The sequence below is a fragment of the Prunus avium genome, chromosome 6 (assembly GCF_965620075.1).
Source record: "Prunus avium chromosome 6, drPruAviu1.hap1.1, whole genome shotgun sequence".
Taxonomy (NCBI): domain Eukaryota; kingdom Viridiplantae; phylum Streptophyta; class Magnoliopsida; order Rosales; family Rosaceae; genus Prunus; species Prunus avium.
This window is the reverse complement of record NC_142289.1, coordinates 609715-730273: the sequence shown is the minus strand read 5'-3', so window position 1 is coordinate 730273 and position 120559 is coordinate 609715. Positions and strand designations below refer to the sequence as shown.

General features: G+C 37.7%; 17 protein-coding genes and 2 pseudogenes across 36 annotated transcripts; 12 read left to right on the top strand and 7 right to left on the bottom strand.

Moving 5' to 3' along the window:
• The first annotated feature begins 4657 nt into the window (after nt 1–4657).
• On the top strand, nt 4658–11546 carry PTAC3 (plastid transcriptionally active 3). The gene is made up of 13 exons (XM_021945098.2): nt 4658–5135; nt 5252–5423; nt 5513–5730; nt 6102–6165; nt 6563–6635; nt 6906–6983; nt 7246–7403; nt 8480–8648; nt 9226–9688; nt 9797–10237; nt 10343–10546; nt 10877–11010; nt 11250–11546. The coding sequence occupies exons 1-13, from the start codon at nt 4770–4772 to the stop codon at nt 11395–11397; spliced, it is 2688 nt and encodes an 895-aa protein (XP_021800790.1). The 5' UTR covers nt 4658–4769; the 3' UTR covers nt 11398–11546.
• A 377-nt stretch (nt 11547–11923) lies between these two features.
• On the top strand, nt 11924–23497 carry PIR121 (transcription activator). Its single transcript, XM_021945096.2, has 30 exons — nt 11924–12395; nt 12520–12592; nt 12932–12996; nt 13307–13384; nt 13497–13616; nt 13710–13780; nt 13953–14045; nt 14144–14213; nt 14378–14442; nt 14651–14846; nt 14951–15102; nt 15505–15598; nt 15730–15945; nt 16514–16725; nt 16892–17033; nt 17506–17674; nt 18170–18246; nt 18618–18788; nt 19146–19222; nt 19303–19405; nt 19496–19615; nt 19692–19835; nt 19925–20074; nt 20300–20443; nt 20647–20734; nt 20988–21115; nt 21588–21795; nt 22507–22679; nt 22766–22972; nt 23129–23497. The coding sequence occupies exons 1-30, from the start codon at nt 12342–12344 to the stop codon at nt 23321–23323; spliced, it is 3855 nt and encodes a 1284-aa protein (XP_021800788.2). The 5' UTR covers nt 11924–12341; the 3' UTR covers nt 23324–23497.
• Nucleotides 23498–25557: 2060 nt separating this feature from the next.
• On the top strand, nt 25558–29731 carry LOC110745035 (uncharacterized). 2 transcript variants are annotated; one of them, XM_088255367.1, is made up of 3 exons: nt 25572–25976; nt 26086–29077; nt 29186–29731. In XM_088255367.1, the coding sequence occupies exons 2-3, from the start codon at nt 26146–26148 to the stop codon at nt 29560–29562; spliced, it is 3309 nt and encodes a 1102-aa protein (XP_088111493.1). In that variant the 5' UTR covers nt 25572–25976; nt 26086–26145; the 3' UTR covers nt 29563–29731. The 2 variants fall into 2 exon arrangements, with proteins under 2 accessions (XP_088111494.1, XP_088111493.1); XM_088255368.1 differs by lacking the exon at nt 29186–29731 and having other exon boundaries at nt 25558–28375; nt 28483–28695.
• A 167-nt stretch (nt 29732–29898) lies between these two features.
• LOC148293440 (putative disease resistance protein At1g50180) lies at nt 29899–30835 on the bottom strand. Its single transcript, XM_088255661.1, has 2 exons — nt 30268–30835; nt 29899–30179 (listed from the first exon to the last, which is right to left on the bottom strand). Exons 1-2 carry the CDS (start codon nt 30833–30835, stop codon nt 29899–29901), a joined length of 849 nt encoding a protein of 282 aa, XP_088111787.1.
• A 15229-nt stretch (nt 30836–46064) lies between these two features.
• On the top strand, nt 46065–54516 carry SEC (Tetratricopeptide repeat (TPR)-like superfamily protein). The gene is made up of 28 exons (XM_021945099.2): nt 46065–46431; nt 46823–46968; nt 47083–47181; nt 47277–47327; nt 47596–47712; nt 47845–47901; nt 48445–48564; nt 48836–48898; nt 48994–49072; nt 49250–49359; nt 49455–49508; nt 49597–49664; nt 49746–49848; nt 50074–50276; nt 50736–50832; nt 51208–51279; nt 51381–51457; nt 51552–51668; nt 51762–51846; nt 51957–52124; nt 52409–52519; nt 52602–52688; nt 52802–52929; nt 53043–53125; nt 53273–53378; nt 53485–53631; nt 53729–53849; nt 53971–54516. The coding sequence occupies exons 1-28, from the start codon at nt 46275–46277 to the stop codon at nt 54082–54084; spliced, it is 2940 nt and encodes a 979-aa protein (XP_021800791.1). The 5' UTR covers nt 46065–46274; the 3' UTR covers nt 54085–54516.
• A 140-nt stretch (nt 54517–54656) lies between these two features.
• On the bottom strand, nt 54657–56645 carry LOC110745038 (Pentatricopeptide repeat (PPR) superfamily protein). Its single transcript, XM_021945100.2, has one exon. The coding sequence runs from the start codon at nt 56564–56566 to the stop codon at nt 55172–55174; it is 1395 nt and encodes a 464-aa protein (XP_021800792.1). The 5' UTR covers nt 56567–56645; the 3' UTR covers nt 54657–55171.
• Nucleotides 56646–56804: 159 nt separating this feature from the next.
• On the top strand, nt 56805–62014 carry LOC110745026 (U11/U12 small nuclear ribonucleoprotein). Of its 7 annotated transcripts, XR_015836598.1 has the most exons (8): nt 56805–56956; nt 57169–58552; nt 59244–59358; nt 60105–60212; nt 60357–60882; nt 61019–61095; nt 61199–61530; nt 61735–62014. XR_015836598.1 is itself a non-coding variant. In XM_088255061.1 (7 exons), exons 2-7 carry the CDS (start codon nt 57216–57218, stop codon nt 61768–61770), a joined length of 2199 nt encoding a protein of 732 aa, XP_088111187.1. In that variant the 5' UTR covers nt 56805–56956; nt 57169–57215; the 3' UTR covers nt 61771–62014. The 7 variants fall into 7 exon arrangements, 3 of the variants coding, with proteins under 3 accessions (XP_088111187.1, XP_088111186.1, XP_088111185.1); XR_015836596.1 differs by having other exon boundaries at nt 57193–58552; nt 60357–61095; XR_015836597.1 differs by having other exon boundaries at nt 60357–61095; nt 61199–61522.
• A 663-nt stretch (nt 62015–62677) lies between these two features.
• LOC110745027 (U-box domain-containing protein 9) lies at nt 62678–65646 on the top strand. 2 transcript variants are annotated; one of them, XM_021945085.2, is made up of 3 exons: nt 62678–63262; nt 64297–64361; nt 64431–65646. In XM_021945085.2, exons 1-3 carry the CDS (start codon nt 62948–62950, stop codon nt 65374–65376), a joined length of 1326 nt encoding a protein of 441 aa, XP_021800777.1. In that variant the 5' UTR covers nt 62678–62947; the 3' UTR covers nt 65377–65646. The 2 variants fall into 2 exon arrangements, with proteins under 2 accessions (XP_021800777.1, XP_021800776.1); XM_021945084.2 differs by having other exon boundaries at nt 62681–63262; nt 64297–65646.
• A 2770-nt stretch (nt 65647–68416) lies between these two features.
• LOC110745045 (ubiquitin hydrolase) lies at nt 68417–70940 on the bottom strand. Of its 3 annotated transcripts, none has more exons than XM_021945112.2 (4): nt 70174–70940; nt 69845–70054; nt 68985–69245; nt 68417–68696 (listed from the first exon to the last, which is right to left on the bottom strand). In XM_021945112.2, exons 1-4 carry the CDS (start codon nt 70177–70179, stop codon nt 68646–68648), a joined length of 528 nt encoding a protein of 175 aa, XP_021800804.1. In that variant the 5' UTR covers nt 70180–70940; the 3' UTR covers nt 68417–68645. The 3 variants fall into 3 exon arrangements, with proteins under 3 accessions (XP_021800804.1, XP_021800802.1, XP_021800803.1); XM_021945110.2 differs by having other exon boundaries at nt 68985–69248; nt 70174–70910; XM_021945111.2 differs by having other exon boundaries at nt 68985–69248; nt 69845–70051; nt 70174–70906.
• A 2664-nt stretch (nt 70941–73604) lies between these two features.
• Nucleotides 73605–75656, top strand: LOC110745032 (transcription factor WER-like). Its single transcript, XM_021945091.2, has 3 exons — nt 73605–74065; nt 74769–74898; nt 74992–75656. The coding sequence occupies exons 1-3, from the start codon at nt 73966–73968 to the stop codon at nt 75533–75535; spliced, it is 774 nt and encodes a 257-aa protein (XP_021800783.1). The 5' UTR covers nt 73605–73965; the 3' UTR covers nt 75536–75656.
• Nucleotides 75657–75668: 12 nt separating this feature from the next.
• LOC110745029 (uncharacterized) lies at nt 75669–79258 on the top strand. Of its 3 annotated transcripts, none has more exons than XM_021945089.2 (8): nt 75669–75816; nt 76290–76610; nt 76703–76877; nt 77270–77447; nt 77545–77628; nt 77906–78013; nt 78258–78527; nt 78956–79258. In XM_021945089.2, the coding sequence occupies exons 2-8, from the start codon at nt 76310–76312 to the stop codon at nt 79052–79054; spliced, it is 1215 nt and encodes a 404-aa protein (XP_021800781.1). In that variant the 5' UTR covers nt 75669–75816; nt 76290–76309; the 3' UTR covers nt 79055–79258. The 3 variants fall into 3 exon arrangements, with proteins under 3 accessions (XP_021800781.1, XP_021800780.2, XP_088111006.1); XM_021945088.2 differs by having other exon boundaries at nt 75747–76067; XM_088254880.1 differs by lacking the exons at nt 75669–75816; nt 78956–79258 and having other exon boundaries at nt 78258–78946.
• On the bottom strand, nt 79042–80902 carry LOC110745030 (bidirectional sugar transporter SWEET9-like). The gene is made up of 6 exons (XM_021945090.2): nt 80726–80902; nt 80478–80514; nt 80162–80372; nt 79859–80020; nt 79648–79767; nt 79042–79541 (listed from the first exon to the last, which is right to left on the bottom strand). The coding sequence occupies exons 1-6, from the start codon at nt 80772–80774 to the stop codon at nt 79299–79301; spliced, it is 822 nt and encodes a 273-aa protein (XP_021800782.1). The 5' UTR covers nt 80775–80902; the 3' UTR covers nt 79042–79298.
• A 2496-nt stretch (nt 80903–83398) lies between these two features.
• Nucleotides 83399–86646, bottom strand: LOC110745042 (putative leucine-rich repeat receptor-like serine/threonine-protein kinase At2g19230). Its single transcript, XM_088254299.1, has 8 exons — nt 86121–86646; nt 85434–86018; nt 85285–85308; nt 84755–85186; nt 84463–84578; nt 84101–84361; nt 83812–84012; nt 83399–83712 (listed from the first exon to the last, which is right to left on the bottom strand). The coding sequence occupies exons 1-8, from the start codon at nt 86245–86247 to the stop codon at nt 83641–83643; spliced, it is 1818 nt and encodes a 605-aa protein (XP_088110425.1). The 5' UTR covers nt 86248–86646; the 3' UTR covers nt 83399–83640.
• A 1316-nt stretch (nt 86647–87962) lies between these two features.
• Nucleotides 87963–91500, top strand: NPQ1 (non-photochemical quenching 1). 4 transcript variants are annotated; one of them, XM_088255616.1, is made up of 7 exons: nt 87963–88190; nt 88756–88915; nt 88993–89304; nt 89391–89563; nt 90070–90166; nt 90273–90664; nt 90823–91500. In XM_088255616.1, the coding sequence occupies exons 3-7, from the start codon at nt 89023–89025 to the stop codon at nt 91322–91324; spliced, it is 1446 nt and encodes a 481-aa protein (XP_088111742.1). In that variant the 5' UTR covers nt 87963–88190; nt 88756–88915; nt 88993–89022; the 3' UTR covers nt 91325–91500. The 4 variants fall into 4 exon arrangements, with proteins under 4 accessions (XP_088111742.1, XP_021800798.1, XP_021800796.1 ...); XM_021945106.2 differs by lacking the exon at nt 88756–88915 and having other exon boundaries at nt 87964–88190; nt 90489–90664; XM_021945104.2 differs by lacking the exon at nt 88756–88915 and having other exon boundaries at nt 87964–88190.
• Nucleotides 91501–91799: 299 nt separating this feature from the next.
• On the bottom strand, nt 91800–95009 carry LOC110745039 (putative serine/threonine-protein kinase PBL25). Of its 2 annotated transcripts, none has more exons than XM_021945101.2 (5): nt 94530–95009; nt 94059–94231; nt 93743–93932; nt 93199–93590; nt 91800–93045 (listed from the first exon to the last, which is right to left on the bottom strand). In XM_021945101.2, exons 1-5 carry the CDS (start codon nt 94615–94617, stop codon nt 92113–92115), a joined length of 1776 nt encoding a protein of 591 aa, XP_021800793.2. In that variant the 5' UTR covers nt 94618–95009; the 3' UTR covers nt 91800–92112. The 2 variants fall into 2 exon arrangements, with proteins under 2 accessions (XP_021800793.2, XP_021800795.2); XM_021945103.2 differs by having other exon boundaries at nt 94059–94228.
• Nucleotides 95010–97663: 2654 nt separating this feature from the next.
• LOC110745049 (putative F-box protein PP2-B12) lies at nt 97664–99725 on the top strand. The gene is made up of 3 exons (XM_021945116.2): nt 97664–98299; nt 98789–98907; nt 98998–99725. The coding sequence occupies exons 1-3, from the start codon at nt 97862–97864 to the stop codon at nt 99509–99511; spliced, it is 1071 nt and encodes a 356-aa protein (XP_021800808.2). The 5' UTR covers nt 97664–97861; the 3' UTR covers nt 99512–99725.
• A 557-nt stretch (nt 99726–100282) lies between these two features.
• LOC110745033 (uncharacterized) lies at nt 100283–103753 on the top strand. Of its 3 annotated transcripts, none has more exons than XM_021945092.2 (3): nt 100283–100458; nt 101414–101542; nt 101694–103753. In XM_021945092.2, exon 3 carries the CDS (start codon nt 101791–101793, stop codon nt 103579–103581), a length of 1791 nt encoding a protein of 596 aa, XP_021800784.2. In that variant the 5' UTR covers nt 100283–100458; nt 101414–101542; nt 101694–101790; the 3' UTR covers nt 103582–103753. The 3 variants fall into 3 exon arrangements, with proteins under 3 accessions (XP_021800784.2, XP_021800787.2, XP_088111741.1); XM_088255615.1 differs by lacking the exon at nt 100283–100458 and adding an exon at nt 100523–101276; XM_021945095.2 differs by lacking the exon at nt 101414–101542 and having other exon boundaries at nt 100285–100458.
• A 1635-nt stretch (nt 103754–105388) lies between these two features.
• LOC110745020 (tryptophan--tRNA ligase, cytoplasmic-like) lies at nt 105389–109199 on the bottom strand (annotated as a pseudogene). Its single transcript, XR_015836789.1, has 9 exons — nt 109083–109199; nt 108623–108643; nt 108424–108445; nt 107950–108035; nt 106751–106831; nt 106338–106409; nt 106024–106092; nt 105801–105911; nt 105389–105616 (listed from the first exon to the last, which is right to left on the bottom strand). The product of XR_015836789.1 is annotated as a tryptophan--tRNA ligase, cytoplasmic-like (transcript).
• Nucleotides 109200–109926: 727 nt separating this feature from the next.
• Nucleotides 109927–110884, top strand: LOC148293439 (uncharacterized; annotated as a pseudogene).
• The last annotated feature ends 9675 nt before the right edge of the window (nt 110885–120559 follow it).

Below are 120559 nucleotides of genomic sequence, written 5' to 3'. Positions count from 1 at the left end.
AGTCAATGAGTGCCTTATCTAAGGTCCTTAGATGAGACCCCATCTCTTAACCATTTGATCAAATTAATTAATTAAATCCAACGGTTCATAGATATGTCCTCACCTAAAGACCTTATATAAGATCCTCACTATAGAATGATTCACATTTTGTACACCCAATAAAGAAGAAAAAAAGTCCAAAGCCCATAAAAGAGGCTGCATACATGAATTTGGCTCGCAGTGCTAGCTCATCATTTTAATTAATTAATTATTTATTTATTTATTGGTACTGAAATGCAAGCTTAGCTTAGCTTCATGCCATGAGTATTGGGAACTTGGCGCTGAAATGCAAGGTAAGCTTCATAAAATCAAAGTGGGGAATTCGGTACTGAATTGCAAGCTTAGCATGAAAGTTAGGTGAAAACAACTCAATGATTTTTATGTGAGCACAACTTTTAAATTGATCAAATTATGTAGAGCAAAACTACAAACAACAAGTCTTCAATTCAATCGTCTCTACTCTGTCTTTGTGTAGTGCACTCACCATGGTCGTTCAAAAGTCTTTGCAAAGGTTAAGACTTTACATGGTTGCCGTCGATGAGAGAAACAAAACGGAAGAAAACAAAATTGCCAATGAAATAGGAGAATGTTACCCCATAATGAGCATCTCTAAAGTCAAGGAGATGTCGGCAGTCATTAGGATTCGAAAATCCCAAAAATGGAGAGGTTCTGTCAGCATAATTGCTGAGGTTATTCCAGATGAACGGGAAAAGATAAGAAAGCTTGCAAAAGCAAGCAACATCGGAATTATTAATGATAATGAAGCAAGTGGATCAGGAAAAGGGGAAGGTGGAAGCAAGTCCGGATCCGGGCAAGGTGATGGAGGAAGTGGAAATGGATTGGAAGCCCAACAAGGAGGAAAAGGAGGTACTAAAACCCGATGCTATGGGCTATTTACTTGTTTTGGTTTCTAGTCAGTCGTTTAAATATTTCCCCATAGTTTCCATGTTATTATATGGTTTAGATTATGTGGTTTCTACCCTAGTATGTTTGCATTCTATTGCAATATGTCGTCTCTTATGTATTATCCACTAAATTGAGCTTCTACTCCAATTTAGTATCAATAAAGTAATCGTTTGATGTTATGAAAGTTTCTGAGCCACAATATTGGTCTCGAAAGTATATTGGATTATATATTATTTTGGAATGAAAATTGAACTTTTGTAACTGATTAAAAAAATAAAAAATAAAAAATGAACTTCTACATTCTAACATTCTTGTTATTTAAAAAAAAAAACACATATTCTCATTCTGCCGCAATTTGAACCTAACCAAAAAAACATAGGATACGTAACTAAAGATAAATAGGATTGGGAGTTTTGCCTCTTACCTACCACCTACAAACAAAGTTACAACTACAAGGTTGAGTTTGATATTTCTACAAACAAAACAAACAAAGCAAACCCCTACTTCCATCAGAATTCAGATTATTATTAATCAGGAAAAATCCCTTCCCTCCGTCCATGATCTAAATTTGAATGAAGGAGGAGGAACCAGTTCCTTCAACTTCTCTCAGTTTGTGCTAGACAAGATAAAACTTCTCCTCAGTTGTTTTTGCACTAGAAAATTCAAATATAAATTCAAAATTTGCATCAATCTCATTGCTCTGTGTGTGTAGTAAGTAATACTTAGGTTAGGATGGGTTGCTACATTACAACTTGGCAAAGAGAAGGAAAACTAAGGGAGGAGAGGGGCACAACTTTGTCTTGGCGGACCGAATCAGTGAGTTGCCGGATGAAATTCTTTCCGCAACTACTAGTATCCTTTCTAAGCGATGGCAGCACCTGTGGGCGTCTACTATGACTCTCAACTTTGATGCTAAACCGGATCTTGGTAGCAGCAATTTACGCCACTTTAGAGGCCTCTAACCAGAAATAAGATACCAAGAAAGCCATAGATACATAAACTGCGTGAATCGTGTATTGGAACAACATAAGGGCCCTAGCATTGAACGATTCAGGGCTTGCTTTGATATTGATCATCGTTTCACAAGTTCCATTGATAAATGGATTCAATTTGCAATGACAAAGAGAGTTCCAATACTTGAATCGGAGTTTATTGTGGCATTCAGTGTTATTTACGAGGGTCACTATGCTTTTCCTTACCCTGATTTGAAACACTTGTGTCCGAGTCCTCTACACTCTCTTGGACACAAACAATATTGGTGGTTTTAAGTCGCTCAAAGTACTTTCTTTCAGATATGTTGATGCGATTGGAGAAATTCTTGAGTACTTCTTGTTCCACTGTCCAGTTCTTGAACACTTAACAATGCATGCTTCCACAAATTTGGTAAATTTAAGAGTTGTCAGTTCATTGATTGCATTGAAGCACCTAGCGATAGTACATAGCTTTGGCATCAAAAGCATTCAGATTCGTGATGCAAACCTTGTTTCATTTGTTTACGATGGAGGGTTTGTAAATTTGGACATCAGTAATGTTCCATTGCTCATCCATTTTTGAGACTGACGATGATTTTGAGCTGGATACCGATATCATAAAGATTGTCTTGGGCCAATTTTCATGTGTTGTTTCTCAACTAGAGATTCTTAGGTTGGATACTCTTCTTCTTTGTTTGGTTTCCAGTGCAACCACATGTTCAAGTCACAGATCTACGATAAGAAGTATGAATTTCCTGTATTTGCAAATCTCAAGCATTTGGAATTAATAGTTGAAGTAGATTATCGTTGGCTTCTTTATCAATTAAATTCTTTCATCAAGGCATCTCCTTACTTGCAGAGACTTGCATTGAAGGTATAGACAGAGATATTTATTAGCAGCACTTAGCAGATTACATAAATACATAAAAGTATAAACATACTGAATGAAGAAAAGTATAAGCATACAGAAAGCAAAAAGGTTAAACTTTGTCTCTGTGGTTCTTATTAAATTTCTCCCTTGGTGCAGCTGCAATTTCAAACATGGAAGTGCAATGAAAAATTAAAGAAAGCGGCCATTTGCCCCCATCATTACCTCAAGTCTGAAAGAGTAGGGTACCGTGGTCGAAGACTTGCCGTTACACAAGTCATGCACTTAATAAAGAGTGCTGTTGCACTAGAGCCACGTGCCCTTTTGCTCTGTTTTGCTCTGTTTTGCTCTCCTTTCCTCTGTTTGCTCTGCTTTGCCTTCTGCTTGTTAGACAAAATGGTGACTGCAACTGTTGATCCAAATACTACACATGTATAGACAACTAAGCTACTTCCATGAATACCAGCAAAGAGTGCAAGCTCTAACCGGAAGTGAGGATACCAAAAGACTCATTAGCCAAGCATTTGTCCTTATCAGTCTTCGCGGCAATGATTTTGTTAACAACTACCACTCGACGCCCTCCCCTGCTCAATCTTGCCACCTCCCCCTTCCATATTTTATCAAGCTTCTCATCTCTGAGTACCTAATCTAGTTAATCACATTAATGGAATAATCATACAATAATTAACTCGTGTAGAAGTTTTATAGATTGGGAGCACGCAGAGTTCTGGTGACTGGTACTAGACGAATGGGACGTGCTCTTGCAGATTTAGCTGCAAGAAGCACAAATAGTGGATGCTCAGCTGAACTTGAACATGCGGCTGACTTGTATAGCTCAATCAAATGTTGACAAAACTCAATAGCAAACTCGGCAAAGATGTCTTCATCTCTGTAAAGACGAAAAAAATGCCGATGAATTTTATCAGCAACCCCCAAGCATTTGGTATATACTGCCTTAATTATTATTATTATTATTATTATTTTGGATTTAATTTTTCTAGCTAAACTATGTTGTTTAATGAAAAATAAAACTTTTCTCATTTTACCTAAACACTTTCGCATGTTTACTTTCATGTTAACTTGTTGTATAATGTACCAAACATAATTCTATCAAAGGATTTAGAACATAGGAAAGTGTTGTATAGTTAGGGGTGGAGCTAGGATTTTATATTTGAGGGGGCCAAAATGTTAAACACAAAAAGTTTAGTTGTATATCATTTTGGCCTATTGAGGAAACTATTGCCTACAAAAGCACTAAATTGAAATGAGTGGTTTTCTTTCATAAATGTAGTATGATTTTACTATTATATTCATATTAAAATACAATTTTGATAAGTATTGATTTGTGGTGAGGAGGCCATAGGCTTAAATATAGCAATTTTTCTTTGCATTTGTTATATACATTGAAAGGGGTTAAATAAATTTTGGGGGAGGGGGGCGAAGGCCACCCCTGACCTATTTAAGAAAAGAAAAATGATAGGCTTATCACATTTTTCATACCACATTTATACCACCTCTCTAATAGAGTTGGACCCCATTATATTGGTGGGCTCCACCTCTATTAGAGAGGTGGTATGAATGTGGTATGAAAAATGTGGTAAGTCTAGCATTACCCTTTCTTTTTAATGTTGGAAGATGTTTCACGTTCGATATCCCTTTTAATTAAATAATTTCAAAATCATAATGTAAATTATTTGACATTTACATGGCACAATTGCCAACCTTTCTTTATTTAACTGGATTGAGATTAACAAACTAAAAAAGAAAAGAAAAAAGAAGTTGAAAAAATAAGATTAAGTAAAAAAAACTCAAAAACAGTAAAACCCATTGAAAACAATTAAAAAACAGTTAAACCCCTTTGAAAAATAAGATAAGAAAACAGTTAAACCCTCTCCCGCTCAGCCGCTCTTCAATCCCTTGCCCTGTACAGAAAAGCACCCGCCTTAATACCCACCTTATCCACAGTCGCATGCACTCCAATCCAAATGTCCACTCTCCTCCTCCCCTCCATCAATTCATTCCCCACCTTCCCCTGCAAATTCAAATGCCCAAATGACACGGTTTCCGTCGTCGTACGCGCGTCAGCGGTCTCAGCCCCTGAGAAGCGAACCCGAAGGAAGCGGAGGCAGACCAAGGGCGACGATGATTCCTCGACTCCTTCTTCCTCCGCCGCCGAGAAGAGCCTCCGCTTCACCTTCATGGAGGAGCTCATGGGTCGAGCTCGAAATCGCGACGCCAATGGAGTCTCTGATGTGATTTACGACATGGTTGCTGCTGGCCTCACCCCCGGCCCTCGCTCCTTTCACGGCTTGATCGTCGCTCACGCTCTCAACGGCGACACCGAGGCTGCGGTCTGTACATTATTTGTTTTTTTTCTTCTTCTGCATTGGATTTTCATTTTTATTTTCCTTAATTTCTTAAGATATTGTTATTTAATTAATTTTTTTTTTTTCTATATGAACATTAGATGCAATCATTGAGAAGGGAGTTGAGTTCGGGGCTTCGTCCTCTCCACGAAACATTCATTGCTCTGATTCGGCTGTTCGGTTCCAAGGGTCGTGCTACAAGGGGCCTAGAAATTCTCGCGGCCATGGAGAAATTACACTATGACATTCGCCGAGCTTGGCTTCTTCTTGTTGGTACAAACAAATCATGATAATAAGTTGCACATTATTTATTATCTGTTCCTTAAAATGTGAGGATTTCTTATCTGAGTTTGTGTGAGCAGAGGAGCTCGTTCGGACCCGCCATTTGGAAGATGCCAACAAAGTGTTCTTGAAGGGAGCCAAAGGTGGGCTCAGAGCTACTGATGAGGTCTATGATCTTCTTATAGTTGAAGATTGTAAAGTTGGGGATCATTCTAATGCCTTAGATATTGCCTATGAAATGGAGGCCGCTGGCCGGATGGCAACAACTTTTCATTTCAATTGTCTTCTTAGCGTGCAGGTGGCCTTTCCTGAATTTTTTTTTTGTGAACTTGTTTTGTTGCTTACTTTATCTGAACATAATATCGATTTAGGGGTTGTTATTGGATTGATATCATCTTTAAAACTTTTCAAATAAAAAAGGAAGGAAAAAGGGCAGGGTAACATGAATGATTCGAAAGTAGACAAATCTCTGATGTTTTAGTTCTACATTCGAAAGTTCTACGCAGAATTTGAAATTAGAATAGGGTTGAAATGTGCATGTTGTAGCCGTTGGCTAAAATTTCCACATTTTGCTAGTGAGTTACTGCAAGCATCTTTAGATCTAGTTGTTTACTAATACCGGCTCTTGTGCCAGTCTGATGAAATCTTTTTCCCCTTTGAATGCTATAGGCTACTTGCGGAATTCCTGAAATAGCGTTTTCTACGTTTGAGAACATGGAGTACGGAGGAGAAGGTTCGTATATTTTTTTTTTGAAATTTGTTGTTGGTGCTTGTATAAGTCTTACTTATGATTAAGCTTTCATAAGAACTTGTGCTAAAATTATTCAAATTTGACTTTATGCCTGCTTAATGGTATTCCTAGCCATATCGAAGTTCCTTTCCTGGCTGGCTTGTGACAATTTTTGTTTGTATTGAAGTACTAATTTAACTTTTGAACCATGGTAACATATATGTATTTTGGTTATTCTGGTTTCAGCATGACATGTGGTTTATTATACTTTTGTATTATGAAATTGAGTTGTATATTGCTGGCTGCAGAGTTATTTATGTATATTCAAGTTTAATACTTCTCAGAAGCCTTTGTTTTCTGTTCTTCAGGGTTTATACTTATAGTTTTCTTGACAAAACAGAATACATGAAACCTGATACTGAGACATATAATTGGGTGATCCAAGCATATACCAGAGCTGAATCATATGACAGGTAGTTTATGTAGCCATAAGTAATTCCTGCTATGTTTCTTTATGAGGTATGAATCCTTATAACCTTTAGCAACCTGTAGGAGGCAATCTTAGTTCTCAAGTTTCGTGTTTTCAATTTTCGGGGTCGTCAGCTTTGCATGATAATTATATTTATGGAATTTTGACAACTTCTTAAGTTGTTTTGAGTTCAAGATTATGACATTGCCGTGAGGCACTTTACGGACCCTTTTAATCTTATAAACCCTCCTTGGGGTTTCAATTTGACATGTAGAGTGCAAGATGTTGCTGAGTTACTTGGCATGATGGTTGAAGACCACAAGCGTTTGCAGCCTAATATGAAAACCCATGCGTAAGCATCTTTTTGTTTGCTTATTTAATTATGTAAAAGTTAGTAGTCCATGCTGACCATCTACTTTATCAAATGTTGAGCTTCGGCTGCCAGCATTGTAGCTTTTTTATATTTCTTTTTCCCCTCGATTGTCTCTTTTTCAATGTGGCTTGGGGCAGAGACAATCTTGAGTTCAACCAACATCTTGTGTTACATTGTATCATACTTCTTTCATTTTTGCTTTTCTTTTCTTTTGAAAATGTTGTTGTGCCTTGATGTTCAGATTGTTAGTTGAGTGCTTTACCAAGTATTGTGTAGTTCGAGAGGCAATACGGCATTTTCGTGCCCTCAAAACTTTTGAAGGGGGAACAAAAGCTTTACATAATGAAGGAAACTTTGGGGACCCTCTGTCTTTGTATCTTCGAGCTTTATGTCGAGAAGGTATACAGTATCCACATGTTTCATTTATTCTTCTTAACAAGAGTAATCTCATTTCTTCACACTCTGAATAATGGTTCGAGATTTCAGCAGCAGTTTTATTGCTATATGTTGTCTGCACTTAGTAATATGCAACCAAGGTTTTCGTAAAATTGTACCTTGAAAGTTTTGAATTTCAGGGAGTAGAAGTTGATAGGCAATCTACATGCTTAAGCTGAGGTATCACAGGAGCTAAACTATCTTATATAATAACTCCTTCGTAGATGTATGCTTTATGCCTTTCTTGGACTAGGAAGTCATCACCTAAACTCTATTCAAGCTGCTAAGGCAGAGCCTTATTAATTCGTATACATGATTTCCTACGTTGTTGTCAATTATTTAATCTCACAGTAGGCGGCTGCGGTTTAAAATTGTTGATGTGTCCAAAGCAATGCTGCTCCGGCATATCTGTTGTTTTGATGTAGCCTATAAACTGTTCGAGAGTAAACAAGCTAACAGACCATATTGGCGCCCCCAGTTGGCTTCTATGATCAATATCAGATCTAATTTCTCTATTTTGTGGCATTGACAAGATGTTGGGCTTAGTTTATTTATATTACAATATTGTAGGTTTTAGGAGTTGGATATAGTCTGTTGTTGTTTCTCATCAATCTTATTTTATCTTCTCATGATAGTGGGTCCATTTTAATCCTTTCAGAGGTTCTAGCTTGTTTATAGTAGTTCCCTGTTTGGAATTTGATGTCCTACTTGGATTAGTAGTAGAGTTTCTTTGCAACTCTTTCGTTTGTATGCAAAACAATTTTAGGAGAATATAACATGAGCTATTGAGCTTTCTTTATGGATCATGTGATGCATGAGGAATTCAGAAGTATAAGAATAATGAAAAATCTGTGCTCCCGATGTTGGATCCTAGCTTTTCTGATTCACACTGTTCACTTGCAGTCACAGTAATCTATCATATATTGTTGCATGTTAGGTTTATTAAAAATTTGTTAGCTTTTTTGACCTACATTATGGATCTTTCATTCTTAGTCTTGAATAGAACTTATTGACTTGATTAATGTTGTGTTTGTCTTTAGGAAGAATACTTGAGTTGTTAGAAGCTTTAGAAGCTATGGCCGAAGACAACCAAAAAATTCCACCACGAGCCATGATTTTGAGCAGAAAGTACCGGACACTGGTGAGCTCATGGATTGAACCTTTGCAAGAGGAAGCTGAGCTTGGACATGAGATTGATTACATGGCCAGGTGGGTGTCTCTGTGTGTGTTAATAGATACAACACCTGCTGCAAGCCTTTTCCTTCATATTGTTCTACACCTTAAAAGAAAATAGTGAGTTAAGGAGCGGATTGTAGATCTCACTGCTCCTTTCCCTCACCCCCCTCTTTTCTTTTAAAAAATTTATTTTAAAATTTTTAAAATATTTAGTCTTTTATAATAAATCTACTATAGTTTCAATTGGTAAAAGTGCTTTTATTAATTATTATTTTTAATTTCTCTTTCAATTTCATGCTACGCGTAATTAGGACAGAACACATACTCTGCGGGTATTTTTCGTTTACCCCTGAGTTTAAGCATATGTGAGGCAACCCTACCTCTACTTTAGAAATTAACAAATAAATAAAGAATAGAGATGAGAGATTTCAAATGCGAGACTCTTTTCATAAGAGAATCAGGACCTTCAAGAACAAAGCTTTGATATATTAGACTACTAACGGACACCCAAAAGATTAAATGCAGTGGGTCAACCATGCATATGAAGATAACAAAGACATCTCAGTATTAACTTCTTGTTGTGTTGTTAACTGATTTGTACATGAATCAGGTACATTGCAGAGGGTGGGCTTACTGGTGAGCGTAAGCGATGGGTGCCTCGACGAGGGAAAACTCCACTAGATCCTGATGTTGAGGGGTTTATATACTCAAATCCTATGGAAACCTCGTTCAAGCAAAGATGTCTTGATGATTGGAAGATACACCATAGAAAGCTTTTGAGAACATTACGGAATGAAGGAGTTGCAGCTTTAGGGGATGCATCTGAATCGGATTATATTAGAGTGGAGATGAGGTTAAGGAAAATTATAAAGGGCCCTGACCAGAATGTTTTAAAGCCCAAAGCTGCTAGTAAGATGGTAGTATCTGAGTTGAAGGAAGAACTAGAAGCGCAAGGTCTGCCAACTGATGGTACCAGAAATGTTCTTTACCAGCGTGTCCAAAAAGCAAGGAGGATAAATCGTTCTCGTGGCCGACCACTCTGGGTTCCTCCTGTGGAGGAGGAGGAAGAAGAGGTTATTTATTTATCTAATTTATTTTTTCCTGCTTGGGTTTCTTCTGTCGGGCACTTAAATTTTCACTTTATACTGATAAAATCAAATCTGAATGCGTTTCTGTTACAGGTTGATGAAGAGATCGATGAACTAATCTCACGTATCAAGCTCGAAGAAGGAAATACGGAGTTTTGGAAGCGGCGTTTCCTTGGAGAAGGCTTCAGTAGTGATCAAGAAAAGGCTGTAGATGTTTCGGATAGTGCCACTGTTGTAGATGTTGCAAAAGAGGTTGAAAACGGTGAGGCTGAAGCTGATGATGATGACGACGGTGATAATGATGATAATGATGATGATGACGACAATGACGATGATGATGAGGAGGAGGAGGAGGTAGAGGTGGAGGTAGAGGTAGAACAAGCTGAGAGACAAGATGTAGAAAGGGTTAAGGAAAAGGAAATTGAAGCTAAGAAGCCTCTTCAAATGATTGGAGTACAACTGTTGAAAGATTCTGACCAAACAAGTACGACATCTAAAAAGTCAAGGAGAAGAAGGTCTCGAGTATCAGCTGAGGTATGACATTATAGTTACTTTTGTTTTACATTATTTTTCCAGGAGGTATGAAGGATATGGCCAAATCCATCAACTTAAAGTTTCAACGTTTGTTTATGGATGCAGGATGACAATGATGATGACTGGTTTCCTTTAGATATATTTGAGGCATTTAAGGAGCTGAGGAATAGGAAAGTTTTTGATGTATCTGACATGTATACACTAGCTGATGCTTGGGGTTGGACATGGGAGAGAGAATTGAAGAACAGACCTCCTCGAAGATGGTCACAGGACTGGGAAGTTGAGTTGGCAATTAAAGTTATGTTGAAGGCAAGTTCTTATCTTTATAGTCCATTCTTCACTTGCAATGCTAGTTTTCTCCACAAATGCTGATCCTTAAAACATAAACTTTAACAATAAACTTTAGATTCCTAGACGTTAATGAAATATATGTTTTTAGGGACTGCTTTTCATGTGAAGACCATTTGGAGAACTAAGGGGCTGTCATAACCCGTTAATGACTAAAGCAATGGCCAAAGGAATGATGACCATTTCATTTTTATTTTGGTCGAATGATGACCATTTCGTTATGCTTGGGCAAAAGCATATACATCTATATTTACTTTTCTTATTTGAAAGAGACACTGGACTTCATTTCAGGTAATAGAATTGGGTGGAACACCCACGATTGGGGATTGTGCCGTGATATTGCGTGCAGCCATAAGGGCTCCTCTGCCGTCAGCTTTCTTGAAGATCTTACAGACTACACATACTCTTGGTTATGTATTTGGCAGGTAAGACCATGTTTCGTAATTTGATTAAGGTAAAAGCGAAAACATGCCTGCTTAAATATGACTCATTAAATAGGCCAACCAACAAGAGAAGCATGCATGGTTTGATCCATAAATCCATGTAATGTACCAGCTGCCCCATCCTTATAAATACATCCATGATCCGTCCACACAAATAATGCTTGCCAGAGCTGATGGGGGTCTTGTTTGTTCACATCTCATTTTGTTGTGATCTATTGCAGTCCCCTTTACGATGAAATCATCTCGTTGTGTCTTGATCTCGGGGAGGTAGATGCAGCCGTTGCAATTGTTGCAGACATGGAGACTACTGGAATCACAGTCCCAGACGAGACCTTGGACAGGGTGATTTCTGCTAGGCGGACCACCTGATACCGCTCTTAATGCTAGTGCCTTGCATGGGTTCAAATTCACAGTTTTGCCCTGCTGTGTAATTAGTAATCACAACTAAATTTTGCCCACTTAGTGGTAGTGTCCTCATTTACTATTAGCTTCAAAGATAGTCAGATTTAATTTTCTTAGTGCAAGCAAAGGACATATATGATTAACGCTTGACCCTAAAGCAAACTAAAGAAAATGGACTCGAGAGGAAAAAAGGCAAATCGTCTCATCATGGGACGATGTATCACCATCCGAAGCAATCAATAAATTGATGTATCACCAGCTGCGTTATCATTTCGTTAGCTTTTCGAATGGACGGTGATCCATTCATTTATTATTCGAATTTAGAAGCTCTCCCAATATTAGAAAGAAGAAAATTAAGCAGTTAATATGTTTCTTTTTCTCCAAAACAAAAATGGAAATGTGGGTTTACTTAATTGCACCAATGTGACATGATTATGTGTTCAAAAAATTCAGGGAATAAATTACAAAAAACAACAGAAATTACATATGGTTGTTTTAGCCGTTGAAAACAAAAAGAGAAAAACAGAGAACGGAAGAAGAAAGAGAATTATACAATTAAGCCAGAGACGCATCGTTTTAGCGTGTGTTCGTAACTTGTGTTAATGTAGTTGTGCATACCCACTCCACTGACGAGTATTAGACAGCAGCAGCACCACTAACCGCCTTCAGACACGTACCGCAAACTGCTCGCTCGCGGTCCTTCCTTCCTTCCTTCCCACCAAATAATTCAGGAGGCAAACCGCAAACTCATTCTCTCCTTCCGAAGCTTTCTACTTTGGGTCTCGGCTAAAATTAAAGCAGAATGTGACGATTCTGTTCCCTATGATCTAAAGCTTCTTCTATTGCGCTGCTTCAATTTCGGCCAGATCTTATCGTAGACGCATTATCTACTGCATTTTAAGGCTTCACCCATGGCTGTTCCTGTGGAAGAGGCCATTGCCGCCCTATCTACATTCTCACTCGAGGTACTCTCTCAAATGGTTTTTTTTTTTTTTTTTTTTTCATATTTGGAAAAATGAGTTTATTTCATTTGTAAGTACATGAAATAAATTGTGCTCTTTCTGTATATTTTTTTGGGGATTTATGTAGGATGAGCAAGCAGAGATACAAGGACCGGGAATTTGGGTTTCAACTGATACCGGCGCAACTGATAGCCCAGTTGGTGTGTATTTCTTTTTCTTTCTTTTACGCATTTGGATCGCCAACTGCGATATTGGAACAACCAGTTTTGGTGTTTATTTGGAAGTATTATTAAGTGAAGTGGTTGATGGAATGAACTGCGCTTAACTTTTTTTTTTTTTTTTTTTCTTTTCCAAATAAATCAAATATCCTCAAGTTTACATTTGGCATTTGAATCCCAACTTGGTAAGACCAATTAGGTCTGTTTCTTTCCATCTCTGTATGGATTTATTACTTGTGGAGCCTTGGAGGTCTGATTTGCTAAAATGCACTGATATGACGATGCTTACTACATGACTTTCTGGATATTTCCGTTTTGTAGAGTATAGCGATGTTTCTGCATATCGCCTATCTCTGTCAGAAGACACAAAAGCTCTCAATCAGCTGGTATGCAGCTCTTTGTGCTTATTTTGCTTTATTTTTTATGTTAAGATAAGCTGGTTATTTAAAATATTAATTCTGATGGATACACCATTGGAAACACTTTTCCTTTCCTTTGCCGTTGTTGCTATTTTTGTCTTTGATTCTTTTTTTGCTTTAGTTTTTCTTTTTCAATTTTAAACTTTTGTTTTTTCTGTTTGGATAATTTGGTTATTGACCGTGTAAATGCATTATGGCCACATTTTCTTATTCATTTTTGAATGTATCTTAATGTTGTCTTTGATTGTGTTTTTGATAAACACTGCAACATATGCAGAATGCTCTTATACAAGAGGGGAAGGAGATGGGATCTGTGCTTTATACATATCGCAGTTGTGTCAAGGCACTTCCTCAGGTTAACTCTTTCTTCAAGTCATCATCCTTACCAACTAGCATTGTATGGGAAAACATTATAAATGGTTGTGCTGACTTGTCTCTAACATGTGTATATATGCACTTTGTGGCAGCTTCCTGATTCTATGAAACAGAGTCAAGCTGACTTGTATCTAGAAACATATCAAGTTCTGGACTTGGAAATGAGTCGTCTACGTGAAATACAGCGATGGCAAGCGTCAGCTGCCGCAAAGGTATGCTTTTGTCCAAACCTGAATACTACACTCTTTCTTTGTTATCCTTTAGTTGAATTTTCACTGTATCATGGATGTTTTTCTCTGGTATAGCTAGCTGCAGATATGCAACGCTTTTCTAGGCCCGAGCGACGCATTAATGGCCCTACAGTAACTCATCTCTGGTCTGTCATAACATTATTCTGAAACATTTTCTTTTTGTTTACTTTTGTTCTTGTCCTGTGTCACAAATTTACTCACTCATCTCTTCCATATTAATGGCTATATCATTGTAAAAGTCATTTGATCTTATGATGAGGGGCAATATGGGTCCCACATATTTTGTTCCTATTCCAGGTCCATGCTGAAGCTACTTGACACTCTGGTGCAACTTGATCATCTCAAAAATGCAAAAGCAAGCATACCTAATGATTTCTCTTGGTATAAAAGGTAAGACGATTATTACCAGTCTAAATCGTATTGTTATACCTATGTGACATGTTATGTGATCCTTGACTAGTTCTCTTGACCTATTCTGGGTTTTTTAGGACATTCACACAAGTAAGTGTACAGTGGCATGATACTGATTCGATGAGAGAGGAGTTAGATGACTTACAGGTGTGACTGTCGTCTCCTTCACTATCTTCCTGATATTCAGGTTTAGGTGGATACATACTACGACTGTTTATCGGTCTTGGAAACTTTTCTTTTCTGGAAGTCCGGTATGATATCGTGACATAGTAGTCCAATTAATGAAATTACTTTTTAATTATCTTCTGCAGATTTTCCTTAGCACAAGGTGGGCTATCTTATTGAATTTGCATGTTGAGATGTTCCGTGTGAACAAGTATCCTGTGTACCAGTCATAATAAATGACATCTTTTCTAATGCTACACTTCTGTATGACATGAGGAGAATAAATTAAGACTTCTTATGATACCTCTATGTCAACTTGTTTCGCTTATAATGCCTTTTGTTGTTATTGTTAATTTGTTACATTTGCAATTGGTGATACATTCTGCTAGTCCTGTTTGAGTTCCTTGACCCGAATATAGCGTAGAAGACATCCTTCAAGTTCTTATAGTCTTTGCTGTTGAGTCATTAGAGCTGGATTTTGCACTTCTGTTCCCTGAGCGGCACATTCTTCTTCGTGTTTTGCCAATTCTTGTTGTCTTAGCAACATCATCTGAAAAAGATAGCGAGTCTTTGTACAAGAGAGTGAAAATCAACAGGCTGATCAATATATTTAAGGTAATAAATAGTTATAGAGATTTTCAAAATTCAAAAGGATTGAGAAGTTACAATGATTTATCTTCTAAGACTTCTATTTGTCTGTTTTTTTTTTTCTTCACCAGAATGATCCAGTAATTCCTGCATTTCCAGATCTCCATCTTTCTCCTGCTGCAATCATGAAAGAATTGTCAATATACTTCCAGAAGTTTTCCACCCAAACTCGTCTTCTCAGTCTTCCATCACCTCATGAGCTTCCATCTCGGGAGGCACAAGAATATCCTTTGTTATATTTATTTATTTTTATAAGTAAATTTGTGATTATTTTTTTAACCTTTAGCATCACTTAGATGCATAAGACAAACATTCTGTTTATTAGTGCAATTGAAATCCATGTTTCTAAAACTTGTGTTATTTGCCACAGTTGGTTGGAACAACATAAGACCTGTGGCTCAATTCTTGCATTGTTATAGAAGCCTAATAGCACCCTGATTATTAGTAGCACTTTCTTTTATCTTCGCCAGAACATTTTTTTCTTATTAGAAACATGGGTTTCTTTTTTACATAGTTACAGAATCTGACTGTAACTTTAAAATTTTATCTTGTTAAGTGTCTTTCAGCTTTTGGACAAAAGCTCTTTGTTGTTGCATATATCCAGTAAGGCCTTGACATGACATACTTATCAGAGACATTATCTAATTATCAATCACATTGGATCCATCCGTGCGGAGCATGATGACTTTGCAATTCGTTTTTCTTCCTCCATGAATCAGGTCTCTTCCTCCTCCTCAGTCCTCGCTCTCCACAACATAAAATGTAAAACTATATTATGGATATGATTTCTTGCCGGCCCTCTTATGTAAGTTTCTGAAGCCTATTACTTTGTTCCTTCTGCTTTTCGCAGTTATTATTGCTGAAGTCAACAGACAGTGCTGATATTGACTGGTGCAAAGAAGTGAAGGGAAATATATATGATATGGTTGTTGAAGGTTTTCAGCTTCTAAGTAGATGGACTGCACGCATTTGGGAACAATGTGCATGGAAGTTTTCTCGCCCGTGCAAAGATATAGTTCCTTCTGAATCACAAGAGGCTTCCGCATCATTTTCAGACTATGAAAAGGTATTGTATCCCAGATCTGAGATGTTGTAATTGCTTCTGTTGATCACAGACAATGTACTCAATATGTAGTGAAATTGTTGTATGGTTTCTGTGTAAGATTTGTTATTATGAACAAGAAATTTTAAAAAAAATCATGAAAAATGAAGCTGAGTACAAAACTAATGAGAGGATTGCTAGTCCATCCTATGGCAACAGTACAATATTAAAGAACTTGGTCAATATTTAAAACTTTTTGCTTGGTCACAAATTAGCTGAGCAACATTGACCAAGTTATTCCGCTGTTTGAGCTTGGCTTATTCTGAGCTTGAGGCAGATTGTGTTTAAGCCTGGATCTCCATCTACATAATAACTTACAAATTATTGCTCGGCTCTGTTTTCTCAATTTTGAAGATTGCCTTTTAAGTTTTACATGGAAGAAACCTTAATGACCTAAAAGACTAAAACCAACTTGAATATTTGACTTATATATCTATGTACTTAAGTATATTAGTTCAATTCCTGTCTGCCTATATGTTGATCATATCCATCCTATTACCTGATGGTGACATGAGTGTGAAATATCTCTTAGGTGGTACGATATAATTATAGTGTAGAGGAAAGGAAAGCACTGGTTGAACTTGTTAGCTACATAAAGAGCATTGGATCAATGATGCAGTGCAGTGACACATTGGTAGCGGATGCTCTATGGGAGACAATTCATGCTGAGGTCCAGGATTTTGTACAGAATACATTGGCCACTATGTTGCGAACTACCTTCCGAAAGAAAAAGGACCTTTCTAGGTGGGACTTTTGAGTTTGTTCAGTATGATTGGAACTTTCTAGTTGCAATTCCTATATATTTTATAGTCTGAGTTACAGTTGTACATCTATTCATTCAAATAATTGAATCCTATCTTTTTAATGAAGATTATCATTTCAAATTGCTTATAAGTTCTATTCAATTCAGGATCCTTTCTGATATGCGGACTCTTTCGGCAGACTGGATGGCAAATACAAGCAAGTCTGAGTCTGGATCCCTACAACAAGGGGGTGAAGAAAGCAAAGTGAACTTTTTCTACCCAAGGCCGGTTGCACCAACAGCTGCTCAGGTTCCCTGCATCGTCAAATTCTTTCATGCAATTTAAGATGTCTTTTTACTTTTGGTTAACCGGGTATTTTTGCCTCACCTAGTATTGTTGGTTCTATTTTGTTTTTCCTTCCATTTGTTCTTTTAGAAAGGAAATTAATCAGAAAACTAACATGTTTGATTACATTGTACTTCCATAATAGTCTTGCATCCATGAGGAAGCACACACGTTAGTAAATTATTAGTACCTTTAAATTTTAAGTGTTATTTTACTCGAGATACTTTTTCTCTACAAAGTGGATCACATTTGTTTCATGGATCTCAAATTTCTTGAAAATCCCTCTTTTCACCCAAATACATGGTTGCTCAATTGTATGCTATTAAAGAGAGAGCTTAAATTGAATTTGTTGTTGTGTACTATATTTTTGTCAATTATCACATAATCCTGTCGCCCTGAGATTGAACTAACTGATCAATTCAATTTCTATTTTCAGGTCCACTGCTTGCAGTTCCTTATATATGAACTGGTGTCTGGCGGTAATCTTAGGAAGCCTGGAGGGCTCTTCGGAAATAGTGGATCTGAGATTCCTGTTAATGATCTAAAACAGTTGGAAACATTTTTTTACAAGCTTAGCTTCTTCCTGCATATATTGGACTACTCAGGTATTCCTTCAAACTCTCCTTAGGTCTTAATTCATGTTGCAGGCGTAAACTTTTGCACTTTACATAGTCCCAGAAGGACCAAATTCTGAAAAGTAACTTTTGAGTCGAAGCTCTTTTCAAAATGGTTCCTCCTTCAGAATGGATGCATTGTGATTCATAAATTCAAATCCTGGCTCGTTAAAACATTGGGTCCTTTGAGAATGTGCATGATCAGCCTAACCATGCTTAGCTTGTACTTAGTGCAGCCTTTTAGGAGCATTCATGTAGTAATCTTGAATCTCCTATCAGAAAAAAAAAAATTTGTTGGTATTATGTTCTTATTTTATCGCAATGGCCAATAGTGCCACTCAATATTGGGCTGGTTATCTTGGAACATGAATATACATGCCCCTTGTCATCATGAGACTGATAACAGGTTGATTTGCTCCTTTCTTAAAACTAGAATTCTTTACCACTTCTATAAAATTCAATTTTTGTCCTTTGATTCTGTTGCAGTGACAGTGGCAATGTTGACAGATCTTGGTTTCTTATGGTTTAGAGAATTTTATTTGGAGTCTTCTCGTGTTATTCAGGTAAAACATTATTCCACATGATAACTGGATCTCATTTGAATTATACTAGCATGTTGAACTCATCTAAAAAAAACCTAAAATGTATTTTCCATTCACTGGATCCTTCTTATCATCCTGCCCATTGGTATTTTTAGAGCGGCCAAGATTATCAGAAACATTCTTAAATAGTTTAGTTATGCCCATACTCCAGTTTCATATATGTTTATAAAGGTGAAAGTGTTCCAGTTCAAAAAGATTTTCTAAAGTTGCACTTGTAAGTTGTACCCGTAAATGGTTTAGTCCATAGTTTCTTCACTTTTTTTTTGGTCAACATAGTTCATCACTTTGTTCGTTCTTAAATTTGATGAAACTTGTTTGTTCTTATTGAGCAGTTTCCCATTGAATGCTCTCTACCCTGGATGTTGGTGGATTATGTGCTTGAGTCACACAATGCAGGTATTCTAGAGAGTGTTTTGATGCCATTTGACATCTATAATGATTCAGCTCAGCAAGCACTGGTTTCACTCAAGCAACGATTCCTCTATGATGAAATTGAGGCTGAGGTACCTGAATTTCAGAACACATAGCTGTGCCTGCTGTCTCTCTTTAATAAATTTTGTTTACTTATAGCCACCACAATTGTATTCATGATTACCTTAGTTGCTTGCTGCGTTGAACTAATACTTAAATCTCACTGGTGTTCTTGCGGAGGCTGAATTTGTATGTTTCTTTGAAAAAGATATTGTAACTGTATTCTATTGAAAGGATATACATCAATTCTGAGGCCATGTTGAAATGGTACAATAGCTTTTAAAGAAAGCTAAGGAACCGTATACAATTATTTATTCATACAAATGTATGTTTGAGAATAGATTGTTTCTTGTACCTTAGTTATTTTATTATTTTCTTTTCCTTTATAGGTGGACCATTGTTTTGATATATTTGTTTCAAAGCTTTGTGATAGTATTTTCACATATTACAAGAGCTGGGCAGCAAGGTATGCCGATTTCCTTTGGCTAATAAACTATGCCACCAATAGAGTAACCTCTTACATGTGTTAGTTGTCATATCTTGCAGTGAGCTACTTGATACGTCATTCCTCTTTGCATTGGACAATGGAGAAAAATATTCTGTTGAGCCTATGAGGTTCACCGCACTACTAAAGATGACCAGAGTGAAGGTGATTTCTAATTTGAGATGTGATTTTCATTACTTTTCCTATTCGATACTTACATTTGGTTATTTATGTATATATTGTTATTGCATACAGTTGCTTGGGAGGATGATTGATTTGAGAAGTTTAATTGCTGAGCGGATGAACAAAGTTTTCAGAGATAATATCGAGTTTCTATTTGATCGTTTTGAGTCTCAGGATCTATGTGCTATTGTGGTTAGTAGTTTCACTTTTGTCTCATAGTTTATGAAAGCAATGACATTGTTAACAAATATACCTTTGTGGTTGGTAGGAATTAGAAAATCTGCTGGATATCTTGAAACATGCCCATGGATTGCTATCCAGAGATCTCTCAATAGACTCATTCAGTCTCATGTTGAATGAGATGCAAGAAAACATATCTCTTGTGTCATATTGTAGTCGACTTGCTTCCCAGGTTTGGCTAATTTTTCTTTGTCATTGTTATTAAGCTAATTTTGAGTCATCTATTTACTGTTTCACTTACTCATTTTGTTTTTCTGTTAGATTTGGTCAGAGATGCAAAACGATTTCTTGCCAAATTTCATCCTTTGCAATACTACCCAGCGTTTCATCCGATCATCAAAGGTTCCTCTTGTTCCTATTCAAAAGCCATCAGTTCCCTATGCCAAGCCTAATTTCTATTGTGGTACTCAAGTAAGAAATCTTCCTTAATCACCATATCTGTTTGGATTTTTCGATGATAAATGTTCTCATTTGTTATTGTAAATGCAATTTTTTTGATTTAGTATTGAATATCATCCTTTTTCTTCACTTTTTATAAGATTCAGCTTACACCTTTATTACCTTTTTTATTCCCGTATTTTTTTTTTGTTATGATGTTTTTTTAACTCTATTGAATATCGACTATTGTCATGATAGGACTTAAATGCAGCTCATCAGAGTTTTGCACGGTTGCACAGTGGATTTTTTGGGATGCCCCACATTTTTTCAATTGTTAGGCTTCTAGGGTCTAGATCGTTGCCCTGGCTAATTCGAGCACTTCTAGATCATATATCAAACAAGGTACGTCTGCTATGCAGAAATCGTTGTTCAGAGACAAATTGCAAACGTAAATTAATAAATGGCCATTCGAAGTTGCACATGTTTCGTCTGTTTAATTATCTTCATCGTTTTGGAAAGTTTTCTTTGTTTAATACATGTCAAATGTTGATAACACTAAAGTTCTATTAAGGATCACCCTTATGCTTCATGTGTGCTTGTTTCAGATAGCTACACTGGAACCAATGATAACAGGACTGCAGGAAGCATTGCCAAAGTCTATTGGATTGCTTCCCTTTGATGGAGGTGTGACAGGTACATGGAGCTTTTTTTACATTTACATGTGTGCATTGGCGTAGTGCTTTAGACTGTCTTTGAAACTTATTTAATAAGTTTTGTATTGTTTCTTATGGAACAGAGTCTTGTTTCTCTTTTGTGTAGTTTTGAAATGTAAAATTCATTAGGCTGAGTAGTACGTCTGCAAGCATGGAAAACCCCATCAACACAATTAACTTGCGGGGGTGTTTGTGGTATACCCTGATTTGTGTTTATATTTCTCTATGCACAGGTTGTATGAGGCTTGTTAAAGAACAACTTAATTGGGGAACTAAATCACAGCTCAAAGCAGAAGTTCTTCGGGGGATAAAGGAGATTGGAAGTGTATTGTATTGGCTGGGGCTTCTTGATATCGTGCTGGTTAGTGTTCTAATTTCATCATTTTTAATATATTTAGGGAAGCTTCTGGGGTGATTATAGACCTAGGTACTTATAACAATTTATTATTTTGGGGAAAGAAAAAACTACATTGTTGACAAGGGGAAAATAAGGAAACAAAAGAGGAAAGAATTTTGAGGTGTCTATCCTGAAAAGGAATTCAATTAAATGTTCTCCAATCTTATATGTTTGAATGTGAACCTATGTTATGAAATAAAAACTTTTTTATTTTCTATACTGGAACTTCCTTTTCCAGATCTTCACATATTTTAATGCAGCAAGGCATAGTGTTATGAGGCATGTATTGTATTGATAACATTAGTTTTGCCACTGCTATGTGATATTGGGCAGGCGAGTCCTGATTTTTTCCCCATCATATTGATTACTATTTTAATTGAAAATTATTCTTTATGGCTGCTTGATCCTTACTATCGCTATCTCCCATGCTTGACAGAGAGAAACAGATACCACACACTTCATGCAAACAGCCCCTTGGTTGGGCTTGCTTCCTGGTGCCGATGGACAAATATTGCATTCTCAAGATGGTGGAGAAAGCCCAATCGTCAACCTCTTTAAATCAGCTACTTCTGTAATTGTGTCAAACCCTGGGTGCCCAAACCCAACTTCCTTCCACACCTTATCAAAACAGGCAGAAGCTGCAGGTGTGCAGTTGCATGTTATTCCTTCCTAAACGTTTCCTGCTTACACTATATAATTATGCAGTTTGTGTTCCCTGGAAAAATTTAGATTCACATGCTTTGATTGAAATTGAAAAGAAAAAAACTGAGGTACTATTGTGCATAATCCTTTCCATGCTTTTGTCAGGAAGCTGTCCTTAGTACCTCAGTTTCTAGGGTCATGGAAAATTTCGTATCAGAAGCTCAGTTTCTAGGGTCATGGAAAATTGAAAAAAAAAATACTACTGTAAGATGGGAAAATGAAGATGCTGAAACTTGGTAGTAAATATGTTGAATGAACTACACTTCACACACACAAGAACGAAAAGAAAATTGTGCGTGGAATTGCTGTAGTCTGATGACACAACAGTATATATAGCATGTTCTAAGTGATTATAGTTCTGTAACTTCTTAGGTAAACAGATAGAAATTGTACCCAATTTGTAAGTTGACTTTCAAGGCACAAAAAAGCTCATTGAAGTAGGAATGAGTAAAAGCATCTCTAGTGTCCATGGAAAATCACAGCAACCACACACCGGAAAGGACAAGTCTGATGTTATAGTGTCATCCTGAATATAGACCTTTTCACCTTTAATTTGAAGTGACGAGATTCTTTGCTTCTTTTAATCCTATTAAAAATTCCTGTTTTATTGCTGTTCTGGATTGAAGGTTTCAGATGTCTATCTTTCACTGCAGATCTATTGTACAAGGCTAACATGAATACTGGAAGTGTGCTGGAATATGCCTTAGCTTTTACTAGTGCGGCTCTGGACAAATATTGTAGTAAATGGAGCGCTGTTCCCAAAACAGGGTTCATTGACATCACAACTTCAAAGGATTTCTATCGTATATACAGTGGTCTTCAAATTGTAAGGAATAACCTTGCACAGTTTGTTTCTCTACGATCAGCTTGCTCATCTTGTGTTACTGCTAACATGTAATTCTTAAATTGTAGTGGTATCTAGAGGATTCTGTTCGAGTACCACCAAGCAGTCATGAAGTGCTGGGTGATTCTGTAGCTTGGGGTGGCTGCACCATAATATACTTGCTCGGGCAACAGCTGCATTTTGAGCTCCTGGATTTTTCATACCAGGTCCTCAATGTTGCCGAAGTGGAGATTGCATCAATTACTCAAACCCATAAGAGCCCTCATTTTTTCCAGGTACAGAAGAAGTTGATCGTGTCGTAAATTTGTAGGAAACTAATTGCAGAACCAATTTCCAACGCTCCTAAGTAGAACAAGTCCTGATGTCTGTTGGCATGCAAAAATGGTTTTGTAATTTGTTGATTAAGTGGATTGTTTGTATATGTGGTGAAGGGATGGGACGGCCTGTTAGAAGTAATGAAGAAAGCAAGGAGGCTAAACAATCACGTGTTCTCCATGTTAAAGGCACGATGCCCGCTTGAAGACAAGACAGCTTGTGCCATCAAGCAAAGTGGTGCCCCTCTGCATCGGATCAAGTTCGAGAACACCGTCTCTGCATTTGAAACACTTCCACAGAAAGAGGCCTGAGTGAATTTTGAGGTCAAATTACCTCTTAATATGTTGCTTTCATCCTTTGGGTTTCTGTTCTTAATCATGATTCGAATCAAAATTCTGTGCATAATGAGAGAGAGAGAGAGAGATCATTTTGCTTTAAGAAATTATTAATTAGTTGCAAATTCTAAGGTTTTAGTTGGATTAAAAGTTAGTAAGCAAAACAACAAAAAATTGAAAACTATGACAAAAGTTCTTTGGTGACATTATGACCGCCACTAGATAGGGGGACCCTACCACGCCAACCACTAATAAGCTGTGGCTATATTGACACGGGGAAATAGGGGTGCCAAACTATAAATAATCAAATAAAGAAGTTGGGCCAAAATAATATAAAACTAAAAAAGAATTGAGTTCTGCTATTTCCACCCATCTGTTCTATTTTCTCACTCACTTTGTCTTTAAAAATTTAAAGACAAATTTACTTCTTTCTAAAATGACTTTTAAGGACTTGGGAAAAAATCTCAACACACCTATAACCTCCGCAACCATCAACGTCTTATGACCCTTATCAATGTTCGCATGTGCTTTCCGGAAAAAATGTGTACCATACAATATTCAAACAAACCCAAAATTGTGAAAGAAATTCAAAATCCCAACATTTCCTAAGAGATACGCTGTTTGGTCACTAAGAAATTAAAAGAAAAAAAAAATCAAAAAGCTCTAAAACCCATATTTGGTTCTATTAAGAAAAGTAAAGGCGAAGTCAAACTCAAAAGTAATCCATAACTATTGATTCCATAATCTTGTTGAATAAGATTTTATGGCGACCCAAACAGAAAGTTAGGAGAAGACCCACATGGTTAGGACGCATGAAGGTTTCAAGTGCGGAGAGGCAGTGGTCAAAGGAGCTGAGAATGGAGACGGCGCTGTTAGTAATGGTTTGGCTCTTTCACAGTGACTCGCTCATCATGGCTGCTCGGACGCTTAGTGAATCGCTGCCCATTGTTGCTGGCAAAACACCATCTTCTTCTTCCTCCTCCTTCCCTCTTCTTCTAGTCGTTGTTTGAGAGTTGGAGAGAGAGGGATTGAATTTAATTGCATTATTAATTAATTAAAGAGTATTTTAGGAATAATGATGGGTGGAAAGATAAGATTAAGTTTTTTAAAATTTATATAGTGGGTGGGAAAATATGACAGATGAGTGAAAATAGCAGCACTCAAAGAATTTCTATCATGATGTGTGAGAGGTTATCGTAAACAATTACATATAAATGGTTAAACGTACCCAGAAATTTGATTAGCACACACAATCGGCACCATTTTATTTTATTTTTTTGGCTACGAAATTTTCAAACTTGTTTGTTCCTGAGCATTTATTTCGTGGCAAAATCGGGCCAACCCAAAATGGAAGCCACTCACATCGTGTTGGATTTTTTTTCTTCTACCTCCACGCTCATTTCATTTGTTTATTTTGAATTATTACGAAATCTTAGTCAACCCTAAAGTCCAGTCCATCCATGTTATTATATAGAAAATAATTTGCTTATTCAGCATTCGATCGATACCAAGAAAGAATGCCTAACCTAATTTTAATTACGACAAAAAAAAACCTAATTTTAACATCCCTTTTATATAACCTTTACATATCCATCCACAGTCATGGCTCCACGTAGCAAAAGAAAACAAACAAACTGTTAAATTATGTACAAGACTAGGACCCTTTTGAAATTTAGAACCAATAATTAAATCAGTTAATTTCAATATCCACCGTTTCAATGAAGTTATTTCACTTCGATAAAAAAATAAAATCCACCAAAAAGTAAGGCAATCCAAAACAACTATGGAAAACTACGTGTTAGCCAGAGAAAAACAAAAACCAAAACTATGGTGGGAATCCGTACGAAGGGCGAAGTGGGATAGTGCTGTGGTGACTCAATGATAAATATTTAATTAAACATAGAGAGAGAGAGAGAGAGAGAGAGAGAGAGAGAGAGAGAGCGAGCAAAGCAAACTTATCTTAAGCAAATGCGAGAATGGAGATGAGGTCAAGTTTGACTTGCTCAAAGGTTTGACTGGGTTGGGTTGGGTTCAGTTGGTTCCCATCTCTCCACTCCAAGCCAGCAGGCCTTGTAGTTTTGAAATGGCTTGTTTTGTTTTTTACGTGAGAGTTAAAAAGCAGAGCAATGCAAAACTGAAACAAAGAAAGAGATGGAGAAGACATTTGAGTTGGGTTTGTGAAGCACTAAAATATTATGGAAGAGGAGTAAGAGAGGAGAAAGCGCGTGCATGCTTTGTCGGCCATTCCTGCATCACTCTCTCTCTCTCTCTCATTCCTATTTCACATCCTTTTCATTCACACAAAGTGGGATCTTCCAAATCATTCTGTGGGGGGACAAAATGAATGAACACTTGGCTTTTTTCATGTTCTTTAAGATTATCATTACAAAGGTGGCAAGTCATTGCACCTAATTAGTTATTATTCAAGAAATTAAGAGGAAGTCAAGCTCAACCTATCAATAATGCACCACTCTTTTCGAACCTAATCTAAACGTCCAATTATTTTTCCCAGTAATCTTTCTTTTTCTGGGAAAGTAAAGTATATTTCTTGCTGGTTCCTAGAGAATTGGTTGGTTCTCTTTGATGGGTCATCTTCTCTTTATTTTCCATTATCGGTCATCAACTCAAGGTATGTAAAATAATAGCTCCCTATGTAGTTTTGTACAAGTTATGGAATGGTTGTATCTTTCTGAATCTTTGTTTTGGTCCCTCTGTCGTGCGTGAAATCTTTGCTCCAGCTAGTGATGTTGTGAGTGCTGCAAGCCTACAACCAGGCTTATTGTTTTCAATTCCATTTCATGGTTATGGAGAAAACATCATATGATTTGTTAATTACCATAAATATTGTTCTTGTTACTGCACTTATGGCTAATGGATCTGAGGGGCTTAATGATGAGGGTCAATACCTTCTAGAGATAAAGAGTAGATTAGTCGACAGATTTGATCATCTTAGTAGTTGGAATTCCAATGATTTCACGCCTTGCGGATGGAGGGGAGTGAATTGCAGCAACGGATACAATCCGGTGGTTTTGTCTCTTGACTTGAGTTCAATGAATCTTTCTGGTTCTTTGTCTCCGAGCATTGGTGGATTGGTTCACCTGAATCATCTTGACCTTTCTTTCAATGAATTGTCTCGGAATATACCTAAAGACATTGGAAACTGTTCAAGTTTGGAGGTTCTACTTTTAAACAACAATAAGTTTGAAGCTCAAATTCCCAAAGCATTTGGTAGACTTTCTTCTTTACAAGTATTGAATGTCTGTAACAATAGAATATCAGGGCCCTTCCCTGAAGAGATTGGAAATCTTTCTTCCATGTCCCAGTTGGTGGCATACACTAATAATATTAGTGGACCACTGCCGCGTTCTATTGGCAATCTCAAAAGCTTGAGGACTTTCCGGGCAGGGGAGAACTTGATATCAGGAAGCTTACCTACAGAGATAGGTGAATGTGAGGGCTTGGAGTATCTTGGTCTAGCTCAAAATCAGTTAAGCGGAGAAATACCTAAAGAGATTGGAATGCTTGAGAATTTGAGGGCTTTGATTCTTTGGAATAATCAGCTTTCTGGGGTTATTCCAAAGGAGCTTGGCAACTGTACAAATTTGGAAACTCTGGCTCTGTATGAGAACAAACTTGTGGGAGAGATACAAAAGGAGCTTGGAAGCATTGTGTTTCTAGAGAAGTTATATCTTTACAGAAATATGTTGAATGGGACCATTCCAAGAGAGATTGGTAATCTCTCTCTAGCAAAAGAGATTGATTTTTCTGAGAACTTCTTGTCAGGAGACATACCATTTGAGCTCAGTAAGATAGCAGGGTTGCGGCTGCTTTATCTTTTTGAGAACCAACTCACAGGTGTTATTCCAGATGGGCTCACAACCTTGACAAACCTGACTAGGCTCGACCTCTCTATCAATTTTCTCACTGGTTCAATTCCTACTGGATTCCAATACATGACTGAATTGATGATGCTACAATTGTTCCACAATTCGCTGAGTGGCATAATTCCTCAAGGACTTGGAGTGTATAGTCCACTCTGGGTGGTTGACTTATCCGAAAACCTCCTAACAGGAAGAATTCCTCGTCATATCTGCAGAAATTCTATTATGATTCTGTTAAATTTGGGGTCTAACAGGCTCACTGGGAACATACCAACTGATATCACAGGCTGCAAGTCATTGGTACAGCTTCGTCTAGTTGGAAACAACCTTACAGGGACTTTTCCATCTGAAATGTGCAAACTGGCTAACCTTTCTACAGTTGAGTTGGGTCAGAACAAGTTCAGCGGTGCCATTCCTCCAGAAATTGGTAACTGCAGAACTTTGCAAAGGCTACACCTTTCAGGCAACTACTTTGCATTTGAGTTGCCAAGAGAGATTGGTAACCTCTCACAGTTGGTGACCTTTAATGTCTCATCAAATTTACTCTCTGGAAGGATACCACCTGAAATTTTCAATTGCAGAATGCTTCAGCGACTTGATCTTAGTAATAACAACTTTTTGGATGCCTTACCAAGTGAGATAGGAACACTTTCTCAGTTGGAGCTTCTCAAGCTTTCTGAAAACAATCTTTCTGGGAATATACCAGGTGTGGTGGGAAACCTCTTGCGTTTGACAGAGCTGCAAATGGGTGGCAACTCATTTTCTGGCGGTATCCCAGCTGAGTTGGGTGCCCTTTCAAGCTTGCAGATTGCATTAAATCTCAGTTATAATAACCTTTCTGGGGAGATACCTCCTCAACTTGGAAACCTCATTTTACTGGAATTCCTTCTGCTTAATAACAACAATTTGACTGGTGATATTCCAGGTTCTTTTGAGAGTCTCAAAAGTCTACTTGGCTGCAACTTCTCATTCAATGGCTTGACGGGGCCAATTCCTCGTTTACCACTCTTTCAGAACATGCCTGCCAACAGCTTTTTTGGGAACAAAGGTCTTTGTGGTGGACCTCTAGGTGACTGCGGAACACCACCATCTTCACTCTCTTTTCCTCAAGATATGGTGAAGAAAAGTAGCCGCTTAGGTAAAATTGTTGCTATTATTTCAGCAGCTATTGGTGGCGTTTCTCTCATTTTAATTGTAGTCCTTATGTATGTCATGAAACGTCCCGTAGACGTTGCTTCTGTGCAAGAAAAACCATGCTCTTCTCCAGTTCTGGACACCTACTTTTCACCAAAGGCAGGGTTCACTTTCCAAGACTTGGTTATGGTGACTGAAAATTTTGACGAAAGCTTTGAAATTGGAAGAGGAGCTTGTGGAACCGTGTACAAAGCAGTCTTGCCAACTGGTCATACAGTTGCTGTTAAGAAGGTAGTATCCAACAGGGAGGGGAACAATGTGGATAATAGTTTCCATGCTGAAATTCTTACTTTAGGAAAAATCAGGCATCGGAATATTGTAAAGCTGTATGGTTTCTGCTACCACCAGGGTTCCAATCTTCTGCTCTATGAGTACATGGAAAGGGGCAGCTTGGGAGAATTGCTTCATGGAACATCTTGTAGTCTTGATTGGATAACCAGGTTCATGATTGCTCTCGGGGCTGCTCAGGGTCTCGCTTATTTGCATCATGATTGCAAACCTATGATCATTCACCGTGACATAAAGTCCAACAACATTCTTCTTGATGATAAGTTTGAAGCTCATGTTGGAGATTTTGGCCTGGCAAAGGTGATTGACATGCCACAATCTAAGTCTATGTCTGCAGTTGCAGGTTCTTATGGATATATAGCCCCTGGTAATTAATTAAGCTATCTTTTGTTTTGAGCCCTTTTATTCAATAATAATTTTCATCAAATTTACCATCTGCATTGATTCACCAAGTTCTAAATGTTCTTAATTCCAGAGTATGCATACACTTTGAAAGTCACAGAAAAATGTGACATCTACAGCTATGGAGTGGTCCTTCTGGAGTTGCTGACTGGCAGAACACCTGTACAATCAATAGATCAAGGTGGTGACCTGGTAACATGGGTAAGAAATTATTTTCTGCACCATTCATTTTCGTCAGGAGTGTTCGATGCTCGATTAAATTTAGAAGATGAAGCCACTGTCGCTCACATGATCACTGTCTTGAAAATTGCTTTGCTGTGCACAAGTATGTCCCCCTTGGACCGCCCAACCATGAGAGAAGTTGTTTCCATGCTCGTTGGCTCCAATGAGAGGGAAGCACACTTTGATAATGATACCAATTCCAGTGATATTGAATCTCATTTTGATTAATCAGGATTCCTCTTTAATTAGTTTGCCAATTATATATTTATGTACATATTCATCCTTGTATTATTTAAACAAGTATATAATTAATAAACTCCCCTGTACATAGCGTGTGATTTTTCCTTTTTTTATGTGGAAAGTAGTCAGTATGCTCTGCAAAGCATATCCATTTTTATTTTGAGTGCATATATGCTGCTGCAATGTTCAGTTAATAAAGAAACAGAACATGAATATACAAAGCAGGAGTTAGAGGAGCTCAAGAGGAAGAAGAAGATAAACAGAATTAAAGGGCCAATTGGCAATTATTTTTCAGATACCACCACAAACACTCCCGGGGTCAATCTAGCTGTTATTATAGCCATTGAATAATAAAGGCAAATCACAATAGATGGCATCCAGAAAGGGGGGGTTATGGTAGCATCTGGTTTCCATGATGTAGGAGAGAACATCTCTGTTTGCAGTTTCCCACTCCAGGAATTGGGGTTCGCATTTAGGTCGTCGTATTCTCATGTTAAGCGACAACATTGTCCCAAGCACATAGATGGCCAGTGGTAACCCGACACAACTTTCAACCAGTTCCCTGCCCAGCTCCTCCTCGTACGTGTTTGCCTTGATGCTGGAACCTGCATTAATTAATTCATGTCAAATTTTAAGAAGAAAATCAATGAGTTAGCTACAGAAACACAAAAGAAAAATTAGTTAGGTTAATACCTGGATTGTCTCCTTCAAATACCGTTTTTAGAAATAACTGCCAACCCTCTTCTTCAGTTAAAAGCTTTGGCTCATGAATAAGAGCTTTTGGGTCTGCATGAGAAGCTACTTTTCGATTACGAGTTGTGAGCAATATTCTGCTGCCGCTGCTGCACCCCTTGACATTATTTCCACCAGGAGATGGAGATGGAGATGGGAAGGCGTGACATAGATGATCCCAGTGCTCAGTGGACCAAATGTCATCAACAACTATCAAACACCTCTTCTCTTGCTGAATTTGATAAACCCTTCCGGCAAGCTCAGCATATGCCAGAGCTCTAATATTAGCAACCCTTTCCTCATCAGATGATCCATAGGTACTACTATAACTATTACTTGTAGTTAGGTCAATCAAAATAGATTCCCAAACAGCCCTTGGTTGGCAATTTTCAGAGACATAAGCCCACGCTAAGCAATCAAAATGCCGCCTAATTTGATCATGATTGTAAACTTTTCTGGCAAGAGTGGTCTTGCCAAGACCAGCCATCCCACAGATTGCCACAACTCTAGAGGGTGGTGATCGGTTCATAATTGTATATCATTTTGTACCCTTCTAGCTTATGATTTGGTTATGTTTTTGAGTTAAACTTGTGCTTTTAATCCTTTTTGTGTTTATCTTTCAGTTCATTGAGCTTTAGGTAATAATGAGGGCTTTGGATAGTAAATGATGCAATCCATGCATGTTAGGGCCTAATTTGGATGAATGGATGAAGAGCTTAAAGACAAACTCAATTTTGGCTACAGTCCCCTGCCAGCCCAGTTTCGTAGGTCATATTGCAAGCTTTGTTTCAGCAACCTACATAGCTCGGATGAGGCCACATTCTTCATGAAAGTTGTTCCAATGGGTGTATACTATAACATATCCGAAATTCAGCCTCATTGGATAATTGTGGAGTCTGTTACCTAGCAAACACAGAGCCATGCTCAGGATGGATTTTATCAGCGCGCAAAATGAGTTAGCAATTTGTTTTGGCCTTAACTTCCTCCTCCGACCTTGGATTGACCCAAATGATATATGGCTGGAAAGAAGACATTCTGAACTTCAAGTTTGAGTGCTTAAAGTCTTAATTTGCTTAAGGGAAGCCCAATTCGTAAGCCCTTGAAGTTGCTGGTCATGCTGACCTCAGGATGAGCTATTATTTCTGGTTGGAAGCTTGGTCATGGTGACATGAAGATGAGCTAGGGCTGCTGGTGGGATTTATTAGTGAAGTGCATCAACCATTTCAGATTTTATAAAACAAAGTGTTGTATGCATTAGCCATACTTAATTCAGATTTTCAGCTTCCTTAGGCCTATATATAGTGAGGTTTCCCAAGCTTGTAAACACACCCCAAGGGGGGGAGCTCTCAAACACTTCTCTAGAGCTCCCTTCCCTTCTCTCCCTCAAATTCTCTTAGTTTCCTTTGTAGTTCTCAATTGTTGTAATAAGATCATTCTACTAAATTTTCTTCTCCAAATCTCTCAAACACTTCTCCCATCTCTAAAGTTCTCAAACACATTTCCCTTCTCTTCCAAAAGTCTCCATGTCTCAAACACTTCACAAACACCTTTCTCTCCACTACCTAAGTTCCCAAAGTCTCCAAGTTCACAAACATTCTCCATGTTCTCCAAACACTTTCTCAAACAACTCTCTACTTCTACTTTCTTCTCCAAAAAGCCTCCATGTCCTCAAACACTTTTCCCAAACACTTCTCCTTTCTTCCTCAAAGTTCTCTTAGTCTCTCTTTAATGTTTTCTTAGTTGTAATTTATTTTTCTTGTAATATACATTCTTTCTTAAGTATTCAAGTTTGATAAGTTTCCAAGTTTCAATTATGGTTTTTGTTCTTATTCATTATGCTTATAAGTTAATATGCTAGTTTGAATGATTGATCACCATTTAGGCTTGCATGTTAGCTATCTTGGTTTGAATTAAGAGTAGACACCATGCTTTAATTCGAATTGAACTATGAATAGGAAGAGTATGTATGGACATTCGACAACAGGGATTAGATACATGCTTGGTTGTTTAAATTGTTCTTCTATGCTTAATGGGTTCCTAATGCTTAATTTTAGGTTAGACAACAAATGATCAAATTAGGGAATTAGGAACACAAGGTTATGACCACACACCATGGCTTAATCATACTTTAGCTAGAATCAATCCATTAATCTAATTGAACTTGGGAACTTATCTACTTGAGTTAGTTATTTTCTTTCTTCCTTGTTTTATTTATTTCCTTTTTTTTTCATTTCTGTTTTGTGTAGGGAAAATGAATTGGATCATTCAATCACCAATCCTCGTGGGATCGACCTCGCACTTACATATGCTATACTACCAAACGGCTCGTGCACTTGCGAGTATCACAAGTTGAGGATGCAACTGAATCCATTTTGGTGCAGCTGAAATCCACACAACAAGTTTTTGGCGCCGTTGCCGGGGATTGGCAACATAGTTTGGTTCTATTTCTTTTCCCTACTTGTTTTATTTTTATTTTTCATTTTCATGTTTTTCTAGACAATTTCAAGTTTTAAAGTTAATGACGTTAATGGACAAGTTGTGTTTGTAGTCCAACAGAAAAGGACAATTGCCCAACAAGCAAGAGAACTGGGTTTAAGTCCCAGCTTACACAACCCATTGGTGCTTGTTGCTTTGAAGCATGGAATTGGATGTGTGTTGATTTTCCTTTTCATTTTAGTTTTTATTTCTTAATCCTTTTAATTCCATTTCAAGTTTGTGTGTTTGTTTTAGCAATTTATGATAGCTTAATAAAAATGGAGAGAGATGGCAACCTCAATCATAAGAATGGGAAGTGTGGAGCAATGGGAGAAGTCGCGACCTCCAAGTGCATCACATTCGACCTAATCGCTTCAAGGGGGAGCATTTAAATCCTTTCTCTTCTTTGAATTATGTTTCTTTCCGTCATTGTTTTTACCTTTTGGTCCGCGTTGAGTTCTTTGTTTTTCTGTGCTGAATCCAACCATATAAAGAACGTAAAATTTGGACTTACGGTTGGAAAGTTATAGCCTAAAAACTGAACAGAGGTCGAAGCTGAAAAACATAGAAACGAATCTGTCCAAATGGTGATAAACGGGTGATAGAAAGTGCTGTTTGTGTTTTTCTTTGGTTTATTGGTTTGTTTCTTTTAGTACAACAATTTATGTTGTTTGTTTGAATTTGTTTAGAGTACTTAGTTCATTTTCGTTTATGGTTTGTTGTTCCATTTTATCTTAATTTGTTTTTGTTTCTTATCTTAAAAATTTTAAAAAGATTTTTCATATGAGCTGACTTATGGTAACTCCAGTGAGCACTTCCGTCAATACAGTGTCTAGGAGTTCTATAGGCGACACCTTCGGTGTCTAAGAAGTTTGGGTTTTAAGCGGGACCATTGTGACCCCTCTAACCTTCCCGGATCCCCTGGCTGTGTTTTCTGAGGCCCTTAACTGGTCATCCATGAGTTGCTTGTATATTCGTGTGTTTTTAAATTAAGTTTTTTTTTTTTTTTTTATTTATTTATTTATTTATTTATTTATTTATATTATTTTTTTTATTTTTTATTTTCTTTGTTTTCTTTTCTGTTAAGTCTTTGTTTTTGTTTTGTTAAGTTAGTTTATGTATTTATTTACGTGGTATGGTTAGTTAGTTAGTTTTTTTTCTCTGAGTGTTAAAAACAAACTTTATTTCAATACAAACATTGCATAAAAACAAAAAAAAACAAAAAAAACAAAAAAAACAAAAACAAAAAAAACAAAATAACAAAATAACAACATCATCATCATCTTCATCATCATCTTCTTCATCTTCTTCATCTCCATCATCATCATGGCTTGCCTCTATTTTCTCGCACTTGTAGAATCTGCAGCAACTCCACATGGTCCTCATTTTTTCTCTGCAGTGCTTCCACGTGCTGATTGGCACAGTAGAGCCGCTTCTGCAAGTCCGCCACCATAGCCTTCAAGGAAACTATTTCCTCGCTCATCGCGGCACACTCCCTTGTCCTCGCCAGTAATCGCATGCCCAAATTGGTAGCGGAGACCGCGTGGAGCACAGTTAAATTGTGGGACTCCTCTACCGCTGCCTTATCAGACCTCTGTGCCACATGCAGATGATCTGTCGGAGTGAGCTTGCTGCTAATCATGCCTCCTAGCAGCACTGCTTTGTTCGACAGTGCCTCAGAAAAGTTCGGTATTGCCTCAGCAAAGTTTGAGGCCGTGCCGTGATGATATGAAGAGTTTGGAAAGACAGTGTTTGGAGGAGCCCTTGTTTGGGCATTCGGTGGTGCAAGTGAGAGCTCAAGGTTGAGATCATCAAGGTGAGTGCATGAGGATGCCATTTGTTTTGCTTCTGAATTTTTTGATGTTTTTCCTTGAGTTTGCAGGAAGAAATGCTGGGTATCATCCGCTTGCAGAGGTGTGGTTTAAATAGACATATGCTGATGAGAGAGAGCCAACACCATTTCGGATTTCCCGGGCATGCTCGACCTAATCGCTTCAAGGGGGAGCACCTTTACTTTACTTTTCTTTTTTTTTCCTCCGTGTTTTCTGGTGTTTAATGTTTTTGCCCGTTACTTTCATTTTCTAGAGCTTTGTGTTTTTGCTTTTCCCTTTCGGCTATCATCTTTAGTTTATTTTAGTTAGGGAAATGTGTTTTCTTTTCCGTTTGTCGTCTTTGTTTTATTTTAGTTGGGAAGTGTGTTTTCTTTTTCTTTTTCTTTCTGCAACCTTACTCTTTTATTTCCGAAACAAAATAACGAAAATACAAAAACAACAAAATAAAATAAAAACAACAATAATGCAGTAGGAAATCATTTCTTCTCGGTGCTTGGTGTCTCGACCATTGGAGCTTTGAGTTTGGCCCTCTGGCTGTCCTCTTCCGGGGCTTCACGCACAGCTTCTTGGGGCTCATCACTTGAGCTCCCAAAGATCGCAATCTTAGCTTGAGCGTAACTACTCTCGCGATCTGCTTGTTTGCGTTTACCCGGTCGGTCTAGGTCCTCCAGCTGTTTTCGCATGTCGCGAGAGTACAACTCTACCATTTTTGATAGGTTTTTATTCTCGTCCCGCAATACTTCTAGCTGGTGTCGATTCACCTCCACTATCCTTGACCTCTCCCTTTTCAAGCTTTTTATAGCAGTCTGACACTCCTCAACCATACTTCGCTCCGCCGCCAACTGACCTTTCAGCACCTCTACCTCATGGGACTTCGCAAGTAGGCGATGACCCAAACTTGCGACTGTTGCCGTACTCTGCACGCTCAGTGCCAGGGCATCGCTCACGACCCGGTTGTCATCCCTTGTCCCCAGAACACGTATATCTTTAGGAGTCACTAAATTTCTAGCCACTCCAATGGCAACATCGTTGTCCAGGAGTATTGAGTCAGTTACTGTCACAGGCCCCCGTGCGGAAGCAAAGTAGGGCATCCATACTGGTGCCGCTGCTTGGCCTCGTGTCTGAGTCGGTGGAGCTAGGTTGAGATCCAACGAAAATGGGTAGTTAGAGGCCATTTGATTTCTCACTCTCTTTTCTTCTTTCTTTCTTTTCTCTTTTGTGTGTTTCTGAGTTTGTGTTTTTTTTACCCTTTCTTTTTACCTTTTATAGACTTAGTCTGCTAAACCCTAGCCGCTGCGGTTCTGAGTTCTGTGCGGCCCTTACCGCTTATCTCTATATGTCGCCGCACCCGTTTCCCAACCCCCTTAATTGCATTTTCACCTTTCACCACCTTCTAGTGAAAAAGTCGTCCCGCTTCACCCAAGAAGCCAATAATTCTGGCTTGGGGGATGTGACTGCTGCCTCTGCACGCCGACACGTCCCTCACCCCTTTCACAAGTGACTCCCCAGGAACCAAGGCATCAGGGACCACGCTCTTCCCTTTCAGAAATCACACTCTTTGCACTCCCAATGCACATTTTTTTTTTTAATTAAAAAAAATAAAAATAAAAAATAAAAAATAAACGTCTGGGCTTCGGATTTTATTGTGGGTCGGGTTTTCACCGTTGTTTAGGTTTCAAGGTGGGTTAACTTTCTTTTGGGTTGGGCTTTTAATTGTTTGGGTTTTGGTTTGCGTAAGACTGTCTGTTTAGGGCTTTTTGTTTCGACTGTTTTACTGTTTCATTTCTTTTTATTTGTTTGTTTGTTTTGTAATTTTTTATTTTGTAATTATTTTATTTTATTTTATTTTTGTTTTTTGTTTTATTTATTTATTTGCTTTAATACCTTCAATTGTTATGTTTGACATTGCTTGTGCCTAAATTTTAAACATTGAGGACAATGTTCATTTCTAGGTTTGGGGGTATTGGAGTTTAGCATGTAAATTTGGTTTTTCCTTAATTTATTTTTTTATTTTTTTATTTGCTTGTTTTTATTTTTATTTTATTTTGTTAAGTCTTGCTTTTATTTTGATTTTGATTTTGATTTTGATTTTATTCACTTTCCGAACACATTTGATGAGATTGTGATAAATGTTTGCATGACTTAAATGAAAATTGAATTTTATTTATTATTTATTTTGTTTTCCTTGTAAATGTTTATTGTAAAAAAAAAATTAATTAATTAATTAATTTGGCATCGTTCTAGCATGACATGTTCGAAACCTTCTTTGCACTTGCCATTTGTTTCATAATTTTCCAATTAAAGGATTTGCATGACCCAAATAATTGTATCAAGCATAAATTAGACTTATATAACCATATAATGTGAGCTTTTGAGCCTTGTGCTTCATTTCATGAGTGTTATACACATACTCTTATTTTCTTGTCATCAAAGTTGTTGTTTGATCTCATTATTCATTGATTTGGTTGATCACTTAAAAGTCATTCATTCTTATGCAATTTGACTTCATGACATTTTAAGAAGTGATATTAAGGCATTCTTTGGATCGTTTGTGCCTTTCAAGCTAACCTTATGCATGCTTAAGCATGATTTTCCATTGTTTACCATTTTGAGCCTACATGTAAACCTTTTCTTTCATTTTACCAATTATATTTCCTCACCTTAGCCCGAAAAACAAATATTTACCTTTCTAAGGAATTCATGAGCTCTAATTCGGATGTGTTTTTCAGGCTAAGTTTGGGAAGGGATATTACATCAAAAAAAAAAAAAAAAAAAAAAATCACACAATTGGTGAAAGAAAAGAGAAAGTTGTGATTAAGTGGCGGTTGTTTGAAAATTCATTTTTGGGCCTTCAAAATAATTTGGTGTTTGGAAAGGAGTTTGAATCAATGTAAATGAAGGTATAAGGAGTTTTGATCATGTAAAAGAAAAAAAAATCTAATCGTGATGATTCGAAGTCTTGTAAACAATTGTTTTATGCTCTTACATTGCGAGTTCCTTGGACTTTGTATTATCCATACCTTTCATTTCTTACTCACCTTACACCCTTGGCCCCATTACAACCTATACTAAAGACCTAAATTGATCTTAAATGTCATGTGGTTGAATTGCATCCATTTTTCTACTTTTAAGTGTTTGGCATCCTTCTTGAGATCATATTAATGCAAGTTCTTCATTTTCCTATTTTGAGTTAAGTCCCTTATGATTTAACTCTAATCTCATGTTTATAATTGAGTGTTGCATTGTAGCCCTCTTCTGAGTGATTCATTTGTGAGAGGACAACTTCGGTGAGATTTGAAGTAGCATTTGTGCTTGGTATGATTTTTGAAATTGTGTGAAAACTAAGATTGGGGAATTTGTTGCATTTGGCTATCACACTAATACACTTTGAACATGTTATGTTTTGAACTTTGCCGCCTTGTAAATAATGTCTAAAATTGAGCTTTTAAACTTTTGAGTCATGTGCATGAGTCATTTATCTTCATAAAATGTTCGGAAAGATTGTTTTGAGTTTTTATTTATTTATTTTTATTTTTATTTTTGTTTTGTTTTTGTAATTATTTTTGTTTTTGTTTTTTATTTTGCTTACGGACTAACAATCTTTTAAGTTTTCTAATTACCTTGTTTTACAGAGTCAGTAAAACGTTTGTGGGTATCGTATCTGTTAAACCCTCAGGAGACACAACTCCTCCTACTAGGGATGCCTAGAGGTTTAAAGGCTTGTTGCATATGCTCAATGCAATCGAGTTACCTACGAAAGTGGTCTAGTTAACTTCTTGTTTGTTTTTATCTTTGTTTTCCTTTTGTTTTGCTCGAGGACTAGCAAAATCTAGGTTTGGGGGTATTTGATCGGTTCATAATTGTATATCATTTTGTACCCTTCTAGCTTATGATTTGGTTATGTTTTTGAGTTAAACTTGTGCTTTTAATCCTTTTTGTGTTTATCTTTCAGTTCATTGAGCTTTAGGTAATAATGAGGGCTTTGGATAGTAAATGATGCAATCCATGCATGTTAGGGCCTAATTTGGATGAATGGATGAAGAGCTTAAAGACAAACTCAATTTTGGCTACAGTCCCCTGCCAGCCCAGTTTCGTAGGTCATATTGCAAGCTTTGTTTCAGCAACCTACATAGCTCGGATGAGGCCACATTCTTCATGAAAGTTGTTCCAATGGGTGTATACTATAACATATCCGAAATTCAGCCTCATTGGATAATTGTGGAGTCTGTTACCTAGCAAACACAGAGCCATGCTCAGGATGGATTTTATCAGCGCGCAAAATGAGTTAGCAATTTGTTTTGGCCTTAACTTCCTCCTCCGACCTTGGATTGACCCAAATGATATATGGCTGGAAAGAAGACATTCTGAACTTCAAGTTTGAGTGCTTAAAGTCTTAATTTGCTTAAGGGAAGCCCAATTCGTAAGCCCTTGAAGTTGCTGGTCATGCTGACCTCAGGATGAGCTATTATTTCTGGTTGGAAGCTTGGTCATGGTGACATGAAGATGAGCTAGGGCTGCTGGTGGGATTTATTAGTGAAGTGCATCAACCATTTCAGATTTTATAAAACAAAGTGTTGTATGCATTAGCCATACTTAATTCAGATTTTCAGCTTCCTTAGGCCTATATATAGTGAGGTTTCCCAAGCTTGTAAACACACCCCAAGGGGGGGAGCTCTCAAACACTTCTCTAGAGCTCCCTTCCCTTCTCTCCCTCAAATTCTCTTAGTTTCCTTTGTAGTTCTCAATTGTTGTAATAAGATCATTCTACTAAATTTTCTTCTCCAAATCTCTCAAACACTTCTCCCATCTCTAAAGTTCTCAAACACATTTCCCTTCTCTTCCAAAAGTCTCCATGTCTCAAACACTTCACAAACACCTTTCTCTCCACTACCTAAGTTCCCAAAGTCTCCAAGTTCACAAACATTCTCCATGTTCTCCAAACACTTTCTCAAACAACTCTCTACTTCTACTTTCTTCTCCAAAAAGCCTCCATGTCCTCAAACACTTTTCCCAAACACTTCTCCTTTCTTCCTCAAAGTTCTCTTAGTCTCTCTTTAATGTTTTCTTAGTTGTAATTTATTTTTCTTGTAATATACATTCTTTCTTAAGTATTCAAGTTTGATAAGTTTCCAAGTTTCAATTATGGTTTTTGTTCTTATTCATTATGCTTATAAGTTAATATGCTAGTTTGAATGATTGATCACCATTTAGGCTTGCATGTTAGCTATCTTGGTTTGAATTAAGAGTAGACACCATGCTTTAATTCGAATTGAACTATGAATAGGAAGAGTATGTATGGACATTCGACAACAGGGATTAGATACATGCTTGGTTGTTTAAATTGTTCTTCTATGCTTAATGGGTTCCTAATGCTTAATTTTAGGTTAGACAACAAATGATCAAATTAGGGAATTAGGAACACAAGGTTATGACCACACACCATGGCTTAATCATACTTTAGCTAGAATCAATCCATTAATCTAATTGAACTTGGGAACTTATCTACTTGAGTTAGTTATTTTCTTTCTTCCTTGTTTTATTTATTTCCTTTTTTTTTCATTTCTGTTTTGTGTAGGGAAAATGAATTGGATCATTCAATCACCAATCCTCGTGGGATCGACCTCGCACTTACATATGCTATACTACCAAACGGCTCGTGCACTTGCGAGTATCACAAGTTGAGGATGCAACTGAATCCATTTTGGTGCAGCTGAAATCCACACAACAGGTGGTCTAGATGATCTAATTGTAGTAGCGGCTGGAGCAAGCTCTGTCACTAATGCCTTGATATCTTGTTCCAGCCTAACAGTGTCCTCCCAAAACCTATGGCAATAGTCCCACCTGGGGACATTGAGTGCCTTTTCGTTCAAACCGGCATTGTAGCTTTGCCTAATATGCTCATGGCCGCTAAGGTGATCAGACGGCGGAGTTTGATCATGATGAGCATGGTTTGCTTCATCAATGACATTGGATGTCAAACAAGCATATCTTCTGAGCCTATTTACAAGGCCTTTGATCTTTGCCTTGCCTTTCATCTGCATCCGCCTAATTAATTCGGTTTGCCTGATGTATAATTTGTCTGAAACAAAAACAATCTTTGTGTTATATAGAGGTGTGGGATCAGTACTCTAATAAAATACAAGGGTTCGTAGTTGCAATAAGAGGAGAGTAGAAACCCCAATACCACCAAGTAATTAACTAATTAGGAAATCACCCACCAAACCCTAAGTGTACTCTCAATTACTTGGGCATCAAGTTTCCTATATTAGTTTTCCAAAAAAAAAGGGTTTCCTATATTAGTAGTGAAGAATAAGGAGAACAACTATGTCGTGTTTAATCCATCTGGCTTCTTTAATTGTCTCGCATGTCCAAATCCAATAAGGATTTCGTCCAAAAAAAAGAATCCAATAAGGATTCCGATTATTATTATTATTTTTTTGGATTCGTTGAGATTTTCTACCGTAATTTGATTGTGTGACTTTTCTACTAAACTTTTTGACATAGAATTTTCTGGCTTTCCATCTGAAAAAAGAAAAACAGAAAAACAGATTTTGTCTTTTTGGCAAGCCCGTGTATTGTAGATTAGCTAAAAGGGTAAATTCGCTAGGAAATTAGGTTCTGTAATTCAGTGAAAGCATACTGTTAAAAAGTAAATGCGATAAATCCAGGCGAAAGAAGGATTACAAATCCCGGTGAGTAATTCAAATTTGTCCTTGTGGGTTTGGGATGAAGCTTTTCGTTGATCAATAAGGAAAGGGTTGCGGTTATAAATTAATTCTTTCCAAGTAGCATTGTTGTTCCAACTGCATCTCCATCTTTGTTTCAGAAATTGAAGATGGCGATGATGATGAGATTGGAAGATCATTTGAGAAAGAAGAAGTTGGTTGACGAGTCCTTTAACCAAATTGTGGCAGAGGTTAAAGCAGTGGCAACAGACCCAGCAGACCCAGAAGAAGTATCTAAACTGCTGACAGAAAGAGTTGTGTTTGATCTCATTCATGAACTTCAAAGAAAATCCAAGGAAGCACAACAATCGAATGTTTCGATTTCGAACAAGAGAGAACGCACGGTACCTGGCAAGGACCAAGCCCAAGTAGTGATCAAGAAGAGGAAGGTGGTTAGCACAGAGACTAATTATAATCACATAGATGAAAAAGCTGCTGCTGCTAGAAATTACCTTGAGAAAATTAAGAAGCGAGGTTTCGAAAGCAGGAAGAGGAAACATGAGGATGATTGTGATGAAGATGAAGCCAGGAAGTTGATGATGAAGAAGGAAAATAAGCAGAATAAGGAGAAGGCCAAGAAAGCAGTGAGCAAGGGATCAGCTCTTCCATCAAAACCCTGTACACCTCCTGACGCGCCTCCTATAGAATTGAAGAACATGATTGAATCCATGCAGGGCCACCACTTACAATTTCTGATGTATAAGATACTTCATGATACTGATTTGAACCCACACCATGACCGTCTCTCGATGCCAAAGAATCAACTGTCTAACAAAAAGTTTCTGGGTAAAGAACTCAAGGAAAAATTGAAAGGTGGTGGATTATTAGAAGTGAGAGTAATAGATCCATGTTTAACAGAGTATGAATTAAGGATGAAGAGGTGGGTCTTTAAAACCAGCTATTCCTATGTGTTAAACAGTGGCTGGTCCAAGATTTTTACAGATAAGACTAATAACTTTAAGGCAAAGGATATGCTTCAGGTGTGGACGTTTCGAGTTTCCGATCCCAATCTTGTCGACCAAGAACGTATCTGCTTCGCACTTGTTAAGCATAAAGATGTTAAAGATCCCCAGGAAGCTATTGGATCATCGTCGTCCATGAGCAAGATAGAAGAGGGGAAAGAAGATGTTAATGGTGGTACTGACAGCATGGAAGCTGTTGGATCGTCGATGAGCAAGAAAGAAGATGAAGCTAATGAATCATCCATGACCGAGAAACAGTCTGTGGTTGGAGCCAAAAAACATATCACAATCAAGTTTAGAAACATAACATTTGCAAAAATTGAGGCTGCTGTTCCTGTTGTATAAGACTTGTTAAATTTGAAGGAGGGAGGTTTCTGTTCATGTTTTTTCTTTTTTGTAGAAAATTGTTTTCTGTAATTAAGGTGCAATCTGTTAGATGAACTAAATTACACATTGTAAATGATGAGATAATACAATTGAAACTTTTTCTCTCAAATATGATAACATTGTGTATCACGAAAAATAATGATTCCTTAATCAGCAAATAAATTGGTTGTTGTGTATCATATCTCATCTCATTGGTCTGTCTGTAGACTTGGTTTTGATCAGAAGAGTTGTCTCACTCAAGTACTCTTGCTAGAATACCCTTATCTGTTTGGCATTATGCTTCATATATCTTCGCAGTATAATATCTTAGAACTCAAATGCTTGTGTTTTTTTTTTTTATCTGAACCATGAGGTAGTCCTGGATGGGCCCCAACTATGGGTGGCACCTTTAAGCCTTAACCACAACCCAGACTAATCCCCACTCACACCGGCTCGGCCCGTAAAGGGTAAAGTGTTGGCCAAATTGGTGATTCCGTACGAGAGCAGGGATCGAACCCCTGACCTCTCTTAAGGAATGAGAGTGCCGAACCACTCACACAAACCACCTTGGTTAAATGCTTGTGTTTAGATAGAGAGAAAGTCATCATATTTTTTCCCCTGAGCTTTTTAAGATTAGACTTTTTTCAAAGTTTCTAGAATTATATTGGTATGAAGGCTTGCCTGAAATGAAATGGAGATGAGATGAGGCCCGACTCCTTTTTTATACCTGTTATTTTCTTTAAATTTTCTATTCAAATACATTAGGGATAAGTGAACTCTCCCTCTTTGCACCCAAATAATTTAAATTATCTTTTGTATTTTAAAAAAAAACGTACATTTTGGAAACAAATAAAAAGAAAAAAAATGGATAAAAGCTCTACAAAGTTAAATACTAATACAAACTAAAAGAGCACGTGTGGGTGAACGGCTGAACCCACCCCTTTGTACCTAAGTTAAAAGAAAAAAGAAGAAAAGAGAAAAGATGGAGAAAAGAGAACAACTATTATTTGTATACAAAACTTAAAGGGTAATGCTATGCTTACCACATAAATCTACCACATTTTAATACCATCTTACATGGCAGCTGATGTGGACAACCACCTCATTAAAATTATATTAGTTTTTTTTTTAAGGAGATAATATTTTCTATATTTTTCTTTAGTTAAAAATTTATAAAAATAAAAAAAACTAAACTAAACCCTACGACCACTTTTCACACGTCTCTTTGCCTCCCCCAATTCTCTCTCTCCCTCCTTCCTCTCCTCCCCATCGCAGTGCTTCGCCGTACTCCTGTCACCACTCCTCCCCATCGCAGGTGCTTCGCCGAACTTCTGTCACCGCTCTGCCAGACTTCTGACTCCATTCCACCGCTCTACTCCTTCCTCCACGGTTAAGATTCTTTTTCTGTTTAGCTTACCCTTTTTTTTTTTTTTTGGATGAATGCTTTCTTCTCATAAGCGATTGTTGAATCCTTTATTTATTTGTTTCCAATCAGTATTCAAATTAAGTTTTCTTAAGATTCTTTTTCAAATTAAGTCCTCTTGGTGTTTGGTTTAGTACACCTATATCGCACAAAGCAATTTATCTAAAGAAAATCAGGACTGGAATTCATAAGGTGTGGATGAATGAGTTTTACTTTTTTAATTTTCTGGGTGGGTATGAATTTGTTTAATTTTCTGATGGGTTTCTTTACTGTGTTTGCATCTACATCTGATTGAGTTTTTTTTGGGTGTTTTTTAATTAAGGATTCGCTGGGCATATGAGAATAGCTTTTTCATGAACCTTACAGGTACTTGCTATAATAAAAATAAAAAAAAGCCACATGAGTTCCTTGCAGTGATGACTCTCAACTCTCCATCATCTCCTTTTGTTGATGACCTCTTTATCACTGGGAAGCCAGATTGTTTCCCATATTCTCTATAATATTGAATTAACTCATAAATATTGTCAAACACCATTCCAACCATCGGCTCTTGTATTTTTTCTTTCACATCTGTTCTATTGTCCATGGCAATCTCATCATCTCCATTATTTTCAATTCTAATCCCATCAGATTCCAGTTCAACAACTTCATCTTCATCAATAATTTCTAAACTTGCAGAAATATTTGAATATTCTTCCATTCCTACATCATATAGGACATGAGCTTATGATACATAAGCATATAATACCAAAATTTCAATACTACGGTCAATCAGTTCATCTAATGACTAAAAAGAGAAGAAGAGAGAATTATAAACAAATTAACGTATCAAAAACATTAAACTAAAAAAAGAAACAACATAAGCCAAAAAAGAAACGGAAAGTTATATCTCAATGGTATACTACAGTCAAGTTATTACAGGTTCTTAAGAAAAGCATGTTTAACTGGTAAAAAAAAAAACTTAATTTGAATACTGATTGAAACAAATAAATTAACGATTCAGCAACCGTGTATGAGAAGAAAGCATTCATCCAAAAAAAAAAAAAAAACAAGGTAAGCAAAACAAAAAAAAAAAGTTATAACGAAGGTTTACTAACCTAAAACCGTGGAGGAAGGAGTAGAGCGGAGGAACAGGGTCAGAATCTGGCGGAGTGGTGGCAAAAGTCCGTGGTAAGCACCTGCGATGGGGAGGACTGGTGGAGGAAGGTTAAGCTAAACAGAAAAAGAATCTTAACCGTGAAGGAAGGAGTAGAGCGGTGGAATGGAGTCAAAAGTCTGGCGGAGCGGTGACAGAAGTCCGGCGAAGCACCTGCGATGGGGAGGAGTGGTGGCAGGAGTCCGGCGAAGCACTGCGATGGGGAGGAGAGGAAGGAGGGAGAGAGAGAATTAGGGGAGGCAAAGAGACGTGTGAAAAGTGGTCGTAGGGTTTAGTTTAGTTTTTTTTATTTTTATAAATTTTTAACTAAAGAAAAATATAGAAAATATTATCTCCTTAAAAAAAAAATTAATATAATTTTAATGAGGTGGTTGTCCACATCAGCTGCCATGTAAGATGGTATTAAAATGTGGTAGATTTATGTGGTAAGCATAGCATTACCCAAACTTAAAAGAAAAAAGAAGAAAAGAGAACAACTATAGGCCTAGCCCAACTAGTTGATTACGATCGGCCTGCATAGGGCAGGTGGGCTCTGCTCCAGTTATTGGCCCAATGGGTAGAGTTGGAGTGTAAAAGATTTTTATGAGAAAAGAATTAAATATACGCGCTTTTGTATAGATGACGCGTCCAAATAAGTCAAGTTCTTTTTACTTTTTAGGTGAAACTCCAAATAAATTAATCGAATCTCATCCAATTACAACTCAACCCATACGACATCATTCTCGAATCTCAATCACCGCTCCGCATCCCACGGCCCAGATCACTCCTCGCCCTCAACCCCACTTCTTCTCTCTCCTTTTATTTAAACCCCTCTTTCTGTCGCGTTGTCTCCTCTTCGCACCAGGACGACACAGCAACACATATCAAACCAAAACCCGTTTCCAATTGTACAACGCACGCAAACTCCACAACCCAAGAACAAAAAAAAAAGCACAAAGGCCAAGGGGCAGACCCAGACAACTCGAGAAAGAGTGGGCCGTCCGATCGTAGTTGGATGGTAGTGATCGGGGGTGAGAAGGAGGTATCACGATGATCACGGTGCAGGGCGAGGCTCGCCAGCCCCAGGTGGTGGTTGGGGCGTCTAGGGCTCACTTCGGTGTCTGTCGCGATGACTCTTATGCGCCCAAGCCTGAGCCCTCGCCGCTCAGCTTGGTCCCCTTCAAGTCTCATCACGATGCTCATGAAGGTTCCTGTTGTTGATCCCTTATTTTTTTGCTTGGAATATGAACCGTTGATTTTTCTTAATCAAACTTTCAAACTTCAATTGCCGTCTTTTTTGGGTGTTGCAATGAATGGTGATTCTAGCGGTCGTAAATTTTTAGCTATGGATTTTTAGGGAAAGCTAAATATCCAGATTTTAGGGTTAGGGTTTTCACCTATTTTTCCCTATCTGGGTTGTTTGAGTTTTATGCCATCAGAGGCCAAACGTTGTGGTCTTTACGGTTTCGTGTTTGTTATACTTATACGTGAACGAAACTTATGGATGAAGGGATTTTCTGAAGCCATATGACGTGTATTGTAGAATTATTTGAATTTCTTATGTTTGAGGCTAAATGAAGATATTTTTTATCATGTAGTTGATGAAGACGCACATTTGTCTCTGGCTCATCAAATGTACAAGGCTGGCAACTATAAAGAGGCACTAGAGCATAGCAAAATTGTATATGAGAGAAACCCGATTCGCACTGATAATCTCCTTCTACTGGGTGCAATTTATTATCAGGTTCAATTTTAATTCATTAAGTGTAATTTTTTAGTCCACTAGTTGGTTGCCATTCAATTGGTATTGGGACCCTGAAATCAATTAATATCTTGTTTGTGCTCCATTCCATTACAGTTGCATGAATTTGATATGTGTATTGCCAAAAATGAAGAAGCCCTTCGAATTGAGCCACACTTTGCTGAGTGTTACGGTAACATGGCTAATGCTTGGAAGGTAAGGTCATGAACACACAATTGCCTACTTTGACCTTCTATCTTTGTGGTTGAATAACTTTCCAGAATTTTTGAGTTGGTTTGGTCTTAATACAGGAAAAAGGCAACAATGACCTTGCAATTCGGTACTATTTGGTTGCCATTGAGGTTCGTATATGCTTGTATACCTGTTTTCTGATAAGTTATTCATGCTTTCCCTCAATTATTAGAAAGGGATTAAATTGGATGCCAAATTTTCTTTTAATTTATAATTTGTAGAGTTCAAGTTATTCTGTTTGGTTCTTGAATGTATTCTATCTAGATGCCTTTTGTTTTTAAGTTCAAGTTATTCTGGTTCAGTTATTGAATAGTTTAGATGTCCTTGTCTTCTGATACTCTTCTGTCGTTTCTTGATCTCTGTTCTACTTGGCTGCAGCTTCGACCGAATTTCTGTGATGCTTGGTCAAACTTAGCTAGTGCATACATGCGGAAAGGAAGGCTTGATGAGGCAGCACAGTGCTGTCGTCAGGCACTTGCTTTGAATCCCCGTTTGGTAGGCTTTTATCTGGTTTGGCTTGACTATAGAAATGATGTTCTTGCTGTTCTTTCCTCTGGTCCAAGGTTCCATGCTATTCTGCATTCAATGATATCTGCAATCTGACTTGAATTGTAAATTGGCATACAGGTGGATGCCCATAGTAATCTGGGGAATCTAATGAAGGCAAGAGGATTGGTGCAAGAAGTAAGTCTTAGAAACAAATGCTTTTATTTTTTGGATTAATTTTTAGTCTCTTTATGCGCAATAGAAGCTAAGATCTAGATTATGATTTATAGGACATAGGTACCCTGTTGTGCTAGCACTGTGCATTCTTTCCTTAGCTGCCATGCTGATTGGCTAGAACTGTGATAGCAGTGTGTCATTTTCTGTTATGATGACAGTGGGAATGATTCATTACAGAATTTTGTACTTAAGCCTGAGCTAGTACTCTAGTTAAATTCACCAGGCCCAAACTCTTCCCCTGCCCAGCCTGTGTGGGCTTAATAATATTGGTTTCCTCAACATTCTACCGGAAGGACTAATTCCATTCCACATTTAAATTTTAGTAATGTTTCTCCAGTAAAGTTACTAATGGAAATAATTCATGTGTGGAACTGTGTGTGAATTCACAGTTCAAACAGATATCAAGTTGTTATCCTCAAGCCAGGGCCCAGGGCTCAGATGATGGTCTTGTTGTAACTACCATCTCCAAGACTGCAAATAGTCAGAATCTAACCTTTTGTGCAGGCATACAGTTGCTACCTCGAGGCTCTACGTTTACAACCAAACTTTGCTATTGCATGGTCAAATCTCGCTGGTCTTTTCATGGAGTCTGGTGATCTTAATAGAGCCCTTCAGTACTATAAGGTATCATCATGTTGTGTTCACTCACTATTCATTTTTCATACTGTTCGGATGCTGTTTTTTTTTATAATCTTGTTTATATACATGCTATATTATACCTGCTCTGTTTCTGTTGCCTTAGAAGTCCATAGCTTATTGATGTTTTTCCGTCATTATACTGGAGCTATATGGAATTTGGGTGTTAATGGGATGTGACTTATTTATTCTATTATGCTATTTACCCAGAAAGGTTCTTAAATTGTATTTTTTTTCCTTGGATAATTTCCAATCTCAGGAGGCTGTGAAACTCAAACCTGCTTTTCCGGATGCGTATCTCAACCTGGGTAATGTTTATAAGGTAAGCTGTCATGCGTAATGCCAGTAAGGTTGGATAGGTGCAAGTGGCTGGACTTGTATTGGAGAAAAACAAGAAATTTCTTTTGCCTTTTCCAGGCTTTGGGAATGCCCCAGGAGGCTATCGTGTGTTATCAGCGTGCTCTCCAGACAAGACCTAACTATGCAATGGCTTTTGGTGAGTAATATCTTGTCATGTCCTAGCCTTTTCATTTATTTATTATTCTTGACTTATCAGACTACTTTGTTATTGGCCCTTTTGTCATGTATCAACTGGCTAATTTAATAGCTTACCAGAGTCAACTTCTTTATCAAAAGAAATAAGATGAATTTTCTTTGACTGCAAATGGCGCAGGTAATTTGGCTAGTACGTATTATGAGCAAGGTCAACTGGAGTTGGCAATCCTACATTATAAGCAAGCCATTTCTTGTGATACAAGATTTTTGGAGGCTTACAATAATTTGGTCAGTTCTCATATCCAGAATGTTGTGATTTTTGGATTCGCAACTGCAACTTCCACTGACTTTGAATATTTTTTTCTTTTCCCCATCATTTGAAGGGCAATGCTCTGAAAGACATTGGCAGAGTGGATGAAGCAATTCAATGCTACAATGTAGGTTCAACTTGCTGTGTTAGGGTTTTTTTGAATTGCTTGCATATAATCTTCCGTTTTGCTTAACATTTTATGTTCCTGCATGCAGCAATGCCTTACTTTACAACCTAACCATCCACAAGCACTTACTAACCTGGGGAATATTTATATGGAGTGGTATGTGAACTTGAAGTACTTTAGAATCTTTTTTTTTGTTTAGACAATTAGTTTTGGATGGTGATGGTTTTTTATATGCAGGAACATGGTGGCAGCTGCTGCTTCATATTATAAGGCCACGCTGACTGTAACAACTGGATTGTCTGCTCCTTTTAATAATCTTGCCATCATCTATAAACAACAGGTATTGGTTGCTTAATTATGGTTTTCCACTTTTATATGGATGCAAGAAGTGAGAACCCCCCCCCCCCCCCCCCCCCAAAAAAAAACAATTTAGCGCGAAGGCCTGATTTCTAGGATTAAGACATAAAATCCAAAAAGAGAAGAATAAGAATTCTATGAGCACAGTAGTCCAGTTTTTCCTAGTTGAATTGCTAAGTTGTTTCTTTATCACCTTTTTCCATCACAGGGGAATTATGCAGATGCAATATCTTGCTACAATGAGGTTCTTCGCATTGATCCATTGGCAGCTGATGGGCTTGTCAATAGGGGGAACACATACAAAGAGATTGGAAGAGTCAGTGAAGCTATTCAGGACTACATACATGCTATATCTATCCGGCCAACTATGGCTGAAGCTCATGCAAACTTGGCTTCAGCTTACAAGGATAGGTATGGCTACTCCAGTTTTTACTGTCAGTAATCTTATTTGTTTATGCTGTTTAGTATCCCATATGAAGAATAAATCCTGTACTGAAGCTCTTTAGGATTGTGGTCTTGGGTGGACGGAAAGAGTAGGATCTTCCAGGTTTCTGGGGGCAGCCAGTTTAGCCCATTACAAAGTGGAATTTCCTTGGGGATTCTCGTTCTTATTTTGACCCTCTTAATTCAATCCATTTGATTCTGTTATTGATGGTATTGAAAATATGCAATCCATAGTAAGCACTGCCCTTTGGGAAGAAACATTTACTTTCATTCTAGATGAAGGACATTTCATCTTTGGATACTTAACAAACTCCAACTTGGTAAATTTTAGTTCAGTAGAGGAAGCTATATGCCTTTGAAGGATGTGGAAAACCATCACAGCCATATGTGTGGAACTAAAATTTCGTGAATTCATATATCTTGCAGTGGACATGTGGATGCTGCTATTAAGAGCTATAAACAGGCATTGCTCCTTCGACCCGACTTTCCAGAGGCAACTTGTAATCTTTTACATACATTACAGGTACTATCTGAACTCAATGTCGGTGGTGAAGAGATTTGACAAAAGTTCTTAGTGTTTTTAGTTTGGACGTAAAATTTGAACGAATATAAATTGTACTTATTAAAATATCTATGTGGTGCATTAGCAGCTCTGTCCATGTTGATATGTGCTCAAAACTCAACACAGATAAACATGCCTATACTGTTTGAAATTCTTGGTGTTACGTATCCACGATTATAGATTTGCCTTTATGTTGGTTGATTTAGACTACATAGGGATGCTCATTTACTTGTGAATGCTGTATGCATGGAATATATGGACTACATAAATGTCTTGTGTTGGTTGCAATCTTTTTTCTTTACATATAAACTAATTGAATATGAATGTATATTCTAGTGTGTATGCAGTTGGGAGGACCGTGACAAAATGTTTTCTGAAGTTGAAGTCATTATCAAGAGGCAGATTAATGTTAGTTTTCATATGTCATAAGTATAGTCTTATTTCAATCTGTCTCATTATCACTATACTCTGCTTAGAGTTACTTGAATGCTACTTTCTTCTCATTTCAGATGTCTCTTCTGCCTAGCGTGCAACCTTTCCACGCAATAGCATATCCTATTGAGCCAATTTTGGCACTTGAAATCAGGTATAGTTCGTATGGTCAGTATTTTTGCAACAGTAGGTAACCAGCAGGACTGATTTATTAAATCTCATTCACCATTTTTTCTTCCATATTGCAGCCGTAAATATGCTGCACACTGCTCCATAATTGCATCCCGATTTGGACTTTCTTCCTTCAACCATCCTGCTCCGATTTCCATAAAGCGCAATGGTGGACCTGAGAGACTAAGGGTTGGGTATGTTTTGACTGGATGTGCTTGAGGTTAATCTCTTTATTTGTTGTGTCTCTACTTTTGGTTAACCGTATGAGCATCTTTTTTTATTTGCAGATATGTAAGTAGTGACTTTGGTAATCACCCTTTGTCACATCTTATGGGATCTATTTTTGGCATGCACAATAAGGACAATGTTGAGGTTTGTAATTTTGTACTCTTTTGTTTAGGTTCCATCTGTGTCATTACTACCTGTTTGAAATTTTTTTGGGTCAAATACTACCTGTTTGAACTAAGCGTACTCTTATATAGGTTTTCTGTTATGCCTTGAGTGCAAATGATGGAACAGAATGGAGACAACGTATCCAGTCTGAAGCGGAGCACTTCGTGGATGTGTCATCTTTGTCATCAGACATGATTGCCAAAATGATTAATGAAGATAAAATACAGATCTTAATTAACCTTAATGGTTATACAAAGGTATACCTCGTCGGTTGATATTTTGTTTCTCAACCTTAAATCTTCTTTGGGGAGGCGTATTGTAAGCATTACGTGGACCTAGAAAATTTGCCCGTTCATTTTTCTAGTTATTTGGTTATAATTATTGTTGGGGAGTTAATACTACTTCAATTAGTTTTTTCTTTTTCTTTTTCTATTTCTTTTTCTATTTCTTTTTCTATTTCAATCGGTTTCTAATGATCTACTTTGTTACCCATGTCTGTTGTTACTTGTTGGAATGACTTGATGGTACTTTAATCATGCAGGGGGCAAGAAATGAAATATTCGCTATGCAGCCAGCACCTATTCAGGTTTCATATATGGGGTTCCCTGGTACAACGGGGGCAAATTACATCGATTACTTGGTCACTGATGAGGTTTGAATTGGGCCACCTTATGTCTTGAATGGCTTCATGTTGTTGTCCGCACTTGTCTGACATGCTGTGTCTTTGCTTTCAGTTTGTTTCACCTCTACGCTTCTCGCATATTTACTCTGAGAAGCTTGTTCATCTCCCCCATTGCTACTTTGTGAATGATTATAAACAGGTCAGTATTCTTTTAAATAAGCATATTATAGAAAACCTCTCTAGTTTTTATTATTATATTTAATTTGAGGGAAGGTACATGACACCTGAATGACCTATTAATGTTGTGTTCAGAAAAATCAAGATGTATTGGATCCAAGCTGTGGGCACAAGCGATCAGATTATGGTCTGCCCGAGGATAAATTTATATTTGCATGCTTCAATCAGTTGTACAAAATGGATCCTGAAATCTTTAATACTTGGTAATATCAAGATGTTCCTCCCTTCATATCCATAGGTGCAATTCCTAAAGAAAGAATTCTACAAGTGCACATTGTACCTAATTTGGCACCTCACAAGTTTTTCTGTGTTCTAGGTGCAACATTCTTAAACGTGTGCCCAACAGTGCACTCTGGCTCCTCAGATTCCCGGCTGCAGGCGAAATGAGACTTCGTGCATGTAGGTGGAATGGTTTACTAATTGATAATGAATTGATCCCGTTCCTTTAAACCTCTACTAGTTTATAATGACATTTTACCTTTCAGTCTGAAGTAAAAACCATTATTTTTATTTGTGATATTTGTTTACTTATTGGACTTTGTTCAGATGCTGTTGCTCAAGGGGTGCAGCCAGACCAAATCATCTTCACAGATGTTGCCATGAAAGGCGAACATATCAGGCGCAGTGCGTTAGCAGATTTATTCCTTGACACGTAATATTCTTTTGACCTTGATTCATTTAAAAATCTTAAGGCTCTCTTTTATTCTTTCTATGCAATAACCTCAGAATTTTCGATTTTGGGATTTTTTTTGTTTTAGGCCTTTGTGCAATGCACATACTACAGGCACGGATATTCTATGGGCAGGTTTGCCCATGGTGACCCTTCCCCTTGAAAAGATGGCAACCAGGGTTGCTGGATCACTGTGTCTCGCCACTGGACTGGGAGAGGAGATGATTGTCAGCAAGTATTTGCTCTGCCCTTGTCACTTTATGAAATGCTTATTTCTGCAGGCTTTCTTTGTAATTGTAACAATTTTATTTTCATGTTTTGACTTCCTATAGTATGAAAGAGTATGAAGAGAAGGCAGTATCTCTGGCATTGAATCCCCCGAAGCTCCATGCTCTTGCCAACAAGCTCAAGGCAGCCCGGCTGACTTGTCCTCTGTTTGACACAGCACGCTGGGTGAGTAGTTTATATTGTACCTTCAAAATTGTTTGCATCTTCAAACTGTTGTCTCATACGACTTCCCATATGGAAAAGAAAAGAGCAGCTTAGTAACCTTTTGTAACAACACGTGTTGCAGGTGAGGAATCTGGAAAGGGCTTATTTCAAGATGTGGAATCTGCATTGCTCAGGCCAGAAGCCCCAGCATTTCAAAGTTGCTGAGAATGATTTAGAGTTCCCCTATGATAGATAGAAGAGAAATTAGACGGGATTGTAGATAATTTAGGAGAGAAGCAAGATAGGGAAGTTACTTCTATGGATTAGGAAATTCATAATACCCAGATGATGAATCCTTGACGTGTTTCTAGTTTATGGAGGAGATCTTGCTTGACGAAGCGTTGCTCTCTCTCTCTCTCTCGCTCGCCCCTTCTTTACGTTCCCCTCATATCAGCCCCCACATAATCATGCGATTTGTACTCCTGTTAAATAATGGAGATAATGGTCATAAATTTGTGCAGATTATCCGCTGGGGTCTTGCTCTGTTCATTGTGGTTTTTGTGCCATGCGTTTGCTAATAGAGATAAGGCTTCAGCTGTGTATGTTATACTTGTGTGTTGATTGTATCCCTGGCATCGTCCGTTGTATCATTAATGGTAACGTATTGGTTCCGTCTGCTTTTACCCCACTTTTCGGTTATAAATATGCTTTTATGCCTCTGATAACATTAAATTGGTTGAGGGTTTGTGAAGCAGTGGTACATCTTAGAGGGAGATGAATGGTATACATGAACAAATAATCAATTTATGAACAGAAAACATTAGGGGATAAATAGCAGGGGACTCGCCTCGATTATGCGAATAAGATCAAAAGGCTAGTTCAAGCCCTAAGCATATATCAGCAGCACATGCACTAAGCCCGTGTGCCATCAGAGGGGCATTTTCAACTAATTCACCAAAAGATAATAAAATGATCAATGGCGGACAGTTCTGATGGTTGGAACTTACTTGGTCCCGTTGAATTCACTATCCTTCTTGCTGTCATGTTCTCAAAGCAGTCACTGTTGTTGAGCATCCAGATTGACTGAAACGCGATGTTTGCTAATCCAGAGCCTGCTTGGCCTCATTGAGCATATAAAGCAGTTGTCGCAGTTTGCATATTGAACGGAGAAATGCAATCTTTCCAATATCATTTCTTCCTTGATCAAATACCTGCTCCATCGTTTCTCCCTCCCCACTTTTTTTATCATACTCGGGAAGCAGTGCATATCGCAACGCCATCATAGTCATATGCTTCAAACAACAATAAACTGTCATCACTTGACACTTGATTAAGTTGAAACATCATGTGCCCCGGAGAGAAACTTCCAATTGTTCAATCCTCTTAGCCATATCATGCTTCCCACAATTCTTCAACCCATCAGTAACCAAATCAAAGCACCGCGAAATCGGCATCAACCCCATCTCAGTCATTTCCACCAAGTAATTAGCAGCCTCAACAAACCTCCCTCCGCGCCCAGACATGGTGATCAGCATGGTATATACTGGCCTGTTTGGGGGATGCCCCTTAACTTTCATCTCACTAAAAAAGCAGAATGCATCATCAAACTGACCCCTCCTGCACATCCCCTTGATTATAGGCGCATACAAGCTTGGAAATGGCCTATGCCCGTCCTCGATTGAATTATGTAAAAGCCTAAATGCATCATCTATCCTACCCACCTTTGAAACCGCAGGTATCAACACCTTGTAAGTATTGATATCAGGACAAAGACCCAAACCATTTGCTTCCCAATACAGATCAATGCAAAACTCAACCTCCCCAAATTTACAGATAGCCTCCATCAACGAATTGAAAGTAGAAACATCAGGAACAAACCCTTCCTTAACCATTTTCCTTACCATTTCTTTAGCAGCCTCAATGTAACCGGCATTCAGCAACCCTTCAACGAGAAGATCACGCCCTCTAACCGGCGGATTAAATCCTTTGCTGCTCATCTCCTCCAAGAACAATTGGGCCTCCCTCATTTTCCCATTGGAGCACCAAGCATTCACCAAAATCGAATAAGTCCTCTTATCCGGGACAAGCCCTTTTCGTATCATCCTTCTCACCAACGCATAAGCAGCATGAAAGAGCTTAGCTTGGCAAAGCGAGAAGAGCAGAGCATTGTATACCTCCACGGTCTGCAAGCAATTAAAGGTTTTGGGGGCTCGGTTGAAAAGCTCAACGGCCTGGTCAACGAGGCCGTGGTTGCCATATTCTTCGATAACGAAGCAAAGGGTTTCTTGAGAGAGGGTTAAGCCGTGATGGGTTAGCATAGATTGGAGGAGTTTCCACATTGACTCGTACTTTTTGGTGCGAGCCAGCGTCTTCACCAGCTCTTCGAGCTCTAATGTCGTGGGGCGATAGGTGGGGTGGTGGGTCCGGGCCCAGTTGAAGAATCGGAGTGACTCGGTGCCTGCAGCTGAGCAGGCGCGGAGGACTCGGTAGACGAGTTCGGAATCGACGGTAATGCGAAGCTTGTTGAGTGTGCGCTCCATGAAGTGGTCGCGCCGTACGATGTTGGTGATGTGTTGGATGGCTGAGAAGTAGTCGTCCTTGGTGGGGAGGACGCCGTTTTGTGGAGCGGCATTGACGGTGGCGAGGTGGCGGAGGAGGACGCAGTGCGTATGGGGTTTGGAGCGGTGGAGAAAGAAGAGCAACGAGTTTTTGGTGGAAGCCAACATATGTTTTGTCATTCGATTTCGAGTTATTTGGGAAAATTGAGTGATTTAGAGCGTAATCTACTAGGGTAAAAACGGCATTTTATATTTAGCCTAATTCTCGAACTGAAGGGATCCTTTTGTCAAATTCGAAAGTATTACAGTAGTATTGGCAAATTGCGAAGGGATCCTTTTGCAGTTAAGGACATAATGTAGATGGTGCCACTGCCACGTTGTAAATGAATGAACAATAATATACGACGTCGTCGACTGGTGTTCTTCAACCTTCCAACGTCCAAATAAAAAAGAAAACGGAAGGCCCTGCAAATCTGCCTCATTGCATTACCGCGGTACTGCCCGCCTCTCAGCTCTCGCTTCTTTCAAGCTGGAACGAAGCAAACGACGTCGCAGTAGATTCAGCATCGGGTAACTCTCTCTCTGTCTCAGTTGAACTTGTAAAGCTAAAAGACACTGTCGTTAGCTTTCTAGGGTCGTAAAACAAGCTAAGATTTGTTTTGACAATGGTTGGTGAAATATTTACTGAGATTGTGGTTTAATAGCAACCTAACAAAAAAAAAGTAATGAAATTACTGAGATCTTGTTAGGAACTTCTGACCCCTGTTTTTGTATTGTATCAGACGGAAATTTTGTCAATTTTGAAGGTGGAGCTTTGTTAGAATCTGCCATGAACCGTCCTCCTGCTCAATTTGCCCACCCATCCTTCACTCTCATTCCCTCAAATCCTAATCCTAACCCCAACTTCTTCCACTCTCAGCCACAAAACACACAACCTGCAATCCCCACTCCTCCTTTGCCTCCTCCTGACCTTTCTACCACAATCTCATCTCTCGATACCCTCGTTCGCGACTCTTACCAGACCCTTGACTCACTTTCTGCTCTCCTCCCTCTCCAAAACCCAAATTATGACAACCCCCAGAGTTCCCTCATCCCCTGCCCTTTCAACCCCCACCACCGTGTGCACCCTCACTCCCTTTTCTCCCACTCCCTCCACTGCCCATCTCATCCTCACCCTCTCCCGCACCTCAATTACCCCAAAACTCTCAAATCCTCTGACCAATCTCAAACTGAAAAAAGTTTTCTCCAAACTCGTCATGGCTCAGAGGCTGACCTGTGCTTGTCTTTGGAGGATTATTATGCAGATTTTGGCTCAAATTTCTTCTACAGTGACTGCCCTGGTGTTGTTAACTTTTCTGGTCTGGATGGTGTCAACAGAATGTTTTCACTTCCATTGATTTTGTCTGTTGAGTGTGAAAATTTTATCGGTAGAGGAGAGAGAGAAATTATGGATTTTGAGAAAGAGTGGTGTAGAATTCTTCCATCTGAGTTGTGGGCTATTAAAACCGAAGTTGAGGGCTGGAATGAGTTTCCTTTTACGTACTCGTACCGAGTTCTTTGTGCCATTTTGGGGTTGGGTGTGGTTAAAGAGTATGATGTAGGTACATGGATAATTGCAAATTCACCACAATATGGCGTTGTGATTGATGTGGCCATGAAGGATCATATAGTTTTGCTTTCCAGGCTGTGCTTGAAGGCTATTTTAAGGGAAGCTTTAAGTAAGATAAAGGAAGGAGATCCAGAGAGTACACATTTTGAGTGTCCCACTTTGGTTCAAGCTTTGATGTGGCTAGGCTCTCAGCTTTCCATACTGTATGGTGCACAGAATGGGAAATTATTTGTCATAAACGTCCTTAAGAAATGCTTATTAGATGCTGGACTGGGCTCCTTAACTTTCCCATTGGAGCAACAGGTGACAGAGTATCCTGCTTTAGAAGAGGGTTCGTTGAATTTGGATGCCAATGGCAGTGGTGTTAGGGATGCTGAAGTTATGAAACCACTAAGTACAGATGGTGGAGGGAATAGCATGGTGAAGGAAAACATTATCAGTAGGGTGGTATTTGTGTCCCAGGTTGCAACAGCCGTTGCAGCATTGCATGAGAGGTTCTTGCTAGAAGAAAAACTTAAGGCACAACGGGTTTCACAAACCTTTACTAGATATCAACGGTATGCCACTGTGCTCAATTTCTTTCAGGTTTACTTTTAGCCTGTTGAAAATCTAGTTGAAGCATATAACTTTTATAAAAGAAAAGGAAAAGAAAAAAGGAAATGCGTTAATTGAAAATGCTCCCTTAATTAAACTTTGTCAAGGTTTTATGCTTGTCAATCTAAAAGTAAATATATCACTGCTCATGCACCCTAAATTCATATATGGGTTAACATGTTGACTGTTGGTATTGGTGGCCCTCATCTTATATCTTCTCCACTTATGATCGCAGATCTGTCTTGTCTTTAATTTTGTCTCCAAATCCTTCTGAATGGTGTCCTTAGGCACTCCAGCATTTGTTTCTGTTGCATGTAAACAAGATTTCTGGATGTCTCAAAGGGTATATTGCAATAATGGGAAGAACATACACTTAGCCAACACCCACCAAAAACTAAGGGAGGTCAATAGAAACAGATATTAAACAAAGGGCTTTATAAGAAGCATTAGTAATTGAAAAGGGCAGGGATCTGCCACTGTTATAAATCTCCATATAAAGCTTTTGTAAACCAGCCGATACTTTGTAGTTTGGAGCAAACTGTCTCTTTGTCAACATTTGTTCCAACTAAGTTGTCATGTCACTTACATTGTTTGACATATATACTGATTTTTGTGTTGCTTAATAAGTTTCTCATGTTCTCTCTTTACTTGCAGGATGGTTGATCATGAATATGTGTCACAGAGAGCTGATGAGGAGCGGAAAAACCGATGTCAGTATAGACCTATTATTGACCATGATGGGCTCCCTCGGCAGCAATCATGTAACCAGGTACCAGATAATAGCATTATTCCTAGACAAATTAACAGGGACATGATAATTGTATTCCTCTCTAGTGGGAACTTGTAGGCTAATTACATATTTTCGAGTTTGCAGAAATTGGTTTCTAACCGGAAACTACTACATTATAGTCAATTTCTTTTTGAACTTGATTTAATCTCTACTTCATAGTGGTTTCCTACCTTTACTCTCTCACTCTGTCTCTGTCTCAGTAAATATATAAGTTTTTCAGAAAGTGCCAAGAGATGCAATTCCTGTTTGTAAAGATAGCAAAACGTACAAATTTAAGACTAAGAACACTTTGAATGTAAAGGAAGGGAACATAAGTGTAGCCTTAAATCTCACAACTTGCCTATATACATGTGAAATGGATGCGGATACTTGACTAAGCCTGCTGGGGTTTTAGGACTCTTTCTTGCCATTTTAGATTAAGTAAATGGTTCGCAGAGAGATCTGAAATAATTGAAGCAGTAGAGGGAATTATCTCATCATGATTGAAGATCTTGTCTCTTGTAGTGGTAAGTGCATTTACAGTATGGCTGTAATTAGCTGAAGAATGAACCTAGTGATAGCCTGAAATTCCTGTAATTTGGTTCTTCATGCTTGATTATATGATGCTGTAATCAGATCGTTATCTTGTATCTAACTTCTTAGAAATAAGTTTGGTTATAAAGTGGACAGGTCGTTTTCATTCTTAAATCTCACAAATTCTTTCTTCTTTGTTGGTTGTACACAAGGAAACAAACAAGACTAAGACTAGAGAGGAGTTATTGGCAGAAGAAAGAGACTACAAAAGACGAAGAATGTCATATCGTGGAAAAAAGGTGAAGCGAACAACTTTGCAGGTAAGGCTTAGGTTTATAATTTTACTTTTGCAACTAAAGAAAAATCACACCAACATATTTTCCCTGTTGAAGCATGGATGCCAACAGTTTCCCCCCCTTTATTATTTTATCAACAGTTGATATTTACTTTTATATTTTCCAAAGGTTATGAGGGATATTATAGAGGAGTACATGGAGGAAATCAAGCAAGCTGGCGGGATTGGGTGCTTTGAGAAAGGAAATGAAGGGGAAGGGAGCTTTCCATTTGAACTACCATCAGCTCCTGAAATCACCACCGATGCTGAAAAGCCAACAAAAAGCAATTATGACACAGCGGGATGTAGCCCAAGTCGTAGCAGGAAACAGTCTCATTCTAGTTATTATGCTATTGATTCTGCAACATCCAGGGATGCTTCTGCTAAAGGTAGCGAAAAACCAAGACGGAGTCTTCAGGAACACCATCACTATCTAGAAGATCATAGAAGTGACGGTAGGGACAGACGTGATATGGTGAAACATTCCAGAAGTCCAGAGAGTCGCAGAAATCCTGGATGGTCACACGGACAGACTCGTCATCACAGGGAACGAGATGATCTGGAGGTGAGAAAGACCAAGCACCGTGAAATCAGTCGGTCATCTTCTAGCATATCCAAGTATCGTGATAATAGATCATCTTCTCAGTTGAATTCGGGTGAGAATTCAAAAGTTAGAAGGGATAGGTTATATGAGAATCATAGTTCAAACTCTGTGGTACAAAATACTTTTGAGGATAGATATGATCCTTTAATATCTCATGACATATATGAAGAGGATCTTTCTACTAACAGAAAATATGCTAGAGCGGGCAGATATTCTGAAAAGGAGAAAAGTCCTGACTACCATTAGAAATCTGAGTGCGAAATGGGTAAGTTATTCTTTGATTTCTTCTATGTACTTGTATTACGCTCATACCTGAATTCGAAAGTGACCTTTTCTTTGTGACATGGTTTATTGAAAAATTTTTGCAGCACGAAGTCATCAGGCTTCAACAATTTTAACTTCATCTGTATCCTCCTTTTGTATCCTTGACTTTTTTTATTATTATTTAAATTTCTTCCCTCATTCTCGTTCTGAATATAACAAAACATTGCTCGTACTGATTATTCCCATAGTCATCATGATTTTTTACCCGCATCAATTAGCATCATGGTATCAGTTGACACTGATATCCTGTTCTCTGTTTCTTTGCATTAAAGCCTAATGTGTCCAAAATAATATAAATCCTTACGGAAGGAGAGCAAGGTCATTGGCTTAGAGAGGCCACAGTACAAGATCTCAATATGCAAATAAGGGTAAACAGGTTTGTTGTTGGATTGCAGAGCATATCATCATTATATAGAATTTATAATCATTGTCATTTTCATTTGGGAAGCTTTCATCTCCGTCTCCCTCCCCTGGTTCCTCTTTTTGTAGTTGAATAACTTGCTTTCTACTCTGGTTTTATAGTATACAGCAATACCTGTCATGGTTGAATTTTCTTATAGGCTTGACCCTTTGCTTGTAGATACGAGAATTCCCACAGCTTCTGGTAGAATGCTAAAGAAGTTCATGAAGGATTGCGGATGAAGCATGGTACCGGCACTTTGACTGTTATTTCGATGTAACAGTTTTTGCTCATATAATGCAGTTCTGTTATGATTCCTATGAGTTTATACAAATCTGAGGAAGTGCATATGTAACTCCTAGCTTCTTTTTACCCCATTGCAATATGCTGATGGAAGAAGAATGTTTGTCATGTAAACATCCAGATAAACAACAATAAAGATGGTTGATACTTACTAACACCCACCCGGTTCTCCTAAAAAGTTGTTTTATGGTTGTTACCAAGGTTAGGTTTAGTTTAGATTTATTTATCAGTTTAACCACGAGTTTCACATTTCTTTTTTTTAATGGAAACCTTTAAATGAGGCACAAAGAACAGAGTGGTTTCACTTTGTATTTTCAAAAGAACTGAATAGTTGTAACCTGTTCGTCTTTTTCATTTTTTTCATTATTTTTTTGTGTGGGTATGACTAAAGTGTGTTTTCAATAGAGTATACAAAACAGACTTCTTCTTTTTTATTTATTAAATGGATACAGATACGTTGCAGAATATGGAGATGAATTTCCAAAACTTTGAAAGATTTACATCATGGGTAGGGTGATTTATTCAAACATTCATATATTTGGTGAGAGTAAAATTAGTTTCCATTAAATAAATAATTCATACATCTTAGTTCATCATCTAAACAAAAGTTACATGAAAAAATAAAATAAAATAATTAAAGATACAGAAGTTATGCAAAGTTACCAATTGAGCCCTAATAAAGTTGTATAATTTCCTTTTGGCAAACAGTTGATGGTAGATACCAACCACACCTGGTGAGTTAATCACTCACTGACAGAGTACATATTGTTAGGAGGACTACTTTTACAACATGTGCCGGTTTGAAACGGAATTTTGCGTGTCATATTTCTTCAGAGTCACACACACAGAAAACAAAAAATTCTCAAGGAAGAAAGAGAAAAAGAAACAGAGTATAGGTAGAGACACACTCTGCTGCTCTCTCTCAGTGCTCTGGCTCTGGGCCTCTCTCTCTCTCTCTCTCTCTCTCTGACAGATGATGAAGCAGCCCACAATTCTCGACGTTTGTTTCTCTTTGACAAACCCATTCATCTGAACCCAAAATAATCAGCAACCCTGATCTCCATTTTTCTTCTTGTTTTGTCTTTCGCAAATGGCCAGGGCAGGTGTCTTGGAGGAGACTGAGACTGAGACTGAGAGTGACTCGTTTATGGTGGCAGCAAAGGCCATGGAGATAAAGAAGCAGTTAGAGAGACTGGTCAAGGCCATTGTTGATGAAGATGACTATAGGGTTGAGACTGCTGATGAGGCTATCAGAGCCTTGTCTTCTTTGAAAGGCTTGAAGCTAAAAAAGTCTCTGTCGTTCAAACTTGATGGCCATGGCAATCTTCTTGATGTTCCTGAAGACTTCAGATGTCCCATCTCTGGAGAACTCATGAAGGACCCTGTTGTCTTGGCCACTGGACAGGTTACAATTTCTTTTCTTTTTTATCTCCCTGTGATTTCTTCGTGTGTATATTTCTTTCATTTTCGATTTATCTTGAATTTTCTTTGCCGCTATTTGGATTTTGATGAGTTCCTGGCCAATTTGAATATGCATGCAAGAATTTCATGGGTTGGAGATTTTGATTATTGTTAATCTTGGGCTTTGCGTCTTTTTTCCTCTTTCTTTGGTATCAATATCATCAATTCTGAATACTTTTGGAGTTGGGTTTTGAAGAATTTTTTGGTTCTTGTATTTCTGCTTAATCTTTCAAGACCAGACTTGAATTGTGTTTCCAAGCTTCAGAACCCCAATTCCACACTAACAAATGGACAGTCGGGTTAACTTTAATAATTTGTTCTGTGGTTTTTCTTTTTCATTGTGTTCTGTGATTCCTTTTTCCCTTCGTTTCATTGCAGAGGACCTTTTTGGAGATTATGTTTGATCTCAAGAGTTTTCTAAGTTTAAAAGAATCTTGTCAGTAATTCACATGTTGTCATCCTCCATAATAATTGGAGAAGAAGAAAGTTGTTTGATAACGACTACATCGGGAAAAAAAACCTGTAGTCATTCTTTGATTTGCTTTCATTGATTAAATAGGGATTTTTGCTTGAACTGAACTTCTAAGGTGAACTGTGATAATAAAATCTAGATGTATGTCTCAAACCCCGTATGACAGCTGGGTTTCCTAAGTCCTGCCAACCCTTAATGAGTTATTTGTTCATGAAAAAGTAAACTTCATAAAGAGCGAGAGGAATCGATGAGGTTTTTGCTATCTTTCACAGCACAGCCCAATTTTGGTAGGTGCTGACACTGCAAAGTCGATATAGAACAACTAACTACGCATCACATTTTGTTGCATTTATGAATTATTTAGGATCAGATCACCGCTGCCTTTGTGCTACAATTATGGTAGTATCATTTGAAATCTCACCTTGAGTTCATGCAGTTTCTTATAATTTCTACTTCTCTAAATGAACTGCAGACTCACTGTATTACATATTTTTATTGGATTACAGACTTATGACCGGCCATTCATCCAGAGGTGGTTGAATGAAGGCAACCGAACATGCCCTCAAACAAAGCAAGTCCTCTCTCATACTGTCCTTACCCCTAATCATCTGGTTCAAGAAATGATTTCACAATGGTGCAGGGAGCATGGAATGGAGCTTCCAAAACCTGTTCAGGATATTGATGAGGAAGTTGTCACCAATGCAGACCGAGGATATCTAAATTCATTGCTTCAGAAGATGTCATCATCCCTATCTGATCAGAAAGAAGCAGCAAAAGAGCTTCGACTGCTAACAAAGCGAAGTTCACCATTTCGGGCACTTTTTGGTGAGTCTATTGAGACCATTCCTCAATTGCTCAGTCCACTTTCACCGGGCCAGGCTGATACTGATCCTGATCTTCAAGAAGATTTGATCACAACACTACTAAACCTTTCAATTCATGATAATAACAAAAGATTGGTTGCAGAGCATCCCTTGGTCATCCCTCTGCTTATTGAATCCTTAATATCTGGAACCATTCAAACAAAAAGCAATGCTGCTGCAACTTTCTTCACATTAGCAGCCATTGATTCCAACAAGATTATTATAGGAACGTCTGGTGCTCTCAATCCTTTGATTGCCCTTTTAGATGAGGGGCATCCACTGGCCATGAAAGATGTTGCTTCAGCCATATTCAGCTTGTGTAGTGTTCTTGAAAATAAAGGAAGGGCCATCAATGCTGGAGCAGTCAGGGTAATTCTGCAGAAGATAATGGATCGCGTGTTAGTTGCGGAGTTGTTGGCTATACTTGCTATGCTTTCTAGCCATCAGAAGGCTGTTCAGGAAATGTGCGAGCTTGGCACTGTATCTTGCTTGTTTGGCATCATAAGGGAGAGCGATTGTGAGCACAACAAGGAGAATTGTATTGCAATCCTTTACACCATCTGCTTTGCTGATCGGACCAAATTGAAGGAAATTAAGGAAGAGGAAATGGCCAATGGTACAGTTTCCAGACTTGCACGGACCGGGACTTCGAGGGCCAAGAGAAAGGCCAGTGGAATTCTTGATAGGCTGAATAAGACTGGCTCAATAACGCACACTGCTTGATGGAAATGAAACTTTTCGTCTTGTTTTTCTCTCTTCCCCCAAAAGGTATCATCCCATCACCCATGTAAATGTCCTTTCTATATTTGGTCACTATACATACTCCATTACCTGTACAAACCAAAAAAAAAAAGCTTCACAGATTTGTACACATTACTTGAGTTGATCTCCTAGGCAAGTTTTAGTCCATTTCAGGCTTATAGACTTGTAAAGGTCATTGAAACTTCACCTCTCTTTGGTCACAAAAGAATTCATAACCGGTATATTTTTCTATTTTCTGACTTGTCCAGTTTGTGCCAGCTGTGTTTGAAATGCCAACATATGTAGTTTGATTTGGATTATTTGATTGAATTAATGATGATCATACTTGGCTTTCCTGAATTACAGGACCTGTGGCCTGCAGGGTCTCGAGTCCATTGTTTTGTTTAAAGAGTGTCGGCAAGGCTGACCACCAAATTGCTGAACTTGATTTAATACACCAGTTAAGCAGTGGATAAAGTACTAAACCAGAATTATAAAGCTTGATAATGACATATTTGGACGGCGCCATAAGATTTACAACTTTAATTATAAAAGAAGGAAAAAGGGCAAATTAAGCGCAGACTGATGCTGAAATCTAGTATTTCATGCCTGCCTCTGACTCGTCATTCCAATAACATACCTTTCTCAACATTTTTTAATAATATTTCCTTCAGCGAAAAAGAAGAATTCATAAAATCTGCAATGAACTTTTTACTTGACGGTAGGTGAACTACTTTTTAGAATAATTTAATTTAACACCTAGTGAAAGTGAAAGGAAGCTGCCATATATACGAAATAGACTATTTGAATTAATGAAATACAAAACACCTATCAGCATGATTTTTTATTAATTAAGAACTAGGATTACTTATTCATAAACATTGTTTATTAATTAACAAGTTGTTACTTGTTGCTTGATCATTAACAAATATCAACTTTTCCATAACTTGTTGTCCCTTCCTATCTTCAATGGCTAGGCTATATATATACATAGAGCTTCCATTAAGGGATTCCTCAAATAAGTGAGGGACACTTTTGTAGGGCCCATTTCACATTGTATTTCACTAATCCAAACTGTCTATGTTTTAAATAATCATTCAAAGATCATCTCTTAAAAAAAATCACTTGAATCCGATATCGTTTGACCACTCAATTGTGTTATTGAAATTTTAGTACTTTCTTGAAGCACCGTTTTTATTAATTTTGTAGAATACAATTGGATGTCGAAATATTTTCCAATTTGTCTAATTTTTTGCAGGGATGATCTATGAATGTAGACTTAAAAAAATAGATAGTTTGGATTGTTGGAAAAAAAAAAAGTAGAGTATCCTAAATGATGTCCCTCAAATAAAATTATTTAAGGAATCCTTCAATAGAAGGAGAATGTATATATATATAGGGTAATGCTAGGCTTACCACAATTTTCATACCACATTTGTACCACATCTCTAATAGAAATGGAGCCCACTAATATAACGGGGCCCATCTCTATTAGAGAGGTGGTACAAATGTGGTATGAAAATTATGGTAAGCCTAACATTTTCCATATATATATATATATATATATTTATTCACTCAATAGAATTACTTTTAGGAGCCATGAATTTGAAAGACAGTACAAAATGCACAATGTTCATGTCATGACATGACAGTGGTGAACATCAGAATCCAATTCTGATGGCAGATAGGCTTTCACTGGTCGATAAAGTTTAGGTTTCTTATTAGATTGTTGTACAAATAAAAAGAAAATATAAAATCTTACACATCGGACAATGCACACAAAAAACACTTCACTAGAAGACATTATAAAACACAAAGTCACTTTGGATATATAAACAGGACAACTCATCTTGTGTCATTTGCTGGTCCCATCCCATCCCAACTTTGCTGAAAAAAATTTATTAAAAAAACACAAGCATGTATGAAGAATCTGAATATTTTCGTACTAAAAAGAGAGGACGGAGGAATATAATTTCACCATGATATTTGGAAACCCGAATGGCTTCAATTTCATTTGAATAGATAGATATATTATTTGTTTTTTGGTCTGTCTCTTCTGAACCACTGAACCACTGAAGAACCATGTACAAAGTTTCAAAGTTTCTTCATTTCTAGTTTCTATTATTATTTGCTTTCGGTTGAGTGGTCCAAAGATATAAGGGGTGTTGTGGTGAGAGAGAGAGAGAGAGAGAGAGAGAGAGAAGAGAGAGAGAGAGAGAAGCACTTTTTGAGTTTGACAAGTAATGTAATGGCAAATTGGCAATGCCTTAAAGAAGAAGATCGTGAAAATGTTTAATACAACTTTATTCTCTGCTTAAAGAATGTTTATGATAATGAAAGTCCAAAATCAGCGGGCATCGAAATTTTAGATCCCTTGTTTTGCGCAGAGTCTTCTTCTTCTTCTCCTTTTCCTGACCCAAAATATGGACTTTTGGAAAAGAAACAAACTGGGGACTGGTGGTGCTGCTGTTGCATGCAAAAACCAGAGACACAACCGAAAGAGTGGCTCAACTCAACCGAAGAATATTCTTATTTTTGAGCTTTTTCAAGTGCTTTCTTGTCCGCAAGTTGAGCACCCATCTGAGGGAGGCATGATAGTGGTGGACCAACGCAGACATTGCTTCAGTAACTAACAATAATAATTGAAGATGGGCAGAAAGTCAAGATATTTGGAAGCAGAAGCAAACGCAAGATAAAGAAAAAGAAGCCCAACTCTTTTTTGGGGTCTGGAAATCTCCTGAAAGGCCCAAAACTTAAAATGGGTAGATAGATAAAAGTCCGAACAACACTAGAATAATTAAAGCAAAAACAAATGACTTGACTCGACTCTGCAGAGCAGACTAAGTACCAGTTGGATTGGAGGGGTGGGTGGGAAGGCAAGAGGGTCCATTCCGGGACTAATGATTAAATGTAACAGTCTGGCTTTCCTTCAATTATTTCCAACTTGTTTCTCTCAATTTCCATATCTTCTTCAATTTTTTTAATTTATGGCATTAGATAACAAAATTGTGAAGAAAAGGGAAACTGAGAATCTAATTTTGATATCATTTCATAGCTTGGTTCCATCTCATCTCATCTCATACAATACAAGTACAAGACACACATGTTGAGGAAAAACAACAAACACACAGACAGACAGACAGATAGCACTGATGAGAATGAGATCAGCTTTCGTTTGCAGTAGGATTTGTATGAGGTAGAGCAGTGATGAGAGAGAGAGAGAGAGAGAGAGAGAGATGGATATCCCAGATTCATGAAGCACATGCTGGCACCAAGCAACAAAGCAATCCCAGCATTTTCTTCTACAAAAACAAAACATATAAAGTCAAGAGTGTTGAAAAACATCAAAAGACAGAGTTAGTATGATGTCACATCATAGATAAGAGTCCATAATGGGTTTGAAATTAAGAGCGCTCTCGAGGCCATCATGATATCAAACTCAGTGCACGCATCAAACTCACATCTTCTTTTTTTTTCTTCTTTTTTGGTGAGAAAGAGAATGCATGCATCACACTTTTTTGACTTACTAAATTTGAGGAAAAATAAAAAAATAATATATAAGAAGAGAAGAAGAAAGACACAACACACACCCGCTTGGTCTTATGGAGAAGCTCAGGGGGGATTTTGTAGAGATCTTCGTCCACAGGCTTTGGAGGCCTAGTGGGGAAACGAGGGGGTACTCTCGGAACGGCGTCGTTCGAGCGAGTGCGATTTGATTGTTGAACTTGATATTCGTAGTGTTTAGTTGGCGGTTGCGTCACGTCACAGACCTTAGCTTGCTGCTTCTTTTGCTCCATGACATGCGCACGCGGGCCTCGCTTTTCCCTCGTCCCTACTCTTGTTGCTGCCTGCTGCTGCAATATTTTCCCAAAACAGCATTGTCAAAAATTCACACTTGTCCATCTCATCATTCTAATTTATATATCATCAATCAACTGCTTTCTCTCGATCACATTAATACTTGTTTCTTTGTTTGGTCACCAAGAAAATCAATATATTTTCATAAATAATGTGTCAACTAAAATCTTAGTCTCATAATCATCATAATCAACCACCACTACCACCAGCACTTGATTTTTGGTAACAAGGCTGAGATTCTAAACTACTGTAATGTAGGTGCAATAAGATGAGACATTTGCGGATGCTCTTGAAACTGGGTAATTTTGGCCATTTAAATCAGTCTATCTTCACATTAATTCAAAGAATAAAAAGAGGCCTACCTCCCTAGAGACAGAGAAGCTAGCTCAGTTTGGGTCATAGGTGAAATTAATTAGCCCCGAAATGAAATATTGTTCTCTAATTTTGGATTGAATGAAAGATATATCCTTTTTGTACGGCAAATATCCGCAGCACACTAAACATGCAAATGCAATGGGAATGAATGAAAACAAGACAAAGTAGAAAAAGCAGAAAGTAAAAAAGAAAGTTGAATGGAGATTAAAGGCAGAACCTTTCGAGAGGGTTTAGGCTTGTTGAGATGATTAACAGCATACAAGTCAGCAGGACGCACGTAGGCATCAGCACTTTCACCAGAGGAAGAGCTGAATCTGATCAAACCGGCCTGTCTTGCGCACTCGAAATACTGGGTGATTGGCAGCTCGTTTGCATAATCCCAGTCTCCAAATGCCGGTATTTGACCACTCCTTTTATAGTAGTCCTGCTGATCAGATCACCATATATTCACAACCCAATAAATTCAACCATGAAACAAACATTAAAACCAAATAATAATTAAAAAAAAAAAGAGGAAAGCCATTGATGGTATGGAGAAGAACTTACATCCATTGTTTTGTTTGTGGGTTGGGTTGTGTTGTTGTGAACACGGGTTTTTGCAGAAAATGCCAATAAATAAAGGTGGGATATTTTTGAATGGAAAAGTAGGGAGAAAGGTTGGAGGAAATTAAAGGGGAGGGAGGGGAATGGAGCAAAAAGGTAAAAGAGGGGCCTGTGTCTGGGGTGATTCCTGAGAGGGGGCTCAGGCTCAGAGAGGATATAAATTCTGGTCAGAGTTAAAGAGAGAGAATCTAGGAAAAAGAGAGAGAGATGATCTTCAAATCTTGGTCCTTGCTGCTACTAGTTTTATAGCATATACATACATACATACATACACAGTACTAGTAGCAGCACAGGCTCCGAGTCTGAACAAAGAAAGACAGCTTAGAATTAGATGTCCTAGTCATAGGCAAGGGGAGAAAAAAGGCAGTAATGAAGGAGCCTTGTTTTAGGGAGATGGGCACTGTTGCCTCTGCAATATATGTTTACAGTTTGCAGCAGCAGCAGCAGCAACTACACTATAGTAAGTAAGTATACTGTATATGGAGAGAGAGTTAAAGCTACTTTTGGATTGCTTTGCGGTGGTTGACGATGTTTATCCAACTCCTCAGTCTGGAAATGCCACATTGCCACCATGCCCCTGATTAAAAGATGGGTTTTCCTCGGTCCACGCAGTAGACTGGTAGGTGGACCCCACATTCCTAGGGGTCCCCCCCCCCCAAGATGAGAAATGTGAATTCTTTCTTTCTTTCAACTCTTCTCTTCTCCTGGAGAAAAAGAAATCTGAGAAAGGTGACGGGTGGGTGGGTGTGACTGTGCGTGTGTGACCAAGGTGAAAAAGGATTTGAATATTTATTTTATTTATAATGCCAGGCTGCCAGGCTGCCAACCAAGTATAATTATTAATTTATATATATATATATATATATATATATATATGTAGTGTAGGTCTGCTGCCAAACTTGCTTTGCTTTACTGTTTGGAGTTGGATTTTGGAGTTGGAGGTGGTTCTATTCTAGCTACTAAAAAGTGACTTTCGGGAAGAAGCGCTTTTCGAGAAGTCACCCCCACCATTTTGGGATCTTGTCCGCTTCCCAGCCCGAATCCAGCAAACAGTATTTGCCATTTGAAACAGCAGATATCATGTGGATTGTGAACAGCGATATAACATGAACAACAACGATACTAGCTAAAAAGACCACAACCCAAATACACTATTTGCAACAGCAGTAAGTTAGATTGGATTTGGACTTACCCAATACCCAGACCCATTTGTAATTGGGCTTCAACCGACCCATAAACTGATATTCAATTAGGGTTAACTCTGCTCTGCCCTGCAGGAAGCAACAGTGCTAGTGGAAATTGGATAGTCAAATCCCAGAAGTTGGAATCAAGTGAATAAAATAAAAAAAAGACCAAAACAGGAACAGCAGCACCCACCAATGCCACAAGTTCATGTGAATATATGCCTGCTGTGAATCTGGGATTGCAAAAACAAACATTATTAATACATTACAGTCAAAATTAAGTGTTGAAAAACATCCTCAAATGACATTGCACCATTTTGCAAGAGATTATTTTTTTAATAAATAAATAAAAAAAACCCCCTTATTTTATAGGACAAAAAGAAAGAAAAACAAAAGTTCGTCAACCGCGGCAGAACGCAAGGAGGGGGCAAAGGCATGGAGGAAATCGAGGAGTGTAAAAGTTTTGACTCTTTCCTTCTTCTTTCTTTGGTTGTGCCTTAAATTTATTAGCAGCAGTATGGTAATGGTTTCAACTTTCAACGTTGAAGTTGGTTTCGGTGGAGAAATTGTTAAATAACTTTGACTCCAAGGCACCGCTTTGGGGATCGTGCAAATGTCTTGTATATATATTGTTGACCAATCTCATGTCATGCACAAGCACATGGAAAGGATGCCACGACTAACACACCGGAAGCAGACGTGTTTTGCTCTGGCCGGGGGCCGGGGAGGGTGGGTGTGGGCCCCATAACATAGAAGACGAAGAAGAAGCGAGGAGTGAGTGAGTGTGTAAAAGTCAACAGTGTCATGTATTGATAATTCCAGAGCACAGCGTAAGCTGAGCTGACAGAAACGACAAATGTCTCAGTGCTAAACGACGTTAGCAACCGACCAATGAGTTAATAAAAAAGGACGCCACAATTCACCCATTTATTCACATTTCACAACACAAAGCCTATTCACGTGGGTGGGATGACCACTAAAATAAAAGCCCTCTTCTTTCTCTCTCTCTCTATGGTCACCTAACGCGTTAATGCCTCATACATATAGTGGTGTGGTTTATAAAGGGTCTTCACTTTTATTACAACTCTACTCTATAATATAGTTACTTTCTGCTCCGGCGTCGTCAGGCCGGAAAGAGGAAAACACTTTCGTACTGTTGTTATTAGCACTCTAAAAAAGAATCGTTGTGCTTTTTTCGGTATAAAAACACAAGCGAGAAATTGTACGTGAATGAGAGTGTGAATAACATTTCGGTTAAAATGATATGGTCTAAAAAGATGAGTTTAACATCTGCAGCTGCAAAACCAAAAAAGCGACCCACTAAGGAAAAGGTTTTGGGCTAGATGTTTCATCATTTGGGTTTTTTATTGGGCTTAGATCTATCAAAAAACTATGTAAGGGGGTAGCCCATAAAAATCTTTACTTTGATGCTTTTTGTTTTGAACAAAGATTTGGATGCATGTTGGTAGTGACAAGTGAGGGTCACTTTCAGTCTTTAATAGATTTATGTGATTCTAGCTTTGTTAGCTATGTTATAATAATTGCTTAGAAAACTAATGAATGGGGCAACGAGGAGTTGCATTGTAGGGGTTGAAGGTGGGAAAACATCAATCTGCACTGCGTGCCAGAATATCTGAAGGTTTGCATGTGGGCTTGTAGTTTTCAGAGGACAATATTGCATATGATTGTCAGGTCGTTTTCAATGTCACCAGCCAAGCTTCCCAGATTTAAAGACCGGGGAAGTATTATATCATCAAGCAAGGCTAGGCCAGGCTAGGCTAGGCTAGGCTAGCTACACGACAGAGCTCACACAATAATATATCGATAAACCGTTCAAACACTGAATCAAATTGCTGCCTGCGCCTCAAAATCAGGCCACTTTTGTTTTGTGAATAGCCAAGATTTCATGTGGTCCAGTCCAGTTTTATATGCATGCATGCAATGCAAATTCAATGCAAATGCATGGTCCTTGCACCTTTGCTTCTTTCATATTCATATGGACTTCATGATATAACATTATTAATTGACATGGCGGTCCCTCCCTTTTGGCTCTCTGATCTGTCACCTGTGCGGATGTCTGATCGAGTCGATCGATACATATTTAAGGGCTCTCCTCCCCTCCTATATAAGTTGCAGAAATTTGAGTTTAAGAGTCAACTAGCAGCTAGAAAATAACAAGCAAATGCAGCAGCAACAGACTTTTATTATTTGAGGATATATATAGCGCTGTTATTAATTTGGCCAAATTTTGAAAAAGATGTATCGCAAAAGACATAATAATGCTGCCTCATTATAAACATACATAGAGCCATACTGTCGTAGAAAGAAGATGGACCATTGGCCATGTTCTAAATTTCTAATTCATGTGGATATGCGTATGCTGTAGGCTTTCATTTTTGGTCCGTTAGGCACTATAGAAAAGAAAAAGGACAAAAAGGTAGAATATATATGGTGTATATATATATATATATATATTCAACTTTGCATTCTGCATCAGATGACACATGAGAGAGTAGAGATTTAGGATCAGGATTCAGGAGGGGATCAAGAGATGGGTGGCATTCCATGGACAAAGGAAGAAGATCAATCGCTCAGGAAATGCATAGAGCAGTATGGAGAAGGCAAATGGCATCGTGTCCCTCTCTTGGCTGGTATGCTAATTAACTTCATTCTATTGCTTTAATTAATTATTTCACAACTTTTTCCATCATTATTATTCTAATTGGATTTTTCAATGATCAGTACTGATCAATTTCTTCTTTTGACATGAAACTTGTGACTTAATTATTCAATTTGTTCAATTAATGCAATCGAAAATTACATGCTATATAAGTCTAAATTTGCAAGTTGGGTCGGAGTCCTGGATATAATTTTATCAAGATGGTTTATACTCAAATATAAAAATAAAAACTTTCTCGAATTAAACTTAGCTCAAGTAACATGAAAATGACCTGGAAGTAGAAATGAGAAGTTATACCACTTCTATTTATAATTTCATGCATACTACAGGGAAATTCTTCCTCATAGCTTTAAGGTAGGTGTTATATTATGCAAAGTCAAATAAATACATTTCAACTTTCCTATGCAATAATGCAATAATGCAACACAACACACCCTTTTATAAGAGGCATTTTGGTTGGGTTCTTTGTGAATTTATCTGCATGGAAGTGTGCCCTTTTAGAAGATATATGTGTATATTATAAACAATATTAGATATGGATGGTGTTTTAAGTTTTAATGAAGTTGATGAGGACTAAACAGGGTAAGCTTTTGTTAAGTGTCTCACTGTTAATCCATCAAATTCAAATGTATGGATGGTGGTGATATATATATGTTGGATTGTGGTGTGTTAAGGTCTAAACAGGTGCCGTAAGAGCTGTAGGCTGAGGTGGTTAAACTATCTCCGCCCAAACATCAAGAGAGGGAGCTTTGAAGAAGAGGAAGTTGATCTCATCATCAAGCTCCACAAGCTCCTAGGGAATAGGCAAGTAAATAGCATTCCTCTATTACATATATAATGTCGTAATCACTCGTAAACCGCACGCATTTAGAAACCCGAGAGAAATTTATTTTTCAGGTGGTCATTAGTTGCAGCTAGACTTCCGGGAAGGACCGGTAACGATGTGAAGAACTACTGGAATTGTCACTTGAGCAAGAAGCTAAATGCTCAAGAAACTGAAGACAAGAACAAGCATTGGAATGTGCAAGTCATGAGACCCCGAGCCTCAAACTATGCTAGCACAAGCGCAAAGAGGCCATATTCAACAACTCTAGACCAGTCTCCAAGTGACAATTTTTGTCAACCAGTTAATCTACTAGCACAAGAAGGGGGCAGCAACAGCAGCACACAAATTCCAATGCCAATGCCAATGCTGTGCAATATTGGAGATGGCCAGAATCAGATGTTTCAGGCAGAGCATGATGAGAGCAACAAGAACGTTCCAAGTGTGGAAGAAGAACATATTAATGATGGGATTAATATGGGTGATTTTCCAATGGAGGGCCTTCCATTTAAAGGAGTTAGAGAATATGATGCTGATGATGATGGGGTCCACAACCACAACAAATGGGAATGGGACGACTCCATCTTGGGTGACGTGGACCTCTGGACTCATTGTTAAGTAGTTAATTAGAGAGTGATTTGCTCTGCTTAATTAGGTGTTCGTGATTAGTATATGTGTACGTTCGTTGGATGATGATGATTATTTTTTTATGATGTCAGAATAAGTTTTTTTTTTGCTTGCTGGAACTGTTTGAAAAAGTTGAAAAATTATTCGTTATCTTTTTAGAGAAACTCAAAAGGCAATGCAAACCAAAGAGTAAAGCGTTGGTAAAGAAGAAGTGGCGATTGAGCACCCCCAATTTCATCTTCATCATTTCCCAGCGTGCTTGTATAAGTTTGGTCTGTCTTTCAACTTTTCAAATCTATCTGCCTCTGTCTTTATAATTACTTTGAAAGCTTTTGTTATGAATCAATAATCTGCTCTGTTTTGTGTGAATATGATGAATTCGACTCTCTATTTGGCTCCAAAAACGCGATCAAAATGATAACCCAGTGAAAGTCTCGTGTGATAGTTGCTGCTGAATGATCAATTTCATAGGAACGAAACTGAGTATAATCAGACTCTCACTTTACGATTATACGAAGAAAAGGTTTCAATTTACTTCAATTTTTCACTTGTTCTCAGCTAGAAATTTGATCAGGGGCTGAGATTAGTGTGATTTTCTTCAATAAACATGGGAAAGGATACTTCTTGCTGTATAAATTTAACTACTCTCTTCTAACTTCTAACCTTGTCCAATATAAACATGAGCAAGCATTGCAATTTTTTCATCAACTTAGTTTTTTGGCCTCACTTTGATCTTTTCTTTCAGGCGTAAGTGCTAGATTTATAATGGCTTACATCCCACCACACAAGCGGCATTCAAAGGAAACGGAGAGGCCGTTGCCAACTCCGGAGCTACTTGCTCCTCAATTCAAGAAAAAATTGAATTTGCGATCATCTAAGTCTAATGCGGATTGGGATGGAAAGGTAATTTATGCAAACCATGCTAGATCGAGATGGTGCATCATTGGTTTGGATGATGAGAACCAGTTTCCATCTTCTGTTAATCTTGAGCCCATTTCCTTGGAAACCACTGAGAGGAGAACTGGAGAAAAGCCTCTAGCTTTAATCAATGCTAGTCTAGATAAGGGTTAGTGCTCTAATATTTCTTTTAGCGCATTTATCTTGTAATTTTCTTTTGCTTACTTGGTCTGTTTGTTTTTCTTTGTTGATACTTGATAGAAGGCAGTGAGGTGAAATGGTACTTGCCAAAGAGCCCTTGGCTATCGCTAGCAGAAAATGTGCTGGAAGACCTACTTTCTTCTTTTGAAAATGTGAAGAATGATATGAAGTGCCCAAAGCTTGAAGAAGTAAAGCCGTCGTTGGTTGCTAGAGTGGGAAAAGTACTTTTTCAGAGGTTAGATTTCCTTCTTTTATACTTGCTGCTATTGAGCCTTTTGTGCCATTCATTCACTTGATTCATGCGTTTATCCTTCTTTTGAGCCTAAGAATATTAGTTGGCTAGATTTTGGCATTTTTATCTTAGGAGATCGGATACCAAGTTGGACAGTGAAGCAGGATTCTGAAACCCTGCCTTTGTTTTTCTGTATAGTGTAGATACTAAACTGTACTTACCACGACACTAATTTACACCTTACTTAATACAATAATTTGTTGATTTTGATGCCTGGTTACTGTCAATCATCTCATATTTCGTACTAGTTCTGTAGCAATGGAAAACCAAGTTATATTCCTTAGTTGTACATGAGCAGATCTAAACCAAATGTTATTGGAATCTTTGTAATTCAGGAGCCCTTCAGTTAACATGGAACCTATCAGAAATAATTTGGATACTGAAATCTTGAAACAGTGGAAGAGGTTATTTTACACGAATCTTCCTGTTTCATATAAGGAAAACATTCTAAAGGAAGTTGTCCCAAACATTGGAGTTGATTTTGAAGAGGAGAAAGATGTATACCACGTAAAGGTATTTCTTTTTGCATACACATCAACTTACTGAATTCATGCTTTCCATATTTCGGATTTTGTCCATTGAATCCCTCATTTATTTCCTTCTTGTCTAGTTATCCGATTCAACAAGACCAGATTCAATTCTCTCCTGCAAATGTAGTGTAATGAAAGACCACGGAAAGCTACAACTTTACAAGGTAAGTTTTCTAATTCATGTGAACTAAATTGGATGAAACAAATCATGATTTTGTTGCCATGTTATTGACTAAATATAGTTTATTGTACTGCAAAATACCAGTGTTGTATAAGAAAATTAAATGGTCATCAGGTGAATGTGATTAAACTGTCCAGTTTTTTGAATAAAGTATGATGGGCTTTGCGAATCCCTTGACTCTCTCCTCCCTTGTTTTTCCCTGTTGCTTCTTGTAGAGTCCGTTTATTGAGACTTACATAAAAATGTCAGCTTTCTTTCAGATTGAACTAAATCAACTTCGTGACATGGTCATAGACATATCATGCCCTAATAAGAATCTGGACCTGAGGGTGATGCTATGCACGAAGAGACTTGTAACAGCTCTGACTGTAAGTTTCTTAACCAAATACCTTTTAAACTTTTCAGTTCTATTCTTTGTTGTTTTGGGGGAAGAAGTTCAAGGAATTAATTATAATCTATTTAGTATAGATCCACAATTGAAACAGATGAGAGAAATTGTTGAAATGCTAATAATGTGGTGGGACAATGAGGGTTAACCACATTGGATCCCTGGATGAACTCTTGCATCTTGGATTGAGGTTCTGTGATCAGATTAATCCATTTCTATTTCAGGATGACGAGATGCAAAGCATTAGGGATCTGATTAGTTCTGCGGTTCTAGATCCAGATGTGAAGGGTGGGTTGAGATGGCCCCTGGGGAAGGAGTCTTCTGGAGATAGATACAAAGTTGTTGGGATTTGGCATGTAATAGCTAATATGTATGCAAATCCATCATTAAGACTGAAGGTAAGACATGCTGATCGATTTGATTTTAGGACCTCAACTGGGGAAGCTACCTGGGAGGTTAGTCTGATGTTGAAAAAGGTCTTGTCAAAGTTACAGGTAAGTGCCTGCCTTTTCTCTGGGATATTTTCCTCTTGCCACTGTATATACTATATTCGTATAGGCATTGAAGAGACCTCATTTTTGTCTGACTTAAGTGTGGTACTAGAATTCAATAGTTCTGAATTTTTAAGCTCAACCAGCATTTTAAATCATGCTTGCAAAACTGTCCTCCTCCTCATCTTCTTTAAATAAATAACATGTAGTGCTAGTACTGTGCTATTCATAAGGATGATGTCCCATGGAACAAATATCCATTCAGCATCAACTGAATAAAATTGTAGTTCAGACCTCTTCTGAAAATTAGATAGTTTCCCCTTTTAGTTACTAGGGTGATGCTTATTTAGCTTTGCCTCAATTACATTGAACTTGATTATTCGTACAATCATCGAAGATTTAGCTTTGCCTCCTTTTCTTTCAATTTTCAGGAAGAGAAGGTTGAAGTTAGCTCGATTTCTGAAATTCTCGAGGAAAATATGAGGATGATATGGGACAACTTCTTGTGCTCTGAACATTTTCTAATATGAAATCGCATGTTGTGAATCACTGTATTCTAAGTCTTCCCTTTTCCACATAAACTAATGGCATCACCTTCGCTGGAAGGCTTTATTCGCCAAATTATTGCCATGGTGACAGTGAGAGACACAATTATATATTTGTATAATACACTATAGATATTCATATATAAGCAACAAAAATATCAAATTACGTATGGCTAGAATTATAGGTTATGATCGATCTTCAATGTTTCTTGAGCTTATGTAGTAGGAACTATACGTGGTTGTCGTTCGATTCCTGCTGCTGCTGCTGATTGAAGACATACGTAGTCTGCATCAATTTATCTGCTCTGGGTAAATCACTAACACTGCGCATTAGCTTTGGGCGGTTGCGGCTCATGAACTTCTTCATCTCTTGACTGCCTTTATTTTCTGCATCATTTTTCCCTGAATTCTTGTATGTGAGGTATAGGATCATTTGAGCGATGCCTAATAAGAATCCCAACACATTTGGTAACTGGCCATCCAATGACCATGTCAAATTAATATAGCATAACAATGAATTAATTAGCCTCAAGTCAAACCCAAGAAATGAAATTAGAAATTGGTACTAGTTTACTTACTGCAATGTAATAATCCTTTGTGAAGAGGCCGTAGAAGAACCACATGGTTGCACAAAGTGTGAGGAAAAATGACAAAGAAAATGGCATGTATTCTACACTGTTGGTTCTTATTACTTGCCTCTGCAATAATGTAAAATACATGTCAGCTGATTAATTTACCATAATGCTGGGTTTAAAGAAATAAGTGGAAATGAATTAAGAGAAAACTTACCATGATGCTTAAAGGAGCAGCAAAGACAGCAATGTTAAACACAGCACATAACCATCCAACAGCGCTAACACGCTTGGCTTCTCCTAGAAGAAAGACTGTAACCGCCATCACCAACCCAAAGGCCGCTACGTTCACCAGCAGTATCAAACTCATTGTAGTAATCTACAAGGTGTAGAAGCAGGAGATCTCCATCAAAAATAGCCCTCAAATGTTTTTTTTTTTTCTTTCTAAAAAACATATTATTATCGATAACATGTTAGTAACAAAACGTATAGACGGAAATCGTCATTTAAATGCAGTGACCTTGTCCTTCTTGGATGCATATACAATGTAGAATATGAGGTAAATAATTTCTATAGCGCATCCGATGCCATTGATGCTGATGATCAAAAAGGCATTGGTCTTGAGGACACCATAATACAATAACAGCATTGCACTAAGAAGGGCAACCACATAAGGTATGGATTGGAAGCCTTTGGATGATTTCTTCTTGTATATTGTGTAAAACGTTGGTCTGAGAGAAAGATAGAGATAGAGAAATGGGGGAAACAGTTAGCCTAATGCAATTTATTCATAGAGATGTGAAGGGCAAACATTTTCAAAAGTAAAAGGGTCTTACATTGGCGCCAAGAACACCATGAATGACACAATGTTACCTATGAATACCCAGGTTGGGTCAGAATCAGATAACAGGAATCTAAAGCAAACCAACTTATAAATTTAGGACTATTAAGAACAATTAAAGATGTTCCATATAAAATTTTCCGCAACATTTTGATGATGTTTACAGTCATGTTTTAGCTTTCTATTACTGAAAAAAAACAACTAAAAACACAGAAACGGTTTAGTGAAAATTGAGATATATACCTAAGAGACCGAATACGAAAGCTAGTTGTTCATTACTCAAGAACTTCATTCTTTCTGCTGGTGATGATGACTGATGAAGATGTTTTTGTATAGCTTCTTGTACTTTTTTCTTTTTCTCTGTTGGTGAAGCTCTTTTCAGTGCCTATGTAGTAAATTAGAAACTGAAAAAAAGCTTAAGTTTCATCTCTTAGATAACTTCATTTTATAAGCAAGATAGATAAGAGTTAGGTTAGGCCAACTGATTACGAAATACGTGTGACAAATTAAACCTGATTTTATTATATGATAAATTAATTATATGTGACTGAAGAAGTACCTAAAGTTCTAAACCATGCAAGAGGTGGCTTGGTTATTTTGCAGGCATCATAGCTTGCCCAGATATTATTATGCTACGTAGATTAATGCAACGGCTAACTTATCAGATATCGTCATGTCACATCGTGTCCACCTGCCAAGAGAAATTATTGCCGTCAAATAACACCTCAAATTAATGCCTTGATGCTCTTTCACAGAAGCAACATCAAATACACTTTTGAATCCATTTTCCATTTAAAGACTGAGACGGCTTTTACAACACTGTTTCTATAAGTGGCCTGTTTGCCCTAAATTTTTGTATAATTTTGCTAACATTTTAGGGTGGGATTTTAAGCACCACACATGCATGGATCTCATCTACTAATTAACTTACTTTCACCTCAATGACGATTATTTTTTGCTGCCATATATGCTAGCGGATCGATCCGATCGGGGAAAACTTTGCTAGATATCTAAAGTTCAATGTTGTAAGATTCTCAACCACACATTCAAATAAAAATAATGGTCGTGCTAAAAGTTTTAAAAGTTTAGAGTAACATAACTGTTCACCCGTTTTGGTTTGTCTCCTGTGATGGTAGGGTAAAGTTCCCCATTGGCTTGAAAACCATTGGTGGTCGACAAGTCAACTTTCTTTTGTATGAGCGTGCCACTGCTAGCGGTTAAAACACTAGCAGACTTCTAAAAAATAGATAACTTGCGCCCCAAGTTATTGATTATAAACAAGCAATTGTGAATTTGGGTGATGAATATCTCCCAAGTAAGTTCTTTTTCTTGCCTCAGACTGGTGAGGACTTCATAATTTTTCACAGTACAAAACTAGCAGTTCTAGCCAAAATAAAAGCTTGGAAAATAAGTTAAGCTGTTTGGAATATAAGCTAACTATTGAGCAATAAACAAGGAAAAGCTGCCAAGTCTGGAAAGACAGAACATTAGGCTTTGACTTCTATCTGTTTTGGTGAAGCAGGCTGGACTGGATACATCTATACTGGAATTGTACGTTAGTATCTTCAACTGTAAATCGATACCAATGTCGAGATTGACAGAGCTTTAATATGTTCTGGCCATGTAGAGGCTTGCTGGGTGGACAGAATTGATATTTCTTCAGTCTGGATTGACGATTTCTGATCTGGAACTGCCACACAATATCTGCTTTGCTTGATTATGAATTAATCAAAAACTATTCTAGCAATTTTGAGCATTCGGAACGTCCCTGAAAATTTGTTGAGGTTTTCATATTATAAAAACCCGAACTCTACTCGATTTGGCTTAGGCTGAACCAAATTTGTAATAAGAAAATATTGTTTCCTTTGTGAGAATGTTTCTTTGAATTGGAATGAACCAAGTTCTGGCTGTTTCGTTTGATTGCTTCAGAGTCTGAAGGCCTTTGAGGTTTAAATGACTTTGTTTTTTCGAATTTGTCAATATGGGTTGAGAATTTTTGTCTTGATTGATTTTTTGTCTGTCTTAATCTGTTCAACTCTTCTCTTATTTATAGAGAACTCTTGAATGAGGTCTATTTCTAATCCTTAAAAACTGGGCGGCAGATCTTTCAACAAGATTTTCCCCTTTTTAATGCCATAAAAAAGGGGAAGTTATTATCCTGGCGAGGCAAAAACATCAACAACCAGACTCTATGATGGTTTTTTCCTAACTTTTTATGGCGAACAACTCTCTTGTCTCATGTTTTATTTCTTGAAAAACATATCATGTTCCAATGTAGAGTCCTCTATGGGTGTAGAAGGGCAACTTGGATGTCCCTTCCTTCTGGTCATTTCAAATGGTTTATGGGGAGTGTTCTTCTAGTTAACCTACTTTCATTAACTCCCAATCACTTCTTCAGTTGAGAATTTGACTTTCAATGTCACTTGAGCCTCCCTCTTTTTTAAAAAAGGAAACTTTTCAGAATATTTTCTCTGATTTGATTTGAGATCGTCGGTGGTGATCAATTCCTTTTGGGCTTTTGGAGATCTTTTGAAATTGGGCCCATTTTTTGCTTATTGGTTCTCAGGGGCCTGAGCTTCCAAAAATCAACTGGGCTGATCCCTGTCTTTTCCGGAACAGGGCCCAAAACTCCTTCTCCTGTCATGGGCCATATTTACTTGGATTTGGCGTGCCGAATTTGAGGCCCAAACAATAACAAAGTGGCTAGCCGGTGATGCTGCTTTGCTTTGTTTTTTTGTGTGGCTGGCTACGAGGCCCCTGTGGATCCAATTAGATTTTATTCTCTAGGTTGGTTTCTGTTTGGCTGCATGATAAAAGAAAAGTTAGCCTAATTACTCTCATAAGTTGTCAAGTTTAAGCAATTTTCTTTAATCAGCTTGGAATCTTTCTTCTTTCTGTTTGTGATTTGGGAGCTTCACTTTTTCTCATGCCAATGGAAAATGCATTCTATATATTTTCTCGTTTATAACAAGGAAAATGTACATTATATGTACATGACGAGGATTTCTAGGATTAATGCGATAACTACTATGCAGTATCAACCTTGATTACATCGTTATTTCCTAATAATTAAACACCAATCTTACTCTTGAACAATAAATATCTAAAACAGCGCCAGCCAAGAACCCAAAACCTTGTTGATCATGAACCTTTGCATGTCAAACTGAAAACACATCCGAAGATATAGACAGTGGTGTTGCTGAGGAACTTATCCCTTTCTTTGCCTTCTTCTGCAGTCAAACAAAAGTAGAAAACACTTATCAGCATGGTTAGTACAACAATAACCTATAGCATCAATGGCTGCAAGTTTTGAGTGGCTGGTGCCTAACCATGTCAGCAAGAGTGTTCTTCCAAGCCTTGTCCATCTCTTCGTACACGAGATCGATTGTTGGGCGACCTTTGCTTGATTTGGCAACACAAAGTACTGCAACTTGTAGGATTGATTCAAAGTCCACCTTGTTGACATTTCCATTTAGTCTTGGGTCCTCAAGATCCTCAGGTGGGCGCTTGTTCATACTTATATCCTTTGCCTGCAAAGAGTAACAAAAAAAAAACAGAATTGATTAATCTCTCTCTTTCTCTCTCTCTAGCCCTAGGCAGAAATGAAGTTGGGTGTACCTTTCTTGTCAGTTGGTCTCTAGCATCAAGATCCAGCTCAAATACTTTTTGCCCTGATAGCAGTTGCAGAGAAACAATACCAAAACTATAGACATCACTGGCGCAGGTTAACTTGGCATTGGTCATATATTCTGGATCCATATAGCCTATGGTTCCTCTGACATCTGTAAATACTTTGCTCTCCTCCATCCCCAACATCTTTGCCAACCCAAAATCAGAAAGCTTGGGATCCAAGTTCTCAGTCAAAAGGATGTTGGTAAGCTACAAAGCAAAAAAATAAATGCATCAATATCAATATATTATGGATCAAGAGGAATTAACTGTAGTGTAGACCAAAGAAGCATATCATATTCAATTATTACCTTAATATCTCTGTGAACAATGCATCCATCTATATAGTGGTGGAGATACCTCAAAGCAAGCGCACAATCTCTCAGAATCTTAACTCTTCTTTCCCATGTTAAGACAGGATCATTTCCTGATCAATGTAGAGAGAGAGAGAGAGAGAGAGAGAGAGAGAGAGAGAGACACACACACACACACACACATATGATTATTCTCACCTAGTCATGCTCCTTAAAGAAAATTAATTTCAAACATGTTAACGAATTAAATGTGTTTTATCTAGCAATTCGTAAAGATCAAAAGAATTACTTAGGAGGTGTTGAGCTAGATTCCCTGCTGCGCAATACTCGTACACAAGAAATTGCTCTCCATCTTCAACGCAGCAACCAAAGAGGCAAACCAAATTTGGATGTCGAACCCTTGAAAGACCTTCGACTTCTCGTGTAAAAGAATCAGAAGTATTGCTCTTGTTTATGTGCTTAATGGCCACGACTTGTCCACTAGGAAGAACACCTTTATAAACTTGACCAGCACTTCCTCTTCCAAGGTCCTTTCTCTCAAAATTTATGGCATTCTCAATCTCAGCCTTGGAGAATCTATACAGGCCGGACCATGTAGTAATTGGTCCTGATTGAACCGGTTTTTGAGGCTTCTTCTTGCTCACATATTTAATCAGCAGGACGATCAGCATCACTGCAGTGATGGCTATTAAGATTGAAAATATCGCCTCTGCCAAAGAATCTGATAGATTAAATGATTAACTTCTATGAGTATACATGAAGTTTGTAAGTGAATTTGCACGAAATAAAGTAAATTGAAATAGTACTAGTTTTACTTACACTTGAGTTTGATGTAATCTGGTTCTGCATGTGGAACAAAAACAAAAACACAAATTGAACAGATAAATTCAAGCTCATAGAATAGAAATAAAGATTAAGTCAATTAGAAGTTGAAAATTTTGATTGAGCAGCATGAAGTAGTTTCATACCAAACTTGTCTAACATAGACAAACACTGAATGTAGTCAATATCGACCGAAAAGGAACCTTTCATATTTGCTGCTGCAATAGAAATCATAGCAGCTACACCACATATGGCTGTTTCAGTTTTGTTCTCGTCCTTCACGCCATACTTTTTCAATAAAAAGTCCCTCAGAGCTAAGATTGCCTGGGTGCAATTTCTGCAAACACCATCAAATGCATTGCCAAATTGAGAGCAGTTCCTTAGTGCGTCTAGGAAGGGCTGGTCTTGGCTAAGGCCTGAAAGAGTTGTTCTGGAGCACTGGCTACTTCTACTGTTAAGGTCATCAAAGCCGCACTGTTGCGCAGACACACTCTGCTGCGTTTGTAAAGGGCCGCTGCAGCTCTGCCATTCCTCTTGTGCAAGAAAGACACTGCCCTGCCCCTGTGTCTTAACTACATGAATGGCTAAGGCTTGGGACATGACGGGGAGGACATTTCGACAGCACAGGTTTGTAGGGTAGCTGCCCCACATGTTGATTCTCTGTCCCAAATGACTGATGCACTCCCCAGTTGGTTGGAACGGGTAGGATGTGAAATTTAACACACAGCTTCCTGCAGCAAGTCATGCATATATGGAACGTTATAAGCATATATATATAACAGATAAAACAAACTAAACTTTAGTCACCAAAAAAATAAAAGATATAAATAGACCTGAGGGACCATCAGGTGAAGGTGGTGGAGTCTGGGAAAAAGTTCGGATAAAAACAGTGGCAATGAATAAGATGATAAGCTTGGAAGAATAAGAAAAGTTTCTTTCTGTCATATCCCCCTGAGGCATTTGTAAGCTGCTAGCTATAATATATGTAGCTGCTATATCAGTCACGTGGGAAAAAAATTGAAGCAAAGCAAAGCTCTTGTGTGAATTGTGAATTTGTGAGTGAGAAAAATAATGCAAGCGAAAGTTTTCAAAGGCAAGAGTGGAGCTGAATACTTATAAAATCTTAGAATCATTGCAAACATCGGAAATAGAAGAAGCATATTCTTTGTTTCTGCTAAATTGGTTCTGATGACAGCCTAGAAATTCCCGGTGGGTTCTATCTGATAAATGAGAGATGCAATATTTTGATAATTGAGTGGTCATTGAAAAAACATCCACTTGGGAAATAGCTCCAAAAGCATTTACTTATCTTAATGGTTGAGCCAATCATGCTAATCTTCAAACACATCGCCGCATACCTGTATAAAACTACAACAACAACTATATCTTATCTGTTTATTTTGGCCTTTTCTCTTTTTATGCCTTGTAAAGCCCCTACAATGACATGCCTTAATTCTTCTGCCCTTTAACTTAATTATCTACTTTTCTCTCTTCATAATCCAGTTTCTTAAGTTATAACAACAATTTATGAAAAGGGATATATACATATATATATAATGAGCTTCAATTGAGGGATCCCTCAAATATATTTGAGGGACACCCTTGTAGGACCTACCACACATTATTTTTCAATGATCCGAACCATATAATTTTTAGATGTTCTCTCAATGATCATCTCTGCAAAAAATCACTTGAATCCGAAACCATTTGACTACTCAATTAGATAATTATTATTTTAGTAAGCACCGTGTTTGTCTATTTTGTTGCTTGCAATTAGATGTCTTAATGATTTTCAATTTGCATGCATTTTTGCAAGGATGATCTATGAATAAAGATGTGAAAAAAAGATGGTTTAGATCATTGAAAAAAAATTCGTAGAATATCCTAAAAAGTGTTCCTCAAATAAAATTAATTGACGACCCCCTCAATTGAAGGGGACTATATATATATATATATATATATGTATGTGGATGATTATGACACATAATTAAATCACTTACTTAGACAACAAGCTTCTGTACTTTTCTTTCACTATATAATCCGCTTCTTCCTTGATCGCCAACTCATTTTCAATTAAAAACCTAATTAAAGTAGACGAAGGCCTCACCCTGAAGCTATGACAACCGTGGGCCTTAGCATTCTCATGGTCCATGGACTCAAGGTCATCCAATCAAAGGCTCCAAAGTCGATAAGGCTTGTCTATGCCATTGCAAATTGCAGTAAGATAATTTCTTTTTTTCATTTATAAAAAAAAATAACTGCTATTTTAATGCAGGATTTTAATAACTAAAATTCCAAGTTATGAATGTGAACATGCACTAAATAGTCTTGTTGTATCTATATATATAAAGTAAAAGGCAAAGAATGGTGAAACATTCAAAATACTAGAAAATGCCCTTGGCTAATACAAACATTAAGAATTGAAATTATTAATTAAATGAGGATAATATGGTAAATTCATACTTTTTCATATTTAAAAAAATTAAAATTAAAAGAAAAATCAGATAATGAATCCTATTTTTATAGAACACAATTACCCATTACCTTTTTTAATTCTAAAATAAATTTAAATTTTAAAAAACAAATATTTCGGAGGTGCGGAAGTGTGTGTATAGAGACTAGTAAAGATAAATAAAAAATAAATAAAATGCTAAAAACAATTGGAATACGTTCCAGGCCTGGTTTCCACACGATGGATGACCGCTCTTATCCGGCCAACTAACTGAAATTTGGCGCCCTCTTCTCTTCTCTCATAACTCTGCTCTCATCTTTTGCTCTTTTGCGTCATGTTGTCTACTTGTCTACCGTCTGTTCTTCCTTCATTTACTAGCAAACTAGATAAGCTAGCTACCTAGGCTAAGCTGTTGCCATGCCCATCATCTCCTCCTGCAATAAACCCCAAGGTACTCTCTCTCTCTCTCTCTCTCTCTCTCTCTCTGTTAATTTTTTCCAAGTTTAATTCAGTAATGTTAATCAGTCATTGCACATTGCGTGTGCCCATAACACTTGCTAAGTTCTAGTTCTACCCAACCTTTTGTTTCTAAGATTTTTCCTTTGGGTTGTGAAAATTTCAGCTATTGGGTATCTCTGCAATCTTCATGTGGTTTCAATGGCACCCACTGGGCAGCCAAGTTCTTATCTTTCTTGCTTTTGTTTTTGCTGGTTACTCCAAGTTCTTATTTTGATTGCAATCTTTTATAGTATAAGGGGAAATGTTAACGATATTTGAACTGTATTTAGAGTCTCGAAAAAAATAAGCAAAGTTTTCTTATTTGACTTTGATTCTACTCCCATATCAAGATTTATTAGGTTTTAATATACTTTCTAGTCTTCATAAGTTGTTAGAGAAACAGGGTATTTATAACTCTTTGTATTCAAAATTGGAACATTTGGGTCATTGGGTTCATTAGTATTTTTTTTAAGAGAGCAAATACTACCGTGGTGAATCTTTCTTTTGTTTGTATTCAGAGGTTGAATCAATTATAAAAAAGTAAAAACAGTTAGGCCAACAAAAAAAAGAAGAAGAAGGCAATAAAACTTCTGTCAAGAGAAGCAAAGTCAAGGCTCTCAGAACATTTTGAAGGGAATGAATTTCTCATGATGTACATTCCAGGGAAACAGAACCAATGTAATCAATATTTTTCTTTCCTACCAGGTTTATAGAAAAAAAAAATGAATGCCACTGATACAATGAACTGTATTCAGGTCAGAATTTGAGGTGAAAACACTGGAAGTATGGCACTGGCTGGACGTTCAATTTTCCTGTCCCATAATGATAGTATTGGCAATACATGTATCAGGTTGGGCCTTACAAGTGACGAAAGGTTTCACAAGAGAAGGATGGTTGGTTTTCATGTGGTTGTAAAATTTCCCTCCAATAGAGGAAAATCAAGATACTCCCAATTCATTAGGTCTAAAAGAAACTTATGTGTTTTGGGGTCAAAATGCTCTTCACTGCTCTCTAGCAAGACAGAGGAGGCTCTCTCAAAATATAGCACGAGAACTAGTGAACCTGAGGTAGCTTGCAAGAAGTATCTGCACTTGGTTTCTTGATAGAGTAAGGTGATGATTGACCTTTATCTCTCTCTAATTTGCTTTTGCAGATGAAACGAGTAATCAATTTTCTGCTTGAAGAAGCATCAAGTTTCATTAAAGAGTGGAGCCAGTTACATTTCATGAAAGTAGCTGGTTTGCTGGCATGCACTTTCATGATCATGCCATCAGCCAATGCCGCCGATGCTCTCAAAACTTGTACCTGCTTACTTAAGGAATGCAGGTAATTCATTAAAACGAGTCTGATACTTACAATTGGTATCTTTAACATGATCGCTAATAGAACTATACTGCTTTCTATCTGCCTTTTTTTTGGGTAAACTCTATCTGCGCTTTTTGTTTTCTTTAATATGTCCCAATTTTCTGCATTTGAGTACTTCACGCAGAAACACCAATCCAGTTATTTAGTTTGTAAGAGAACTCATTACTACATACATCTTTTTAAATTCTTTATAGTAAGAATTTAATTTGGCTAGTCAAAAATGTTGGTTTAGGTTTTGGCTTATAATAGGGTAAGGGAATGGTTATCTTAGTCTACAAGTGAGTTTACTCGAATTCCATACAGGATCCAGACGAAGTGTTGTTCACTATATATGTGTAATAGTTTTGCTCTTTAACTACATCACATTTTATTGGAGTTTTTTATTTATCCGTTTCTAACTATATGCGCCCACTCTAAAACTTAGTCTTGGTCTTTAATTTGATTACTGGAGTACCTATTCATGTCAGGGTAGAACTTGCAAAGTGTATTGGAAACCCGTCATGTGCTGCCAATATTGCTTGTCTGCAAACTTGCAATAATCGACCTGATGAGACTGAATGCCAGGCTAGTTCTCTCTCTATCTCTCTATCGATCACATTCACCAGTTCTAAAGTTTATACAGGGGGGAATTCTGGTGTCATTTATGCGTTTGTCTTCTTCCTTTTCACAGATTAAATGTGGGGACCTGTTTGAAAACAGTGTTGTAGATGAATTTAATGAATGTGCAGTGTCGCGAAAGAAGTGTGTACCTAAGAAATCTGATGTGGGAGAATTTCCCATCCCAGATCCGGCTGTTCTTGTTAAAAGCTTTGATATTGAAAAATTTAATGGAAAGTGGTTCATTACAAGTGGCTTGAATCCTACCTTTGATACATTTGATTGCCAGTTGCATGAATTCCATACAGAATCCAGCAAACTTGTGGGGAATTTGTCTTGGAGAATACGAACCCTGGATGGTGGCTTTTTCACTAGATCAGCTGTGCAGAAATTCGTGCAAGACCCAAACCAGCCTGGAATACTGTACAATCATGACAATGACTATCTTCACTATCAAGATGACTGGTAATTCATGTCACATGAATACCTCCTTATCTTGTTCCTCTTGATGTTTGATTATGCATGCTTCCTTCCATTTATGTGGTGGTTTCCACCATTTTGTCTTTATTTTGGCTTTTCTGTGAACTCGAAACCTTACCAGAAGTCATACATGAGGTATGCAGGTATATTCTATCGTCCAAGATGGAGAATAAACCGGATGACTACATATTTGTGTACTACCGTGGAAGGAATGATGCATGGGATGGCTACGGTGGTGCTGTGATATACACAAGGAGTTCAGTTTTGCCAGCAAGCATTGTTCCTGACCTTGAAAAAGCAGCTGCAAGTGTGGGAAGGGACTTTAGCAAGTTTATCAGAACAGATAATACTTGTGGCCCTGAGCCTCCTCTTGTAGAGAGGTTGGAGAAGACACTTGAAGAAGGGGAAAAGAACATTATAGAGGAAGTTAAACAGATAGAAGGCGAAGTTGAGAAGGTTGAACAGACTGAGTTGACATTGTTGCAAAAGTTAGCTGAAGGGTTTAACGAGCTTAAACAAGATGAGGAGAATTTCTTGAGAGGGCTTAGCAAAGAAGAGATGGATATATTGAGCGAGCTAAAAATGGAAGCAGGTGAAGTAGAAAAGCTTTTTGGACAAACACTTCCACTTAGGAAGCTAAGATAGTTGAGTACTATGAAAGGGTTTGTCTTCTTGTTTATAGTTATACCATATCGTTATTTATGTATTACTTTTCTTTCAGAATGCAAGCTGATATTACATACTGTCTTTCTTGGAAGCAAGCTATTTTGCTTTCAATGATTTCATTGGTTGGCAGTGAAAAGGGTTGATACAGTGTTCTATTTCTCGAAAGCAAATTTACAAGAAAAAAACAAAACTAGGGAATCTGAATCCACAATTTGCTTTAGCCGATGTGATTCCAACAATTGAATGACTATGTTGATTCCTATATTCAACTTGACAACTTTATACATAAAACTCTTGAATGTAAGAATGCTGAGGTAAATTATAACAATAAGTACACACCCTTTTAATGTCAGCACCCTGTGCAATTTACCATTGATCCCATTGCCTTCTCTTAATAGTTTGGCTCAGTACCAAGGGAAAAATACATTAAGTTATTATCTGAAGCCAGCCATAATTCAATAAAACTTCTTTTTTGTTTGTTTGTTTCTTTAAGTTTAAGGATATGTCGTTGAAGAAAGACAATACCAGAAGTCCCGAAATTGAAGTATAATTGAAATCTTTAAAAAAAAGAAGAGAACCTCATCATTAAATTCTCGGCCCAGTGCAGTTTTCTCCCTCTGCCAAAGTACTACTTATGCAGCTCAATTGGGTTCCTCAGTACCAGTGCTTCTTGTTTGCTATCTCTGAAGGACAAAAGCCTGGCATGGCTCCTCCATGCAAAAAGAAAAAAATCCCATGTTGAAGTTTATGTGCAAGGTAGAGACATTCTAGTAGTGACTGGACTGGCATTTTTTTGATGTTAGAACCTCCCGTGATTCATTCCTGGCGTGGTTCGGGTCAAAATGAACATTTCCATCCTTTAGTACCGGTAATGGTGCCCTGTTTCTGTTTTGCTGCTCATCTGGTCTGCTGCTTATGTTGTGCTGATCATCTGGTCCCCTGCTTCCGTTTTGCTGATCATCGGTGCAAACACTTCCACCTTCGGATGAATGTTCCCCAGTACTGCTAATGCCGCCCAATGTAACAGTTGCACTCTCTTTTTCTGATTTTCTACTGCTGTTTTTTTGGCTATTAGAATCACTTTCTTCTGTTGATCCTCTGCTGCTGCTTCTAGAAGAAATACTTGCATATTTAGATTGATTACTGCTCACTTGGCTTGAATTGCCATCCAGATTATGATCACCTTTGTTGCTCTTCTGGCTTGACACACTTGATTCTTTGCTACCTCTTTGACTTGAATAAACACTTTCGTCCCGAAATCTCATGCTGCCTTTGGGGCTTGAAAATGAATGCCATTCTTTTGATTCTGTACCAGTTTCTTGGGGTTCATCTTCACTACCGTCACCATCTGAAATGTCAGTGCCACGGAGGTTATTATTTGAACTTCTGATACTCTCCTCCTGATCAGAAACCTCCCCATCTTCAACTTCTGAACCATCAAGGTTCTCATCATCATTTTCGGTTGGTTTTGGATCAGCTGGAAGAGGAGCAGGGATAGCCTCAGGAGGAGGGGGGGTTGTAGAAAGAAAACTTAGAGTTGTCACAACGTCACTCATGAAGGGACGGACTCCTGCCTCCTCTTGCAGGCACATGGCTGCAACTGCAACAGCTTGATTTAGATCTTTTTCTGGGAATTCCCTGTTAAGACGAGGATCTGCCATATCAGGAAACTTTTTCGGGTCCCTGAATAAGGGTTGTGCCTGCTCACACATCCAAAATAGAACAGAGTTACACATGATGATATTACATTAAGAGTGAATTAAAAGACTGGTTAGGCATAATCTTCTTCTAGAAGTAGTAGAAGATATATATATATATATATATTAGATAGGTGGAAATGATAAGGTATTTACCCAAGATACTAGATTTTGCTCATCATTTGGTCTTGTAGTGTCAATAGCTCTTCTTCCAGTAATGAGCTCCAGTAGAACAACTCCAAAACTGTACACATCTGACTTCATTGTGACTTCACCTGATTTTGAATACTCAGGAGCACAGAAACCATACGTACCCATCAGCCTTGATGGTCCATGCATCTTATCTCCATCAGGGCCAAGCTTGGCAAGTCCAACATCTGAGAGCTTTGGATTGAATTCTTCATCTAACAAGATATTTGAAGATTTTAAATCACGATATATAACCGGGGGATTGGCCTTTTCATGCAAGTACTCCAGTCCAATAGCAGCACCATAAGCTATTTTAACTCGGGCATACCAATCTAATGGCTTATGATCTGATCCATTAACTGCAGCAGATAAGTATATTGATCAGGGTAAATTACTAATTAAATTGAATTTGCAATGTACATTATGGGATTAAGTACCAAGAACACTTATAGAGCCTAATAATATGGTCCTAAATCAAGAAAACAGTAGAGGCAAAAAGGAGGGTAAGTACCAAGAACACGATCATCTAGAGAACCGCCCGATATGTATTCGTACACCAAAAGTCTTTGATCTCCATCAGCACAATATCCAATTAGATTAACCAGATTTGGATGGTGTAGGAGGCTTAGCGTCAAAACGTCCCCAAGGAACTCCTTGTTTTCTTGCATTCCATTTCTGTCTAGTTGCTTCACTGCCACCACCTATAAACAAGATGGGAAAACTCACTTACTCATTGAAAAATCTTCATTAAAAACCAAAAAGCAAATGCAAAGTTAAGAGTATAAATAGACTCTTCATACAGTCAAGCAAACGTTCTTAGTTATTACCTGCCCGCTGGACTGAAAAGTCCCCTTATAGACTCTTCCAAAACCACCTTCTCCCAAAAGACATTCCTGACGGAAATTTTTTGTTGCTGTGGCTAGCTCACGGAAAGTGAAAGTCTTTGCATTAATATCTGCTGGGTTAACTCCCTCTGCAGGTTTTTGTTTTTTCAATTCTGCTGAAAAAACGATAAGAGCCCACATGCCTTAGCTATATAGCATTGTTTACCCTAAATTACAATCATGCGTATTTGTATGTATATGTATGCCCTAGCATGCTTTATGGTTTTCTTCCTATAGCTTCTATATATATATATTTATGGAGCTAAGTGCAACTCTGATTAACAAATATATGTTGCTACATTATAATTAATGCAGTCCGGACATTGCACTAGAAGTACAACCAAGCCTTGCCTTGTCTTGTCTAAATTTGATTATTAATTAAAACCAAGGTTTCTGAAATCACAATTAGCTTACCTTGTCCGGTAGGTGGAGAGGCATTCTCTAATCTCTTGCTATTTGATCTCTTACTTCTCTGTGAGCCAAAACACGGAAAGCAGCTCATGTCTTCTTAACTCTTGGCAAATGAATGAATGCTTGCTAACTCGAAATGCAGTTAATATTACAATGCAAAATGAAAATATGAAAAAGGAAAGAAAAAAGAAGAAGTTGGTCAACAAAACTGTATGTTTTGACAAGAAATGCAGAAGGGGAGGACAAGGGAGGAGAAGGAGGAGGAGGAGGAGGAGGAAGAGGAGGAGAGGGGATCAGGGTCCTCCAAGAATATTGAAAGAGGAGGACCCCGCAGGTGGGGAGAGGGCAGGTAATTGCTGTTTGGAATTGGGGGCAAAAAAAAAGAACAACTAGAGAATGCTAGGCATTGGGGATTGCCATGTTTTGTGGTGTTAGAAAAATGAGAGACTTTTCCTTAGACTTCTCGCAGAAAAAGGTGGAGATCTGAGTGGATACTTTGTAAGGTGTCCGGCCTTTTAAAACTGAGGAGAGCAAAATGTGGGAAGATTATTGAATTTCAGTTACCATTACAGGCTATACATGGAGGGTGTCCAGCCCACCCATTTTTGCCAGCAGTTATTTTAAGGGGCAGCATTTGGCTTTGCTTGCATGCCATTTTAATTATTTCTTCTGTTTTATTAGTTTCCCACACCTCAGAATGAGCAAGATTATTATTGGATTAATGAGATTTCTGTCAACTTACATGTTATTATTTTGCTGTATGCACTTGCTCTGGTTGTTGTTGTTAATTGTACGTATCCAAATTGATGAAATCCCAATGAAAAAGAGGAGTGATGGAGTAATGCCATGGGTGTCCACTTACAGGTCAAATTAGATTGCTTGTGTTCTGGACCTGGTCCAACCCTCAATATATTAATTAACATAATTTTTTTTTATAATGTTAATATGTATAATTGGTTTTGAATTCTATTCTGTCAAACAGAATATCTTCCCAAATCAGACACTATAATTTTTCTCTTCTAAGATGAAGATGGCTTTTCAAGTTTTCACCAAATTAATTAAGCCGCGGCCAGCCAAGTCTTTTACACACTTTTTTTTTTAATATAAGCGATAATTTAAACTATATGGAAACACACACTTATAATACTCTGGTGATTTGAACCTTAAACTTTTGATTTGCAAATTAATATCCTTTTTCTATGGACTAGACTTCGTTGATGCCTTTAAAACACTTTTGAATCCTAGCAAAAGGGTCCTTAATCCGATTAGACCAACTACTCTGCTTAATTATAAAAATACAAGGAAAAAACAAAACAAAACCTTTGGTTACTTTCACTGTTGAGCAAACAATAAACATGTGGGGGTGTGAAGTGGAAATGGAAAGTGAAAAAGAAAAATAAATAAAAATTGTGAGTGCGTTTCTGAGTTCAAAAAGGAAAGATGAAAAGATTATAGATTATTATTTAGAATACGTAGGAGAAATTATAGAATATTAGTTATGTGGTATATTTTTTTTTAGGTGAGACCCAAGGGTATCCACCGCCGACAACAGTGACTAATCCCTTTCGCCGCGGTAGCTCTTCCAATGGAGGTAAACGGCTGGTCACGAAATGCGCTCCATTCCCATGGGCGGGGATCGAACCCCCAACCTCATGGTTAAGGAATGAGTTGAGCTACCACCACATATATTTTAGAATACGTAGGGGAAATTATAGAATACTAGTTATTTTTCCTCCTTTTAAAGAATAATATTAATAAATATTTACTTATATTATATTACAATTACATGTACAAACAATCACTCGTCTGGAAGGGAGGGAGTGATTTTGTGAGTTGTGTGGCGGCAATTAGAGAGAGCACATCACATGCAGCAGCAAAGCAGTTGACACATAGAAAGTCGGTCTTTGACACGTCAAAAAGAGCACATCACATGCTCATATGCATCATCATATTCATGGCATGCCCTCATCCTTCCTTAGTAATCTTTTGTGCCCTAAATTTCAAAAACCCTAATTATCTTATTTTGTTGTGTGTCTTTGAAATTTAAGAATCTTGTTCAGTGTTGAGTAGGACGATGAGCAGCAGAGTGAACATCACGTAAATATTTAACTTTATTCACCATGCGTATGTGTTACTTAAGTCATTATTTTCTTCTTCCACCAAACTTTTGTATTATCAATTTTGTTGCGTTAATTCTCACCTAATTTTTTTTTTTTGTTGAAACAGTAGCAATTCAATTGTAGAAACAGGGCACAAACCCAGATTACAACAATAAGAACACAGTCCTGAAAGGAGGTTCTTGCAATACAAAATGTAACAACAATTCCAATTAAGCTCAAGTATTACATGATTGTTAGAAAAAAATACAACAATAAACCCAGCTAACAAGGAGTTACAGATGATGAGGATCCAATTTCTACAGCAACCAGTGCTTAAGAGAGATCAAGACAGAGAACAAACTCTCAAACTTCATGGGATAAGAAATACCCCAAGAGTGGAGGGCATTACCGCTCAACTTCCACCCGGATATTCCAAAGAATATCACAGCATCTCTTAATCCCTCGTGATCCCCAAGCATAATAAAAGTAGATCTACCAAAATCAGCAGCTCCACCTTCGAAACAGAGAGAACAACACTAGATCTACTACACAAGTAGCAGATCTAACAAAATCAGCCAAAAACCAGCCCCAAAAGACTGGGAAACAAGCCCTCAAGAACAGAGATGGTTGGTGAATGTTAATTAAATAATGTTTACCTATGAATTTAATTAAGGCATTTATTCACAACAATTTTCCTTCTAGTGTAACAATTGTTAGCAAGTTAAGCATTTGATCCTTTCTTCAATTTTAAAATTATTATTAAAGAAAAACCCCAGCATTTTTATGGAGTTCTTTTTTTTTTTTTGGGGTGAACATTCTACATGCAAGGTTGTCATCCAAAAAACATTGTACGTGGAATGTTCTTCTATCTTTTTACCCAAAAAAAAAAAAAAAAAGGTGTTAAGAATCAAATAAATAATATGGATTCGGATGGGAAAAAAAGAAATGACCTTTTTATTTAGCTTTAACCAATTATTATTTTGTGGTTGATATATCCAGGATCTGACAGCTTTTCACAGAGAGAGAGAGAGAGAGAGAGAGAGAGAGAGCCCAAAAACTTAGTAGCTAAGATTTCCCCTCTTTCTATCTCTGAGTCGCGCGCTCTCCTCTCTATAAATAGGTTTATAAACAGAACATACTTTTAACATACGAGTCACAACAATACATTTCACTCTCTTACTAAAAAAAAGAGACAAAAGAAACGCAGAACAAAATACCCAAGTGAACACGAAGACAATGTTCAAGTTCATCTTAGGCGGTGGAAGCCAAAAGAAAACAGACGTCGGTGTCGGTGTCGGTGGCGGAGAAAAAGAAGAAGAAGGTAGAATCAGCTGCGGAACGGTCACGGTGGATCACATAGATCTGCAGAACTTGCCCGAAGGATGCATAGCCAACGTTGTCTCGCTCACGACGCCTCGAGATGCGTGCAGGCTGTCTTCGGTTTCGAGGAGTTTCAAGTCGGCCTCTGACTCTGACGCCGTTTGGGACAGATTCATTCCGCCCGAGACACACACGATCTTGTCCGCACAGTCTCCCTCCTCTTCCGTCTTTTCGTCCCCTTCGTACCCTTCCTCCCATTCCTCCACTTCCAATTCCAATTCCAAATCCAAATCCAAGAAGGAGCTTTACCTCACTCTCTGCGACAACCCGGTCCTCATCGAGCAGGGCAAGATGGTAACTTCACTATTATGCCCCATATTTTGAGTCACAAAAACAAAAATTCTTACTTTTCAGAATATGAACAGGATTTATTTATTCACTTTTTTTTGGCGGTGGATGATTTGTTTATTTAATTTTTGCTTTATTGCAAAAAAAGTTTAAAACAGATGCCTCTGTTTTTATTAATATCATCATAGATTGATTCGTGATCGTGACTTTTGCTGTTTTGCGGTGGGACCTTTGGGTTGGGGAACATTAAGATTTGGTTGCATTGTTGATAATGATATGAATGTTTTAAGATGCGACCAAAAAGTGATACAGGAGATTTTGACCAAATTGTAATGAAACAGACAGAGGATTACAAGTCAAAAACAAAATGCTACAAGTAATCCTATATGAAAAAAGAGATGGAAATCAAATTAGAGGGCTTTTAGCTTTTTCCTTGGTCATCTGAGAGTGAGAGTGTTATTCATTATTATTGACATGAATATTATGATTGTGCAGAGCTTTTCACTGGACAAAAGCAGTGGAAAAAAATGCTATATGATCTCTGCAAGGGCGCTTTCGATTGTCTGGGCTGACACTCCTCACTACTGGAAATGGATTTCTCTGCCCGACTCCAGGTCTGTCAAATTTCTCTATTTTCCTTTTCTTTTTCTTTCTTTTAAGGATTTATTTCATAAACAATAGATTTAATAATTATAAGCAAACAGGTTTGAGGAGGTGGCAGAGCTTGTCAGTGTGTGTTGGCTTGAAATCCGTGGCAAAATTGGTAGGCGGATGCTGTCCCCATCAACCCTATATAAAGCTTATCTTGTATTCAAGTCGACTGCAGGCGCTTATGGATTTGAGCACCAACCTGTGGAGGTCTCGGTTGGGATGCTTGGAGGAGAAGAGCCCACCAGGCTCACTGTCTTTCTGGACGCTGAAAGAGGGCAGAATGCAGCGTACCACTTTGGGCCAGGGCCCAGGCGTATTGGGCTAATCAACAGGAGACAGTTTTTGGGCTATCAGTCGTCCCAGCCCAGAGAGATCAACGAGGCCCAATATCCGAAAGAGAGAGACGACGGCTGGCTGGAGATCGAGATGGGTGAGTTCTTCTGCCAAGGAGGAGGAGACGGAGGAGATGGGGAGTTGGAGATGGCTTGTTTGGAGGTTACCAGTGGTCATTGGAAGGGTGGCCTCATTGTTCAAGGGATTGAGATCAGGCCCAAAATCAAGGACTAGTAGATGGATCCATCTCATCGCATCCATAAAGACCTTTTTCTTTTTTCAGTTATTAGTGTAATTTAGAATAAAAAGCTGTTGCCTTTGTTCTCTACATTGTAATTTGTCGCAATCGACATTTATGAATCTTGGCCATGTCGATGGTCAATTGCTTCATTGTTGTGGTATTTGTCATTTGTGTTCGTGATATAAAAAGCCAAACACTTGTGACGAATCGAGTTTGAACTTAGTATGTGTTCCCTATTTCTTACTCTTGTCTAGGGTGTAGGTTCAACTACGGTATGATATCAACTTTTATGTTAATTTATTTCTTCGTATGTTTCAAACTGTGATTTGTAAAGACGCCAAATATTTGGAGTAGCACACAAATTAACTTTATGTTTTCCAACTCCAATCATTCTGATAAATTTTAATTTTTCAACAACTTGTCACCATTGTTGGAAATTGGAAAAGCCCTCACCTTGCCCCAGCTATGATGAAGATAAATAACTAGGAAAGAGGAAAGAGGAAGAGGCGATTAGCATCAAAAAGGGCTTTTTTTTTCCCTGATATTTTTTATTGGAAATAATAAAAATGAAATTATATTAAAATATACGAAACAAATTTTTAAGGTCACATAGAATTATCTTTGTCAAGGAAAAAAAACCGTTTTTATAAAGTCAGGATTTAATAAAATATTTTTTCAAACAAAATAAGGTAGTTTTTTTCTTTATTTTTTATTTTTATTTTAATGAGAGAGAACACAAATAAGGACAGTTTTGTTGATGATGAAATGAAAATGTGTCATTGGGTCGTAAAACCCAAACGAAAAAACAAGAAAAAAAGGTTTTGTCAAGTTTGGTCTATCCCCTCGAATTTCCAGACTCCGAGAGCTTAGAAAGAAGAAGACCCGAAACCGGAAAGCACCATCAGCTCCGCAGAAGCAGCATCCCACTTTCACCCACCAGGTCCGCCATTTCTTCCTTCTTTGCTTCTCTATTTTTCTATTTTAATCTTACATTTTTATTTTCTACCGCATCCCACAAATAAACCACTTACTTAAAATGAAAAAAAAGGCAGAAGCTGTCGATTTCCCTTTTGACGTAATTGTGAGTAAATCATTTTGTTCAATGATTATTCAAAAGGAGAAGAACCCACTTAGTGAAAGTCCTAATTATTAAAGCCTTTTGGGGTATTGGGATCTGTGGCTTAGTCTGTGGATGCGTTCTGAGAATCCCAATTTTCGTTTCAAAGGGAATTTTGGGAATCTCTGGTTTATAATTTCCGTTTTATAAAATTCTCGTTTTGGGTTTGAGTTGGCAATCATTTTGGGGCAGAATGCTTCCGTTATGGTATAATGGGTTATCCGTGATTTCTCAGTTCATTGTCTACTAAGTAATCACCAGTGTCTCAAATGGTCACATTGACTGCTTTGGTGAGCGTTACCATTTTGTGCAGTCGAGTCTGGTCTTAGGGTGATTCTCATTCGACCTGCATTGTGTTGGATGGCTAATGAATTGGAACTCGTGGAGTTCCTATAAGACTGTTAAGCGATGCTTTAAGGCTTGTGTGTTTGCCGTCAGCCTGGGTATGAGGAAATTGATGTCATGGGTGAAGAAGGAACGAGGTGTTATATAGCGTGACTATGTTATCCGTAGATTCTGTGGCAGATGCAAATTGACTCTGCTGTCAGAGCAAGAGTGATAGGGAGTTTTAGTGCAGTTAATTGCATTAAAAATGGTGTAATCCTCATTTGAATCGCTTGTTGCATGTGGGTCCAACACAAGTAAGTTTAATACATGTTAGACTTAAAATTTCAAATTTAGGTCAATAAGTGAGTTTTGCTGTCATTTCACATTTGCTTAAACATTGATACCAGTTATTAAGAAAAATTTGCTCATGGGGTTTTCTTTTGTCTCACAGGTGAGTTAATAGTTTATATTTTCATGTAAAGGATATATAGTTCATCAACACCAAAGAGCCAAAGGATACACCTTGAATTACTATTCTATATCAGAAGCACCCCTCATAACTATTTATTAGTTAGTACTGGTATGATTCTTCCCATTTGTGTCTCCTGTTTTTTCAAGTTATGCATGGGTGTGGTCACATGCACACACACTTACACACAAATGCTGCTTCCGTGTTCTTTTGTCCTTCCACTGCTGTATCCATGTATGACAGGAGGTTTCTTGTGGTGCAGGTGTTTACAATATACCTTTCTGGCGAATTTTCAATCCCTTTCAGGATGCGGAGAACCCTTAGAATCATGTGACACGTCTGGTACTGCTCGTGGATACATGGAAGATCATTCTTTACCTGCACCAGACACTTCTCTTAGCTTGACAGAATATGTATTAGATTTAGCTATTGGGCAAGAATTTCCTGATGTTGAAACTTGCCGAAGAAGATTGAAGAATATTGCCCTAGTACAGCATTTTGATCTTCGTATAGTGAAATCAGATCGTAGCCGTTTTATAGCCAAGTGCTCCAAAGAAGGTTGTCCATGGCGTGTTCATGTAGCAAAATGTCCGGGAGTTCCAACCTTCACAGTAAGAACCCTGCATGGTGAGCATACTTGTGAAGGAGTTCTCAACCTTCATCATCAGCAAGCATCTGTAGGTTGGGTTGCTAGGTCTGTAGAAGCACGGGTTCGGGATAATCCACGATATAAGCCAAAAGAGATCCTGCAAGATATCCGTGATCAGCATGGAGTTGCTGTTTCTTACATGCAAGCTTGGCGTGGTAAGGAGCGTAGCATGGCAGCACTTCATGGAACTTTTGAAGAAGGGTATCGCCTTCTTCCTGCATACTGTGAGCAAATAAGGAAAACCAACCCAGGAAGCATTGCTTCAGTTTTTGCCATTGGACAAGAAAACTGCTTCCACCGTCTCTTTATTTCTTACCGTGCATCGATTTATGGTTTTATACATGCTTGTAGGCCACTTTTAGAACTTGATAGAGCACACCTCAAAGGAAAATACTTGGGTTCCTTACTTTGTGCCGCAGCTGTTGATGCTGATGATGCATTATTTCCACTGGCAATAGCTATCGTTGATGTAGAAAGTGACGAAAATTGGATGTGGTTTATGTCAGAATTGAGAAAACTACTTGGAGTAAGCACTGACAACATGCCTAGGCTAACAATACTCTCTGAAAGACAAAGGGGTGTTGTAGAGGCTGTGGAAACTCATTTTCCAAGTGCCTTCCATGGTTTTTGTCTGCGTTATGTCAGTGAAAATTTTCGTGACACATTTAAGAATGCAAAGTTGGTGAATATCTTTTGGAATGCTGTTTATGCTCTCACTGCAGTTGAATTTGACAGCAAGATTGCAGAGATGGCAGAGATCTCGCAAGATGTGATACCATGGTTTCAACATTTCCCTCCCCAACTTTGGGCTGTCGCATATTTTGAAGGAGTGAGATATGGTCATTTTACTCTGGGTGTTACAGAGTTGTTGTATAATTGGGCCCTTGAATGCCATGAGCTCCCTATTGTGCAAATGATGGAGCACATTCGTCATCAGTTATCATCTTGGTATAATGATCGTCGGGATATGGGAATGAGGTGGGCATCAATATTAGTACCATCTGCTGAGAAGCGGGTTTTGGAGGCAATGGCTGATGCTCGATGCTATCAAGTACTTCGTGCAAATGAAGTTGAATTTGAGATTGTGTCGACTGAGCGGACAAATATTGTAGATATACAAACTCGTGTGTGCTCATGTCGCCGTTGGCATATATATGGTTTACCTTGTGCACATGCTGCTGCTGCACTTATGTCTTGTGGACACAATGTCCATTTATTTGCTGAGCCTTGGTTCACAGTAGCAAGTTACCGAGAGTCCTATTCACAGATGATTAATCCTATCCCAGATAAGAGCCTATGGAAGGAGCCAAGCGAGGGAACAGAGGGTGGAAGTGCCAATGTTGATATCACAATACGCCCACCCAAGACTCGGCGGCCACCTGGAAGACCCAAAAAGAAGGTCCTTCGTGTAGAGAACTTCAAGCGCCCAAAGAGAGTTGTTCAATGCGGTCGCTGCCATATGTTAGGACATTCTCAAAAGAAATGTACCTTGCCAAGTTGAACTGAATTAGCTTTTGTTAAAATCTTTCTTCCCCCTTTGTTCTGGTTCGTTTATCCTTTCTTTGTTCTAAAAATGCAGTAGTATCAGTGGTGTGTTTGTAATGTTAATGTAATGTTTTAATTAACTATTTTAGTTGCGAAATAAGGATTTAGTCCTCTTTTTTTGGGCACAATTCCTTCCACTTATCATGTGCTTACAGTGGCAGCATCTTTGTGTTTTCTGGATTTACACCAAAGCATGACTAAGTTGTAATGGCCATTTGAACATGTTCTTGAGCATTTGTTTCACTTGTTAGATTGTATTATAATTGTCCAGGCCTAAACATCTAGGGCTCGTTTGGTACACAGGACTGTCTTGGCTTGGACTATGCTTAGGGACTGGCTTGGCTTGGCTTGGCTTGGTCTAAGTTGGATAACACTTATCCTGCATTTGGTGTATGCTTGGACTAGGACTAGATTTTTTTTTTTTTTTTCAAAACTATCTATGTATATGTATATATGTATAAATACATGTATTATGTATGTGTACATATGTATTTTATAATATATGTGACATGTATGTGTATATACATGTATATATGTATATTATAAATAATATAAACATATGTGTATATATATGCATACAATATACATATATAATATATGTGTATATAGGTGTATATATGTATATTATAATATATACATGGGTATAATACATACATATATATATATATATATATATACATATATATATATATATATATATATACATGTATATACATGTATATATGTGTATTACAATATATATATAATACATATATAATGTATATGTGTATATATGTGTGTATATGTATACTATAATACACACATGGGTATAATATATATACACATATATGTATATATACACATATATGTATATATACGTGTATATATATATATATATATATATGTATATATGTGTACGTATATATATATATACATATATGATATATTTATGTGTATATACATGTATATATGTACATTATAGTATATGTGTAAGTAAGTTTAATAATAATAATATATGTTATTAATTTTACAATATAATATATGCATTTTATACATTGGTGAGAATTGGGACTAGCTAATCCTCCCCTTCCACATGGGATTAGTAGTCCCATCCTAAGGAGGTGTTTTTGGTGGGCCCAGTATTAGCAATCCCATATAGGACTAGGATTAGATAAAACAAACATGGTACTAAATTTAGTCCAAGCCAGTCCAAGTCAATCCTGTGTACCAAATGAGCCCTAAAAGGTTCCATCGGTGATTGATCAATCGTATAGACATCTTTTCCATTTTGGGTTTGATGAATGAATTTTCGTATTTTAGGGGTTTCACTAATGAATTTTCACATTTCAGAATTTTGCTGATAAATTTTTGCATTTTGGGGTTTCGGGAATGAATTTTCTCATTTTGGGGTGTCGGTAATGAATTTTCAATTGCCGAATCCATTCCAAAAAGTGCAATTGATCATCTCCTAAATTACCATTACCAAAGATATAGAAAAACACAATGATTTTTGCATTTAAGGGTTTCAATGATAAATGTATTTTGAGGTTTCATGATTGAATTATAGTAGTTCAAGGTTTCGTTGATGAATTTTCCCATTTTGGGGCTTTATGAATGAATTTTTGCATTTTAAGGTTTCAATAATTATTTTTGCCCACAACTGTTTCCTCCCTTACATTAACCTTACAATAGATGTGAAAAATACAGCTATCATTCAAAACTATCTGCAGATACAGTACTTTAGGGCACAATATCATACAAAACCAAACTTAAAACCATTGCGCTCAGCTCAAATTGGGTTTCAATTAATGACTGTTACAAAAATATTGTCGCAGATACCATCACAACTTTTGTGTCTAAATCTAAATTTGAAGAGTACTATCCAGACTAACAGATGACAGTTAACACAATTTGTAAGATAAATATTCATAGATGTGTGTAAATTTCTCCCTGCCTCAACTTTAGCTGAACATATTGGGTAGGGGCCTCACTGCCATAAATGCATCCACCATCTGAAAAATATGCAAAAACATTCCATCATTCCTTCTAAGTCAACTGAGATTCCACATAATTCAAAATGTTTGCTTTCAATGCCATGTGCCAACAAGCATCTTTCAAAATCTACATGGGAGGCCAGAATCAGCAGTGACAAATAACAATCTATAGAACGATCAATCCTTAGCCTCAGAAGCTTACCTCATCAGTCACAGCAGCCCTAGCCCTACGATGTCTTTCAACTAGTTCAGTCAAAACTTGAATAAGCAGTTGCTTAACTTCACCTGTTAGCACGCATCCTGCACCGTACTCCTAATAGTACCCAAAGTGAATTAGCAAAAAAAGCAGGCATCATTTGTACTGATAAATTTTTTTTATTGATTTTGAAAAAAAACAAGTAAGCTCATTAGGATACCAGTCTCACCTTCCTTATCGCTTCGAGTTTAGCATCATCATCCACGAAAAAACTGAGATATTTGAATGGTAAATCTACCTGAATAATGACCAGAAGATAAAATCATTCCTCAATTAGTTACAACGCACCAAGTACTGACAGACAAATCTTATAAGACATGAATCAAATTGGCATGTAAGTGCAGACAGATGAGCAGAATTGTTTTTCTCGCTTGGACAATCTATAATGAGAAGAGAAGGTAGTAGATCCAGCAACAAATAACACTCTCAAACCAAATGGGGAGGACAAATTTCCATTACTAACATGTGAGACAATTCAAATACCTCGAGATTTGCTCCAAGCTCTCTTTGTTTCTCTATTGAATCTTGTCCACCAGAAAATGCATACCTGTTTATCTGCACATGCACACAAAATTCTTTATTTTGTTAATCCTGAAGAATTTTCGGACCATTTGGACTCTGTGATTTCAGGTAGAAACATTTGGCACTGTGAAACTACGGTTTGGTGGTGTTGGAAGGCTAAGACGAGGAGATACTGGTTTTGGAAAGGGAAGACAGCTATTTGAAGAAATAGAGAAGCATGTTTTTCACAGAAAATTTAAAAGGTTACACTTTGCCACCTTGCATCAATTAAAGAATTTGGCCTTAGCATAAAAGAACATCGATAATGAGTGTGTAAGAGTCTTAGTAAATACAAAGGTTGTACAAATAAACCCACAGCAACAGCAAACGCAAACCTTGTTCTTAATTTACTTTGCAGAAACAGTTACATAAATGGCAGAATTTGGATCACTGGGCGACATTTTACCGGTCTCTCCCTGCAAGTATCCACATTCCGGGAAATATATCAGCAAACACATGCATACCACATCATCCAATTCTGGCATGACCAGTTTCACCAGCAATTACTTGTACAATTTTAAAGCTGAATATTCATGTTACAATAATCAACGTTTTTTTTATATAAATTATGGTCCTTGTGAACAATTATATATTCATGTAGGTGTCTTCAAAATCCACATTAGGGCCTAAACGTATCTGCAAACATCAAAATTTAGCACCCCCACCGGAAAACATTGGTCAAATGAAACAGAACAGTCTCTAGTGCAAAATCATTGGTCCAATAAAAGACAAAAATCAGAAAAATAAACAGCCAAACAAGTACAGAAAGCCAGATTCTGCATAAAAATCATCAACTAAATTATATCGTATCTTTCTTATCCCTTTTTAAAAACTTAGGAACCACTTTAACTAGCACACATGTATTCAGCGCCAAAACCATAAAGTACCTACATGGCAGGGAAGAAAGAAGACTCAATCAATGCAGATTTCTGATATCCAATCCGTGGAGCGACATCTCGTGTCATTCTTTTTTTTTTTTTTTTGAATAGAAACATTGTATTGATAATCAAGAGGAAAAAACCTCGATTAAACAACAAAACCTATAATATAGGATCTTGGACAAGAGTAAATTTATCTTGTGTCATTCTAAAATAAGGATCCTGGACAAATCGCGAACCAATATAGCATGGTATTAGTAAATAAAGGAAAATAAGAAAAACAGCGTTCACTAAAACAAATGAGCACACAAAGTTGCTAAAACTACAATCATCCCAGTCTCCATGTTTTATCCTCTCAAAAGGTGTTATGTTTAAAGGTGAGGTGGTTCCCTACAAATTTTGCCTGGAAAAAGAAAAACACTAACCCTCATATTTCATTCATAGCATATAAAAAAGGAAAAATTCTCCCAGAAAGTAACCAATATATGTTCTCCTGAATAGTAACAGAACTTGCACAATAATACTAACATAAATTTACTGTACACTGCTATCATGGGCACATAAACTATACAAATCTATAATAACTAAAAAAACTTGACCACTTTCAAGCATTAGTTAACATTTCATGCTCTGAGAATCATTCATATCATTTATACCTGGTCAATCGTGCAGGGAATTAAGCAACGAAGATTGTCTTGGCCACCAAAAGATGTGGAAAGGAACTTGGAAATGATGGAACTGCCTGCATTAACACATAACCACATTGGATCTCCTTAATATGTTTTCAGCATACTCTCACATCCATATGCTATCTTACACAGTCACATCAAAGAAACAGAACAAATGGAGGTTTTAGAAAAGAAAAAAAAAATCTTGATGGAGCTTAGACTTGGACTAAGCAAGGTTTTGTTTCTTTTCCAGTTACAGTTGACTGGCAGAGTGTCAACCATAAGAGCTCAAAGGAAAGAATAAGCGCTTATGAGCTTAATCAAACTTACAAGAGGTGATGTTTCATGAAAGTATAAAAAACAGAATAAATATTAGCTTCACTATTTTTATGGAACTAATCAGAAACAACAAACAAAAATTACATGATTCACTATCATAAGCAGCATAGCCAAGGAAAATACCTGCACAGGTGGAAAACTTTTCCTATATGATCTTCCCAGGTGAAACCAAAAATTCCAACAACATGGATAGATGATTACAGAAAGTCAAATAAAGAGGTACACAAAATATCTATAAAAGGAAGGAAAATCAGTACAGAAAATAATGCTCCATAGGGAAAAGATTGCAAATCAACTTATTATATTTGACACACTTTCCAACCTTCACCATGTTCTTGTAGGACTGCATAGAAAATTAAACATAAAATCAGTCAGCAAGTGTTATAACACAAACTTACATGAATGATAGAATCACGTCCCTATCAAAGTTTGAAAACAGAAGGGTCCCCATCGAAGCTTGTCAAGTAGTTTGCATCTCATATGGTGATCACTTGGTGGAACATCCAACATTAACTTTAAATTCATGAGGCCCTTTGACGTAAATTCATTAAGAAACTCAGGATTTAAAGCCAACAAGATTTTCCTATTAAAAAAAGAGGCTTGCATAGAATCCCAAAATCTCAAACCCCTTCAACTTGGGCAGAAAAGTAAATAAAGACTTGCATAGCACACTCTAGGCCATTGATAAAAAATTGAAACACAAACTCAACAACATGTCGACATTCAGAAGTATTAAATTAGTAATGGAATTAAACATACATATGTGTTACTTACCCACCAACATAATCAAAATCCGAGAAGATGAAGGTTCTTGTTACGTCAAAACCACAGGCAATAATGTCTTTGGCATTCTCCCTGGCGAGTCTCTGGCTCTCTTCCACGGTCAGATTTTTCCACATGCATTTCTCATCATCAGTAAGTTGAATAACAAGAGGAACCTTAAGGCCTCTTGCAAATATCTGCAAAAAGCATTCGGTGATAACTATTCACTAATTTACTATACAAAGACACTGATTATATATGCATATATACATATGAGTGTGTACATAGCAGTCTCATCATCTGTCTCTTAAACCCTAGCCACAAAAAGATAAGCAGAAAGCAAGGTACTTAGTGAACATGAAGGGGATAAGATGAACGAAATGCAATGCCTCTGAGGAAGGTCTTCTACAAATAGAACTTCTCTCCTCTCTCATAAGCATCAAGAATTTCATTCAAGTCCCTGCACTCGCATACAGTCCACTATCAACTTCACTTCTGTATTTTTTTTGTTTAAAAATATCAAATTTATAATGATTGAAAACCGAAGACAACGAGAGAGAGAGACCTGTGGGCGAAGAAGACGCCGCGGCGGGGGAACACGTGGGGAGCACGTGAGGTGAGGCGGTGGATACGGTCGACGAGCGACTGGTCAATGAGCTTGTCGTAGTTGATTTTCCCGCCACCTTTGGCCGACACCGTCCATGGATTCACTACCTGCTCTTCTCCTGCGCCCCCTCCCTCGGCGGCTATTTTCAATTCCACATTTTATTTTTCATTTCATTTCCTCTTTGACGGCGTCGTTTCGCGCCAACTACAGTGAATAGATTCCAGAATTGAACCCTAACGCTAATAACAAACACCCCAAATGCGTCAAAGTGCCATTAGTGCCACCTGAGAGTCGACATTGCCAACGCCAATGCCAAGAGCAAGCTTCACGTCCTGTCTAGCGAGTGGCGCATCGTCCTTCTCTGCAAGAAATGCTTCTCTCGCGTCGAGTCCTCGGAGCTCTGCTCCTATTGCGTCTCCACTTCGTCGTCGCAAGAATCTTTCTCTTGCCGCCAGTGTAACCGGAGAGTCCACAGGCATTGCGATTCCGAGTACCAAAGCGTTGTGCTCTTGCCCGATTCTTCTTCGGCCATGGAGTTTTCGTTCTGCGCCGATTGCCGGATTCCGGAGTCGCTGGTCAAGTGGAGAGGGGTTGTGAGCAATAGGAAGGCTCGGAGGACTGGAAAGAGAAGAGTTGGTCTGGTGGATGACGGGGAAATTGATGATGCCTTTGGTGGCGAAGAGGGCTCAAACAGTAGGAGGGATGAGGATGCTGCTGTTGATGATGATGGGCCCTTGAAGGAAGGAGAAGTGAGCTGCTCCAATGGTGTTGACTTGAGTCTCCAACTTTCTGTAAACAAGAGGAATGTATCCGTATTTCCACGCCAAAGGAGCAAAGGTTGATCCCTTTTATTTCAAGTATAGGAAAAGGAGCACTCTTGATCGCTATGTGTTAACATACAAGAAGAGAAGGCCCAAAAACCTCAACGCTTCTTCTATGTTAACATATAAGAGAAGGAAACCCAAAAGCCTCTATGCTTGTTATACATTTACGTATAAGAGGAGGAGACCCAGAATTCTGTATGCTTGTTCAACTGGTTCATCTTGAGACCTGTACCCTTTCCAACGTTTGGTAATGCCGGGAAAGTAACCGGGAGATATCACTTCATTTATTTTCCCATGTTTGTTTTGAGTAGGAATGGAAAACTACGTTTGTATAATTTTTCAATTATACTAATATTAAATTATATAAAAAAAGAAAGCATTTAATGATATATTGTAATTCTAAATTATTAATAGGGACACAATGATCATGAAAAATGTGCATTTAATATTGACTCATTTTCCCAAACTTTTCTATGACGAGGGAAATCAAAATCCAAGTTGAGAGGAGGGTTTCACTTTCCACTCCTATGTGCAAAGCAACTATTTCTCATGCCTGGACTTACCAAACATGAGAAAGCAATTGATTTTCCATTCCAAGCCTCTTTTCCCATGAACCAAACGGGCCAAAGTATTCTCACTAAAGAAACTCTAGTACTTACAAGGGAATTAATTGGTGTGGTTAATGCTAATTAGCAAAAGATAAGTGTGCGAGGTAGGAAGACAATCTCTTGTCGGTTGGAGGGAAACTTACTTTAAGTGAGTGACTCTCATGGAGTTGACGAATTCTTAAATACTTTCATAGAGTTAATCAAAATCACTAGGAAATTAGCAAGACTTTTGCTCTTAACAATTAGCCTTAAAAGTATGGAAAAGTCATTAATTTAATAAGCTTTTTAAAAATCATTAACTTTTTGGATACCACCAAACTTTTAAAGGCTTTTTAAAAGTCACAACTGGATACCAATACTTTTAACTATTTTTTGAAAGTCACAATTGAATACCACTAAACTTTTATTAACTCTTTAAAAATCTAAATTGAATACCTCCACACTTTTAAACTCTATAAAAGTCATTAAAAATTTGAATTTGATTCATGAGACAATCTAGTCATATGATCTCCTGGTTCAAGTGTAATAATACAAGTTAACAAACAATCTTAGTATAAAGAAGGCCATTATTCTCCTCAAGTATATTTTTGTGGCCTATATTCTTGTTCTGTCGTGTTGAGGGCAAATTTATTTGGAGCCCTGCTCCAGATGGTTCATTTTCAGTTAAGTCAGTTACTTGGACACTGATGCCTGCTAAAATATGAATACGGGTTTTCAATATGTTCAGATAATTTTATTCTTCTCCATAAGGAGGTATATATAAAGAGTTTACAAGGGTGCTATACAAGGAATTAGATACAGGAAAGAATTAGGAAAGTATCTCCTAATTATACAAAGATTTATCAATTATATAAAATAGGAAAGTAAATCCCTTAATTAATCAAGGAAATAAATCTCCTTGATTAATTAGGAGACTCACTTCAACACTCCTCCTCAAGTTGGTGCATATACGTCACCAATGCCCAACTTGGTAAGTGAGTCATGAAATACTCTTCCACAAACAGTTTTGGTTAAGATATCTGCCAATTGATCTTCTGATTTTACGAATGGTAGGCGAATGATCTTCTTCTCAATTTTTTCCTTGATAAAATGTCTATCCACCTCAACATGTTTAGTTCGATCATGTTGAACTGGATTATGAGCAATATCGATGGCTGATTTGTTATCACAATGTAACTCCATTGGTTTTTTTTTTTGGCTTGAAACCCAATTCTGTCAACAATCTTCTGATCCATAGTAATTCACAAACTCCGTGAGCCATTCCTCGATACTCTGGTTCAGCACTAGACCGAGAAACTACATTTTGTTTCTTACTCCGCCAAGTGACTAGGTTACCTCCCACAAACGTGAAGTAACCTGAAGTAGAACGTCTATCAGTAATAGAGCCAGCCCAATCTAGGGTTGGGCATCTATACCGTATATACCGAAACCGTGTCAATACCGTGTCATACCATACCATATAATACCGTACCGAACTCCTACCGAATTAAAACGGTATCATACCGTACCGTACCACACTTGTATGACACGGGTGCGGTATCAAATATCAGCCACTGTATGCCACCGTACCGTACCGAATAGTAACCCTAAACAAAAATACACGCAAGTTTTTTCACTCTCGACAACACTCGATCTCTCTCACTCAGACCCAGACTCTCAAACTCTCCTCCCACTCCCAGCCAGCTCTCTCTTTCTATCAAACTCTCGATCTTTCTCAGTCGCCCTTGATCGATCGAACCAGGCCAAACCCTTGGATCTCTGTCTCTTTCTCACTCTCTCACTCTCACGATCTCTGTCTCACTCACTCAATCTCTCGAATTTGATCGATCTCTCGATCTCTGTCCCACTCTCGATTCAATCTCTGTCTCTCTCTCTCGACTCGATCTCTGTCTCTCTCTCTCTCGATCTCTCTCTGTCTCATTCTCTCGATCTTTCTCTCTCTGTCTTTGAAGCCCCAAATTGATGACCTGTTGATCTATCAATCTGTCTGGAAGCCCCAAATCGACGAAGCCTGCTCCTCTCGATCACTCTCTCTATCTGGAACTGGAAGCCCCAAATCGAAGACTCAAACTCAAATGGTAAGTTTATGTTCAACAAATTCTCTGGCTGGAATTGAAACTTTTGATAATAAGCTTTTGATTTGCATTGATGAATTGATGAATTGATGAATTGATGTCTGGAATTTATGAATTGTTGCTGAATTGATGAATGATGAATTGGCATATTTATGAATTGTTGCTGAATAGATGCCCAACCCTAGATATATTTGTGTCGTATTTATGTATGCCCAGCCCTAGATATATGTATGTTGGGTTCGGTATTTATGAATTGTTGCTGAATTGATGAATTAGGACAATATCTACATTTATTTTGATGAAATTGTTGCTGAATTGATGAATTGTTGCTGAATTGATTAAATATGTTGGAAAGAATGCATGTGAAGCAGAAACTGAAATGATTGGGGTTTATTTTGATTTTGTTAATTCTTGTCATACAGTCTCAATCAAGCAAGCATAAGGAGAACAGTGGGCTTGCTATTTCTTCAACGGCAACATCAGCACCACCACAGTGGTTGATTAGGATTTGGATGTTGAATTTGTTGATGAATATTGATTTGGTTGATTTGGATATTGATTTGGTTGATTTGGATATTGAATTTGTTGATGTATATTAATTTGGTTGATTAGAATTTGGATGTTGAATTTGTTGAATCTTTGAATCTTTGGTGAATTCATAGGTTGAATATTCAATTGGTTCATTTATGAGTTTTGTCATTTTGAATACCGAAATGGTACCGTACCATACCGATACCGATTCGGTATGGTATGGTACGGTACCAACTTTGGCAAACCATAATCCCATACCGAACCATACCGGTTTTAATTTCCGGTATCGGTAGCGGTACGAGCCCAATACCGTACCGTACCGAACCGTGCCCACCCCTAGCCCAATCAGCATCTGTATATCCCACAACTTCGAGATCTCTATTTTTTGAGAACATTAATCCTTTCCCAGGTGCTGACTTTAAGTATCTTAAGATTGTTGCGTAGATACAGCTGCACCAAAATGGATTCAGCTGCATCCTCAACTTGTGATACTCGCAAGTGCACAAGCCGTTCGGTAGTATAGCGTATGTAAGTGCGAGGTCGATCCCACGAGGATTGGTGATTGAATGATTCAATTCATTTTCCCTACACAAAACAGAAATGAAAAAGAAGGGAAATAAATAAAACAAGGAAGAAAGAAAATAACTAACTCAAGCAGATAAGTTCCCAAGTTCAATTAGATTAACGGATTGATTCTAGCTAATGTATGATTAAGCCATGGTGTGTGGTCATAACCTTGTGTTCCTAATTCCCTAATTTGATCATTTGTTGTCTAACCTAAAATTAAGCATTAGGAACCCATTAAGCATAGAAGAACAATTTAAACAACCAAGCATGTATCTAATCCCTGTTGTCGAATGTCCATACATACTCTTCCTATTCATAGTTCAATTCGAATTAAAGTATGGTGTCTACTCTTAATTCAAACCAAGATAGCTAACATGCAAGCCTAAATGGTGATCAATCATTCAAACTAGCATATTAACTTATAAGCATAATGAATAAGAACAAAAATCATAATTGAAACTTGGAAACTAATCAAACTTGAAACTAAAGAAAAGAATTTACATAACAATGAAAATTAAAGTAGAACTTGGAAAGACTTAAAGGAAAATTTCAGCACAAAGATCTCATTATAACAATTGAAAACTAGAAAGAGAAACTAAGAGAATTTGAGGGAGAGAAGGGAAGGGAGCTCTAGAGAAGTGTTTGAGAGCTCCCCCCCTTGGGGTGTGTTTACAAGCTTAGAGAACTTCCCTATTTATAGGCCTAGGGGAAGTGAAAATCTGAATTCAATATGGCTAATGCATACAACACTTGTTTTATAAAATCTGAAATGGTTGATGCACTTGTATTAGAAAATCTAAATTGGGTGATGCACTTCACCAATAGATCCCACCAGCAGCCCTAGCTCATCTTCATGTCACCATGACCAAGCTTCCAACCAGAAATGATAGCTCATACCTAGCTCACCATGACCAAGCATCCAACCAGCACATGCTGAGGTCAGCATGACCAGAAACTTCAAGGGCTTACAACTTGGGCTTCCCTTAATCAAATTAGGACTTTAAGCACTCTAAATTGAAGTTCAGAATGTCTTCTTTCCAGCCATATGTTATTTGGGCCAATCCAAGGTCGGAGGAAGAAGTTAAGGCCGAAACAAATTGCTAACTCATTTTTCGCGCTGATAAGATCCATCCTGAGCATGGTTCTGTGTTTGCTAGGTAACGGACTCCAGATTTATCCAATGGGGCTGAATTTTGGATATGTTATAGGACACACCAATTGGAACAACTTTCATGAAGAATGTGGCCTCATTAGAGCTATGTAGGTTGTTGAAACAAAGCTTTCAATATGACCTACGGAACTGGACTGGCAGGGGGCTGTAGCCAAAATGAGTTTGTCTTTAAGCTCTTCATCCATTCATCCAAATTAAGCCTTAACATGCTTGAATTGCATGAATTATGCTCTCTAAAGCCATCATTATTACCTAAAGCTCAATGAACTGAAAGATAAACACAAAAAGGATTAAAAGAACAAGTTTAACTAAAAAACATAACCAAATCATAAGCTAGAAGGGTACAAAATGATATACAATTATGAACCGATCAAATACCCCCAAACCTAGATTTTGCTAGTCCTCAAGCAAAACAAAAGGAAAACGAAGAAAAATAAAACAAAATAAGAAGTTAACTAGACCACTTTCGTAGGTAACTCGATTGCATTGAGCGTATGCAACAAGCCTTTAAACCTCTAGGCATCCCAAGTAGGAGGAGTTGTGTCTCCTGAGGGTTTAACAGATACGATACCCACAAACGTTTTTCTAACTCTACAAAACAAAGTGGTTAGAAAACTTAATAGATTTGTTAGTCCTTAAGAAAAACAAAAAAAAAACAAAAAAAAAAAACGTTAACCTTCCAACCAGACAGAAATTTTAAACTTCATAGACATGGCTCAACAAGGAACAAAACAAGCACTAAGGAAGTTCTAAACATTATTCAAGTGCCACCACAATCTCACAAAAATCATGCTCAAGGTGTGTGTGTGTGTGAAGTAGCCATGAAGATACAACTCATGCTTCTCAAACAACGATATGAATTCTTGCAAGAATGAACACAAGTTTGCCAAGCTAAACCAAAATCAATAGGACTTTACTCATGGATGTAATGTAATGGTTAGAAAAGGAATGGATATTGAAATACAAAGTCTAAGGAACAAAGTAGAGCATGTCATATAAACAAGATCATTGACATTTGAAATGTAAGGCACATAAATTGAAAAGCTCACAACACCAGATTTTGCAATTGAATCACTTCAAAATTTGATTTTGACATTTACACACTTTGTATAAAATTTGGCCCAATTTTGCGGCTCTTTACCCTAGATCACCTTGATTTCTCCTTATATCACCCTAGGGTCGTGACTACATTGGCCACACTTCTTTTCTCTTTTTCTTTTGATTTTTTTTTTTATAGCTCATTTATTGCCTTGAATACATTACAATCTCAAATACAATCATACTCTACATGTCCCCTAGATGGTAGGATGTTTAATGGATGATAAGGTGATAGAAAGAAATGGCTAAGTGTTTGGGCACAAAAGGGTTTACAATGGAATATGTATTGTATGGGTTGATGGAGGAAAAAGAAGGAGGCTTAACAAAGATGGCCTAAATCATATCTTAGTTATAACTTAACATTCCAGTGAATCACACAAGCAAAAAAATGCATACAATTGGGTAAGACATGCAAGAGGTGTATAGTCATGGCTTAGGTGCATAGAAAGCTCAAGAATAATTATGTGAGACTTAGCTAGCAAAAGAATAAGATTCAGACCTAATACAATGCTTATCAAATTCCTAAGAGCCATATTAGAAGTTAGACTCAAGATTTATCATTGGTGTGGGAAGGAAAACTGAAAATGACTCAAAGAAAAGAAACAGAAAAGAAAAACGAGAGGTTTCAAATTGCAAATTGAATATATATTTTTTTAATTTATTAAAACGCACAAATATACAAGTAACTCAAGGATGACCAGTTAAGGGCCTCAGAAAACACAGCCAGGGGATCCGGGAAGGTTGGAGGGGTCACAATGGTCCCGCTTAAAACCCAAACTTCTTAGACACCGAAGGTGTCGCCTAAAGAACTCCTAGACACTGTATTGACGGAGACGCTCACTGGAGTTACCACGAGTCAGCTCATATAAAAAATCTTTTTAATTTTTTTTTTTTTTTATATAAAAGAAACATAAACTTAAAATTACTAAAATAAAAACAAAACAAGTAAAGAGAAAGGATCGAAATACTTCCCCTTGAAGCGATTAGGTCGAGCGTGATGCATTTGGAGGTCGCGACTTCTCCCACTACTCCACACTTCCTATCTTTGAAATTGCCTTCTTTCTCCCTCTTTATTAACCTGTCATAAATTTCTAAAACAAACACACAAACTTGAAATGGAATTAAAAGGATTAGGAAATAAAAACTAAATTGAAAAGGAATATCAACACACATCCAATTCCATGCTTCAAAGCAACAAGCATCAATGGGTTGTGTAAGCTGGGACTTAAACCCAGTTCTCTTGCTTGTTGGGCAATTGTCCTTTTCTGTTGGACTACAAACACAACTGGTCCATTAACATCATTAACTTTAAAACTTGAAATTGTTTAGAAGAACATGAAAATGAAAAATAAAAATAAAACAAGTAGGGAAAAGAAATAGAACCAAACTATGTTGCCAATCCCCGGCAACGGCGCCAAAAACTTGTTGCGTAGATACAGCTGCACCAAAATGGATTCAGCTGCATCCTCAACTTGTGATACTCGCAAGTGCACAAGCCGTTCGGTAGTATAGCGTATGTAAGTGCGAGGTCGATCCCACGAGGATTGGTGATTGAATGATTCAATTCATTTTCCCTACACAAAACAGAAATGAAAAAGAAGGGAAATAAATAAAACAAGGAAGAAAGAAAATAACTAACTCAAGCAGATAAGTTCCCAAGTTCAATTAGATTAACGGATTGATTCTAGCTAATGTATGATTAAGCCATGGTGTGTGGTCATAACCTTGTGTTCCTAATTCCCTAATTTGATCATTTGTTGTCTAACCTAAAATTAAGCATTAGGAACCCATTAAGCATAGAAGAACAATTTAAACAACCAAGCATGTATCTAATCCCTGTTGTCGAATGTCCATACATACTCTTCCTATTCATAGTTCAATTCGAATTAAAGTATGGTGTCTACTCTTAATTCAAACCAAGATAGCTAACATGCAAGCCTAAATGGTGATCAATCATTCAAACTAGCATATTAACTTATAAGCATAATGAATAAGAACAAAAATCATAATTGAAACTTGGAAACTAATCAAACTTGAAACTAAAGAAAAGAATTTACATAACAATGAAAATTAAAGTAGAACTTGGAAAGACTTAAAGGAAAATTTCAGCACAAAGATCTCATTATAACAATTGAAAACTAGAAAGAGAAACTAAGAGAATTTGAGGGAGAGAAGGGAAGGGAGCTCTAGAGAAGTGTTTGAGAGCTCCCCCCCTTGGGGTGTGTTTACAAGCTTAGAGAACTTCCCTATTTATAGGCCTAGGGGAAGTGAAAATCTGAATTCAATATGGCTAATGCATACAACACTTGTTTTATAAAATCTGAAATGGTTGATGCACTTGTATTAGAAAATCTAAATTGGGTGATGCACTTCACCAATAGATCCCACCAGCAGCCCTAGCTCATCTTCATGTCACCATGACCAAGCTTCCAACCAGAAATGATAGCTCATACCTAGCTCACCATGACCAAGCATCCAACCAGCACATGCTGAGGTCAGCATGACCAGAAACTTCAAGGGCTTACAACTTGGGCTTCCCTTAATCAAATTAGGACTTTAAGCACTCTAAATTGAAGTTCAGAATGTCTTCTTTCCAGCCATATGTTATTTGGGCCAATCCAAGGTCGGAGGAAGAAGTTAAGGCCGAAACAAATTGCTAACTCATTTTTCGCGCTGATAAGATCCATCCTGAGCATGGTTCTGTGTTTGCTAGGTAACGGACTCCAGATTTATCCAATGGGGCTGAATTTTGGATATGTTATAGGACACACCAATTGGAACAACTTTCATGAAGAATGTGGCCTCATTAGAGCTATGTAGGTTGTTGAAACAAAGCTTTCAATATGACCTACGGAACTGGACTGGCAGGGGGCTGTAGCCAAAATGAGTTTGTCTTTAAGCTCTTCATCCATTCATCCAAATTAAGCCTTAACATGCTTGAATTGCATGAATTATGCTCTCTAAAGCCATCATTATTACCTAAAGCTCAATGAACTGAAAGATAAACACAAAAAGGATTAAAAGAACAAGTTTAACTAAAAAACATAACCAAATCATAAGCTAGAAGGGTACAAAATGATATACAATTATGAACCGATCAAAGATCCGATCAACTGCATTCCTATGTGACACATTGGGTGAATGCATAAACTGACTAACCACACTCACAGCATATGCAATATCTGGTCTTGTGTGGGCTAAATATATCAACCTTCCAACAAGGCGTTGGTACTGTTCCTTATTGGTTGGTTCTTGATCCATGTCTTCACATAACTTGTGATTCATGTCGATGGGTGTATCAGCAGGTTTGCATCCAAGCATTCCTGTTTCAGTGAGTAGATCTAATACATACTTCCTTTGAGACAGACATATACCAGTTGTGGATCTGGCTACTTCAATTCCTAGAAAATACTTCAGATCACCTAAATCCTTCATCTCAAATTCCTGAGACAAATACTTCTGCAGTTTTATTTGCTCTCCTGTGTCGTTTCCAGTTACGACTATATCATCCACATACACAATTAATGCAGTAAGATTTCTTCCATCACGCTTCAAGAATAAGGTGTGATCTGCATTACTTTGTATATATCCAAAATTCTTCATGGATTTAGTGAATCTGCCAAACCATGCTCTGGGGGATTGCTTCAACCCATACAGTGACTTTCTGAGTTTGCAAACTTGATTCTCCTTGTCATGAGTGAAGTTTCATCCTGGTGGTAAGTCCATATATACTTCTTCTTCCAGGTCTCCATGTAAGAATGCATTCTTTACATCAAACTGATGTAATGGCCATTCGAGATTTGCTGCTAGAGACAAGAGGACTCTGATAGTTTTGATCTTGGCTACTGGGGCAAAGGTTTCTTGGTAGTCTATCCCATATCTCTGTGTGTATCCCTTTGCCACCAATCTAGCTTTATATCTTTCAATTGATCCATCTGCCTTGAGTTTCACAGTATAGATCCACCTGCATCCCACTGTCTTCTTTCCATGAGGTAATGGCACGAGTTCCCATGTGC

Bases quoted from the DNA above. Each gene is read 5' to 3' on its own strand.
- PIR121 (XM_021945096.2), top strand. From the start codon at position 12,342: ATGGCTGTTCCTGTGGAAGAGGCCATTGCCGCCCTATCTACATTCTCA. The intron at 19,616-19,691 runs GTTAGTAGTTTC...TGTGGTTGGTAG, and splicing joins AGGATCTATGTGCTATTGTG to GAATTAGAAAATCTGCTGGA. The intron at 22,680-22,765 runs GTAAGGAATAAC...CTTAAATTGTAG, and splicing joins TATACAGTGGTCTTCAAATT to TGGTATCTAGAGGATTCTGT.
- LOC110745030 (XM_021945090.2), bottom strand. From the start codon at position 80,774: ATGAAGTTCTTGAGTAATGAACAACTAGCTTTCGTATTCGGTCTCTTA. The intron at 80,515-80,725 runs GTATATATCTCA...GGGTATTCATAG, and splicing joins TTTCGTATTCGGTCTCTTAG to GTAACATTGTGTCATTCATG. The intron at 80,021-80,161 runs GTCACTGCATTT...TACACCTTGTAG, and splicing joins ATGCATCCAAGAAGGACAAG to ATTACTACAATGAGTTTGAT.
- LOC110745039 (XM_021945101.2), bottom strand. From the start codon at position 94,617: ATGAGCTGCTTTCCGTGTTTTGGCTCACAGAGAAGTAAGAGATCAAAT. The intron at 93,933-94,058 runs GTAATAACTAAG...TCTTGTTTATAG, and splicing joins CTTTTCAGTCCAGCGGGCAG to GTGGTGGCAGTGAAGCAACT. The intron at 93,591-93,742 runs GTACTTACCCTC...TATCTGCTGCAG, and splicing joins TCTAGATGATCGTGTTCTTG to TTAATGGATCAGATCATAAG.
- LOC110745042 (XM_088254299.1), bottom strand. From the start codon at position 86,247: ATGCCTCAGGGGGATATGACAGAAAGAAACTTTTCTTATTCTTCCAAG. The intron at 84,579-84,754 runs GTAATTCTTTTG...TACATTGATCAG, and splicing joins TCTAGCTCAACACCTCCTAA to GAAATGATCCTGTCTTAACA. The intron at 84,362-84,462 runs GTAATAATTGAA...TTTGCTTTGTAG, and splicing joins TTGTTCACAGAGATATTAAG to CTTACCAACATCCTTTTGAC.
- PTAC3 (XM_021945098.2), top strand. From the start codon at position 4,770: ATGTCCACTCTCCTCCTCCCCTCCATCAATTCATTCCCCACCTTCCCC. The intron at 7,404-8,479 runs GTATACAGTATC...GTTTGTCTTTAG, and splicing joins TCGAGCTTTATGTCGAGAAG to GAAGAATACTTGAGTTGTTA. The intron at 11,011-11,249 runs GTAAGACCATGT...GATCTATTGCAG, and splicing joins CTTGGTTATGTATTTGGCAG to TCCCCTTTACGATGAAATCA.
- LOC110745049 (XM_021945116.2), top strand. From the start codon at position 97,862: ATGTTCAAGTTCATCTTAGGCGGTGGAAGCCAAAAGAAAACAGACGTC. The intron at 98,300-98,788 runs GTAACTTCACTA...ATGATTGTGCAG, and splicing joins TCATCGAGCAGGGCAAGATG to AGCTTTTCACTGGACAAAAG. The intron at 98,908-98,997 runs GTCTGTCAAATT...ATAAGCAAACAG, and splicing joins ATTTCTCTGCCCGACTCCAG to GTTTGAGGAGGTGGCAGAGC.
- NPQ1 (XM_088255616.1), top strand. From the start codon at position 89,023: ATGGCACTGGCTGGACGTTCAATTTTCCTGTCCCATAATGATAGTATT. The intron at 89,305-89,390 runs GTAGCTTGCAAG...TTGCTTTTGCAG, and splicing joins CGAGAACTAGTGAACCTGAG to ATGAAACGAGTAATCAATTT. The intron at 90,665-90,822 runs GTAATTCATGTC...TGAGGTATGCAG, and splicing joins CTTCACTATCAAGATGACTG to GTATATTCTATCGTCCAAGA.
- LOC110745026 (XM_088255060.1), top strand. From the start codon at position 57,216: ATGAACCGTCCTCCTGCTCAATTTGCCCACCCATCCTTCACTCTCATT. The intron at 58,553-59,243 runs GTATGCCACTGT...CTTTACTTGCAG, and splicing joins ACCTTTACTAGATATCAACG to GATGGTTGATCATGAATATG. The intron at 59,359-60,104 runs GTACCAGATAAT...GTTGTACACAAG, and splicing joins GGCAGCAATCATGTAACCAG to GAAACAAACAAGACTAAGAC.
- LOC148293440 (XM_088255661.1), bottom strand. From the start codon at position 30,835: ATGAACCGATCACCACCCTCTAGAGTTGTGGCAATCTGTGGGATGGCT. The intron at 30,180-30,267 runs GTATTAACCTAA...TAATTAATGCAG, and splicing joins ATTTGAAGGAGACAATCCAG to GTTCCAGCATCAAGGCAAAC.
- LOC110745033 (XM_021945092.2), top strand. From the start codon at position 101,791: ATGGAAGATCATTCTTTACCTGCACCAGACACTTCTCTTAGCTTGACA.
- LOC110745045 (XM_021945110.2), bottom strand. The intron at 69,249-69,844 runs GTTCTGCCTTTA...AAAATATTGCAG, and splicing joins AGCCTAAACCCTCTCGAAAG to CAGCAGGCAGCAACAAGAGT. The intron at 68,697-68,984 runs GTGTGTGTTGTG...TTGTTTTTGTAG, and splicing joins TTCTCCATAAGACCAAGCGG to AAGAAAATGCTGGGATTGCT.
- LOC110745038 (XM_021945100.2), bottom strand. From the start codon at position 56,566: ATGACAAAACATATGTTGGCTTCCACCAAAAACTCGTTGCTCTTCTTT.
- LOC110745029 (XM_088254880.1), top strand. From the start codon at position 76,310: ATGGCTTACATCCCACCACACAAGCGGCATTCAAAGGAAACGGAGAGG. The intron at 76,611-76,702 runs GTTAGTGCTCTA...GATACTTGATAG, and splicing joins CAATGCTAGTCTAGATAAGG to AAGGCAGTGAGGTGAAATGG. The intron at 77,448-77,544 runs GTATTTCTTTTT...CTTCTTGTCTAG, and splicing joins AAGATGTATACCACGTAAAG to TTATCCGATTCAACAAGACC.
- LOC110745032 (XM_021945091.2), top strand. From the start codon at position 73,966: ATGGGTGGCATTCCATGGACAAAGGAAGAAGATCAATCGCTCAGGAAA. The intron at 74,066-74,768 runs GTATGCTAATTA...TGGTGTGTTAAG, and splicing joins TCGTGTCCCTCTCTTGGCTG to GTCTAAACAGGTGCCGTAAG. The intron at 74,899-74,991 runs GCAAGTAAATAG...TTTATTTTTCAG, and splicing joins CACAAGCTCCTAGGGAATAG to GTGGTCATTAGTTGCAGCTA.
- LOC110745027 (XM_021945084.2), top strand. From the start codon at position 62,948: ATGGCCAGGGCAGGTGTCTTGGAGGAGACTGAGACTGAGACTGAGAGT. The intron at 63,263-64,296 runs GTTACAATTTCT...ATTGGATTACAG, and splicing joins TTGTCTTGGCCACTGGACAG to ACTTATGACCGGCCATTCAT.
- SEC (XM_021945099.2), top strand. From the start codon at position 46,275: ATGATCACGGTGCAGGGCGAGGCTCGCCAGCCCCAGGTGGTGGTTGGG. The intron at 49,509-49,596 runs GTAGGTTCAACT...TCCTGCATGCAG, and splicing joins AAGCAATTCAATGCTACAAT to CAATGCCTTACTTTACAACC. The intron at 51,280-51,380 runs GTTAGTTTTCAT...TTCTCATTTCAG, and splicing joins TTATCAAGAGGCAGATTAAT to ATGTCTCTTCTGCCTAGCGT.
- LOC110745035 (XM_088255367.1), top strand. From the start codon at position 26,146: ATGGTTATGGAGAAAACATCATATGATTTGTTAATTACCATAAATATT. The intron at 29,078-29,185 runs GTAATTAATTAA...TCTTAATTCCAG, and splicing joins TTATGGATATATAGCCCCTG to AGTATGCATACACTTTGAAA.